The sequence below is a fragment of the Sesamum indicum genome, linkage group LG2 (genome assembly GCF_000512975.1).
Source record: "Sesamum indicum cultivar Zhongzhi No. 13 linkage group LG2, S_indicum_v1.0, whole genome shotgun sequence".
NCBI classification, from domain to species: domain Eukaryota; kingdom Viridiplantae; phylum Streptophyta; class Magnoliopsida; order Lamiales; family Pedaliaceae; genus Sesamum; species Sesamum indicum.
In genome coordinates, this window is record NC_026146.1 from 18,266,734 (window position 1) to 18,397,976 (window position 131,243).

Below are 131,243 nucleotides of genomic sequence, written 5' to 3' on the forward strand. Positions count from 1 at the left end.
ATGTCTTAAAATTTAAGGCGATTTGACTTATATCTTATGAACACTTATATTGGTATGTGACTGAATATTTTTTTTTTTGGACTATACGCTAATGACATAACTGATTTTGATTTATTTAGATCGGTACAAACTAAACTTTTTTCGTATTATATAAGATAAATGAAAGTTAAATATGGCATATGAATGTCCAAATATATTTGTAAAGAAATTGACAAAAATAAACACCTCAAACTCAAAGAGAAGGGGTTCTATTCTAACATCATTAACTGATATCAATTCAATGTAAAAAGCAAGCAGCTTGGTACGAAACACTTTGCACTAAAAAGGCCATCTTGCTTTTCTTCTACTACTCCGCTTCTGTTGCGGAGTGAAAAAGAACTCTACTCTCTTTTGGCGCGCCTTTGGGCTGGGCCCCAGGCAGGCAGTATGAGCTATGAGGACACACACACACACACACCCTTCTCCTCCTACTCAGGTCTTTTTCTCATAAATTCTTCAACTCCTCACCCCCTCCTCCCCCCATTTCCATCTCAAGTTCCATACCAGAAGAAAGGGGAGCTGCTGCTTTTGCTTCTTTTTTGCTTTTTGTCCTCTCCCAAAAGTTGTTCTTTTGCTCGTTTTCTGAGAAGATTTCGACTCCAATTGCTCATTTTCGAAAGAAAGAGAAAAGGGCTGTTCAATTTTTTACTTGTGTTCAGACAGGAGGAGACAGAGTTGCTTTTGTTCATCTTTTTTCGTTTTGGAAAGAGTTTCTTCAACTCTTTTTGTTTTGTGTTTCTGTGTAATCTTTCCAATTAAACAGGAAGAAAAGGGGCCGTTCTTTGTAAAGCAGCTTCGTGAACCCTTTTTCCTCTTCTTTTTTGGTAAAATCTTTGGTATGATTTGTGTACACTAATCAGTGAGCACCTGGTTTGGTTGTAAAATGTTGGTACACAAGCTGCATTTGTCCGCTTTTCTTTTGCTGAATTTTTGTCTACACATACACTCTGGCGTTTCTCTGAATCCCGACGGCCTCTCGTTACTCTCGTTAAAATCCGCCGTGGAGGAGGCCGCCGCTTTCTCAGACTGGAACGAGGACGACGCGACGCCATGCCAATGGACCGGAATTTCATGTGCCAACATTTCCGGGTCGGATGATCCACGAGTTGTCGGAATATCCGCTGGGGGAAAGAATCTCCGGGGGTATATTCCGTCCGAGCTTGGCAGCTTGATTTATCTCCGGCGACTGAATTTACATGGAAATAATTTTTATGGTTCAATACCTGATCAGTTGTTCAATGCTTCTTCACTGCATAGCATCTTCCTTTATGGTAATAATCTCTCTGGTTCCTTGCCTCCCTCCCTATGCAGCCTCCCGCGCTTGCAAAATCTTGACCTTTCAAATAATTCTCTCTCCGGGCCATTCCCCAAGTTTCTGCGTAACTGCAGGCAGCTACAGCGGCTAATTCTTGCTGGAAATAAGTTTTCAGGTGAGATTTCAGAAGGGATTTTCCCTGAGCTTGCTAATTTGGAGCAGCTTGATTTATCTGCAAATGAGTTCAATGGATCCATCCCGGATGATATGGGAGAGTTGAAGTCATTGTCAGGGACTCTGAATTTGTCAAATAATCATTTTACGGGCAAAATACCAAAATCTCTAGGTGATTTACCCCTGACTGTGAGTTTTGATCTTAGGAATAACAATTTGAGTGGTGAGGTTCCGCAGACAGGGTCGTTTGCCAATCAGGGTCCAACAGCATTTCTGAATAATCCTGATTTGTGTGGTTTTCCATTACAAAGGTCATGTAAGAATAACTCAGATGCTGCACCAGGGGTTCAGGGTGGTTCTCTGGATAACGAGGGGGTTAGTGAGCGGAAGGGGCTGAAGCCAGGACTGATTATTTTGATATCCGTGGCAGATGCTATAGGTGTGGCATTTATAGGATTAATCATAGTTTATATTTATTGGAAGAGAAAGGATTCTCATGGATGTAGTTGTACTGGGAAAGGGAAGCTTGGGGGGAATGAAAAGGCGGGCCTGTGTGCTTTTCCTTGTATTAATGGTTTTCCAAGCAACGACTCAGAAGTGGACTCGGAAAAGGGTGGTGGTGGAGCTAGCGGCGGGATGAGTGGTGGGGAGGGGGATCTAGTGGCGGTTGATAAGGGGTTTAATTTTTGTGCTGGGGAATGGAGTGCCAGTGGCTGTGAGGAGGTTGGGAGAAGGAGGGGAACAAAGGTATAAGGAGTTTATTGCAGAAGTTCAGGCAATTGGGAGGGTGAAGCATCCAAATATAGTGAAGTTGAGGGCATACTATTGGGCACCCGACGAGAAGCTTCTGATCAGTGATTTCATTTCTAATGGCAGCTTAGCTTCTGCCCTTCGTGGTAAGTTCACTGTTCCTCTTCATATTCATGTCCTTTTACTTCTTGCATCACTATAAACATTGAGCATGAGATCTTTTAATTCATGTCTGGAAGTTCCATTGTTAGTTTAGAAACATCTCTATCTTTCTCAAATGCCACCATATAAAAGTAGTTCCACCATTGTAAATTATGCATATCTTGAGTCATATTAGCTGGGACCTGGTGGAATAGATAGGGTGCAATATGGATTCTTGAAATTTAAAGGAAATAAAGAAAAGAAGAGCTATCTGATCTGCTTTTATTTGTTTCTCAATGTAGTAATTTCTTTTCCTTTTCAAGATAAAGAAAAGAAACAAAAATAAATAAAAAACAGGAAGTGGGTGGTTACTTGCTCACGAATGGTTTTGTTGGTACATAATCATTAACAGCATTTCAAAATTGAGATGGACAACCATATAACACTACTTTTCTAATGATTTTGTACCTCATAAACCACTTGAGTACTGATGATTCTGGTAGACCATGGCTTCCCTTTATTTTGTGCCAAAATGTGATTTTAAGCAAAATGTTTAAGAGTGTGCATGAGACTTGCTCTCTGGTCTGTGTGCGTGTGTCCGAGAAAGAGAGTTTCTGGTCGGTCGTGGGTTTGCCATGCTCTTTGCTAGATCTCCTAGATAATTTTAGTATACTGCAGACAGCTCAAGCTGCTAAGAAACAACATTCCACTTTAAGATTAGTGCTTTCAATTAGATAAAAATGATTTTAGACATCTAGTTGGTTCAAATGTCATAACTGGTTGGTGCTTTGCCTTAGTTCACCAACAAACAGGTCCCCACTTGTCTCACAGCTCCAAAACCTGACACCTCCCCCCAACCCACGAAAAAAAAAAAGGGAAAAAGAAAAATGCACACATATCAGAATTCACATACTGATGCTCATCTCTAGATAAGTGGATGGCTAACTGTCACTTAATCTTAAAATCGATTCTAAGATGGTATCTGGGTTCTCGATTCACATTGTTCTTGATATATTTTAGAAACTTTTGTGGCATGCAGTTGCTATTTGATGTTCCATAGGAAGCCTTATCTTCTGCAGCATGAATTTTTGTTTCACCTTATTGAACCTTTGAAGTGCTTAGGTAACACTCTGGTACATGGCTGCTCCAAGTATTTGAACCTCGTGAAATTTGTCTCCATTCTGACAATAAAAATGTCATTTCTTTTGACTTATCATACCTTACGATTTAGTCTTTATTGTCCATCAAATGTTACAGTCGACGAAGTTCTCTTTTGCTTCTACAGGAAAGACAAATCAGCCGTCATCCAGCTTATCATGGTCAACCAGACTGAAAATCATCAAGGGAACAGCAAGGGGCTTGGCGTACCTGCACGAATGTAGCCCGAGGAAATTTGTCCATGGAGATATAAAACCATCAAACATTCTGCTTGACCACGAATTCCAACCATACATATCTGATTTTGGCCTCAACCGGCTAATCACCATCACAGGCAACAACCCTTCCTCATCCGGAGGCTTCATTGGCGGCGCCCTTCCATATCTCAAACCACCTCAATCAGAAAAAATAAACAACTATCGAGCACCAGAAGCTCGGGTCCCCAGCGGCCGACCTACCCAAAAATGGGATGTCTACTCATTCGGAGTCGTCTTACTCGAGTTGTTAACGGGAAAGTCTCCAGAGCTCTCGTCTCCAACCAGCTCGACCTCTACAGAGATTCTAGACCTCGTAAGATGGGTGAGGAAAGGGTTCGATGAAGAGAGCCCATTGTCGGATATGGTCGACCCTGTTTTGCTCCAGGAAGTACATGCCAAGAAGGAAGTACTAGCTGTATTTCACATAGCTCTTACATGCACAGAGGGAGACCCTGAAATCCGACCGAGGATGAAAACTGTCTCGGAGAATCTTGAAAAGGTCGGAACATGAGCAACTCGCAGTTGTTGTTGGTGTCATTTTGCAGTGGACAAAGCAAGATCCTTATCAAGTGCCCAAGTTTTATCCATTTGTTGTGAGAAGGAGGAGCAGAAAATTTGCAGAGGTTTCAACATTCTTTTTACTAGAGTCACCTATAGCTACAGCTTTATTCCCATTCCAGTTCAAATGAGTAGAAAAACAAGCCAAAATATGTGTAACTTATCTTATTTTTCAGTTTGCATTTGTAATAATAAAGACATGTAAGTTTTTCTCCTTTCATTGAGATGACATGACATGACATGACACCCTCTTGACTTGTATAAATAGACAGATCTGTGGATCTGAAATTAATTTATCCTATTGAACATTTAAAATTGTGGTGTTGAATTAAAAAGAAAAAGACTTGCTAAGATTTTCTATTGTAAAGCAAAACGATAACTATAATTTTGCTGAAAATATATTAATTATATGAAAATATTGGGATTTTAATATCATACATTTTGAATTTGTGATTGGTTGAAAGATCACATTCATTCGGCTAACTGATCCACAATTCAAAACTAAATGAAGTAATGTTGTGTAAAATTGCGTTATTTTGTAGTTGATATTTACTTTAGAAGTTTTCGATTAATTGATAATTGTATGCAGATTAATATGAATCTATCTACTATTCTTTTTTTAAATAAAAAAGGGTATTACAATTTTCTTTTTCTTTTTTGAAGCAACGGACCAGAAGGGCATTCTTGACCTTTCGGATAACCAGTACCCAAAACGTACAAAACTATACTATATATATAGGAAATCGTCTGAAAATGTTCCCTTTCCCCCCGCTCCTCTCAGCTGCAGGTAAACGAAGGTGATTGTTTTACTGACTTCTCCCTCTCTCTCTCTCCTTCCGTCAGATAGTACACCTCCTTCAACTACCGCCATTCGTCTAATTCTCGTGGTGAGCTGCCGCTGGTGTGTTCACTTTGCCGTTAAGAATCGCCCCCGACTCTATCTTTCTCCTTGCCAGGGCCACTCCTGCAGCGCGCCTCTATTTCTTCCTCGCCGCCGTTAAACAATCTTACCGAGCGTAGAAAGTTGGAAAGTTGCTTAGTGATGTAAGTAATCACGTCTTTATTTATTATGTTAAAAGAAGCTGGTCTTGATCTTGTGTTGCCAAAATCAGCTTTTTTAATTAGGGCTTTTGTAATTGGGGGGGGGGGGGGGGGGGGGTGGGGGGGGGGGGGGGGTTGAGTTTTATAGCAAAATTATAATTGCTCTGAAAAAAGGGTTAAGCATGAGATTTGTTTTGTGATAGAGTTTTCCATATATTTGTCCGTGTCTTATTGTTTCTGGTGGCTGCATTCCATCTGTGCTTGGGATGGATTTTGATGAATGGTTATCTGAATTGCAGTTTTAATTACTGAAAGTTTGTTAGAGAAAACATCTAGTCAAACAGACATGGAGGTTAGTGTCCTATCCTAGTTTTCTTTTAATTGAGAAATACCTTCCTTAGTTATACTTGGGAAACTTTATTATTGTTTTTCTTTTGATGTTCAGAGCAATGGAGGTAGTGGGCTATTTGATGTTGATAGGACAACAGATACTTTAGTACCAGAGGAGTCCACTGGGGGTCTGTTTGTACCTGGGAAGGACAGAGTTGTGTTCAGACCTCCTGAACGGAGATCAGTTTTAGGTATGATTTCACATATTCGTGGGCTTAAAGCATTAACTTTGATTTCTGTTCATGATTAAGACATTCTTGTATACTATTGCAAATTGTTTAAGTTTGAAAGCATGTAACCTGAGTTTCACGATATACCAATGGTTATCAACATCAATAAATTGAGACAGGCTCGCTAAATTAGGTTAGTCATGGTTTCCTTTCTTCCCATTAATATAATTTTAGTTTAAGATCAATTGTCCAGAACTCCTTTATGTGATTGCCATTAGAAGTTTGATGATGCTGTTATTTGAGCCACAGGAGTTTTCTATTTCTATGTGACATCTTTAGTCGTCAGTATAAGTTCTTTGCATTAATATAGGAACATCCTTTTCTTTGTCTCTTATGCCATTCAGATGTTTTTCGGCTTTACCTGGGTTTGCCCCCTTGTAATTTTGTGTTTTCCTATCTTATCAGTTGATACCTTCCTGAATATAAATGAGAAAGGTTATCTTTTATCTGTCCCAAATTAAACAATATCCTCTCACATTAAGTTATAATGTCACACCACTGACTCACATCACTAGCTTTTAGAGCAAAGACACCTTGAACCTTAGAGCTCTCTACTGGGCCACTGGCCTTAGAAATTTGTGGCTATGTGTGGCATTCAGATAAGGAGGAGGGAGTACCATAATTCTTAATTTTATAATTGATTATTTTGAAGGGCTGGATGTCCTCGCCAATGCAAAACGTGAATCAAAGGGTGAGGGTCCGTTTAAGGTTCCGAAAGAAAGAGTTGCCTCTGTTGCAGCTTCTCTTGATGAAGATGAAGAAAAGTCTACTTCAGGAATTGATGAAGTGGAGAATGACACATCGTTGGATGGTGTACGCAATTATACTAATAGGAGATACCGTGAACTGGCTTCAAGTGAGGCATCTGATTCAGGTACTATATTATGCAGTCGTCTAGCAGGTTGTTAACAATTAATTAATTCAAATCAAGTTTGGGTGTCATTCTGCATCATGAACAACATATGCTTGTATTGATGCATATAACCAACACATAAAAATGAAAGTTCAAAACCAAAGAGTTCCAATGACCTAACAGGCGACAAATTGGTATTGGGTTACTATTGGTACACAATTCTGGGTTTGTTCATTCTTTAATAATACGTCTGTTGCACTCAGGTGTGACGGAAGAAGTACAAACTAGTGAAGCACTCCATGGGCGTCGTGCAAATAAACATATGCAGGTACAAGTATTTCCTTATGGTTCTTTTTGACATCGTATTGTCATACTTTTTAGATGTGAAACAATTAATCGTACTTTTTGTGACCATGGAAGCAAGCAATGTCCTTCTGAAGAGTTGGTACCAGCTATTTTGACATTTAATTTCAAACTGAAAAGTGGACGGGTTTCTTCTATATTCCTCGAAGTATAAACACATCTGAGGATGGGTGTTAGTATGTTGCAATATCAGTAACTTAACATTTGTTAACATAATTTTAGGTTCCGACAGCATCATCTGGAAGGTCTAGGAATAGGAGTCCCAGTTCTGACTATACGGACCATGATAGAAGCAGAAGCAGAAGCAGATATGGGGATTATAACAGAAGCTCTAATAAAGCAACAAGAAGTAGACATGGCTCTGAAAGTGAAGGAAGGACGCCTAGGGAGTCATCTCATGGTCAAGAAAAAGAGCATAGTGGAGAATATGGAAGGAAGAAAAGTAGATATGATAGGTATATGAGGACGCCTGGTAAGTCTGCTCCTTGATTGTTACTATATTGCACACCTTAAATGTTCTATCTCTTGACTGAACCTTGAGATGTGTGGAAAAATTATTAAATAGAATGCAACTGCACGTCTGTGATTTGCCGGTTCGCAGTTTACAGTCTTGCATATGAAGGAGGAAGGTTTTGTGATAAGCAAGTTCAATGTTTTCGTTCTCTATATTGATGCAAGTCATTGCAGGAAGATCCGAATGGGATGATGGACGATGGGAATGGGAAGATACCCCACGCCGTGATGGTCGCAGTTCTAGCAGCAGACACCATCAACATCCATCCCCCATGCTTGTTGGGGCCTCACCTGATGCACGACTTGTTTCCCCATGGTTGGGAGGGCGTACCCCTAGTTCATCTGGTAAGTCATATAATTCTGCTATAGTTAATTAGGCTGCACACTTCTGAATTTGAAACATATGTTGTCTGGTTTCTTATAAGTTTCTGCTCATAAAACACTCATAACTAATAAAAGAAATGAACATGCATGGAAGCTGCTGCATCTCCTTGGGATAGCATTGCTCCTTCCCCCACTCCAATTCGGGCATCTGGGTCGTCTGTTAGGTCTGCAAGTTCTCGATATGGTGGGAAGTCTGATCAGATGAACTTCTCTTCGGACAAGGTGCATTTGGCTGAGGTATTATTCTCTCTGTTTTTCTTCCACTTTATGTTTGCTGTCTTATGTAGTAAACACCTGTGTTCTCTGGTTCTAGGATGGAGAAAATGGTGCGGAAAACATATGTGAAGACCAGAATCATGAGATATCAGAAAGCATGCGTTTAGAGATGGAGTACAATTCTGATCGTGCCTGGTAATTACATTTGGATATTGTTTTGTGAATCTATGGCCAGAAATTTTTGGTTCTATCAAGTGTAGTGACCATGTCCAGCATTTTCCTAGAAGATTGATGTAGGTTTTACTGAATGTAAAATGAAAGAATCACGTGAAGAGATAAAATTGTGTCTATTAGCGTTATTTTTGCTTTGAAGAAAACGAGATTGAAAAGAAGGTAGTCTATACATCTTTCATCTATATTTTACTGCGGTGAAGAATCAGATACTAGCAGAACTCTTAGGTCAAGTTCATATTGCAATACTAACTTTTGTTGACCTAATTATGTTTGTGTACATTACTTTGGCATATAGGTATTTTTGGGTAACACTCTGTATTCTGTCATATGTAGGTATGATCGAGAAGAAGGCAGCACTATGTATGATGCAGATGGCTCCTCATTTTTTCTTGGTGACGAGGCATCTTTTCAGAAGAAAGAAACGGAGTTGGCCAAAAGACTGGTATATTTCTCATGGCTTTATCTTGAGGTGGTTTAGTCAATTAGCTGGAGGAAGATTTCCATCTTGCTTGTACTTCTGCTTACATTTGCCAGTTTTTCCCAAGAAGTAGAGTTTTGGCAGCCCATACCTGAAAGAAACATTGTATGTGTTGCTTTTGATGTGCAATTTGGTGTATTGTCTATAGCTGAATCTTGTATTTCTTTCTGTATATGTCACTTCTTGTTGCTCACATCCAGCAAATTGACAATGTGCTGGACCTGGAGGGTACTTGGTTATTTTCTTAGAGCAGGAGGGTACTTGGTATTTCCTGGTCTTGTATGTTATTTGTGTGGTTGTTCAACTTTTATTTCTAATCTCTATTGGGATCCTATATTGCAAGCTTTTATTTCTTTGTTTATGCACTTAGAAATGGCTGCTCCTGAATAGTGGATTCATTTCACACAAGACTTTTGACTCTGAAAATTGAAGGAGCTTTGCTGGTGCATAACGGCAATGCCTTTTTACTTAAGATGTTTGTATACATGTCTACTCTGCATTCTGGTGGCTATACACTGAACTCTTTTGAATATGGTTCAAGTCGACCATTGTCTGGGTTATATACAGCGTCTTTTATTTTTAAATGCCTTTAAATCCTTTTCCCAAGGAAATTATTATGTCTGAAACTATTTCTATCTTTAATTGCAGGTCCGCAAAGATGGGAGTAAGATGACTCTTGCACAGAGCAAAAAGTTGTCGCAGCTAACTGCTGATAATGCCCAGTGGGAGGACCGACAACTTCTGAGATCAGGAGCTGTCAGAGGAACTGAGGTGCAAACTGAGTTTGATGACGAGGAAGAACGGAAGGTTATTCTTCTTGTGCATGGTAAATCCGAATGTTGGCCTTAAATATTGTATGATGACTGTAACTATAGAAGTAGAGTTGCAATCATTTCTCATGAGTTTCTCAATATCTCATTACAGACACAAAACCCCCTTTTCTTGATGGGAGGATTGTTTTCACGAAGCAAGCTGAGCCTATTATGCCACTAAAAGACCCGACCTCTGATATGGCCATAATATCACGAAAAGGCTCCAATCTGGTTAGGGAAATCCGTGAAAAACAAAGCATGAACAAGTCACGGCAACGGTTTTGGGAGCTTGCGGGTTCAAAGCTAGGTGAAATTCTTGGAGTCGAGAAGACTGCAGAACAGGTTTGCTGCATTCAGAAGTTGAACCAGTTATTCTGAAGATACTGTACCATCCATTTGTTTAAGCATGGATGATCTTAACCCTTTGTTGCTTGATCACTAGATTGATGCAGATACTGCTGTAGTGGGTGAAGAAGGTGAAATTGACTTCAAAGAGGATGCCAAATTTGCCCAGCATTTAAAGAAGGGTGAGGCAGTGAGTGATTTTGCTAAATCAAAAACGCTAGCCCAACAGCGACAGTATTTGCCCATTTTTTCTGTACGCGAGGAGTTACTACAGGTTTGAAGCCCTTTACCCAATTGTTTCATCATAAAAATGCTTATGATAATATTAAAATGTGCATGAGCTGTTGTATGGTGTTTGAGAGTACTGTGGTTGTGTTTACTTATAGAAGTAGAAAGATTAAATGGTAATTCGTAATTTTATTACTTGAAGATTTGATTGGTTACGAATTCATTAATTGTCATTAAATTTGACAAAATCATCTTCTTCCCATTGGGTGTCGTACATATGTTATATTGAATCTATCTTTTGTATTCTTGCTGCATAGAGAGTGAAAAGTGGAAAAAAAGTTGGAAATTAATGATTATTACCCAATCTCATCTTTCGCAAATGCAGGTCATCCGTGAGAATCAGGTGGTGGTAGTGGTTGGTGAAACTGGTTCTGGAAAAACAACACAACTAACACAGGTCTGTTCAAAGTTGTTATCTGATTGTTGGCATCTGTGTGTTTGTGCATTTATGTCCATTTTTACTGTGTTCATTCTTTGAAACTTTTGGTTCAGTAGTGTCCAAAACCTCTGTCAGGTCACTGAAGTATGATTTTTGGCAGTATCTTCATGAAGATGAGTACACGACCAATGGGATTGTTGGTTGCACTCAACCAAGGCGTGTAGCTGCTATGAGTGTTGCCAAGAGAGTCAGTGAAGAGATGGAAACTGAACTTGGTGATAAAGTTGGATATGCAATACGGTTCGAGGATGTGACTGGGCCTAACACTGTTATTAAGGTAATGACTTTTCTATTCTTACCTCATTATTCCTGTATCATGACTTTTGGTTATTTTAACATGCAAGTACCTAGTGTTTGCTTTATGGCCCATACTTACGACCATCATTATCAAAAAAGTCATAAATGTGCATTTACGTTCCACAAGTACTGATATTTTGCGTCCAAGCAGTGTGTATTTTAACATGACTGGTTCTTAGCGAGAACTGCATTGCTCATATGTTGCATTTAGTTGAAGAATATTGGTTGATCGAGCTATTGACTTGGTATGCAGGTAGACTTGCTTAGAAACAAGATAGTTACTCATGCTTATTGGTCATAGTCGCTTGAAATCATGTTTAATTTTTCTAATCAGTTGCTTGTTAAGTTTTGCTGATTTGTTTCCTTTGCAGTACATGACTGATGGTGTGCTTCTGAGGGAGACACTGAAGGATTCTGATCTAGAGAAATATCGGTATGATATTTTCCCAAACCAAGAATTGAATACATTATTTGTGTTATAATATTTGTAACTTCTCATATTTTTATCTTTATCATGTAGTGTTGTTGTGATGGATGAAGCACATGAACGATCTCTAAGCACTGATGTGCTATTTGGAATCCTGAAGAAAGTTGTGGCCAGACGACGTGATTTCAAGCTAATTGTAACGTCTGCGACGCTTAATGCTCAGAAATTTTCGAATTTCTTTGGGAGGTACTCATATTGCAATGGGCTAGTCCAGGAAACTCTCACTTCAATCTACCTTTTCTAACTTATAATTTTTTACTATATTTTTTCCCCTGCAGTGTACCTATATTTCACATTCCTGGAAGAACTTTTCCAGTTCAAATCTTGTATAGTAAAACACCTTGTGAAGATTATGTTGAAGCTGCCGTGAAACAGGCCATGATGATTCACATCACAAGTGCTCCGGGCGATATTCTCATCTTCATGACTGGTCAAGATGAGATTGAGGCAACCTGTTATGCTCTTTCTGAACGCATGGAGCAGCTTATTGCAACAAAGAAGGAAGCCCCGAAGCTGTTAATTCTTCCCATATACTCCCAGTTGCCAGCTGACTTGCAAGCAAAGATATTTCAGAAAGCTGAAGATGGAGCTCGCAAGTGTATTGTTGCTACCAATATTGCTGAGACATCTTTGACTGTAGATGGAATCTTCTATGTCATTGACACAGGTTATGGTAAAATAAAAGTCTATAACCCTCGTATGGGTATGGACGCTCTCCAAGTGTTTCCTGTTAGCCGTGCTGCTGCGGACCAGCGTGCTGGACGTGCTGGAAGAACTGGGCCGGGGACTTGCTATCGTCTTTATACCGAAAGTGCGTATCTAAATGAGATGCTTCCCAGTCCTGTGCCAGAAATTCAACGGACCAACCTCGGCAATGTGGTTTTGTTGCTCAAGTCTCTGAAAATTGACAATTTGTTGGATTTTGACTTTATGGATCCTCCTCCTCAAGAGAACATCCTCAACTCCATGTACCAGTTGTGGGTGTTGGGTGCTTTGAACAATGTTGGGGATCTGACAGATCTAGGCTGGAAAATGGTAGAGTTTCCTCTTGATCCTCCCCTTGCCAAGATGCTTTTAATGGGCGAGCAGCTAGGATGCATTAATGAAGTTTTGACAATTGTGTCGATGCTTTCGGTGCCATCTGTTTTCTTTAGACCCAAGGATAGGGTTGAGGAGAGTGATGCCGCACGGGAAAAATTCTTCGTGCCAGAGTCCGACCATCTTACCCTTCTAAATGTATACCAGCAATGGAAAGCCAATCAATATCGGGGTGATTGGTGTAATGACCATTTTCTGCACGTCAAGGGATTGCGCAAGGCTAGAGAGGTGAGATCCCAGCTACTGGATATTTTGAAGACGTTGAAGATACCTCTCACATCATGTGGGCCCGACTGGGATGTTGTGAGAAAAGCCATATGTTCTGCTTATTTCCATAATGCTGCACGACTCAAGGGGGTCGGCGAGTATGTCAACTGCAGAAACGGAATGCCATGCCACTTGCATCCAAGCAGTGCTATATATGGATTGGGTTATACTCCAGATTATGTGGTTTATCATGAACTGATCTTGACAACGAAGGAGTACATGCAATGTGCAACAGCAGTCGAACCCCAGTGGCTGGCTGAGCTGGGACCCATGTTTTTCTCGGTGAAGGAGTCGGACACATCAATGTTAGAACATAAGAAGAAACAGAAACAAGAAAAAACTGCCATGGAGGAAGAGATGGAGAATTTGAGGAAGGTCCAAGAGGAGAGGGAGAGGGAGAGCATAGAGAAGGAGAGGATGAAGAGGGCTAAGGAACAGCAACGAGTTTCAATGCCTGGGTTGAAGCTGGGCTCTTCCACTTATTTAAGACCAAAAAAACTTGGCTTGTAGGTGTTGCTTTTTCTATACCTCCTAGTGTTGGACAGTAGATGGTGTAGAAGCCGAGGCAATTCTTACCACGAGGTAAAGCAGCAAAGCTTTTGTTTCCATTGTAGTCTGCCATATACTCTTCCATGTCTTTACTATTATTTTCTTGTGTTTCATTTCGACAGAGAACCACCTCTGTACAATTGATTACACATTAGTGATCTATGTTTTATGTTGCGAGCTGAATCCTCACCCTTAATCAAGTTGAACCAAATATGCGAACATATGCTTGGGTGGCAACGTGTATACATTTTCGAGACTAAAGATTCATGCTTGTGCACCTAGTGAGGAATCAAATAACATTAGCGACATCCCACCGTTACAAAATTGATGAAGTTAACCAGGTTAGATTAAACTCTTTATGATTGTTCAGTGTTTCTGTAACATAAATTGAATAAGATCGTTGAATGCCTAGGTACAAAGCAATTGTGTTTGAATCTAACAAACAACTCATGCCTTAATAGTAACAGTGCACAGGCACAATCCCGAAGGCTTTATCTCAGAAGTCTGCCATTCTGAACCTGGGGCAGCATTTGGATCGTATAACAGCGTGTGGTAGGCAGGATCCTCCTGTAATGAGAAGAGCAAAAGCTTTCCATCAAGAATTCCAAACCGAAAGCCGATGCTCGAGCTTCCCGTCACTGGAACTGGGACCATCTTCCAAGAGTTGTCTTCAGGATTGAAGATTGCCAACTTACGCTCATTTTTCCACTCCATGCAACAGAGCTTCTTCCCAAGCAAAGCATGAGCAGTAACCATAACACAACCGTTCTTCATCTGGCACCATGTGTGCCTTTCAGGGCTATACACATCAACAGACCTTGAGTTTCCGATTGTGAAACTTGACCTCCCACCCATAACATAGAGCTTTCCCTCGACGCCACATGCGAAACAGCCCCACCTTGGTCGCTTCAGGCTCTCTATCACAGTCCACTTGTCACTTTCAGGGTCATACACCTCGGCACATGAGAGAGATTCTCCATCAGCCCCACATCCTCCTGCGGCGTAGATCAAGCCATTGACCTCGGCACAAGCAAAGTTATAGCGCCCCACATTCATGCTGGCCAATTTGCTCCAGCTGGAGGAAAGTTATTTTGTTAGGAGAATAGCACAAGAAAACAGGAGTACAACTCTTCTTGGAAGAAAGAATTGTGTAATTGGGTAGCCCTACTGTAGTTATTCTAAATGGATTGACAAGAAGTTTGGCTGGTCGACGGTTAAAGGCTCATCCTACCTCATTCATATTCAGATTTGGTTGAATGCTGAATGTTTCTCAATATGTACAAATATGCAATAACTCATTGTTCAAGGGGGAAAACTACAACAGAATGTTCGAAATGTGCGACAGATATCAGTTTCAAATCAACTACATCAAAATAAACAAAGATGTGTAGAAACAAAAAGCTTCAATACTTGACCATTTTCCAAACTTAAACCGAGGACTCCACCTTGTCGCTAAAAAGAATTAAATGTAAGAAAGCAATGAATTTCTCCACTAGAAGACTGAGAATTTTCTGGACTATAAGGTCTACCAGCAATATAAGATCATAATTTTTTCTGCATTAGGAAAATCCTCTATGGTTATTAACCAGTCCATGAGTTACTATGGCATTCATAGTAAGGGTGACTTAAAGTTAGCAAAGACACTATTTTAGACAACGATAATGTGCATGGGGGCAAATGGGGGAAAAAGAGAATTTCCAGAATACACCTGTTGAGGCAAGAATCATATTGGTATAGATCTGTTGAGACAGAGCCGGTGCCATCAACCACCAAGTAACCAGCAATAACCAGAAGCTTCCCATGGAGAACGACCACGCCAAATCCTGCTTTAGCAGGACCAGGCATAGGTGGGAGCTCATGGTGCTTATGTCCCAAACAATCTAACACATCCCAGTGGCTCCCGTTTCCTTCAGCATCCACAGTCAGGACATAAAGCCACTCCTCAAGCACCCCAGCTAGTTTCCGGACAATGATGAAGTCTTTGCTTTTAATAAATGACCTCCATCTTTTGCACACAGCACCCATAGCAGGGAAATGCGATCGGGGAACAAGAGCAAGGCAGTGTTTTGAGACATCATCAGGCAATCCAGGCAAGATGGGACTATGGAAATCATCACTGACCTTAGCAATTAACATCGATTTATTTTTGGTGGTGGGGGCATCTTGCTGGACTAAATTGGAGAAACACATATTTGATTCTTGAACTCGCTCCTTCACAGGAAAAAAAGCTGGCATCCTTAAAGTCAGAAACTAGGAGAGATTGGCACCACAATCATCATTCACCAATTGTCTCCCAGAGAAAAATTATTGATCCAACAAAAGTGCTTGCACACGATTACAGAAATTCATGAAATCCTTCACTTATGGGTATTCTACAAGACCAAGCCATAAAAGATGTTGCAGAACATAATACTTGAGCTGTAAAGGCCGATGATTTCCGGTGTTTCATCCAATCAGATTCAAATTCCATACCACTTTCACTTATCCTATTGTACTTTGGCGGCTTCTTCACACCAACCAGGGCAATGCTAAATTCAAATTTTCCCAAAGAAATGAATTTTCCATCACACATTTCCCCAGTACCTACAAGTTTGAGAAAAGCCATATGAAATGTAACATAAGAAGGGGGAAACCAGAATATTTGGAAAATATCATCCAAAAATCAGCATGATGGAGGAGGGAATTACCTGACAAGGCCATAACCTAATAACTCTTAGCCTCCCTTTGCTTCCATTTCTTGGTGACAATGATGGGCTGCAGTAAGTCAAAGAAGTAGTAGATAAAGGAAAAGCAAATAAATTAAAGCATGTCTATGATGCTTAAAACTATATATATGGCACCATAGCATGAGTTTGTGATTTCCTTCACTCATGATCCAGAAAGGCTAAACGAAGTCATTCAAGTGCTGTTGATTTAACATAAAATAATGTCCCTGATTAACAACATACTGGAAATAGAACAATAATCAAATCCCTCCCACGCAGAAAAATAAAAGAAAGAAAAAAGGAAAGTGAACCTGGGGATTTGGAGTGTGAGTGAAGAGGCACCGCCAAACTCAAAGGTATGAATAAATAGAGAGAAGTGGATAAGGATTGAAAAAAGATTGTGCGAAGATAGAGGATTGTAATAATAATAATGGGTAAAAACAGAAGAAGGTATGGTGAATGGTGGACGGAGTGAGGGAATGATATTAACTAATATCGTCGTCAAGAGAAGGGAAGGAATGGGCTGAAGATCAGAATTCCAAAGCAACTGGATAGAACTGACACCCTACAACTTGTGTTATTATCAATTTATTCTCAAACACACAAATATCTATATAATTTCAAGGAATAATGTTGTGAGTTTTGTGCCTGATTGCAAGACCATTTTTTGAAATAAAAATTTTATGAGTGGACAGCAGAGTTACTGGTCTCTGGATTTTCAGTGCAAAAATTTTTAGTGGTTTGAGAAGAAACTCACCTCCAACACACTTATTAGTTCCCTTCTCAGCAGGCCCACATTGGACATTGCACAATAAGAAAAAGGGCTGGATATGTGGCCCAACCACTCATATTCTTCTTGGTTATCACCTGCAATGTGAATATATATATATATATATATATATATATATATAGGCTCCACCCATTCTTACCAAATATAATCAACGAGACCTAAGAAGTTATAAAATATACTTATATACATTAAATAAATAAAAAATAGTTGATTTAAAGAGAATTTGCATTCATCTATTTGTTGTCACATGAAAAAATCCATAATTAAGTTGAGAAAATGAGAAGAAGAAGAGAAGGTGCTTGTCCCAAGTTGAAAAATGATGGAAAAAATGAAAGATTTGATAAGTTTATAAGGGGTTGTGGGTGTATGTTATATACTCATATTTTTTTATTATAATAAACTCTTTATATTAAATTCAAATTAAATTTGAGTTTGAAGTGTTATGGAGACTAGAGTAAATATAGGGGCGTCCCACATGTGAGTGGCCTTGCTTCAGTTCTAGCTCTAAAACAAATGCCTCAGTTTCAAAATATATCTTTTTGCAGCATAAACATTTGTGTTAAACAGACATGGAAATTTTCAGGCAAATATTTCAAAAACAGTATTTAAAATGCTTTTTAAAAGTTTTTAATCTGTTGTTTGTAACTGTCGGTGATTTCAACTGTTTTTGACCGTTTTTTTAGTAGTTACAAGAGCACATTGATGTCCGGTTAATGCTGAGATTTAATGCTGCAGGGAGAGGAGGGCTGCAACTCCTTCATTCTACAACACACCTCTTCTCTTCGATTCTCTCGTCTCTCTCTTTCATGTAGTAGTAGCTTTTGAATTATAGTTTTGAGCTTAAGTTTCGACAAAGGTTTTTGAGTATTTTTCGAGGTGTTTGTCAGTATAGTGTTGTATTGAATGAACAGTAACTGTCTTATTTTGGGAGAAATTACGATGTACTGGAAGCACTTGATATGGGGCATTTATTTTCTTCAAGGCAAGTAATCAATTGTGATTCGGTTAGGTGTGATATTGTTCAGCTAAAATGTCGTCTCCAATCAACCCCAACTGTCCATTATCATTAAATCCTGATGAGCATTTTACTAGTCTCATTACTGAATTACAACAACAATTGAGAGATAGGCTTGATGAGATGAAGAAACTAAGGAACGATATACCAAAACATGCCTACTACCAACAATGAGCTGAATGGAGGACCGACGAGTTAGATAGCAAGAAATTATATTCTCCGATGGGAGATGGAAGGATTAAAGACAGTACATGAAGTTGAAATTGAAAATTTTCAACAGAAAAATCAACAATTTCATGATCAAGCAGATGATCTCAAAGAGCACATGGACCAATTAGCTCATGAGATGATATCAAATGAATCGGATGAGGATCCTAGAGAAGACCCCATGGAATATCCGAAAGACGATGGTGAACTGACTTATGACATTATTTTAGATTGAGGTGTAATTGGTAATGAGTTGGTTGGTATACAACTCAAGTCTAGATATTTACTGTTTTATGCATTACTTTATATAATAATTGTTTCATTGAATTTAATATATATATATATGCTCAATTAATGTGACTATTTTCAAGTCAGTTTTATCCAATAAATTTCAATAGAAGCAAACTGCGTTGTGATCAAATTCTTCCACCACTGTCTGTAAAAAGTCAATTTTGATATTATGTCTGAAAATTGCATTTCTATAGCTATGCTTCTTCCTGTTCTTTTAAGTTTTCATTTATTTTGCAGGATTGAGCCGAACTTGGTATTCTCCTTACTTCAAAATGATCTACCCCATACTTTGTCCTCAATATTATCAAGGAAAATTTTCTTTTTGTCCTTCAAATTGTAAAAATAACAAACAAGTGGAGGATGACGAAAACCAACTAAAATGATGAATGAATGAAAAAAATATTATGTAGCGTGGATTTGATTTGATCGAACATGAATCAATCATAATATACTTGTTGTGTAATTAGTGTATATTTCGTGAACAATGACTAGTTACGAATACACTTATTTTGCGATTGATCTGATTCAATTAAATTGAATTCGAACAAGAATTTTCAGTAAAGCAATCAGATGTGTTTGATTGTCAAACATTAGTAATAGATATGGTGAAGGGATGAGATATTATTTACAGCGTTACACGTATAGTTGGTTGTCCTAAGCTCATGGCTTGTGGGCACCTCAAAACGAGCAGGCAGATCAAGATCATATAATACTCTTTTTATGATCCATAATATGGAGGACGTGGTCTTCAACTTTTGTAAAAAGGAAAAAATTAAAATTAATTATTATGATTTTTAATCTTTTGTATCTCAACAATAATTTTTAACTTTAATTTGGAAATAAGGTAACGTATTTCAATTATTTAAAAAATATGGGGGTTGGTAAAATGAATTTTATTTGTGGACCCTATAGTACGTGTACTTAAGTTGAAGATTTAAAATATGGATTTGAATGTATTAATTTAAAAGAAAAAGAAGAATTTTAAGATAGATATTTAAAATAAAAATCTGATATTCTGACAACGTGAACCACATAATAAAAAGTAGCGAAATCGTAATTGGTCTCCCATTTCCCTTCTCTTTCATACTGTGCAACATGACATCAATTGTAGTGTGCAACATGGCAACAAATCCTTGGATTGTAGGGATTTTTTTCAAAGAGAAACATATTACAATACATTTAATGATTTATATACGTAACTACTTAATCAAGGAAAAGTTAAAATAAAATAAATTGGAGCGTGTACGTAGGTGTTGACTATGGAATGTTAATTTGAAATTTGTGTGGCACATTCTTAAGAGTCAATAATCTTGCGCATGATTATGATTATCACGGGAAACACTCTCTCATCCGAATTCATACCCATCACTCGCTATCCACTTTTATATTTTTTGACAATCGCAAGCTATATTCAATATGTGTTCGCACTGTCTTCGTATTTGATACCTATCTAATATTATTTGTATGAAATTATTTTTTGAAATGTTTGTTGCAAATTAATCATTGCCCCACACAACTATAAGTAACTAACATAAATAAAATCTGTAATGAAATAATTATATACTATTTAATTTTTTTATATATATTAAATAAATTTAGTTGATTGATTTACTAAAAGTTTACAAATTCAATTTTAAAGTAATGGATAACTGAATATTTTTTTAACATTAGACTGTATTAATATTCAGAGATATTTTAAGGTATTAAGTCATTACCCATATTCATGAGTATTTTAGGATATTAAAACCCTACCCATACCCATTTATTTAATTTTATATATGGATTTAGGGTAGGGTAGGATCTCTTACCCATTAGGTAGGATATATAAGTACAAATATGAATGTTATTTTTTTGTGTATGAATAGGGTAATACCCTACCCATTAACAAGCATATTCCTATGATCCACGAACCAATGGATATTTTTGGAAACATATACAATTCCACAATTTGGGATAATTTGAAGTAGTGGCTAGGATAATTTTAATTTAAATCAAATGTAATATATTTGTCATGTTATTGGTCACTTACCCTATACCAATCACATGTTGAGTTGACTTCTTTGCACAAGTAATTACGTTACTTACACTAACCGATCTGGTCGTCTAGTCTGCCCTATATATATGTCATGTTACGCCCTGCCTATTTCTAAGTGTATCGTCATCAGTATCATCATAACATATATAAAGCAGCAGTGATAATATGAGAATTTGCAGCATTTTGTTGCCTTCTTCACACCCTAAGTGTTTCTCTCCTATTCTCCTTAGAAACTTTACAAAATTCAAGCCTTTTGGAGTAGTTGCATGTAGAGCTACAGCTGATCATAGATGGAACATCTCCGAGGATGTTGCTGCAACACTCAAAAGATGCAGTTTCTCAGTTACATTTAATTCTGTCAATTATAAAATTAAATTAGACTTTGGTTGTCTTGATTAAATATATATATATATATATATGTGTGTGTGTGTTTTTTTTCATATTCTAATTCGACAGTAAATTAACTAAATTAAGATGATTTAATTAATATATATTGTTGGGAATGGGACATGCATGCAGGAAACATTTTGGCGGGAGTACGAGGAGAAAATGGAGGAGGTTGGGCAACTCTTATTGCAGGAAGAGAATGAGAATCCGATGGATGGTTTGATGTTTGTGGATGCTATTCAGAGAGTAGGAATAGATCATCATTTTGAGGAGGAGATTGAAATGATTCTTGGACGGCAATATAAGTTTTGGGGGAAAAGTGTGTGTTTTCATGATTTGCATCATGTTTCACTCTTTTTCCGACTGCTGAGACAACAAGGATACTATGTTTCTGCAGGTTGCTACCAATTATCAGCTCCTCCCCCCAGTTTCAATTACACTAGTACATTGTAGTTATTAATATTCAATTTATATAAACTGTTGTATGTATGATCTTATTTTATCCAAATATATATGTAAGTTAATTAAAGACCTTCTTAAGCTTAGTTTATATCCCTCTCCTTTGAAAATTATGACAACCTACCCTCCAAGTTTACAGCATTCACATATCATATGGATCATTCTATCTATTCAATCAATTCCATGCATGCATATTCAAAAAAGGGGGATGCTGTTGTAATTTCGATTTAGTTGTGATATGATTATTTGGTTGTTGAATGTATAGATGTGTTCAATAATTTCAAGGGCAAGGATGGGAAGTTCTTGGAAGAATTGAAGCAAGATGTTAGGGGATTGATGGCATTGTATGAAGCCGCGCAGCTGAGTTTCAAGGGAGAAACTATAATTGATGAAGCCCAAGATTTCAGTAGGCTGCATCTGAGTGGCTACTTATTGCATCAAAATCAAAATTTATGTTGTGATCATGAATTGCAAGAAGCAATTAGAAATACACTGACACACCCTCATCACAAAACCATACCAAGATTGACTGCCAAAGCTTTCTTGCATGGAGATTTGCTCAAAGGTTCCAAACAATGGCACAAGTCATTGAGAGAGCTGGCCAATATGGAGTTTCTCATTGGAAAGTCGATGCACCAAGACGAACTTGTTCAAATTTCCAAGTAATTAAGCTACATTTTCTTCATTTATATACAATTAAACATCACTTTTTTTTAGAAAAAATAAAAATATCTGAATCAGCTATTTCATTTAATATATATGTATATTTCAGGTGGTGGAAAGATATAGGTTTAGCGGAGCAAGTAGCAAATGCAAGAAACCAACCGATAAAGTGGTATGCAGGGTCGATGGCCATTCTCATGAATGATCCCACTTTGTGTTTTCAAAGAATAGAGCTTACCAAAGTCATCGCTTTTATTTACCTTCTGGATGATATATTTGATCTCTATGGAACAATAGACCAACTCACTCTCTTCACACACGCCATACATAGGTACCTACGCAACCAACGCCACCTACCTTTTTCCATTTCTAAGATCAATATATGACATACCTTACCAATACAGATGGGACTATTCTGCAGTTGATATGTTACCAAGCTACATGAGGATGAGTTATAAGGCCCTCCTCCACACCACAAACCAGATAGCCAACAAAATCCAAAAATTGCATGGCCATAACCCAATTGCTTATATGAAAGCTACGGTATGTATATATATTTTTTACATTATTCAATACATTTAAAATTATAAATTGAGTCATAGCTAGAAACAACAATTACTACAAATTAAATAGATATATGCATGCTTAGGACACAAACGCTATTTATTATGACTGAGAATCAAAAGTAACATTGTCGTGTGGACGTACAACAATTATTATAGTGGGGAAGTTTGTGCAATGCGTTCCTAGTAGAAGCAAGATGGTTTGCGTCGTCATCGTTGTCGACAGGTGATGAGTGGCCAACATCGAAAGAGTACTTGGAAAATGGTAAGGTAAGTACAGGGGTGCATGTGGTGCTGGTCCACTTGTTCTTTCTCTTGGGTCTTGGAGGATTAAGCAGTAGTGATGAAATCAATTTGAACAACACATCAAAATTGACGTCTTCTCTTGCTACTATTCTACGTCTTTGGGATGACTTGGGCAGTTCCAAGGTACGTATTTGTACACATATTTTTATCTAATTTCTTCATAATTAACTCATTAATAATGAATTTATTTGTGATGGATGGCTGAATTGACAGGATGAGCAGCAAGATGGTGAAGACGGTTCATACATAGACTATTACATGAAAGATGAGCCAGAATTGTCAGTGAATGAAGCACGACAACATGTGTTCCACATGATAACAAACGAGTGGAAAAACGTTAACGGGGAGTGTTTCCGTCTAAAACAGTATTCTTCAGCCACGAGTTTCAAGAGAGCTTCACTTAATCTTGCAAGAATGATTGCTCTAACCTATGGTTACGATGAAAACCAAAGGCTTCCTCTGCTTGAACAATATGTCAAGACTAGTCTGTTCAATGAGATGTAGCATTTTTTTATGGTTGTTATTTTGTGTATATAAAGGCTTAAATGTGATTCAATTAAAAGTAGTTGTGAGTAAGCATTTGTGCAATGTTTGAAGTGATTGTAGCTACTTTTGTGTATCAATATATATCTGGTTGCTTTAATTATTCTCATGAGTAACATTTGATTGTAAAACCAAGTTGCGCATGTTTCTTTCAAGATACCCTTATATATTTTATGTAAATCATCTCTATATATAGTAACATGGTTATATCGTGATTAAATGCATCACAACTCTAGGATAAGATGAGATGAATGATTGAGTAGTGAGGAGTGATGAAGAAGAAAGAAGAGAGAGGGACTGAAAAATAGAATGGGTTTGGGTTGACCCATATCCATGTAATTATATGGATAATAATTATTAATTATAAGTAATATTAATAATTAAAGTTAGATGGTAGGGTTAAATGATGGATGTTTTAGCACCATAAAATTCAAATGAAGAATGAAGCCAGTCGTGGGAATTAAAGGGGGCGGGTTATTAATTTAGGTTATTTTGCAATGAATGGAGCATGCAGTATAAAATGAGAATGATTGTTAATATATATCACGTGAAAGGAATGAATGTTTACCCTACCACAACATTATTTGTGTACCCTACCACAACATTATTTGAGGAAACGCATTCAAAATAAGGATGGTGTGTCGCCGCTTTTCGACAAATATATATATATATGACTGGTCGCTTTAATGTCACCACTCATCCACTCTTGCCCCCCACCTTCACAATTATAAATATATGGACAAGATTGGACCTATATATATATATTGGATGAGTCATGTGCAAAATGTAAAAACTAAACAATATCTATGTATTTCATTTTAATATTGTGTTTTTGGTAGAAAAATATATATTTTTTAAAAAATGAAATTATATAAACATATTTTAAAATAAGAATTAATACAAGTTTGAAGCTGGCAGTTATTATCTTCCAATTACTGAAATTACATTTATAGGTATTTTTAAGGAGAGAAGTATATATAAAGGTATTTTTGTACATCTACCTATCCCACACCAAATTAGTTTTCTAAATCCTCACTCTTCAATAATAGTATCCATATATATTTTTAGTACAAAGTGTTTATTTTTTTTTTTAATATTTTTCATCTTAGATTCAATTAATATTTTCTTAATTGAAAAAAATACCTACATTTTGATTATAATTAAGTAAAATGTGATTAGTAAATTAAGTATTTTAAAACTACACAAAAAAATTTTATGTAAAAGTCATTATTTATTTGGTAATAAAATTAAGTTAATTCTTTACCATCTAAGTTTTTAGATAAATTAAGTAATTAATTACATATTCAGTTCTTAAATATATTTTTTTAAAAAAAATATATAATTAACAACAGCTATTTAAATTTTTTCTTCTGAATGGGTTCAAATTTTGATTAAGTACACTGTTAAATTCTTTTTAAAAGTATAAATAAGTCGTTTGTGATATTATATTTCTTGTTTATCTATTTTATTAATTTATTAGTTTATTTTAGTTTTAAATTTTTGATTTATTAAATAATTTTCTATTATTTAATTGAAAATAATTTGGTGCTGATTTAAGAATGAGAAATTATTAATTTAAAGGAGCAAAATATATTTAAGTGTAAAAGAATAAAATTGTTGTAGCCGGTTATGATAAAGAAAAAACAAGGCATGAAGATATATAGTTTGTGGGTAGCAATAGCAATTGACATTTGACAGTGAGTACTTATTATGACACGACGAAAACGATCCAAATTGGTGAAGGATGATTAGTCAGTAGTTTGTCTCCACCACTCTCACAATGCCACATACTTGGAGTACGTAGACTAGCATATATATATATAAGTCCCATGCTGTCTTATAAATAGCAGATATATGTATAGTTTACACAAGTAATTAAATGATAAGCTGCAGCAGTGGGAGCTTGTTATTACTAGCTTCTTCATTATCCCCTTGTTATTTCTCTTACTATTCACCTGAAGCCAAAAATGAAATCTGTTGGAGTAAGTGGGTGTAAAGCCACAGCTGATGAGAGATGGAGGAACATCGACATCATCGTCTCCGACCACCACCGCATTCCTCTTGCAGCACCATGCACTTCCACTGTTGCGTCTTTTCATTTCCATCTACATATACCTGCTTCTATTTCAATATTTTATTACCTACTTTTGTCTGAACTCATATATATATCTTATCTTATGAAAAATGTGTTGCTCCAATTCATTAACATGCAGGAAACAACATTGGGAAGCGATTACAAGCAAAAAGTGGAGGAGGTTAGACAACTCTTGCTGGAATCAAAGGATAAGGATCAGATTAATAATGGGACAGATTCTTTGGTTTGTGTGGACGATATTCACAGACTAGGATTTGATCACTATTTCGAGGAAGAGATTGAAATCATTCTTCGACAACAATATTACAATTATAACCACAGAGCAAAGAGTAGTACATGTTTACATGATGTTTCACTCTTTTTCCGATTGTTGAGACAGCATGGATACTATGTTTCTGCAGGTAATTAATTAATTAATATGCTTGGCACTGGCATATTGTATTCCTGGTGTAATATCTACCGGACCCGTCCAAATATTAACACATCTTAATTTGGAATTAATTACTCAACTTATTTACTATAATACTAATGTTTCATGCTATAAGTGTAGATGTGTTCAATAATTTCAAGGGCAATGATGGGAAGTTCTTGGAAGAACTGAAGCAAGATATTAGGGGATTGCATGCATTGTATGAAGCTGCGCAGCTCAGCTTCAAGGGAGAATCTATAATTGATGAAGCCCAAGATTTCAGTAGGCTGCATCTGAGTGGCTATTTATTGAACCAGAATCAAAATATGTGTTGTGATCATCAATTGCAAGAAGCAATTAGATATACACTGACACACCCTCATCACAAAACCATACCAAGATTGAGTAGGGCAAAAAGCTGGTTGCATGGAGATCATTTGCTTAAAGGCTCTAAAGTATGGGAGAAATCATTGAGAGAGTTGGTCAATATGGATTTTCTCATCGCAAAGTCGTTGCACCAACACGAACTTCTTCAAATTTCCAAGTAAGAATTTCTTGATGCAAATTGTTCAAACTTAACTGTTTGGTTTAGGTATTACTATTTTTGCAAAAAAAAAATAAAACGGTTTAATCCCATTGAAAATAGATTTTTTCTCCCAAAAACTAAAACCATGCAAATAATATTTTTCTCAGTTGGTAAATAAATTAAAATCAAAAATGAAAGAGTACTATTTCTATCATAATTGTCTTTCAACTATGTAATATTTAGATGATTAACTAAATTAAGTTTAATATTTTAGGTGGTGGAAAGACTTGGGCTTAGGTGAGAAATTACCAAAAGCAAGAAACCAAGCAGTGAAGTGGTATACATGGTCGATGGCGTCCATTGATGATCCCAGATTGTCTTTTCAAAGAATAGAGCTCACCAAACCCATTGCTTTTATTTACCTTATTGATGATATCTTTGATCTCTATGGAACAATTGATGAACTCACTCTCTTTACACAAGCCATAAATAGGTACGTAACAGGATGCCAGCACTCTGTTTCTTTCTAAATGAACTCAGTCACATGAAAAATTCTTATTCAAATCATCAGATTTGGCCAAACCAAATCAATTACGTAGTACTTGTCATATGATTGGACATTTTCCTTGAACTGGACGCCAAATTACACAACAAGTGTATCACAATTGCCATGTAATTAGTTAATCTGTTCTGATCATAACCAATTTGAACTAGAATTCGTAATTAATGACCAAGTAGTATATATATTATACATGCAGATGGGACGATACTGCAATTGATATGTTGCCGGAGTACATGAGGATGAGCTATAAAGCCCTTGTCGACACCACCAATGAGATAGCCCACAACATTAAAAAAAAGCATGGACATAACCCCATTAATGCCCTCAAAGCCACGGTAAATACTCCATAATACTGTACATTTGTCATTGACTGAAACTATTATTTTTTGTTTTTGGTACTCGATGGTTTGGTTAATAATACATATTTTAAGCATAACTTGTTTGTGTGTTACAACAGTGGGCAAGCTTGTGTGACGCATTCCTTGTAGAAGCAAGATGGTTTGCGTCAGGTGAGTTGCCAACAGCACAAGAGTACTTGAAAAATGGGAAGGTGAGTACAGGAGCGCATGTGGTGCTAGTCCACTTGTTCTTTCTTTTGGGTCTTGGAGGACTAAATGATGAAATCAATTTGAATCACACATCAAAACTGACGTCTTCTATTGCTACTATTCTTCGTCTTTGGGACGATTTGGGGAGTTCCAAGGTATATAAATGTTTCTCACATTGGTAATTTCTTCATTTGTCACTTTGTGTTATAATTGAATTAAAGTTGGGCTTAGTTAGAGGCTAACTGTCAGTGTTGATGGTAAATGGACAGGATGAGCATCAAGATGGTCAAGATGGTTCTTACATAACATGTTACATGAAAGATGAGCCAAACGTCTCAGCTAAACAAGCACGACAGCATGTGGTCGACATGATATTAAATGAATGGAGAAACCTTAACCAAGAGTGCTGTCGTCTAAATCACTTATCAGCCGCATGTTTCAAAAGATCTTCTCTTAATATTGCAAGAATGATTCCTCTCATGTACACTTACGACCAAAACCAAAGGCTTCCTCTGCTTGAAGAGTATATGAGGAGTACAATATTTTATTAATTAATGTGTTAGCACCTGAGGAAATTCTTTAATAAGAAAAAATAGTATTCTACAAAGAACTGTCATGATCCTATTTCAAATTAAGACAAAATATTGTGTTACACACATTTTGAGGGACTGATTAATGCATGGGGTGGCTGATCATAGGGCCATCAATACCATGTTATATATGTTTCAAATCTCACAGTAGGCTGAATATTGCAAAGAGTAATTATGAGATCACCCGAGGAAATATGACACTCTTGCAGCAAGGATCGGAATGACGCTAACATTCCAGTCCAAAGGTATCATTTAACGCTTTAAACACATCATAGTAAAATTGAATTTTTAGTGCAATATCTGGTTTCTGGTATTTTGGTTCTGTATTTTCTATCATATTGTTATCTTTAATTCCCCACAAAAATTGAAATTTGATTCTGATGACTTAGTTGAATGAAGAAGACTTCTATTACTTCTTTGATTTCAATTGGAATAATTTGAGCTGGAAAACATGTTTTTGTGTTTATATTATATGTTGATTATCATATACATTTGTAGATTCCCTGTGATCATGTCTTCAAAATCCATGGTATTGGTTGAGCCCTATGATTTTGGTTGAACGAATGAGTGAGCTGTTCTGAATTGCAACTTTAAGAACCAGCTGTATTCTTGGGAAACATGCCGTAAGCCAACTTTTCTGCAATCGACTCTTTGAAAGCAGTCCAGTATTTTTGAATGATATTTTTTCCTTACCCAATAGGTATAACTTCCCATGATGTATAAAATTTTTGATTTCATATATTGAAATATTTTTGCATGTAAGAAAAAAAAAAAAAAAAAAAAGAGAACCAACTTCATTAAATTTTTCTGGTTCTTGGACACAATCGCTCATAGTTTGCCCCGGGTCGGCCCGTTTCCTTATTTGTTCTTTCTTTTTACAAAACAGAGAAAGGCCTTTCATTGATTATATTTTTGCTCGACATACGCACTGCACTAATAAATATTAAAGGTTTAGAATTGAATTATATTGGAAAATAGAGGAACTCGTGTTGCATATCTGCCTCCAATGTACTTGTAAAGCAAAGCTCCTGCAAAGTTCGAATTCTAATATTAAAGGCACTCGTGTTGAATAGAATATGACTACTTACTTCGCTCCAAGCAAATTGTGAATAAAAAAACAAAAAAGCATGCTCTGATGCTACAGTGGCAAGATCTGGATAACTTGGGGAGAGGTTCCAGAGAATTCGACCCACAGTTCTGCAAAATGGCAATACAATCAACAGGGAAGTGACACCTAAGCTTTGTTGAACATGGCGCATGGGGCATTATCTATGATAGAAATTGCAGCTTCGCTTAGCGACAATAAGGCCAGTTAAAAGTCCAACAAGCATTCTACCATTTAGCATTTAACAAAAGCAGCCAATCCATAAATAAATCCCATAATCTTCTAATATAAAAATCATTATGTAAATAACAGAACATGGATTCAAGATGGAACACATAAGACAATTTCAAAACTCATCGAACAACTATATGATCCGGCAATCACCAAGAGCTCAAGCCTTCCTGGGTTTGCTTGTGGCCAATTGTGATTCGGGCTGCAAATAGACAACAAAGTGCAATCCAATCAGAAAATAGAACATTGAAGTTTTTGAATAGTTCATTGCTCGCTGAGGTAATCCTTCATCAACTCAAAAGGGAACACAACCACTTACCTCCTTTTTGACGGGTTCTTCCTTTTCAGATAGAATCAACTCAATGTGGCAGGGTGATGACATGTACGCTGACAAGAACATCTTCGTGTTAGCATAAAAGTTCCAATGATTGAACAAAGATTAAATAGTTTGAACACAAGGGGAACATACGGTTTATTCTTCCATGAGCACGGTATGTTCGGCGCCTTTGCTTCTGGGCCTGGTTTACTTGAATGTGCGAAATGTAGAGAGCATCAACATCCAAACCTTTCACCTGCCAAGGTCATAACTATTAAAAATCTAAACAAAAAGGAAAAACTTTTAGATAACCAAATAGAAAGAAGTGAAGGTACCTCAGCATTGCTTTCAGCATTCTTGAGTAAATCCAGGATAAACTTGGCAGATTTCACAGGCCAGCGCCCCTGTCCATTAGAATGTCTGTTCTTTGCCTGAGCAGTTCTCCCAACACCTCCACAGAAGCGAGTGAAAGGTATGGCCTGCTTGTGGGCAAGCACATCCTCCAAATACCTCTTGGCCTTGGCTAGAGGCAGCTTCCTGATGGCATGTGCTGTCTCCCTAGTGTTCTGCAAATACATTGAATTTTAAGGTGAGCAAGCATTTACTCAGCATAAACACCAAAGTTCTCATTTATGCAATGAGATAAAGCCAGCCACAAACTTCTCAAGGTGTTTGCGCATGAATGCAACAAATGCTCAATGCCTGGAAGATCTACCAAGTACCAAGTAAAAAAATAAAGAGTATCTTGTTCATTAGGTTATGGCAAAGGCAGTTAGTAGATTTCAAAATTGAGAAAATTGGAGTACTGTTTATGAGAAATTCCAAAAAACCCAAAAGGCACAAAGAAATAAAGAAAGCACTCAACCTGGAGAAAGTATAATCAAGAATCTATAAAGTTTTAGAGTACAACACTCAATTGATAAAATGCAAAAGTATTTAGGACACGTACTCAGGCAGCCCACATGTTGCAGTAAACAATAATTGAAGTTGTAACTTCCAGTCCTTGTACTGTATTCATAACTTCCAGAGACAGTACATAAATCTTAGTAGTAGCAGTGAAAGCAACAATAATATGGCATTGTTAACTGAACCATCAATCATTGAAAAAACTCAAGAGGTTCACCCAAAAACATTGCAGATTTTTATCCCTGAAGTTTACGAGAGACCCGTTCACAATAGGCAACAGATCCCTGCTTTTTTCATCAGGTTATAACCCTCCAAGTCAAGCTCTGACACAGAAAACATCTTTAGATAGGATGTAAATCATGTGAAACGTAACAAACGGACTGAGCAACTTAATTCAAGTTACACTTGTTAAACATTGAACTCTGACATGTCAAATTAACATAGAAATATTTAGCTGAGAACAAAGTTGGTTGTAAACAAATTAACAAACAAATAAAAAATAATCCAACCAAACAAATGGATGCATGTTCGTGCGTAATTATTACAAGCAGAAGAATTGGCGCAAACATTTAATGGTGAAAATAAAAACTTGGACGATTAAAGGGCAACTATATCAAGCAGAATATAAGGCGCAACGTACCTTGAAATGAACTCTGAGATCGGATCCCCTGGCCTTGCAGGCTGCAACAAACATAGAACAAAAGATAATCAGCAACTACATTCCTTAAAACAAAATGCAAAATATGTAATGAATCAGTGAACAGAAAAAGAGAAAAATCCATAAATTCAAGTGAACAGAAGAAAAAGTATATCAAACGATAAACCTACATTTGGTGGGGTTGTCGGGCTCCCTCGAGTACTTCACCTGCAAAAATCAAGAGAGAACAAAACATTAAAAAGCTGAAATAAATCACAACCTCAAATCAACAACTCAATGCACTCATTAGACTTGTTTGTGTTCGTTCGTCCGAAGGAAGGACGATACCATTGTAGCTGTTGCTGCTGGAGAAAACGCTCCGCCCTGTGGGTTCCTTTTCGGCAGAAGAGCTACGCAGCAAAGCTTTCGCCGGGTTTTATAAATATGAAACCCTAATGACCCACTTGGAAACTAATGGGCTGGGCTTAATTGATTGGGTCAAGAAGCTATTATCTACACTTGATGGATAATGGGCCCTAATCATGGACGCAGATTTTAATGTGCTGACTTCAATCCTTTTGTGCCCAAATATTTAGATATACAACTGCCTCATCTAAAAGAACTACTGAAAATGGGCCCAACGCCCATTATTGTATTAATGGGCTCCTGTATTGCCCAATGCTTTCTGGCCAATCAGTTTGGTCTAGATGGGCATCACTCATCCGTTTCACAACTTGGATTTCAGTCTTCATAGTAGAGCAACTTCATGCTCTAACTAAAATGAAACATGTCAGCATATATAATTATTAATTGTTGCAAAATTTAAGTGGATCGATCTGCTCCATGAGAATCAATTATACCCCAATCCTTTCTTTGCAGCGACTTCAAGCAGTACTTTGTTCAGAGGGTTTTCACAAAGGAAATTGATTTCAAGATTTATACATTTCAAGCAGTTGACAACTTAACGAATCATATATAACCCCATCATCAGTTGCTATGCTACAATTCTTGAAACACCAGCTCCAGCAGGGCAGGGTGTTGGTCACGACCTATCCCGATAATCCTACGCAGGTGCCGTAAACTGCCCCATATTCTCTTATGTGCTTGGATTTTTGTAAGGGAAATCATGGGTAGAAATATTATTGAGATAATAGCCCGCTTTTTGTTTTGGTACAAGAGAATAGGCGGCAGCTTCATGATCAAGTAGTAGGTGTCCATTTATGAATGAAGCCCGACAAAAACCAGAAGAATTATATTCTGTAAGTGGTGAGACTTGAAATCTTAAAGCATCAGAATTTCATTGAGCAAAACTTATCCACAAAATTGTTTCCACGGTACACGGATAAAACAGGGTAAATGAGAGCACATCAAATTAGAAGACATGGGAAGACATGAAACTTGTGAAGGCAGTGACATCCATCCAACTTGGAAAAAGGCCTTTCAACTTCTCCGCTGACTCTGTTAAATGTTGGTCTACTACAGCAATATCCACCCTCAAAGCTTCAGAACTGTTGGCCTGCAGAGTTCAAATCAAACTGGGATCAGAAAAAGCTAAATGCTACAAATTCGTCGAAAGCTATAAATTTACAGTAACCTCCAACAATAATCATGCTTTAAGCCCTAAATTTTTCTATTCAGGCATACAACATAAAATAAAACTTAGTTCATGGATAATGAAACTAAGTCCATTGCAGATATTTTGTCCATGGACCTTGAAACTAAGTCCACCGCGTGCCTGGTTTTATGGAACTAGTAGGAACTAGATTCAGATTCTGGCATATTATTTAAGCAAGTGTGCGTTCTTTGATATTATTGACCACGTAGTAACATGTAAACGCCCGCTCATTATATAACTACAATACCACCTATAATGGTCACATGTACTTGGATAGTGATGATTATGTTAAGGAAGCGGCAAAAAGGTTGATTGCAAAAGCCTAGAAATTTTGAAATTTTACCTCCAACCAGAAGTTCCAGTTTTCATGGCTTGCACCACTCAATCTACATATGTACGATGGTGGCCCATTACCGACTTTCAGAGGAGCTGTGAAAGATTCAAACAAAATTAAGCATTTGCAAGAGAGAAATGATATCAGGATTGAGCCAAAGGAATTCTAATCACCTGGAAGCTTATTATTTGCAAATGACCAATTTGACAATGGACCTGTGATGTTAAGGACTGCAACCCACACCTCCTTTGAAGAACTGAGAGAAAATGATACATGAAAAGTCAAATGTCAAAACAAAACAGTTTAGGAATATATTGGTAAAATAGTTGGTGCTAACTTAAAATGTGGTCAAGGTCCTGCAAGAACTCAAACGAACGGATGATTAGGAATAGAACACCAAAATCAGTAAAGCAAATTAAGGATGAGCTCTCTTGATATATTGGAGGTAAAAGCTTTAGTCCACTAGTAGCAGTATCAATTCATTATCCATGTATGATTTCAGAAAATTTACCCAAATTCTAAGTTGACTCAACGAGGTCCCCCAACAGAAGTAAATTGTGATTTGTCAGTTGATAAAAGTGGGAAACATCTATAATATTGGAGGTAAAATCTTTAGTCGACTATGGAGCAGTATCCATTGTCCGTGTATGATTTCAGAAAATTTACCCCAAGGAAAATTCTAAATTGACTCTCCGAGGTCCCCCGACAGAAGTAAATTGTGATTTGCCAGTTGATAAATATGGGAAATATCTATATTGCTCCAAGATATCGTCAGCTTTGGTGGGAAACTTCAAGGTTCTTGAGAACATAGCAGATATCGGAAAAATTCCCTGCAAAAGGACAAAAAATTGAATTTATGCATCCATTCCATATAATCATGAAAGTGACTTTGCAAAAGAAGTTCATTGAATGAGAAGCTAGCTGCATTGTAGCCAGAGGATATGTACAGAACATGTTCGATATTCAATGTCAATGATATGCATAGAGTAACAGCTTCCGAAAGTAGAGCAACTTATATCCCTGCCCTCTAAAGGAGGTGGTACCATGCGAGCCAGGATTTTCTCAAACATGTTTATTTGTTCAGATGATGTAAAATTATAACAATAAATACCCAAAAGCAGTTAATGCTGAATACCAATCTCATTTACTGTTGGTTCAATATGAGAAGAACTGCTCTGTTCTGATAAGCAGAATTCAACATTATCCATTCGGAAACTCAGAAGTACCAATTATGTTCTTGTTTTTATATTTCATCAAAGATAGTCGCATTTCATCAAGAATCTAAGATACATGAGGGGTTTAAGGAAGTACCATCCATGTTTCAGGACCTGACTGATTAGCAGTGTCAAAACTTAATTCTCGATTACCATGCACTTTCTTCACCACCTCAGGTGCATGTTTGAAAACAAACATCAGGGAGTTGGAGTCAACTACAGCAAAATCAAAGCTAACATCCAATATTTGATTTGCACCTGTCAAGTAGACAATTAAATGCTGGTTACGAATTATGGGGGAAATATTGGACCAAATGTGCCACAATTTTTATACTGGGACAAAAAATTGCTACAATATTTATCCTATGGGACTAAATGTGCTAAGCCTGTAAACTGTGGGACCAAATAGTGCAACACACACCTTATCATGTGGGACTAAAAGTGCAATTTCCCCCGAATTATGATTTCAAATCGAGTACGGTTAAATTTACTATAAAATATAACAAGGATTAGACACTTCTGAATAGAAAACCACTGCTATTCATTATGTAAACTATTAGGAACATGCTTCAAGATCTCCAAGTCCTAGCATTCTTGAGTTCTATGGTAGACCCATAGTCCACCAGTATCTTGCTGTCATCCAGATATGACAATTACTGAAGGTGGTATAGGTGATATCAATGAATTTATCTCAAGTCCCACGCTTTTGGGATAACATGATCCTGATCACCTATACACAAAAGCAAAACTCTCAAGCTGCTGTTGAAAGTATCAGAGCCCAACTCATGCAAGCAAGAAAAGTATTCATAGAAGCTTAAAACATTGAAAACAAACATGGGTCTGATCCATTATTACCTATAGTCCGAACAGAGTGCTGAAGAACAACCCTTTTAGGTGCATCTTTGCTGTATGGAAAGAATTGTGATGATACAGCCAAAGCAAGAACGGTACCATGCAGCAAAAATTGGATAATTGATGATTTTGCCAACCATTTCCCAACAACCGGTAAAAGAGGACCTACGCACCAGCCTGTTACTAATCCAAGGACAGCCGCAACAATTACATCGGCAACGAAGAACCCTGCAAATGGTTGCTACATGTGAGGGTAAAATAACAATCACTTCTCAGCCTACAATAGGGTTTCGACTTCTAATTTTCTAAAATGGGTAGTAGAGATCATTACAACCACAATGATAGCATAGCAAACAATAAGTGCAGAAGAATATGTCAGTTGCAAATCAATGCTCCTAAAAGCAAAATTGTCCGAGGGATTTGATGGAAATCTATGCTGCATTGCTGGTCTTAGAAGCACAGTTCACTGAAGAAATTTTCTTATATATATGGGAAATAGTTAGAGTAACTGATATATAAGAAGTAATATATAAATTCATCTCATGTAGGTTTCCCATATCAATATTGCAGGGAAATCCTCTCAAGCATACGACTCTTTGCACTCATATTTCTTTACAATGCGTCTTGCATTAAATGCTGCAAGCATAATGAACGAGACATGGCTAGGGCTACAGTTGAGAAATCAAAACAAAGTGCAATATATTACAAGCCTCTCAAAATTTCAATCATAAAGGAGTAAGAAGGTGTATAACTAACCATAGGGAGGTGGATGAGCGCCTGCCATGCCCATTTTCTCGATCAAGAACATAGCAAAAAATCCGCCAAAGTAAATGGAGTAGATTAAGCAAGGTACCAAAGGGACCACATAGCATGCTGTTGACCTGACAGAAACGTCTTGAAAATATTACAAAGCCAATAAACTACAAATCAAAATGTGTGAATATGACAGAGGAAGTTTATCCTACATAAGTGACATTATGTGCACAGAAAGAGGAAAAGAATCAATTAGAACATGACCAAAGAGATACTTAAGCGAGCACCTTAGAGATTGGTGACCAAAGAACTTGACTGATAAACGGAAGGAGATCCATGCTGGAAGCATAAACAATGATGCAATGAATGTGACAAAACCTCCACCCAGCCCAGATACAAGATATGCCTGATGTCAGAAGTTCAGTAAGTAACTTAAGCCTTCAAAAGTAATGTTTTTAGGAGGAAAACAAAAGTATGTACCTTAACCATCTACATATTCATATTAAATTAAACAAAGAAAAAGAATAAGAATTTCACAAACCAAGGTCAAGGAGGAGTAGAACCCAAATGCACCCCAGAACCTTGCTTCATCAACCAATTCCTGCATAATACATCACATCATCTGTTTATGGATTCAGTAGTGAAAAATTTGACCAAAATAAAATGACAGTAAACATGAAGCACATGATTCAACTGCTGAATATGGTCACACATAGACACGCATGATGCTTTTTACTGTTTTCCTTTTCCTGTTAGACAGATATCAAACCAGACGGTAAGATATCTGCTCAGCACCAAAATAAATGCTTTAAATCTACTTTGGAAACTTGCTAGATCTTGGGAACTTCTTTCATAGATTGCATAAGAAGAAATGAACACACCTAAGAAAGGTTAATATTCACAGGGATGAAGGAAAGACTGTGGATAGGGCCAGGTAGGGGGCAGGTCAGCATAAATCAACAAAGAAGAATCTTTACTAAGGGTCAAAATCAGCACATCTAAAGGGAAGTGACATCCATGTATCTAGATCAAATAGGACTCAAGCAAAAGCATGCACCTCCCGTGATAATGCAAGAGCTGAAACATCTTGGGAGAGAGAAAATTGTTTCCAAAGAACTCTTGGAACCAGTAGACCAGCCAGTGAGCATGGCAAAAACATTGCAAACGCCAAACATGGATTAGCAAACCTACATTGAACAAGATAAAAAAAACAAGGTTAAGAAGACTCACTTACCACGACGACAATAGAGGATAACTGTAAGTGAAGGAAAGAAACATAGAAATTTTTTGGAACAAAACTCCTACAAGGCAACAGTATTTGACACTAAAACAGAAAAGACATGAGGATAAATCCATACAATCAAACAAAAGCAATATTAAGAGACTGAATGATACCAGTTCATTGAATGTCCAGAGAATAGCAACCGCAGGACAGCAAAAGTTACAGGAAAAATAATAGCAAGTATAACCCCACTAGCATGGTGTAATAACCCTGCATCACAGCAATTAATAAGAAGGGTAAAACAAAGAGATTTAAGAGGACCATGAGGCAGATTATCACATTATTCTTGAGTTTAACATTGCTCATTACCTTTAATAAAGTCAAAGTAGGCACTGAAGGAACAAACTAAATTTCCAGTTGACAAGCGCAATAAAAATGGCATAAGGAGGAAGATGGCAAATGGAATACTGTGCAAACCCATGGCTTGGCTGCTTGAGTAAACAACCTGAATAAAATTTATAAATCAACAGAAGAGTGTAGCATGTTAATTGTATTGCTTTCTACAGAGATTCACATTTTCTAATAGTAACTATTAGCCAACTAAAACCCAAGACCAAGATTGCAGCATACCAAGTACTGTGATAAGTAATCAAAGAAAATCGGTCTCTCGCCTTCAGACCCACTGGCAGCAGCTCTAAAGGAAACTCGTTCTTGGGCATTTAATAACTTAGAAGAATTGGCAAAAGCCTTCATCAAACTAAACAAATTGTCCCCACGTGCTTGTATGCTTCCTGGTCTGATTTGACAGTATTTATATGCAATTTAAAGCAAGGACTTAAAATAAATGCGACTTTGAGAATACAAATCCAGTGAACTGTACCAAAATAGCAGTTGATGCATACAATAGTCTTTCCACAGTATCAGATGAGGTATGGTAATAATAACCCCCAAGCAGGAAGATAACATCCAAGCCAGGAATGTCACCATAATCTCTGGCAAACATTCTGTAATCTGTATCACCAGGAACGGCCCCAAAAAAATCCTGAAAGTGGATTAAAAAAAAAAAGTGATTAAGTACAATGTATAAAAATAAAACAGTTTAGAGCTGAGAAAGAGAAATAGAGAGTGGAACAATGTCTGTATGCTATGAGCAATCAGCAAGTATACATACTAATAGAACAACATACAACAAAGATAAACCAAAATATATTTGTGTTTCAGCACTACTATCTCAATACCTCTGGATTGATGAATTACAATTCAAAGCTACCTATTTTTCCCCCCCGAATAACAAAAACTAGATCAGTTTGGAAAAACTAGAACTTTTTATTGATAAATGGATAAGAAAAGCAAAACCTGAGCTGCACTATTTGCCATGGGATATACAGCTGACTGAGCATAAATATATGAAGGCCAAGATCCAGGTCCAGATTGGCACACTAAGTCTGTTGATTAAGAATTATAAGAAAACTCAACAAAGAGTAAGATCATGAAACAATTCAATTGCATGAAGTCATATTTGATGATAATTTAAGTTGGCAAATATAGCAACGGAGTACATCATGAAGAATAAAATAAGAAAGCTTATTTTTAGGATATCAGAGAATATGTATACAGAGGTCTTTCGTGCATATGCAGTATTTTTAGGAATAATATACATGCTCCTCAATACATTAGATAGCATGGATTAGACATTTTTATTTCTAGCAATAGACAAAAGGAGCTATAGAGCAGGGAGACCTTATTCAAGTGATAAAACACTGGCGAAATTTGGACACACGAAATCATCATTTTGGTACCATCAATCTTCTTGTAAGTTGTTAATCCAAAAGTTGTACCATTACTCAGATAATGCCAGCAGAAGTGTAACAACACACTTGTTCCTTGGGAATGTGTTTCCAGCATTAAGTAATCAAGTAATAATGCTACTCCAGTGCCTTTCAGCGGAAAGTGATCATTATATCATTTTTTTTTTAAAAGGAAAACCAGAAGCGAAAAGGAAGTTTAGGAGTAAGAAGCATAATAATGTAGTGACTGGACATTATCTATAGTTTATCTTCCCTGACCACATAATTGTTTTTCTACGGTTTTCCCTCTTCGATTAAGGGTTTACAGCAAATTTAAGGAAAAAGTGAATGCACTCACTGCAGACATACTTATGGTACTTTAGGACATTTTCAATTCCATACACAGCTAGTTCAAATAATTTACCAAAGCCTCCCGTCCCAGATGCCTCAACATCAATAAAAGCTCCAACTGTATCATGCCATCTATGCGACGTCATGAAACCATGTGAACCCTGAAATATCATAAGAAAAATAGGTTTTAATTGTGGTACTCACAATTTTTTCATCTAAAGAACAGTCTTATCTCATACTCATTCCCACAAGTTTGATTTCGTGATCCACAAATATTTGTAACAAAAGCAAAAAAGTGATTCAACAAAGAGAAGTTTACTGCGTTTATGATTGTAAAGTATACCTACTCATGGAGACCAATAAAGACTAGCCATAGAGCAAGACATCATACAAGTTAAAGCACATAATTAGTTAATTATGAATTCTCACCAGCATAAACAATTCTTCAGCTCCATTAAATAGGAATATTATTGGCCGGGGAGGAATCCAACCAGAATCAACAGTAAGCCTTGCAAGCTCAAGCAATGAAGCTATGGAAGAAGGAATAACAAAAACTAAGTCCAAACTTATGCATCTTATTCAAAAGCTAGAAATATTAGGTTGTAACACACCAACACATGATCCACAATCACCAGCTCCTGGGGAACCTGGTGGGGTATCAAAATGACCATTCAATAAAACTGATGGGTCAGTCTCTTGAGAATCAACCGATGAAATCCTGCAAGTGGATCCAAGTCATATTAGTTGTTGAAAATGCAATTTTTCTAGGAAGTAGCTAAACGAAAGAACATTATTTTGCATGTTAATTGCCTAACAGCCCCTTGGCATATGTAATAATGGAAACCTCAAATTACATTGAGCTGACTCCACACTCTCTTTTGTTAGTAAAATAACTATGATCTTGAAGAACTGCTTGAACTTTGAAACGAGTAACATACAATTAAAAGAGACCACAAATAAATTATGTAGAGTACCTTATAAGAATATTCGTATGATTTCTATAAGTTAGAGATATGCTGTGTCCTAAAAATATCATATTGAAGGAGCCATTAACAACGGTTTCTTCTATCTCTATCCTGCAAAAAAAGTCCCAAATAAGGAAATTAAATTCTATACATCGACAACCTTGACTATCTATGGTACACCAACCTGACATTTGGTCCAGCTCGTTCTTTTATCAGTTCTAACTGTGTTTTGATGTAAACAGCTGCCTGTCTCAGACCTGGAGTCCCCTCCTGTATTTCATGGACTATTTATTAACAAAAGAAGTAGTCACTTATGAAGAGAAACCACAATAAAATTAAACACACACGAATATTCATTCTTCAAAAGACTACCATAACACACACACACACACACACACAAAAAGAAGAAAGAAAAAAGTCAAAGAAATATCATAAATGCATTGAATTTCTTCACTCCCTAATCTGCAAGCAATTCTATCTTGATGACCATCTTCAGAAAACGCCTCAATCATGCCAACAGAAAAACAAATTCAAACAGAAGCAAAACAACGGTGCACGCGGAAATCGAGAAATTACAGATAAGAAGAGAGAGGAGGTGGTTGCTGACCTGGCGATTGCCGATATCTTCCGCGAGCACGCGGACATGGTCGATTGCTCTGGCTTCGGAGAATCGATCCAGCGGTGCGTCAACCCCGAGAGGCGTGACGAACTTCATGTGAACGACGTTGTATACGAGGTAAGATATGAGTCCGCAGAGAATGAGGAGAAAGAAAAGAAGTTTGAATCCTTTGATATCGGCAGAGGTCAGGCGGAGCAAGGCCATGTTTTTCAGATTGTATATAGGCTTATAATAATAAGTTGGAGAGAAACAGAACAGTAGTTCTCGGTGGTGGTTGTAGTCACACTCTGAGTTTGCCTATGGGGACAACACTCTTCTCTCTCCATCTCCCCATTTAAATATTTCTGTTCTGGACCCATTTACGGGCCCATGCTCACCACCAACTATTTTTCCTTTTTTCTTTTCAATCCCATAAAAACATAATAATTTGCACAGGGACGAGGAGGGCGTGTCATAATATATGGTGAAATCAAGAAAATGAGAAAAAGTGGTAGTTTTACTTTCGTGTCAAATTTGCTTACTTTGATTTTTATGAATTCCGTCTTAGATTTTCATTTGTAATTTAAGTTTGCACTTAATAGTGATGACAGGTCAAAACTCATAATAATTATTTTTTAAAAAGGGATTGAAATTATATTTTCAAATTTATTGCGTTATTGTTTTGAATTTGTTGAATAGACAAAAAAACATTAAAAGCGAAAGGATTCTTATTTGTATTATTTAGAGAAAGAGATGGTTGCAGTGCAGTGTTTGATTCTAATTCCATGCTTCAACCTCACACTCTACACTTCCAATAACTTTTAACACTTCTAACTTTAGGAGCAGCTCTTTCCTAAAAATATTTACCCGCCAAACCAAAACAAAAAGTAATTAGACCATAACTTATACAAATTATATTTTAGAAATATTTGTTCTATAAAATTTTCTTCTAATTGCAATTAAAATAAAGTTGTACATTTCATGTTTCATTCATGTTAATAAAGTTGTGCATTTCATGTTTAATTCATGCTAATAAAGTTGTGCATTCATTTCATGTTTCATTCATGTTAATAAAGTTGTGCATTTCATGTTTAATTCATGTTAGTAACAAATTAAAATAATCTTTTGAGTAAAAATATAAAAAAAAAAAAAGTGTACAAATTATTTGATTTGACTAAAAATAAATAAAATTGTAAAAATTATTTGATTTGTTTATTTTGTTCTTAACATGTCATTTGATTTATTTAATTAAAAATAATTTGTTTTTTTTAAGCACGTAAATAACAAATTAAACATTTGTTCTTCCCTGCATCAACCACAGTTGGTCACTAGACAAACACCATTTGGTTGCTGCTATTTTTGATGTTCCTTTACTGCTAAAGAATTTCGTAATCCTACTCTTGAGAAATCGAATACAGGTAATGTACAAAACTCTAAAGAATGTTTGGAGGGCTTAACTTAATTTCTCTTGATCATTTGAACTCCACAAGCCAACGTGACCATCAGGCCTAGAGGACTTTCTTGTTGAATTTGTTACGTAAAGAAAGTTAGTCCTATTCCCACCGATCCTTACTTTAATAGTTGCCTATTCTTTCCCTCGGGCACTAAATTTCTTAGAGTATGAAATCCGGTTTAAGCAGAGTTTAGGGATGAAAGGGCAAGTGCCACGCTAATCCTAGTCCAAGCTAAAAGGCTATGACAGCCTCCTATGCCTTGTTGCCATGCTCTACAAGTATCCTTGTGAACAGGCGGTTCACTATAGGACTTCATCCCCTAAAGGAATGGCTTTTAAAGATCTGAAAACCTAGACTAGGCCTAGCGGTTTCGGCTTCACCAAGTCTAATATAGATGGCATTGTATTTTGAATTTCTACATGTACAATTTCTCAAAATCCAAAAATCTTGAAGCAGGGTTTTGAGTTAGATGTATTATAGATTGGTATGTGGTCTTGGTAAGATGAATTTATTGTTAATGTATTAGTATTGACTGATCTTAGTAGTTTTGAGGAACAATGAATACATGCATTGTAGTGAAAAATGATATTGATGATATAAGGAAAAAATAGCAGATTAAAAGCAAAATGCATGATGTGCATGAGTTGAATTGAATTTAAAACAGATGCTTACGGTGTTGCATACTAATTCCAGGCTTCAACATCACACTCTACACAGACATATTAGAAACTACAACATTGGTGAACTGAGAGTGGAATAAATTTTAAAACGTTCCAACTTTAGGTGAAAAATATAAAGATAAAAAGAATAATATCAGAATCATATCACCGGAATAAAGTGTGATGTATGGGGTAGAAATAGAATAGAAAGACGTCCTAATGATGAGTTAAGCCCAATTTATATGATCTGTGATAAAAAAGAAAAAAAACATTATTGGGCTAGGTCCATTAGTTTCCATTACAGTGAACCTGAATGTTGGGGTGTTGGCAAGGTTTTAAGAATGAGCAGAAATGGTTTTCCTATTATTTCGCTATACGTGAAGTGAATATGTTAAGCAAAAAGGATGTTTCATGATCCCAAGAATGCTGCTATACAGACGCATCAGATCTTCTCTATCCAAGTTTCGCTCGCATTTCATCATCATAAACTTTATTTATACATCCATCTTTCCTTCATTTTTTGTTTCCAAAATCCACTATTCTCATCCAAGAAGCTCACTTCTTGCTCCTCTTTACGCACATTGAGAACCCACATCCAAATAAATGCGAAAATCGATCAAAAGGGCTCTCGTTGCCTTGTCCATATGCATTCCCCTACTCTTTCTCTCGTTACTCCTTTCCGGAACCGTCGACTACAAATCCCAGATCCTCTCCTTCTTCCCCCAGCTCAATAACGTTACGGCCTGCCGCACCGCGTCCCCTCCTCTCCGCGTCTACATGTACGATTTGCCGCCTCGTTTCAATGCCGGCTTATTGGACGCCTCTTTTCCCGAAAATACTTCGGTAACTGCGGCCAATTATCCAGCCTGGAGGTGGAATGACGGCCTCCGTAGGCAGCACAGTGTGGAGTACTGGATGATGGCCTCCCTTTTACACGAGGGAAATGATGAGTCCGGGTTGACTAGGGACGCGGTCCGGGTTTCGGATCCGGACTCAGCTGACGTCTTTTTTGTGCCCTTCTTCTCGTCTTTTAGTCTCAATGTTTATGTCCACAACATGAAGGAGTCGAATACAGTTGATGAGAAATTGCAGGTCTGCGTTTCCTTTTTCCTTTTTTCTGGGTACCATTGCCTTTTATCTTAGTTTGCCTGCTGGAATTATGATTATTTTTCTACCTATTGTTAAGATTTTCTTGAAATAATTGTATCGACGAGCAAATATTTTAACTGTTTGCTTTCTCTGAAAAAGTAACTTGAATGCTGGAGGTCGTTGTAGGTGAATATTGCCTTCATGGTCATTGATTTAGATTTTGATTTATGGATTTTAATTAGTGCTGTGTGGTTCCAGGAAGTAACGCTATTTGAAATTAATGTTGTTTTGTTAGAAGCTTTAGTTGCCACATTACTGTAGTTTCTGCAAAATTAATATGGTTAAGCTTAGTTGCCACCTTACTGTTGTTTCTGCTGGATGAATTTGTCTTGATTGCTTTATTTCTTTCTTCGTCAACTGCTTGGTGAATCTTGTGCAATGAATTTGTAAAACTGGGAGATGGCTCATTTAAATAGTTCCAAACCAAGTTGTGTAAGCACTCACCCAAAGTAGCTGCACTTCTTGTTGCCTTTCTCCCATCTGTTTTGGTATGATCATTCACTAAAAGATGAAATTAGGAGTAATTTATTTGGCTGTATGGGTTTCTATGTCAATCTTCTTCTCTTTCTACAGAGCTGATAACCTTTTCTTCTCACTGTAGCTCGAGATAGTCAATATTTTAAGAGCATCCGATTATTGGAAAAGGTCTGGCGGACGGGACCATGTAATTCCCCTGCATCATCCAAATGCTTTCAGACAGTATCGTCATGAAGTTAATGCATCCATATTCATTGTTTCTGATTTTGGTCGTATAATGAACATTTCTAGACTAGCGAAAGATGTTGTTGCCCCCTACCTACACATGGTGGAGTCATATGATACTGAAGATGATAAAGATCCATATGAGTCTCGTCACACACTTCTCTTCTTCCGTGGGAGGACTAAGAGAAAAGATGTATGCCAATCCTAATTTTATATCATCTTCCCACTTTGTTTATTGAAGCAGTATAAATTTCTGACATACTAATGTGGCAGGAGGGAAAAATTCGTGCTCAACTGCAGAAGATGTTAAAAGGTACAAAAGATGTCATATATGAGGAGGCCTATGCATCACAAGAAGGCTTCAAAGCTGTAAGTCTTAACAATTATTCTTTCCATCTAAAATTTGTTAACCATGGGACAACTGTATAAATTCAGGTGTATAAGCAGCTGCACTTTTATTATAATTGATCTTGAAATTGTATGGTTAGGCACTGGTTTCTTCTTCCTCTTCAGTTTACAGCGGATCCTTTCAAATCCATATCCGGTTTATGGTTACATGCAAGTTTAATGCATCATACTGACTCTTGCAAATTATTTTCTTTTCTCCTAAATTTACTGATGAATCGTTCTAGTGTCTGATCTGCTGAAATCCTATTGCATTGTGAAAACTGAAGTAAGAAATGTCTAACATTGTTCCTTTGAAGAAGACAAGGACCTATTCTGTAGAGTTGTTTCAGCTCCAATATGAAGTTACATCTTTGAAATCTTTGCCGGGCTTCGATTTTCCATCTCACACTCATATTTCTTTTGCTTGCAATAGTCTGCTGAACAAATGCGTTTGTCAAAGTTCTGTCTCCATCCAGCCGGTGATACTCCATCATCTTGCCGTCTATTTGATGCTATTGTGAGCCACTGTGTTCCTGTTATTGTGAGTGACAGAATTGAGCTACCGTTTGAAAATGAATTAGACTACAAGGAGTTCTCCATCTTCTTCTCAGATAATGAGGCACTGCAACCAGGCTATATGGTCAGTGAGCTCAGGAAGTTTCCAAAAGATAAATGGGTTAAAATGTGGTCCCGGCTTAGAAACATTTCTCATCACTTTGAATTCCAGTACCCCCCAAAGAAGGATGATGCTGTGAATATGATTTGGAGACAGGTTAAGCAGAAGGTACCTGCAGTTAATCTTGCTGTACACCGGAGTAGAAGGCTGAAAATACCAGATTGGTGGAGATAGTGGCTTGATTTTGTAATATTGTACATTCATATTTTCATTCTTGTAAACGATCCCTAGATATGTATAGAGGAAATCAGAAGCACATGAATCCTTCAAAAGAGCTGCAAGAAAAGCTTTGGTTCCAGAATTCATTTGGGAGCACATTTACTGCTTGTTTATTAATATTTGAGCTGAGCCCGCTGCATTTGACAGAACAAACACACACACACACACACACACTCCGATATATAGACCAAGTATAGTAAGGTTGAACAAAGTGATTTAAGATATTCATCAGTACTTGTGAGTTATAACCTCGAATGTGAGATTTCATTGGCAAGGAAATAATGATTATCTAATTCATTGATTGTGGGAAGGAAATTGGTATATGATTGTTATGGACTTATAGTTGTCTATTATTGCTAGGTATAAAAATTTAATATTGATTATTATAATTAATTTATTTAAAAAATAATAATTTATCGCTCTTAATTTTTTTTAAAAAAAACTTGGCTGGTTTTACCAAGTTACAGATAGTGAAATTTACTTTTTCGTCATCATCTATTTTATAATAATTAATTGTTAATCATAAGTGGCTAATTTATTGATGATTGGAGCTTCACTTTGAGGAATAACTTTTGTTGGCCCAATAATTTGATTATATATTGGAAAATATTAAACGGTTAAATTTATTTAGCCTCTATTATTCAGTAACACACCCATATGCTATTAAAATCATCAAATACCCCCTCTCCATTTTAGAAAATCAATTTGAATTGACAAAAATAACCTTACACCTTAACAAAAAAATAAATTTATTTTAAGTCCTAATATAATTTATATAGTATATTTGGTCCGAGATATAATATAATATAGTATGTAATTAAAGAAAAATAAGTAGATTAATTAGCATGAAATAAACTACCCATTAATGTATTTATCTTTTCATAAAGTAACCATTATTTGATTTCTCAATAAATTACTGTCAACTCTTCACATTGAGAGTTGACTTATTGCAGCATACGAAACTATATTAATTCTTAAATATTTGATTAGGGATTGATTATATGTGAAAATTTGACATCACCAACTCCTCATGATTCAAGCTTCAGTTGGGGGAATAACTTTGGTACGGTTGCCCCATAAATGGATAACTTATTGGAAACATTAAACTATAGTTAGTTTGGTAGCAACTATTTTTTATTCCAACAACTTTCATCTTAATCATTTTAATTTTTATTTATTAAAAATAAAATCCCCATAATAAAACATACTAGCATTATATACCTACATTTTACTTTGCTGCCCTTAGTTACATATATATTTCTGGTTCAAAGGACCTTTTGCATCTTAAGTTTATATATTTTTCTTAATTGAAAAAAATACATTGGAATTGCTATAAAGTAAAATGTATTAGTAAGTTTAATTCTCCAAATTTTATAAATTAAAAGTTATGAGTACTTTTTATGAATTTATGTTATTTATTTCGTTATTCTTAGTTTTTTTATGTGAATTTATTATAATTTATTTCGTTATTCTTAGTTATACCGATTGAATTGATATATTATTTTAAAAAAAAAAACAACTATTTCTTTCACTTTCCAAGAAATTTTCAGGAAAAAAAAATATGTCTCCCAGAAATTGATCTTTGGTTGCTTCCCATTTCAATTTTTGTTTAAAATCTTACGCATCCCTAATCTTTTTAAAATATATTACTATTTTTAATTGAAGCAACCTACTATTATTATAATATATTATATAAATATTTTTAAATAGTTTGATAATTTAAAATAAATAAATAAAAATATTATTATTAAAAAAAGACTAAATATCTAAATTCAAAGTTGATTGTAAAATTTAACCTCACCACTCAAATAAAGAAGCATGGGCTATGGGTTCATAGTTATGCATTTTCAACAAATTAAGAAGAAAAATAAAGAGAGGGAGAGAAGACTTTGACTTACCTCAATTAAAGCATGTTGACCTTTTCTGCGCCCCAAACTTTGAACAATTTGATTAAAAAAGAGAGGGAGAGAAGACTTTGACTTACCTCAATTAAAGCATGTTGACCTTTTCTGCGCCCCAAACTTTGAACAAATTATTTTGAATAAAACTTATATATTTTCCAAAAAGTAAAATATAATTTGTCAGGGCATCAACTGCTATGCTCATTGGATTTCAAACCAACTTCATCAACTCGTTAACTCACCAAACTTTGTTGAATTCAGAATAATGACGTTGAGATGTCCTCTCTCTCTCTCTCTCTCTCTCTCTCTCTCTCTCCTTTTTAAACATATGTCTAGATCGTGATACAAATTAACTATCAATTTATGAATTATTTAATTTTTTTTATAGTCAATTATCATATAAATTTTAATAATAATTTTTATTTTTTTTTTGTAAGAATATGTACATTGATGATAGAGTAAAAACAAAATTTGTTTTTTTATGTATTATATGTCAAAATTAATAAGTTGAGCATTATAGACAAGTGTTCATATTTTACATATCTTGACAAGTTTTTGTAAGTAAATAAATTTTATTGGTATAATTCTTCAATTGGTAAAAAAATAATGTTGAAACGAGCAAGCAAATGGAATAAAGTGTAATAACTAAATATCATGGTTTTTCTAAATGAATGCAAATTCATGAGGAAACAATAGATTATAATCAGGAATAATTATTCTACTTTGATAACTAGTAATATATATAGTAACCAAACATAACTTTGATTCACGCACGTCTTCAAATATTATCAAGGCAAATGTAAGGGAATGCATCTTCTTTCAGTGAATGTAGTAATTTCAACTCTAGTCTGATTCCAAGATGCAATTCTGGTGGGACTACCACCATCACTCACTAACTCACCATCATACCAACTTCAAAAAATAAAGATTGAATAATTATAGAGCATAGTGGGGTGTTTGGTAGAGGTTTTTTAAATTAAGAGTTGAGTTGGGTTGGACCTTTTCCAATTGAGAGGCGTTCACGCGTATTATAAATAGGGACAAGCACAAGCCTTCCACCAGAAGCAAAAATCTTTGTATTCAAATTACCACTCCAACATCTCCTCTCTTCCCTTCAACAATGAAAGACCAGTTCTCACCCACCATTTTGCAAAACGAGGCACTCGCCAAGGTAGCTTTAATTTCCATCTCTTTTAATTTATACTAATTATTACTTGTTTGAGTTGTGTTTGACTTTATCAAATAATATTATTTTATTCTTATAAATGACCACTAACACTGCAGTACATTTTGGAAACAAGCGCTTACCCAAGAGAGCATGAGCAGCTCAAGGAACTGAGAAGCGCCACCGTCCACAAGTACCAATTTTGGTAGCCTCATCACATTTTTAAGACTACTAACAAATACAAGTTTTAATCAAAGTTTTCCAATGGATCTACAGACTTGATATATAGAAATATTGTATTATAAATTGATGTATGTGCAGGAGCTTGATGAATGTGACTGCTGATGAGGGTCAGTTTCTGTCCATGCTCTTGAAAATTATGAATGCCAAGAAAACAATAGAAGTTGGAGTTTTTACCGGTTACTCGCTTCTCACCACAGCTCTTTCTCTCCCTCACGATGCCAAAGTAAGATTTATATAACAACATCATTAACTATTAATTAAGATATTGTAATTAATCTAAACACTTAGAATTAATGAGAAAGTAAGCTATATATATACCACGCACTACTTAATTAATTAATTACAAATTATTTTTCTTAAAATTTCTTCTTCTTTTTCTCTAGATAATAGCTATTGATCCAGATAGAGAAGCGTATGAGACTGGATTGCCATTCATTCACAAGGCAAACATGGCGCACAAAATTCAGTTCATCCAGTCTGATGCCACCACAGTCATGGACGAACTCATGGCCAAGGTAATTATTAGTCTTCTGCATGCGGCCTTAACAACATTTTTCTGTTATTACAATTAAATAATTAAAGAAATGAAATTTTGAAATTAATCTTAATTATTATTAATAAATAGTTTTGTTATGTTCTGTTACAGCAGCCACAAATCTGCAGAGTGTGTTGTGTTTGGACGACGTTGCATTATATATAATTAAATTTGATGAATACATACATACATATATATATATGTACACATTGTTGCAGGGCGAAGAAGGGACATTTGATTTTGCATTTGTGGATGCTGATAAAGAAAACTACATCAACTACCATGAGAAGCTGCTGAAGCTTGTTAGAGTCGGAGGAATCGTGGCCTACGACAACACGCTTTGGTCGGGGACAGTGGCAGCATCCGAGGATGATGACATGCAAGACTATTTGAAGGGGTGCAGAGGTCATATTATGAAATTGAACACCTTCTTAGCACAAGATCCTCGTATTGAATTGGCCCAACTTTCCATTGGAGATGGACTCACTCTCTGCAAGCGTCTTAAATAGCTTCTTCTTACAACATGTGCTACTCATGTACTCTCTATTACATTATACCTATTGTCTGTTCATTTGTTGTTATTTTCTCAATTAATTACTTACTCCTCAATTATATATATATATATGTGTGTTTCTTTCCACATCTTTTGATCTTTACTTTGTATCGTCATATGTATTTAAATTTATATATACTGGTCAGTTAAATATTGCGTTATTAAAAAAGAATAAATAAATAATAATGATATGAGATCAGTAAAAATTGAATATTATTACTAATTTAATAAAAACCCTAGCTATATTTTCTCATGATATGATTAATAAAAACAATTGAAAAATCATTTTCCTTTCTACTAATGACATTTGAAGAAATTGTGAGCAGCATGTGTAACAACGCCATATGTGACGAAGGAAGCGGGCATTAATTTGAGATAGAACAGTGGTATAGGGAGGCTAATTTAGGAAATGACAAGGTTCCATTCCCATGCCCAAAACACGACACATGTAACTGCATGGTGTGACAAACTTAATTTACTTTTGTCATTATTTCATTTGGTCGGGCTTTAAGAAAGGCGTCGGCCCATGTGGGATGACTGATGAGTGGTAGTGGGACTGTCTCTTTACATCCAAACACACATAATTTAAGTAACTCATTCGTGCTTGTAAACTCCAAGACCACAAAGCTGACATGTTTTTTTTTTATTGTAAGCCGGCCTACTCCGATCCTTGTCTTTTTATGTTTTCTCATTTGTATCCTCGCCCTTTTAGAGGCACAATATTATTTGTTTTCCGTTAAAAATTTGGTAACTACTCATCTCATTTTATTCTTTTACTTTGTGGTGCATCGAATTGTCATGATTGGGATTTTTCAAATCTTAAATGTCTATTTTGACTAGTTGATAGTGATCTAATCTCTAGTATTCTGTTGAGTAGAACTAATATATAGGATTTGACGATCTGGCACTATTCGCATAATAGATTGTTTAAAGTTTGTAGCATCGATCACCTTCTTGCTCGCTTGAAGATTGGTCTTGCTCTAGCTCCCTTCATCAGAATGAACACATTTGGTGGCGGAAACTATGGCAGGCCAAGCTCTCAAATAAAATTAAGATTTTTGTTTGGCATGCTTGTCTTAAGCTCTCCCGACTGCTAAGTCTCTATCCAAGCCCCCCAGGTGGATAGCATCCTTTTCGGATCTTATTAAGGTCAATGCGCCACATTTCGAAAGGTCAAGAACTTGGCATTGGGTGGTTGCTCGTGGAGCTTCAGGGCAGCATCTGGCTTGGCTATCGAAGCGTGTTCTTAGAATGGGAAAGTGGCAGAGGCATTGATAGCACGAGAGCTATCCTTTTGTATTCAAAAGTTACAATTTTATAATTTTTCAAACAATAAAAATTATTTATAATTATATCAAATATTAAGAGAAATCGTTTTAATTTACTCTTTCAATAATTAAGGTGAACTACTATTCATATACATGGTAGTTGTACAATTTTAGAAAATTTAATAGCAGAATCAATCAACTTTGGGATCATAAAGAAAGAAGTCCGTATTTGGGAAAGCAAATCACATCCCACTTATTAATAATCTCAACAACAAAGCAATTTAGTGAAGTGCTAAAAGTTAGCAGGACACATTAGTCAATCGAGTAAACGGCGCAGGGCATTTCCGTCCTCCAAAAGATTCCAGATAAAAAAGAAATTAATTCCTCGGCGAAACTCTATCAGCATATACTCCACTCCCTCCACTCCACTCCACTCCACTGGCCTAGTTTAGTTTCGTCAGTCTGAGACTACGAAGAACAAACGCAGCAACAAAACGACAGACCAATCCTCTCCCTAACAGAACGCATTGTATTATAAGTAACTGGAGAGAGGAAAGAGCGGCTGGATATTTTCGTTGTTGAAATGAGTCCGGAGAGAATCCAAGGCGGATGTGTTGCGGTTCCTTCAATTTCTCATTTATCGTCCTTCTCCAAATGCAATCATTCTCACTCTTCGCTTTCAGGTATTCTATTTTGTCAGTTTTATTGGTAATCAAGTATATGCATTTATTGTATATATGTGATTGTTTGTATTGGTAATGAAGTATATGCATTTATTTGTATATATGTGATTGTTTGTGGTTAGGAACGCGATCTGTGTTTCCTTGTTTCCTTTTTAGGCATTTGAAGTTTTTTAGTTCTGGAAATAATTTTGATTGTTTTTTTTTCTTTTAGGTAAAGCTAAATTTCGGTAAATGGAAAAAAAGGAAATACAGATACAAAAATTTGATTGTTATTCTTCTTATTATTCTTTTGTTGTTTGGATCATTGGATCGCGGTTTTACTTGTTTTTCCGGTATTCCTGTCTTTCCAGAATATTAGTTTAAGGCTTCATTTTTGTGTCCGATAACTAAAGCATTAATGTTATTATTGTTTTTCTGGAAATTGAGCAAATAATTTGTTCGTCTGTTTGTTGTTCTTTTATTTTTGCATTTCATATTATTTAGATTTTTGTCCATATAAGCAACTTATGATTGGATTGCGTCTGTGTAGAGTTTGTCTGCCTTCGGATCCTAAATACCCATAAAATTGCAATAAACTTTTTAAGTTTGTGTTTTTCCTTTGTATAAAAGTTGACTTAGGCTTTGAATTATGTAGAAGTTTGGCTTGGATTCCTACCATTAGTGCTTTTAAATCACAGAAGTCTAATAAAACTCTCGCAAATTGTAGATCTTTCTTTATGAGCAAGGCACAACTGTTAGTGCTTCCAGTGAAGATATGTTATTGTTTGATTGGACTTCTGCTGTCATGTTACAATTCTTTTCATGTATTAGGAATTGGATTGAGCCGTTAAAATTCAAATACTTCTTAATTTCATCAACTACTTTGCATAAGTGGAGATCCATTCAGGTCATTATCAACTGAAGAAATACAACTGCCAAACCAAAAAGTATAAAAGTGCATCATCATTATTGGCATTCTTGATTAAGGCTAAAGCGTATTGCTTTGGCTGCAGATGATTCAACTTGTGGCACACCAGTATGGAGGGGGAAAGCCCTCACTTGCGTTTGCTTTAAGGGAAAGGGAAGCCATGCACGGGTTTGCGTTAATTTGACACCCCTACAGGCAAGTTCATTACTCAGTATTATTGATATTGTCATGGTTAGTGGTAATTTCACTTGGTACTCCTTTCAACCATTCACAACTGTAAATTTTGAAACTTATTCTCGATCAACTTTTTGCACCCAATGATTATGACAGTTAAATGCTGTTAGGTCTGATCATAACATTAAGTTACTGATGCATATAACTGTTCCTTTAATATACTGGTTTTATTATGTTAAGATGATTATATACGTTCATTCCCTTTAAATGGACAGGAGGAGAGGCTAAAAAGGTTAAGACACCGGACTAAAGTTCAATTTGATGCATCCAGACCAGAGCATCAGGTGAGATAGCATTATGGAATTGTTGCCTCTCATTCCCACACTTATCACCAGTGCAATTTTCTGCTTCTAAGTTGTAACTGGCTTGAAGCAGAAGCCACGGGAGAAAAAGAACATTATTTTTTATATTCCATTTGTTTTCGCTCTTCCCTGAGGACTTGATTATTCTAGAAGGTCTCGTTCATCTATTGTACTCAAAATAGTTAAATACAGGAAGCTTTGAGGGCCTTATGGTATGCCACATATCCCGACCAGGAGCTACAATGTTTGGTATCTGATCAGTGGAAACAAATGGGATGGCAGGGAAAAGATCCCTCCACAGACTTCAGGTTACTGTTCTTCATTGAGGTCTATAGTACCCTATGTTGATTTGCAGCTCATGTAGCACCTTCTCTTATGCTCCTTTTCATTTTTATCGGTGATGTTTCCTGATAAGCAGAGGAGCAGGTTTCATTTCTTTGGAGAACTTGCTTTTTTTCGCCAAGACATTTTCGGTAATACTCTATTTTCTTTGTAAATTCTTTTTGTCCATATGATGTGCACGTAGAATATATCCTTCCATCCCTTAAAACTCCTTTACCGTCTTCTTTGAAGTGATAGTGTCTTTTAAATTGGCTTCAGATATAGCTTGTTGAAGTTGCCATCTCTAGTAACTTTTAGAGATGGTCTTGTTTGTGCTGAAAAATTAGATATATTTTGCTTACTGCTTTCAAATATTCTTACTTAATTTCATCGGCTTTTCAAGAAAATTCCATGAGAGTTTCATTTTTATGGTGCAGTTATCTTTTCAGGGCCTCTTGAGGAAGCAAGAAGGCAAAAGGGCAATTTGGGAATATCCATTTGCTGTTGCTGGTGTAAATATTACATTTATGATCATGCAAATGCTTGATCTAGATGCCAGTAAGGGACCAATATACCATCTTTCCATTTTGTTTCTTATTTTGACCTATCTGAAACTGGATTTTCAGTTGAATGTATTTACTCTCTAGGCTACTCGCTAATGTGAGCTCAACTATATGCAGCAAAACCCAGAACATTTATAAGAGCAGTTTTTCTGCAAATGTTGTCAGGTGAACCAATCACATCGAAAGACTAACTCAATGTCATATGATCTTTCTCCACTTTTTCTTAATGTGAAACCTTTTGCCATATGATCAGAAAGTTTTAATATGAAATTTTGGTCCACTGATGGGGGATAAATATTTCTGAAAGTTGAAGATGTCTTTGCAGAGAATGAATGGGCTTTCGACCTTCTTTACTGCGTGGCTTTCATGATAATGGACAAGCTTTGGCTGGAGAAAAATGCGACATACATGGAGTTCAATGTAAGCAACCTTTTTGGTTAGTTCACTTATTTACTTGTTGAATTGAAAATATGAACTTGATTCACATGCAACTGTCTAATTAACAGGATATTTTGAAGTCTACACGGTCTCAACTGGAGAAGGAACTTCTAATGGAAGATGTGTTACGGATTGAGGACATGCCTTCTTACAGCCTTTTGTATTAATGATACTTGACCATTAACACTGCTAATAGAAGCATACTACTTGGAGTACTTAATATATTTAGGTTCTTGCAGCTTGGCTGAGCTTTATATTTTCCTTATTCATCTTTTGTTAAATGTAGCATCAACACTAGTCACTTTTCAGTCTGGAGCCAACTCACAGTGCTGATTTACACCATTCCTTTTGTTTCGTGCTGTAAAATGCCCCTGGGAGCACAATAACGCATCCTCTATGTACAAGATAAGCTTTGAATTTGAATTATTTAATCGAACAACCTAAATAAACTTGGTTGTGGATCGGGCGAATTATTTATTATTGTTTAAATATTTTGTTACCTCAACTGATAACTAATATATCTTGGTAAGTCGATCTCTAATTTGTTACAAGCTATAAGACATCTTGTGATATGTTTTCACTCTTAAAGAAACAATCACTTCATTACTTGCTAATATCTTATGCTGCCAGAGTTACAGGTAACCCTGCACCACATGAAACGCCATACGCCTGATATCTTATGCTGCCAGAGTTACAGGTAACCCTGCACCACATGAAACGCCATACGCCTGAAATTCTTCTTCTTTTATAGCAAAGAATTGAGCACCTATGGTTTAATGTCAAGTTCATGAAGCGCTTCATTTTTGTGACTTAACTGTTGGTGCAGTTTAAGTAACCAGGTTTGTCTTTTTAAGAAAATTCAGAATTATATCTCCCGTATCTCATCCTTTGTGTTTTAGACCTGCAGGCAATAGTAAGCAAATAATAAAAAACGTAAACCTTTGGAAACCCCCTTTTCAAGCTTTCCTCGTTTAAGGACCTGAATTCACTTTTCATGTCCAAACTCTTTATATCTTTCCAATCCTATTAGGTAGGTGGGTCTATGTGTGCGTATGCATTCTTGGATTGGAGAATGTATGGGTAGGAACAAGTTCAATCTTGTCTTTATTTAATCTATATTTCTATCTAAATACTCTATGTGTATATTTTCTGAGGGGTTAAAAATTATCATGATGTGTTTTTATATTGATAAAATTAAATTTATCTGAAAAGATGATACCAGATTAGTTTTCTCCTCATTCTTTTTACAAACATCTTATATATTTAATCATGTCCTCCCTCTTCTTTCATTTTACTTTTCTTGTTGAAGATTTTATTTTTTTTTTTTGTTTCTTTGTTTTAACGAGAAGAAAAATAAAGAAGTTATTAGTAATGCCTAATTGCTATAAATTGTTTGAATTGTTTTGTTATAAATATTTTCATTTACACTTAGAATATATTTTTTGGACTTGAATATTTGAGTTAGGCCGTGAATAATATTATTTGTAACTGATATGATAAATTTATATATATATATATATTTGAGAACAAATAAAAAAAATAAAAATAATTGGGTTTATTGAGTTAGACTCGCCTAATGGATTTTGTATCGGGGCGAGACAAGTGGATTCCAAATCCACCTCATTGCCACCCCTATTAATGATTCAATAACTGAATTAAAATAGTCGGAATATATTTAATTTTTTATGCACAATTTAATAAATATTTTAAAAAAGTTTAACCACCAAGGAGAGTGATTAATTAATTAAGTTTTTCAGAGGAAACAAGGGGGAAATTATTTTTTAAATGCACAGAAAAAAAGAAGAATTATGAAAATGGTACTATTAGATATAGGCAGAACTGGGATTCGAAATCCCGGTTCTGGCAAAATGTAAGAGAAAACAAAAATGCGACAAAACTGGGACTCGGTTTTGAAATGGGATTTCAAAATTGGCCAACTGCAATAGATCTCAGATTTGAAATTCCATTATGTACAAAGTTGATTATAATTATATTATGTAATTTTACTTAAAATAATTATATCAACTAATAATAAAAATTTGACAACAACCATATTGTGTGACTTTATTTGCACCAAGCATTTTTAAAATAATTATTATTAGAATATATTTTTATAAAAAATAATTTTAATTTAATATTTTTTATTAATATTGTGTACAAAAAATTGACAAAATTTGTGTTTATTTATATATATTGTGCATAAAAATTAACAATAATTATATTGTGTGACTCGAAATAACTACACGAGGTAATATTTTGTACTCGATATTAATAAAAATATTAAACTAAAATTAATTTTTTAATTAAAAATATCTTTTAATAATAATTATTTTTTGAAAAACGGGTTGGTGTGGTTGCTTCCAATAAGCCACGTAATATAATTATTGCCAATTTTTTGTCAATGAATATTAATAAACATACCGTTTTTATAATTGACAAAATAATATTGCGTGTTTATTAATATTTTGTACCAAAAAAAATGGCAACAATCATATTACATGACTTACTCGAAGCAGCAGCGCCAACCTATTTTTTTAAAAAATTAATTATAATTAGAATATATTTTTTAATTAAAAAATTAATCTTAATTTAATATTTTTATTAATATTGTGTATAAAATATTAGCTGCATAATTATTTCAAGTAAAGTCACAGAATATGATTATTGCCGATCTTAATGTACACGACATTAATAAAATTGTAATATTATTTTTGTCAATTTTTTATTATTAGTTGATATAATTATTTTAAGTAAAATTACATAATATAATTATGATCAATTTTTTGTACACAATGGGATTTCAAATCCCATATCAAAACTAGGATTTGAAATCCTAGTTCTGTAGCATGTTTTTTTTTTTAACATTGTGTCAGAATTGGAAATGGGATTTGGAATTTCGGTTATGTAGAGGTTTTTTTTTTTTTTTTTTTAAAAAAAAAAAATAGGATTCAAATTTCAGTGCTGCCTGTATTAGGATTCAAATTCAAGGCTAGTGATTATTGTGTATTGAAGTTGGAGAAAGTTCCAAGAAAACTTTAAAACTGAGCTATCGCTTCCTGAAGTTTCTACTGTCCCCTCGCAAATCGCAATTGTGTCTCTTTAAACGTTCTCCATGATTCGTAGCGAAGATTTCCAAGTCGCGACACGTGTCTTCATATCCATTGTCATCGACATGAATATCCCAAATTACCCCTGGAGCTCAGACTCCTCAGCTCCATTATAAATTCCTTCTCCTATTCTTAGATTGTAACGCCAGAAAGAGAATAAACCCAGAAGAATTGAAGTGCTCAAACAAAAATCAGAAAAAGTAAAAATCCTCAACACCAGAAATGGCAACATCACAGGTAACTTACTTGAGTTTATTTGTTCACTTAATTATCTTTTCGTGTTGATGTTTAATTTTTGTTTTTCTTCTGATTTAGGTTGAGGTGCAGGGTAGTGAGATGCAATTGGAGCACCTAGGCTTTGTGAGGATTCTGGCGATAAACGCTGCCGTCTTAGTGTCGAATCTCTACATCTATGCCAAGCAGAATTCCGGTCCCCTCAAATCCACTGTTGAAAAGGTCGAAGACGCCGTTACGACCGTTGTAAGCCCTGTTTATGAGAGATTCAAAGGCATTCCTACTGATATCCTTGTTTTTCTTGACAAGAAGGTAAATTTACTTCTTTTTTACCTCCACAGTTTCGTGGTAGCTGTTCTAGCAATTTCAACTTATTAATGCATTTTTTTTATACCTTGCTACTGCCGTCTTTAGGATATCTCCAAGATCCATATCTTGTTGATCGGGCTTCTGGTTCTTAGTCATGAGTTAGAGTTTCTCAATTAACTGGATCTTTTAGGGGGTGAATGATTTTATAGCGAAAATATTCATGCAGTATGTTGCATGTTTTAGTTCCTCTGCTACATTTTATGCTCTACTGCCAGTGGTATGTTTGGTCTTTGGTTTAGATCCGTTATAGGTCTTTTTTTCTTTTTTACTTTTGTGGTCATTGATCCAATCTAGGCCTTCTGTTAACGGTGTAATGATATTATGCTGCTCCAACTTGTGGTGGCGGCCTTGAGTTGTGAAGGAATTATCAATTTTTCTGTGCGTCTGATTAGAAACAATTGATTTAATTTTTGGCACTAATACTTGCTGATTTTTTGTATCCGTCTTGATCACTCTGCTGATGTTCACGTTGGGTCTTATTTGAAATTGTTTTCTTATTGTAGGTGGATGAGGCAACCTACAAATTCGATGAGCGGGCTCCACCGGCAGCGAAGAATGCAGCATCCAAGGCACACTCAATAGTGATGAAAGCATCAAAGGTATTACAAGACTTGGCAGAGGAAGCTAAAGTTGATGGTCCACTTGCTGCCATTTCTCATGCTGTTGAAATCTCCAAGCATTTTTCTGTGGACAAACTGGCTTTTTTGTGGTACAAAGCTAATCAGTATCCTGCTTTGCATGGAGTGTTTCAGATGGCTGTTCCCACCGCTGCTTACTGGTCAGACAAATACAATAAGTTGGTTAAAGACATGAGTTCGAAAGGTTATAGTTTCTTCAACTATGTTCCATTGATTCCAGTGGAAGAAATGGCCAAGGCATATAAGCAGGTGGAGGCAGCTGCCGGTAAGAAGGCAGATACAGGCAGCTCCAGTGAGAGTGAATCAAACAAGGAGTAGGACAGTGTCCTTTGCTGTGTAGTGTGCTTTGGTGTGAAGATAAGGTGTGTGCTGAGGTGAAGTAGGCCTCTCTGGAGATATGGGTGTTGTATGCTACTTGTAAATGAATCTCGAACAGGCGTGTAGTGTGATGCATGCTTCCATGCTTTATGTACATCCCTATGGTGTCAGTTGATGGTTCAGTATTTTACAGTTGGAGGACGTCTATTTTCTTGTTCTAATCAGTCATTTGGCCCATAAATGAACTAATCAGAATATGTTTAAGATAGGCACGAAGCTCAGAACCAATAAAAAAAGAATTGCGTTTGGAAAATAAATATTAACTTTAGCTACTTTGGGATTTGCATTCAATTTCGATTTGGCGATTTTCCGATGATTGTAGTTCATACGACTTTTATCTATTTTATACGTTAGTTGAGTTTTTACTAATTTAAATTTCTTGTGAATCTTTTATTTTACAAATTATCACATTACATTCAAAATAATTCTAGCAAAAAGTTAATTTAGAGTTGTCACTATAAAAATAAATTTTGAAAACTCCAACAAATTTGATAAAAGCATCAATCTGTAAAAAATTGTAAATAAAAAACATGTACAAAAATAATAGTAAAACATCCACCCAAATCCAATGATTTACATTAGGTCAAAACCCGGTTAGAGTAGTGTGAGTGCAGGAGTACCCATTGGTTGATTGATGGTTGTGATTTGAATGAATGGAAGGAAAATAAGGAGAGAGGTGAGTTTGGTGGGCAGAGGGTGTAAGCTGGTTTTCAATGTGTCATTACAGCAGAAGCGAACTAAAAAACTTACGACCAATATTCACAAGCGGAAACAGACAAAACAAAACCTCACCCACATTCTTCATTTTCTTTTTATACGCTAGAATCAAACATGAAAACTATTTTTGATGCCCTGCTTATTTCATCGTTCCTACTATCCTTCTTATTTCATATTTTGTGAATTCACTTTTGGAGTAAAGTTCCTTTGGTTTATCTCTCTTCATGCGGTATCCCTCTTTTCTCTGGCCGCTTTTCTATATTTCTTTCCCTTTATCATCCAACTTACACCCCTATTAATGCATATGCCAAAGCCTCTAACGCATTAATAGTAAGAGTCTGTCTATTCTATTCTCTTAATTTTCTTCCTCCACAGGCTCACACGCCTAAACCCCCCCATGGGCCGTTGCCTCTGCTACTCCACCAAGAACCACAATCTGATCCTCCCACTTCTGTTCACCAGCTCTAGTTGCACCACCATCGCTGAACAAAAGAAGATAAATATATAACTCAAGTTTGAAAACTTGGGGCATGTGGTTCTCCGTAGCCTCCTGATTCTTCGAGTTTCATCCTTTTGGTATAGGATTGTCAAGTAGTTGGTTTGGAGTAAGACTGCACCAGCCTTGTCACCGGTTCCAGAATTAACCCATCAACCATCCAGTTCAGTCAGGTCTGAGTCGTAGTATATTGTTTGTATAGACGATTGTTCATACCCCATCACAGAAATACTTTTTCGGTCATCATCACCATTCCACCAACAAAGGCACAATAACAGCTTATTTTAGTTATCAACTGCTGAGCAAAAATTCCTAATGTTTTGATTTCCAGTGCTCAAATTTGTCCTCCGAAATACTTTTCACTCTCCCAAGGAATTTTATTGAACTAAAAAGCCTATACAACATCTACTCCTAAACAAGTTACAAACTCTCAAAGTATATCAACTGATGTACTTGAGACACACACATGTTGATGCACATCTAGCTGTATACAGAAAGCATTAGAAAATGTGAGAAACTAACCGATTATTTGGAGGAAGAAGCATTAGCATGATCCTGGAGGAGGTCATCTGAGAATCCCAGAATATCTGGCATTGTGGCGCTCAAAGGTCCAGAAGCCATATGGACGTAGGGGAAAGCTCCACATTTCCTTAGTCTTTCCTGTACCAGTCTTTCAGTTCGTACAAATGCTCTTGAATCCCCTGTCTCTCTCCCTTGGATCCTCCATCAATTCTAGTATCAAATTCTCCCCAAACTCCATCATGAACCCCATTTGTAAAAATCACAAATAATAATTCAATTTAACCATAAAAAAAGAGGATCAACATGAAAAAAAGAAAAAAAAAGAGTAATCTAACAGAACATAACGAACTAAACAATGTAATAAATTAGATCGATAATAAAATCCTTGTTCGCTTTTCTTCTAGACTCAACTTTTTACTTTGAGGTTCTTATACTTAAATTCTAGGTGATATTAACATACATACATACTCCTTTACTAAAGACCCAAATCATCCAACAATTATGTTGTTAGAATAAATGAAATGGGCTTATCTTTTAGGCCCAATTAGAGTAGAGGTGGAACTGGGAATGCAGGTGTTGAAGTCACGGATTGATGCCCCTACCTGACATATGAAAAATTTGGGCATATCATATGTTACCGCCTTGAAATTAGATTTGTCGACACCACATAATAATAATTAGTGGATAAATTGGTCTTGTTGACTTTTTTCTCATTGACAAATTTAAGGCTGCCTGCCTGCCTGCTTGCCTGCTCCTATCAATCAGAGACATATATATAATTTTGCAATTCATAGGGAAGTAGTTGCCAAACACACTATCCAAATGAAAGAGAAAGGTAGAAGAGTAGCTGAATTATTTATGGTGAGACGTGAATGGGCATTAAATATTTGAAGAGGTTTTTCCAGCAGAGGTAATAAATGACCTAAGGTACAAAGGCGTCAACATTGGCCTAACCCCCACAAAACTGATTGAACAATACATGGCCCCATACTTTTTCATTTCTCAACCTAATTAATCTATATCTTAATTCCAAACGCTATATAAGAAAGGTAATCAACCTGCAGAATTCTGCAAGTTAGGCATTCGCCAGTCCAAAAAATTCACATCTCAAAGGAAATTTGCAAAAATCCTTAATGGTGGGTCCATTGCGTTAGGATGAAGCATCACTGATAATTGTATTTGAGGGGTAGGGGACAGATTAGTGATGAATTATTTGCCGTAAATGAAGAAAAACTCAAAGAGATGGGAAATAAGCATTGTTGCGCCCAGAATGGATGGATCACTCACTGTCCTTCACATTCTCAACCAAAAATTAGTTGCACCTCCAACCGACAAAACAAGGGGATGTGGGGGTTTAAATAGGTGTATGGGGTCGACCACAATGAGGGGCAGAGGGCTATATTTTGTTGTGTGACTACTAGGTTTGAATTTGTGGAGGTGATGTTGTTGTTGTAATAATGATAATAACAATTAATGTGCAGTGGATGCTTTTCCGTTGTTGGTTTCTTTAGGAGAATGGGGGGCATAAAGTAGGTCTGAGTCTGAGACAACTTCCACTCTTCCTTCCTTTACCCTCTTCCCAATCAATTCTTTTTTGTGCTTTGGTCAATCTCTTTACTACCTCACACATTTTGACTAACCCAAAAAAGGAACAGTAACTTGCCTGGGAATTACTTGCTACATACCTACCTCTAGCCTAGGATCCTCTCTGTCCCCCTCCATCCCCTCATCCAATTCCACTACTTTTTCACAAAATATTGTAGATTCAAATGAGCTTTCTTCTTTTCAGTCTTTACCCTAAAGTTAAGGCAGATTTCAAGCGAGGTGAAAGTGGATGTGGTTGCTTATAATTCTGAATGAATTTCACATTAATCCTCTCTTCACCTAATAATTTCCACTCCCCACTCCCAATTAATAATCAATCTGTCTCACTTTGTTTCCAAGAAAGAAATTCAATAACTCTACTCTGCCAAGGCAGACAGAGCTGACCCTCACCCACATTTCATGCTGTCTTTCAAAACATCAACAATCCCCTTATCATTTGGTCCCCCCTTTCCCTTCATTTACATTAATCAATAACAACTCACCATCATTATACATGTTTGTTTGTATGTATGTTCTTCCACCCCAATTCATTAAGCATTTCAAAATTAATATTTTGTATAATTTTGAGATATTGAAATTTTGATTTCTTACCCCTCTCTCTCTCTGGTTAAAGCCCCACTAAACTACCTTATATACTACTAGTACAGACAGACTACAGAGAGCGAGAGACAGTAAAAAGTTTTTTTTAAAAAAAAAAAAAAAAATCTCTCAGCTCGCATCACGTTTAACATTCCCTATACAAAAACTGACCATAACTAATACATTTTTAACTCACTTTTTCCCACTCCCACAAAATTTTGCCTCAAATCTTCCTCTTTTTTTCATTTCCACCCCTCAACTTCTCTCCCCCACTAGACTCCCGTGCCGTTACCGTCACATTCACAGTCCACCATCTCGCCGTTAACTTTCCTCCATTGCTTCTTCACCGTTGACATTACCGCCGCCGTTCAGGATATTGTTACCCTCATTTTCTCCATCCTCATCTGCCCACCTCTCCGCCGGTGTGCACTCCACCTTATGCCGGAGTTTCCAATCCAGCGCCTGACAAGCCCGCGAGCAATAATTCACCGCTCCACACACTGAACACCGACGAAATTCATGCCTCCTTGTCTCCGGCCTCCCGCATCCCGAATGAGAACATAATCGGAGCCCCGGACCCGGAATACCCCCGTTTCGACCCGAAAACCACTCTGATAAGAATCGGTTCGCGGGGTGAGCTTCCGGAGCAGGCACATTACAGCCGAAATCACTCAACAAAGGGCACCCGCCTCCCGCCGCGTGACGGTGGGTGTTACACGTCAGCCACGACCTGGGCACAACTGCCGATGGATTAGCGGCTAATACAATTGCCAGCTCACGCGCGTTGGCTTGGACTAAGAATCGGCGACCCTCGGCTATATTTTGCTTGACGCCGTAGCCGTCTTGCAGGCAGTGGCCGAGCTCACGAAGCGCATCGACGTGGCCGAGAAACGCGGCGCGTGCGCATAAGGCGACTCCGGCGCGGAGATCCTTGTCACTCTTAGTGCCGCCGCTGCCGTTGAACTGAATAACGGCGAGGGAGTAGAGCGCCGAAGCGTGTGAGCTAATCGCGGCCTTCGCCATTAAGGATGCCCCGCTTCCTCGGTTTTGCAAACAGTAGAATCGAATCTGTCCAGTAAATAATAGAAAATCTCAGTGATTAATTCTCAAGTTGTGTATTAAGCTTTGCATGTATGCCTACAATGCACACATGCATCGATTCTCATCTTTTGCTACCACAAGGAGCAACGATCAATATAACGGACGACATGAGAAAATTTCTAAAATTACTAACCATGCCGAGAGTGTAGCAGGCTTCCACATTTCCGGAATCGGCGCAGAGTTTCAGGAATCGGTGAGAGGACTCGGACCAGTTTTGGGCTTTGACCGCCAACATTTTCTGAGAGGCTCTTGATAAAACAAGAGAATGGAGGCCTAATCCGTTTAATCTTTTGCACCTGTTCACCCAGAATAAGCGAACAAACATTAGATTCAGATATGTATAAACCTGAAAAATGAAAATTTGAATCAATTTTTCCAAAAGATTACTCTTTTTTTTTTTTTCTGCATTAAAAGACAAAACAGATTAAAAAGTATCATCTTTCAGGGCATAAACCGATGGAACTAATAAATTAGCGAAAATAGTTGTCAATACAGTTCCCCTTAATGCGACAGTTTATGGGCTCAGTTTTCTTAAAAAAGCAGATTACCTTAATTTGAGTAAGAAAGAACTGTCAAAAATGAAATAAACAAGGGATTTACAAGATGTACAAACTTTTTCTCTCAGGAAAGAACATTTTATGGAAATTTCGTGAAATAAAATCTATTTCACAAAAAGAAGACGAGGGGAATTCCATACGTGATGAGGACATTGATGAAATCGGCAGGGCAGGCAGCGGTGGAGCTGAGCTTGCAGAGAATAGAGAGGAGAAGATCATCAGGCAAAGCGTCAAAGAAATCACATTCTCCGGCAACCACCGGGGAGGTTTTCAGCCTTTTCCGGCAGGCGAGGTTGTCTCCGGCGAGTTCCACTTTCCTTCTCTTCACCATTCCGATGTTGTCGTCCACACACCTATTCATCAGTTTAGGATAACACAGGCCTCTCCTGGTTCTCATATTACGTACTCTACAGTTGTTTGTGTGATTGTTCTTTTTTCTCTGCGCCCGTTTAACAGATAAATGAGAAAGGGGGGGCCTTATATATATATATATATATATATACACACACACACACACATAGGGGGGAGAGAGAGAGAGTGAGGAGAAGGCAACAGCAACAGCGACATGAAGTGTAAAATAAAAAAAAAAAAAAAAGCAAAAGTTGGGGGGGTTAAGTGAAATTAGAAGAAGGGGTTACAGATCTGTGTGTATTTATTAGTTACCTAAATAAAGAAGGTGGTGAAACGGCGTTGACCAGATCCTCCACCTCCGCCTTTCTGTGTACTACTTGTCTCTCATCCCAATCAACAACCTTTCTGCTCGAAAGCTCAGGAAAATACAATAATAATAGTTTGAGAAGATGAAATAATAGTAAGGCGGTGAGTAGAGTAGAGTAGAGTAGGTCTTCCAAACTCTTCTTCTCATCCCATGCAATTCTATTACAGACACACACTTTAATGTGTTTAAATGCATATGCAGCAGAATTGCAACCAAACAACCTTTTATTCCATAAACCAAAGGTTTGTTTGAGAATCAGTTGTAAAAAACCAACTTCAGTTAATCAAGAATTGGGGTAGTTAGTTGATGTGAGGAGGACGCGTTGTGGTTGAGAGTGGGGAAATTGTGTTGAGTAAGTAACAAATTCAGGTAGCAAATTCTGGGCTTCTCTGAAAGGTCAAACCACTGATTCAGCACTAACACAGGTTCAGTTACTCAATGTTTGTTTTTACTTGCCATTTTTTCCACTTTTTTCGGATTCCTTTTCTGCCCTTCTCCATTGCTTCCACCACACCCCATCCACTCTAATACTAATACTAATACAACCATTTTTACATTCTTATCCCAAATCCAATTTTATTCTTTATAACTATATAATCTTACTTACTTTGTAATTCATTATTTTTTTTCAATTGTACGAAAAATATATTGCACTTGTCATATAAATCTTGATTATAATTTCATAATAAACTTAAACCCCCACCATCACCTTCACAGTCACACACCTCCCTCTTTTTTTATTTTTTGTAAACTAAATGTATATAACAAATATTATCTTTTTTAATTTGTGAATGAAAATATGTATCCATTTTGTATAATAAAAATAGTTATAAAGGAGAATAATGAATGAGCAGCAGTTTGTGGTTGAGGGGATTGAATGTGAATTTGATGAAGATGGATCATCAGAAACGATTCATTCATTCTTCAATAATTTGGTTTTGGTAGTGACATCACACACTCACACACATGCAATTAGTGGGAAAATGTTTAGTAAATTGGAATTGAGGATAGAGCAATAATTAAGACAATCTTTTATTTTGAATATGAATAAATACAATACTTTCAATTATTTGCGATTTCTGTAGAGACTGTTGATCAAGTTTTCGTATTAAACGCAAATGTATGAATTTATTGTGGAATTACATATTCTCTTCATCCCATATAAATGGACACTCACATTCTGAATCACCACAATTACATACACATTATTTAAAGTTTATATATATAAAAACAAAAATCAATTTTTGTAAGTCAGACTACTAACTCATCACATAATCATACTTTATACAATAAATTTTTAGAAAAATTTTGTATCATGATTACAGAGAATTAAATCTAGCTATATGTTTTTAAAATATCAACAAGTTCCAATATAATAATCTCTTTAAGTTAATATCAACTCTTATATATGTAGCATTAGAAACATATAACTTTCAAAATATTCTAAATTTTACCTTTAAAAGCTATGAGAATTTATAGTTTATATAGAAAAATAATTACACATTAAATACTTTTATAAAATACTACTCAACAACAGAAGACAATCTTTTCTTGTAAAAAGAAATATAAAGATAAAGATATTATTGTGTGAAAGTTGTTTGGTCGATTGTCAATTATATATATATATACCAAAATTTTTTTCCTTATAATATAAAGATTCAGAAGTTTTAATTTAGAATATAATTATTAAAAGCATCCACGAAAAGTTCCACTTGATTTTTGGTAAGCTGAATATAAGTTTGTGGTTGTGGTTGTGGTCGCCCATTAATCTATCCACCTTCCTCACATTTAATACCACAATATATTCATATAAACCATTCCCAAAAAATATACTTTTTCTATTTTATTTTTTTAAAGTCAAACCCACAAGAAAAGAGCTTTTGCTTTCATGTTATTTTGTTTTTTGGGGGGTTATAAATAATTAAAAATTTGAATACACAATTAATTATCTTAAGCCGTGTTTGTGGTGGGCATGAAAACATAACAATAATAAACGGCGTGAAGAAAAATAATCGCGGTGGCGTGAGATAGCTGAAAACGCCGGCTTGATGTCACGTCGCCGTTAAATTAACAATTCCGGTCACATCAAGGAGAGACGTGCTTCACTCTATAACATTATTTGCATGCCACTCACATTTACTTTGCCCGCCCCGGATTTTTTTTAAGCTCATCTACAAATACGCAGCTTTCATTCAATTTTCCAAACTGGTTGCGTGAATGATTTTAATTTAAACCCCGGTTATATATTTATTAAACATAGATTTGACTCAATCAACCACCACATATTATGTTCTTTTGTTTACTTAAAATATATTAATTGAATATATATATATATATATAATATTTGAAATTTATAGAATAATTTTTCTCCATGTCTAAAAATATGATATATATATATAATCATTATTGATTTGCATAAAAATAGGTTAACCCAAATAGGTCCAAACAATCCAAAAAGAATAAAGAAATGAGAGGTGCGTAACATCCTAGGAGACCTACATCATGAGGAATGTATGCTGAAAAATTACTAGGCTCAACCCAAGAGGGAACACAGTTCGATCCAAGAAGGAGGCTTCGTACAAGGCCTACTGAACCTCAACCCCACCTTCTAAACCCAGCCTATAAAAAGCGAAGTGCGCCAAAATGCTGCAATCCTTTACCTCGAAAGGACTCCTTGAAGAAGTAGAAGTCCTCATTTGAAAGAAGTGCAGGTCAAGTTAAGGAGGAGATAAGACTGTGCCTTATCTCCAGATTTTTGCCTTCTTTTTCGGAAATGCAACGCATAAACAGAGTCACTACGAAAAGGGACCCTTCCTTATAAATACAGGCAGCATCCTCCCAACAGACAAACTTTCAAGCAGTTGGAAACTGCCTTGCTATTTCACATCAACTCTCTCAACTCGTGCTTTTGCCATATTTTATTCACGAAATCCTTATTTTTATTTTTATTTCTCATTTCAGTACCCCTCAACAGGGGCAATTTCAGTCCTCCAAAAAGCATACTTTCAGTCCTCCAGCGGGCATATCTTCTGCCCAACAATAAGGACACTTTCAGCCTGATGAGAGCGACACCTTCAATCCCTCTACGGGAACTCCCTCCATAATTTGAAAAATCACTCTCTATTCTTGCTTTAGCATTTAAATTGTACACTTAGCACAATTTCTATCACGAAATTGCTTACTCAATCACGATTTCTCCATACATTTCATTTCTTACGATTATTTTTCTTCTAAATTGAATACTAACTTGACCGTCGAAGTGTTAATACTTTTTTTGCAGGTCCCCTTTCAGGATTTGTATTCGTTTCGACCTAAGATTTGAGTATAGTGCATATTAATTGGACCTGTGCACTTTTTGAACACAACAGTTATTTATAAAAGTATTGTTCAGTATATACTTCGATATTGAGTTTTATATAAGTTTACATATTATATATAATAAGACTATCACTAAAATATGGCATATCTTTATATAATTCCAAACTTATAAAAATATTATAAAATTTATAAATTTTCGTGCAGGGCATGGGTTCATGCTAGATTCATTATACATTTTTTCAATGATAGGAAGATATATTAATTAATTTCCAAATTATGATTGAGGGAAATGATTAAATATTATATAACTATGTATATACAATGTAGGTATATATAGTTCTTGCGGGGGTCGACCTAATTACCTTATAATTATATAGGTCTTTTTGTTCCCTTTAATTTAATTTGTATGCTTAGATTAAACTTTATTAATGATTATGAGTTCCAAACAAAGCAATCTCAAACGTAAGTATAGGAAATAAATAAATAAAAAGTGATCAAGTTGAAATTAATTAATAAAATTGCTAAAACTAACAACTGCAAAATCCATGAATAAAGCTTGGTCTAATTAATACAATCTAAGTGTCCTAATTCTCCTAACATATATATATATATGTATATAATAATGAGAGGTAATTTTGGTTTTGGTGTGAATGAATGTAAGCTAGTCTCACATGCACCGGCATTGTCCCAACTAGACGAAAAACCGTTGAGAAACGTTTATCATCATCTGATTGTGCCGTTTCTTATTTGGTTAAATATGTTTTCGTGGCATTCATATTACTCACTATAAACAACATATGAAATTTAACAATGGTAGAGTTAAATATTTTTAGAAATTTAGGTATTGGTCTCATTTACACTAGATGAAATATAAACATGGATAAGTTGGGAAATGACATGGGTCTCAAGGACCACTCATGTCGTACCACCTGGGACCCATGTGTCCAAACCATGTTCAACTTCTTCTACAATGCATGAATAATAATAATTCAGTCGTAGCTAGGCCTATCAACTTATCATATCACTATTAATTAAAACACTTGTACATTTCTGTATTTAATATATTTTATGTTTATAAATCTATATATATACATATTATTATCATCGATTCATAAATTAATTATTTTAATGAATGAGGCCAATAAAATTCAAATTAAGAATTGAAGAAAACTAATAGAAAAAAAATGCACTTCAAATATGTACATGCCAATCTCAAGCTCTGAATTCTCTTATTCTAATTATTGACAAGTCCTTGTACAATGATTTGAAGGTACGTATATATACTTGTATATATTATACTGATCAGGACATGTAATTTATATATATATATATATAGGAGGTAGGTGTAAAAATCTCTACAACCATGCATATATATATATAATTGGCTAGAGATGCTTGATCCAACTCCAATATCTCTTTCATCCACAAAAACCAAAATATAAATCTCTCTTTCAAAAATATTTGTGATTTCGTAGTCAATTAGGAAACGTTTCAGATTATCAAAAATTGGAAAGCAAGTATATATATACCAAGTATTTTAACATTACTTAATAAAGTTTTAAAATGACATATAGTACGTAATTATGGTTGTAGTATGAATTGTAGGTACGTATGTATAGTGAAGCAATGAAGGATATATGTGGAGGTAGCAAGCTTAGCTTCTGAAATTAATTAAAAGGTATGAAGATAACTTTCCAGAATGGTCGGCAATAACAATTATTATATATGTACACAGCAACATGATGTTGATGGTGATTCTGACGACTTTTTGAGAAATTAAGATATATTAATGATGTTGACCACGTTTATGTATGTGGTGAATTATCGTATAACTTAGGCATCTTATTCTTGATTTGTTTTGGTAGTTGGTTCCTTTGCTTAAAAGGAGGGGAGTTGTACACTACTTATATACTTCTCCCTCCATTCATCCATATACATCTCTTTCACTCAATCAAAAACACACACATATAATTTGCATTCTGGTTTTGAAATTAAAAAAGGGGTTGTGTTTTTGGGACTAAAAGTCCGAAAATCATCATATTTTTTAAATTAAAAAGACGTGATTAAGTAGATTTACACAAGGTCATAATCCTGTTTATAAGCAGTAAAAGAAATTGATTAGAGGTAATTGCAAAATTACAGTAGTGATTAGATATTTAGGCGTGGTTAAGATGTTGGAAAGCAGGTTGGTGGGGTCACTGAATACGAGGGTAGTTCCCATTTGCGTGTACGTGCATGCATATGCATATGCATATTGTTGTTATGGAGGAAAGTATATATGGGGTTGCAAGCATTGGGTATTGGGTATTATTGGGTGATGTGATCTCTCTCACTTTACTACTGCAGATGGATCAAGTGAATGTCACACCTCCATTTCCATTCTCCTTAATACCTTGAACATGAGTATGTGCAGCAGGAAAGGAATAGAATAGAGAAGATCCTAAGCGCTAGTAGCTATTAATTGGTCCTGATGAACACTGTTGATCACACGCTTTTAAGACAAAATTCTGATTGATTTACTGAAAAACACATGTATCTACGACAACAGCATGCGAAATTGTTAGGTGGATTATGGGGTGCATGGGCGTGTAAGCAAGGTGAGTGAGGTTGCTTTATGCCTGCCTCTTCAGGGACAAATGTTAATTCGCCTTTACGTGTATGGTAAGTGAAGTTCCAACAAATTAACCCCGGCCCTATTTTGGTCCTTTCATTATATATATATATATATAATCATTTTCTTCTTTCGTTTCAAATTTGTGATGGCTCATGCATGCATGCATGGATGTCTAATATATATATAGATTTTTATAATTAATTAAGACAGCTAGGTTTGGATGATCATCAATTGTTGTAAGCAAGCAAGAGATAAGGTTGAAGATGAGGAGTTGGTGGAATACATATCTATCTCTAGTCTCTCTCTCTAAATATATATATATATATATATATATAGACACACACACAAGATGATGATGATGATGATCCTTTCACCTATTTATATGTGGACCGATACTTTCTAGCAAGTGGATATTAATTGTTACATGACTACGTACTTTTACTTGTTAAGGAAACACGAAAAGATATTTCAAATTCACTAATTAAATTAGTTATATAAAATAGGGAAAAAAATATAAGAATTTCCTTATGATATTGTAAATGAGCAAATTATCTCCTTATGAAAAAATAAATAGCAATTTACCTCTTATAATTTTTAAAATACAACAATTTATCTCTTTATGATTTTTAAAAATCAAGCAATTTAGCTCCCTGTATAAGGAGGTAAATTGCTTATTTTCAATATCACAAAGAGTAAATTGCTATTCACCTTATAAAATAGGAAGGAAAAGAAAAAGGCTGATTAGCTTTAGTTAGCACATTACTGAAAAAACTTGGAAATAAAAAAAAAAAAAAAAAAGTTGAAAAACTTGGATATAGATTTGAATGAAAGGAAAAAGGAGAAAAGGGGAAAAGAGTATTTCTTATTGAGAAAGAAAGCAATTGCAGCCAAACAATTATCATCATTTCTGGCAAAAGTTGTGGTACAGAATTACCCGAAAAGGCAATTTTTAAGATTAAGGTATGCAAGATATGTTTATCTTTTATAGAAATCTAAGGCTGTAACGTTATGATGATATATATTTCAGCATTTGAAGTTTCAGTAATTTTTTTATGTGTACGTACAACTACAAACATAATATTTTTAAATAATAATAATATGAATACATTAATTAATTAATTAGGATAACATAATAACAATTAATAAAAAAGTGGTGCATGGATTAGAGTTGGCGCCGTCTACCTATTTTTAATATCTAGTTGATACTTAATTTGTTTCTGCTATATCTTAATTAAAACCATAAGTATTATTGTGTTTTTTGCATTTTCTGTGGTTGGCAATAAACAGTACTGGTGCCCTTGACTTTAGGCCAAAATTACAAAGTAGATAATATATATGTGAATGTTTTGGTATTATATATGTAGGGAGGGAGGGAGGGAGGTAGGTTGCGTAAAATTCTGTCATTCTCATTCTCATTCTCATTCCAATTGAGTGGAGCAGTTAAAGCAATTATAATTAATAGTTAATCGGGATTTGTGAGGATTTAGCGTAACGAACCATAAATCACACTATATATGCACAAAAACACAAGTAGATGATTGTTGCTTAACGTTTTTAGGAACCCTAAACCTTCTTCTTCTTTGTTTTTTTAAAATCAGCTGGACCTGGGGAGTGATGCAGAATCCCAGTGAGTGGAACCAAATTCCTGCACCTGCCCCTAAACCTTTGAGTATTTCTCAAGCTATCTTAACATTCTCTTTTAATTTCTTCCTGAAGAGGGGTCGGGTGGACTCGTCTTTCTCTATCCATCATATTACTCAAACTCACCCACCTACTATTTCATGCTTAATATTTTCTTTTCCAAAACCTAAATTTTCCTTTTATAACAATTTATTTTCATCATTTATCTTTAACAATATTAAATTTATTTCTTTTATCTATCAATTTGTGATTCTTTTGTTCTTTTGATGATGGATGTTAATACTTCATCTTTATGATTTAAATATAATATAAATAAATATTTTTTCAATAAACCTAAACTCTTATACTATTTTAGACGAGTATTAGCTATGAGATATAAAATAAATAGAAATATTGACTAAATTTGATCTTGAAAAGTTATGTACGGGTAAAATTATCTAAACTTAAGTCAAATTACTAAAATAAACAATTTGAAAGTTATCAAACTAAAATTAAAATATATAAATTTAAACGACTAAAATGAATAACAAACAAACTTAAAGAACTAAACAAATAATTTTTTCTATTTGTTTTACACTGCTAAAGATAAACGTACCAATCCCTCTTGTAAAACTATTATGGCCCAAACCAAATGGTTGGGCCTTACTCAATGGACGGCCGAATCTACTTAGGCCCAGAGACCCGCTATCCACCAACCCGGCATTGAAAGGTTCAACCCGGTTGCCTTATACTTAATCCACCTCTTCACTTCTAAACCCTAATTTCCCTTTCACCTTCTCTCTTCCATTTGCTCTTCTCCTCTCGTCTTCAAACGACTCTTTGGGTTCTTTCCCAGCCCTTTGTCTTCTGTGCTTCTTACCTTCTCCAGAAAATGGCCGTTAATGAACCCTCCTTGGCTAGCCTCTTTAAATGGCTGGTTCTTGTCGGTTTATGGTTAACAAAATAACAAGTAAGTATTCTGTCTTCTTCTTCCCTTCTCTGAAACTCGAAAGCCTTTGTGGCAAACCCTAAAAGCCTCTGTGGCATTTCCTTTGTGGTAACCCTCAAAGCCTTCTGTGGCATTTTTTTGGTGGATTTCTGAGGAACCTTTGTGGTTCGAAAGCCTCTGTGGCTTTTGTGTGATTTGTGCAACCTTGAGTAAGATTATGGCCTTGGGTCTTAGGCCTCTGAGCCGATAACTGCAAGTGTTTTATGTTCCCCTTTATACCCTTATGTTACATTTCCCCAATTTAGTTATTGTAAGTTTATTTCTGTTATATAGGGCCATTGTAATTGGTTATAGAAAGGTTTGTAATAATTTTTAAAGTTTATGTAATTTCTTGTATTGTAATGCTGCCGGAGATCGATCCACTCCTCACACCTGTTGTTAATTAATGAAATTCAGCACTTTGTTCTCAGAATTTAAACTACTTGTATTAATTAGTTAAATCTGTTTATCTTTTTATTATTACAAAATTAAGAAAGACACACATTCGGAAGGGTGGAGGGAGAAAAGATTAAGAAATAATGAATGTGTACATCAGCAAAACCGGGATCCAATTACAGATGAATAATTGGACAGGTGAAAAAGTGTGACAACAATTTATAATATATATATTATGTTGGTGAACAACAGTTGCATTAAGCATAATTAATGTATAATTAGAGAAATAATATGTACGTAGATGGTTATTAACAGCAGGTCAGATGTCGTTGTTAAGAATAAGAGCTCTTTCTTATCGACATGAAAATTAAAATAAGGGTAGCTGTTCAACAAAGATTAATATGCGACGTTCAATGTGAACAGTAGTGTAGTGATTTAGGAAAGATGGATGTAATTAATTAGTTTTGAGGTGCAGGTGATTGATGCAAGAAATTAAATTTTAATAGAATTAATTAGGGGCGTCCAAAAGAGCGACATGCTCAAAGTTGGTCGATTAGGTGGTTCTTATTTCTCGCATGAATTCAATTAAGACAAACATTGTGATGTTAGGCCGGCCGGCCGGTATCTAATTGTGAAGCCGAGTGATTTCTATTACACAATTTCAACATTTCTTGTGATGCACTCATCAACAAATTAATACTAGCTAGTTATTAATTAATATTGCCGGTTCCTTAATAATTCTTGTCAAATTTGAATTTCTTTTCACAATTTGTCTTAAAAATTGAGGGGGATTGATGTTGATGCCTCAAAATTTAGTACAAGCACTCCAGAATTTATTTTATGAGCAGAATACAGTTGAATTTGGAAAGTAAATAGTATGTATGTATATATATAGTGTCTTTAATTTGAGAGTGTAGATGTGTAAGGATGGCAGTGGGTAGCTAGTATGTGAAAAAACACATAAGCAGTAATATTATAATTATTAGGTGCTGCTGAGATAAACACAAGCAGATAAACAAAATGATTGTTTCAGTTGGGGCCAACAATTTTTTGCCAAATTACAAACCTAAGTAATTTTAATACATATGCTACGTATTGCACTATATACCTACATACATACATATCTTTAATTGTATCTAGTAATTTCAGAAAAGCAATCGATTGTGTTTTGGGCATTCTCTTCCAATCCATAGACATGAATTATTATGTCAAAAGACTGCGCCCCTTGCCTTGTTGACCCAGCAACCAGGGTCTGGTCAGGGACGACATTCACTTTATTCTTTCTCTTGTCCGTAACCATCGACTTTTTGATTGCTACCTTAATTTCAGGTGGAGCACATGAGTACGTAGGATTGTATATATGACCAAACACATGCCTGGTTCGAAAAAGTAAAGCAGGGAATGAATCTTGGGTTGGCTCTCTAGTCTCTAGCATAATCATATATATAGGGTAACACCTCAACCCTCCATCATTCATCTAACATCATCTGCCTAACTGCTCAAACGGATCTCAACTACAAGTTCATATATTATTAATGTTTGGTTGGTCTCAAACCATTTCATTTATTACTACTCTCGTCTCCAACCCTACTCTATTCCATTAGACCCACTTAATATCCATATGTCTCTACACCCAATCAAAAATCATGAATTTCCAGCCATATTGTCACCCCTGCTATGCTCTAACGAAATTAAACCACCTGCTCCACAACACGACAAGCATTTCAAATGGACTTGGCCTCACATACTCCAACCACAACATAATTTGGGCCAGGCCCAACCTAAGCACCAAAAGTTTAAGTTACAAAAATATGTACAGGGCCCAACACTCACCCTTTCATTTCTCAGTTTCTCTCAATACTTGGAATTTGAACATGTTCAACTAATTTGAATGATTACTTAGCTTTCTGTCTTTTGTGTATTTAATTTGTGTATAGAAACATGGGATCATGAAACATTCGGTAGATCAAGCCGACAATCGAAAATTTTATTTGGACTAGTAACATAAGAACTCATATCTAGGTCTAGGCCCCATTCAACCAAAAGAGAATAATTAATTTGTTGGGCTTATATAGCTTTTTTACTTGTGTTGGGCCCAAATTATACTAGAGTTGCCCAACTGTTTGATACCCGCAATCCTTATGGCATCATACACCATCCCGCATCCTAGCAAAATTCACTGTTGGGATTGGTAACCGGCGGAATCTCAAAATGCCATAGCCTTCCCTCAGCCTTCACCAAATTCCTCTTACACAAGAACATTTCTGCATACGTCTTCTCCACCTTGCGGTCCACGTCGTGCAAGAACACGTGCGTCACACCCGAACCTTTCCGGTTCCTCGCCATAACCGCTGCTGAATATATGGCGGCCATCCTTCCCGGCGCCTCCGGGAAGTACCCGCGCGGAGCATCGATCATTATCAAATCCCATTCTGTATCATACACCTTATCCGATAGCATGTTTAGTGCTAACCTGCACCACCAGCGCTAATATATTAATAATCACGATTGACTACTCCGAGCTAGCTGTATTATTGTATTACAGTATTATTTGGTTTGTTGAATGCAGTTAATAAGTTGAACTTGCTGAAAAAATTTACATACAATCACATTTAATATAGTAATTAATATATAGTTTCTTACCAAAATTTGTTATGTAATAAGAATTTTCGCGTACTAGCTAGAGTAGTATTTTATGGTGATTTTTGTTTTATTAGAAAAGCGGCAGTCGAAATTGCGATTCTCTTCTCTTGTATAAAGACATACTATACAAATAATAATAATAGAGGAATTAGTAAAGATAGATAGACACACCTGCATTTACTATTGCCACGGAGGAAGGAGTTGGTCGGCGAACAGAGGGGTTCAGTTCGGTAGTGTTGGAGCAGTTCGTCAGCCTCTGAGAGTTGAGTTCTATATGCCACCGTTTCGGCTTCAAGGGCAGGGGCGTCTTTTAGCACCGCCTGGTACCACTTGGGATCCTCTTCCAGGAATAACGTCCTGCCACGTGGATTGAGTGCCGCCCACATTAGGGAATCATGCCCCAGCCCGAACACCAGGAAATTGCATGGCGCAGTGGCTTTGAGAACGTCGAATGAGACCGTGACCTCGCCCAACGATTGCTGCGGCACCACCTGTGATGTCGCATAGTGCCGAATAGCTTCCATCTGGATCGTCGTCCCTTCTTCAACAGAACCCGCCCTACCCAATCCCCCACCGCCGATGCAGAAGAGAGGGTTAGAATTTGGAGTTCTGAGGAAGGAAGCAATGAGAAACGCTCCGCCGAACAAACACACCACCAGGAGGCCCAGACGCCATGGATTCTCTGAGTTGAAGTTTTTGCGTAGCATTTTTCTCCACTAAATAATTAATGTAATGATATTATTATATGTCCTTCTCGGACGAGGAAAATTGTTTGTATAGAATCGATCTGTACTGTGTGTTCAGTAAGTGATGATGATAAAAAAAGAAAAAAAACACAAGGAAGTGGTAAAGAGGTGGATAAATTAAAAGCATATGTAATTACACTTGTGTCGATTCTGTCTCAGATTTGTTGTCTGTGTCTTCTTGTTTTGCGGTTTGTTGTGGTTGACAATGGGTACCATTATCCGCCACTGAAAATTGATTGGCAGTCTGTACTGTACCCCTAAAATAGTGGAATTCGTGTTCGTACGTAGATTGATATATATACATATAGTATGTAGGTAGGTAATAATTTTGTTTATTCTTTATCCTTAACTTAATTGGGTTAAGAATTTTGTTAATGGTATTTCTATATATTGTAATTATTTGTAAGATATGAACTTCACTTTTTTCATGTACTCGTCCTTCAGTCTTTATTTATTTTATTTTCATATTAAACCTAGAAAATAAATTTCTTTAAAATCAGGGCTTGGGATATACATTTCCTCTTTAATTTTTTTGTGCACATACATCGAATATGTCACATACAAGTAGAGTGAGAACATTATTGTGACATCTTATTTAATTTTTAAATCTTAAATTAACTAATAGAATGATGAAGCAATAAAGTAGTTTTAATTTTAGAAGAGGGTTTTAATTTAGTGAAGAAAATCCTCTCACAAGAGTTGGATTAATATAAATAAAAATGAGTAGGGAGGGGCATGAGTATGACTCTGATTGAAAGCCCAAAGTGTTCCTCAGCCCATATCTACGAGCGGAGCACAATAAAGGGAGAGTGTAGTAATGGGCCCCCAATATTATAGCCTGCGTATTTACCATCCACACTCCCCACTGTTGACTGTTTGACTTTTTTGCTAGCGATATATATATAAAGGGAAAGCCTTTTGTTCAATCGCCAAACTCTCGTCTTCCATTCCACCCTCCCGCCCCCGCATTTTGCCCTACTGTTAAATCTCTCGCCTCTGGCCAAACTCTTGGAGCGGTGCAAAAGGAGTTTTTCATTCGTTTGCCATGTCTCAGGTAATTTTTTCATTAGTCGCATGTTCCATTTATTACTTTTGCTTCGGTTTTTCCCTAATTTTTATCCGAGTTCAATTTTACTATGTTGTTCAGTCGCGAGACTCCGAATTGTTGCTAGTCACCTCTGCAAGTTTCTGAAATGATCGGGAGTTCTGTAGTCCCTTTTTCAAACAAAACTGCTATGTATCCCCCCCCCCCTAATTGTGTTGATTAAGAGACAAGTTAGATCTATGCGCTGAAATTGTTATATATTTCAGGTTGATAACAGAAACTCTTCAGCAGCTAAACGTGCACGAACGGATGGTATGCTAGTAACCACTATTGAAATACCTAGTTTTGGTTCTTATGAATTGTGTAAATTCTGTTTGTGTGCTAAATATGCAATGAAAAAGTTGGAATATGGTATTTACAGTTTTGTTCTTATAGTGAATAATTGCATAAATATGGTTGGGTAACATTGTCCCCGGCACCAGGATTCCTGTGATAGTACTTGGTATGTGGGCCTAATGAGGCACACAATGACATCAATTGTGCATTTATTAAGATTGTTCTTAATTCTATTCAGTATAATCCATTCAATGTGGAGGATACAAACAGTTTAGTACACATGTCTAAGATGTACTATTTTTGCAACGGTTACTGGGCATCTGAAAGATGTCAAGTCTTCTCATGTAAGGAGCAAGAGACTGTGGGGTGCTGCACATGCGGTTAACTTATCTGCATGACAGAAGATTTGCACATTTAAAAGATGTTGGGTATTAGTATGTTCCCATTGCATTCTGTGCAGGTGAAATTGACTTTGTTCCTAATGTGTTCCTAACATATCTGACACGTCATAAATATTCATAAATGCTTGGTATCACTATATTATTGAATTTGAATACTTCAAAGTTTAAGTTTTCTTCGCAAAATAGTTGCTGATGGTCATAATGTAGTTAATTTACACCTTATGTGTCAAATAGTCTACGTACAATGGAATAGGTTGTGTGCCTCTGAGATTGTACTCTCAAATAGTGACAGCTTACTGCATAGGAGTTATTTATAGCTTTTGAATGAAACTTGTGATGTTCTAGATGAAATTGTTGTGTACTCGTTGAAATTTTTTAATACCATATGAGTGCCAAACATGTATTTGCATATCCCTAAATGTATTCAGGCAGCAATATAATACTTTCCTATGATGTGATAATGCTCCTGCATGACGGTTCCGCTGGAATTGTTATCTTGTCATACTATGTGTACTTCATCTTGATATTCTTTTTGCATGTCTGCTTATAAACACTTGGTCATTTGTGTCACATGTCAAAGAGACAAATTGGGTAACCCCTTAATGCATCTTTTGTGTGTGTGTGTGTGTGAACCTCAATTGCACATATCCTACATCGATAATCAATAGCTTGATACCATCTTCAGATGTATCAGGGCAGCAATCAATTTGAACAATTTATTATCTTGCTGGATTGTTATCATTCTGTCAGATTGTTATCCATTCCTGAACTATAGCCTTGTTTTTGGTATTTATTTAAGCTTGTGGATTTGTAGATCTTGATATTCTTTTTGCATGTCTGCTTATAAACACTTGGTCATTTGTGTCACATGTCAAAGAGACAAATTGGGTAACCCCTTAATGCATCTTTTGTGTGTGTGTGTGTGTGAACCTCAATTGCACATATCCTACATCGATAATCAATAGCTTGATACCATCTTCAGATGTATCAGGGCAGCAATCAATTTGAACAATTTATTATCTTGCTGGATTGTTATCATTCTGTCAGATTGTTATCCATTCCTGAACTATAGCCTTGTTTTTGGTATTTATTTAAGCTTGTGGATTTGTAGGTGGCCGCAGGGAAGATGACTGGACGTGCCCTAGCTGTGGCAATGTGAATTTCTCGTTTAGGACAACTTGTAACATGCGTAACTGCACTCAACCTAGGCCAGCTGACCACAATTCAGTAAGAATCTGGCATACTCAAAAGTCAAAACTGAAAATTAGGTTTTGCTGTTTTTTCTGGATGTGGATATAATTTTCATATATACTACCTCCTTTTCTTTTGCCTTTACCAAAATAAGAAAACCACATAAAAATTAAGTGCTTAAATTACCAAAAGTTTGGTTGTATATATTTATACTCATATCTTGCTTGTCAGGATACTAGTGTCATACATCAAATGGAGGCCATGGACAAATTAACTTCCTTAAATCTCTATCTAGCCTTCTATAGTTGACCTATTTTTTTATGTTTTTAGCAAATTATTATTATTTTTGTTTCAGTATGCCTTTATTTTCAGATGTCTTAATCAGCATGTTAAACTTATGTAGTATTTGACAATCTACTAACAAAAGTCACCTATATTTCAGAAGTCTGTTCTAAAGCCAGTGCAAGCACCTCAGGGCTACTTATCTGCAGCTCCCTATGTAGGATCTGGTGCACAGTCCTCCATGTATATGGGCGTGCCGCCTTATGGCTCTTCTGTGTTAAATGGGACATCTATGCCTCCATATGATGTTCCATTTTCTGGCGGCTCAGCATATCATTACAACTATGGAAGTCGTTTTTCTGGAGGCAGCCCATATCGACCCTTGCATTTATCAGGACCCCCTCCTTACACAGGTGGACCAATTATGCGAAATGGTATATTCTCTATCTTGATATTTATTTGGTCATTTGTTACCAATTATAATATCAACATCAGTACTTTCTTATCATGTCTGCTGCCAATTGTTGCGATACAACTTACTGATGTGGTATATTCTCGTATAGCATCTTCAAGTACAGTTGTTTGTTGTTGGTTCATATCCCGTATTTTTTCCACCTTTCAGGTGGGATGTATGGTGTGCCACCAATGATGGATCAATATGGCCTGGGTTTCCCTATGAGCCCTGCCATGGTAAGTTTGCATTGTGAAATATCTTTTGTCTATTTAATAGGAGTAGTAAAATTTATTTTGCTACATGATTTTTGTCATTAATGTTATTTTGCTACATGAGTTTTGTCATTAATGTTATTTTGCTACATGAGTTTTGTCATTAATGTTATTTTGGTACATGAGTAATTACTAATGACTCAATTAGTACTCGAGTTTCGCCCACCAATATCACTTTGGTACACAAGTAAGTACTAATGACTTAATTAGTACCTGAGTTTCACCATAAATGTCGTACCCAATTCATATATTTTCTGTATGTTTTTATATAATGGCCATTCTATCCTTAGATATTAAAATGAAAAATAATAAATTCACAAAGAATAATTTGCATCTCTATCAATGTATCTTGTTTTTATTTGAACCAATTGACTTTCATTTTCATATTTGGTTATCAAAATTATTATTTTTATTTTGATACTTTCTACTATCATTATCTCTCAATATATATAGAAAAACCGATTATTAAATAACTTATATTAATAGTGCCAAAGAATCAAAATTTTCATCGTCAAAGATAACTTTTTCCATTTAATAGAGATATCTAAATTTGATAGTGAAACTCAGATATAGACTCAGAAGTTTCTATTTTTGATTATAAATTTTCAAAATTTAGAATGCAAATCCAACCTCTCTATGGTTGCGATCCATTTTGTATTTTACTTCAAGATAATTAATTACTAAGTAATGAGTTTTCTTATAAATATTGATAAATAAAGTGAGTAGAAAAAAATAAATTAATGAAATATTATTATTTAGTATAATACTCAAATATAGAAAATCAAAGTCAGAAAATATTTTGATTACATTTTATTCATTTTTTTAGTATATTTATTATTTTTATTTATTATCTAAGAGTAAAATGGTCATTATATACAATGATAAATAGAAAAAATAAATAAAAAGCATCAATTGTGTACCAAATATTAATGGTAAAACTCGAGTACTAATTGTCATTTGTAATTACTCAGGTACCAAAGTTATATTAATTACAAAACTCCGATGTCAATATGAATTTACTCTTAATAAAACTCATGAAAGGTTTAAGATGCATCATCTTTGTCTTGCTTGTGTCTGAGACTTCAGTGCACACATAGATGTCTTCTAATAATAGTTATGTGGTCTACTAATTCTAATATATGGTAGATGTTTGAGGTGCTTGTCCTGGGTTAATAACCTGTATCCTCAGAAAAAAGTAATGCATTATCGTTCCTCATTATAAAGAATACATATCTTCAACCAACCTGGGAATGAACTTATGTAGTTATATTTGTTATTCTATGCTTGAGTGTCTTATGATTTTAACCTCCTACAGGGGCCAGGACCTGGTTTTTTCCCAGAGGGTAAATCTCAGAACAAATCTGGTGGTATGTGATGCCCATTGTCATTTCTGAACTGAACCGTGATTGTGTACAAATTACCAGTTGCTATTATGTTTTGTCAGATGGAGCTCGTGACAATGACTGGGCATGTCCCAAATGCGGCAATCTGAATTTTTCCTTCAGAACAGTTTGCAACATGAGGAAGTGCAATACAGCTAAGCCTGGATCTCAGGTTGAATTCCTATCTTTTGTTGTTCCACATAAATCTGTCAATGGTGTCATCTAATGAAGTTATTGGGATCTGCTGCTGCCGAATGCATTGTCTTCAATTGGTAGTTCAGGATTGAATATGTATTGATGTTATGCAAGTTTACCTGATCTAAGACTCTTTTGTTTCCAATGTATGTTCTGAAATTCTATTATGTTTAATGCAGGGTGGCAAATCAGGCAAGAATCCAAGTAAGTATTATTTCACAAATATAGTTTTCCATCATACCAGAGATAAAGAATGAAATTTCTTTCTTAATTACACAGTGTACTCATAATGTTGTGATTTAGGACCAGACATGCCAGAAGGAAGCTGGAAGTGTGAGAAATGCAACAACATCAACTATCCTTTTAGGACCAAGTGTAACAGACAAAATTGTGGGGCTGATAAACCTTCTGAGCCAAAGAAGTCTCCTCCAGAAGCAGCTGACACAAAAGATCAGGTCTGTAGTACAATGTGTTTACTTTGTATGGCTCTTTTCTTAAGACAGTTTGTTTCTTCTGCTCCACATATCTGTAAGAAACCAAATTCAATATACTCTCAAAGTTTCAATTTAAGAAATTACTTTTCATTTACTATTCTTTCTTTCGATTCTTGAAGTGCCTGTTTGTCAGTCTTCTACTTATTTTTGTTTGCGTCTTTAAATGTATTGATGAGAGTTGTCTACTGTTCCAGTGAGTACTAGGCATGTTTGAGAAGGTCCAGAGTTGTCGTCCAACATTGCTCAGTGTGGGTGTCTGAAAGTCAGTCATGTCATCTCCCTGTTGCTGCAGTTATCGAGTTATTCTGCCTTCTTACAATTCGTGTCGAGTTGTTGTACTAACTCTCCTGGTATCTTGTGGTCTTTATCCTTACAAATTATGTGCCAGATTACTCTGGCTAGATTATGAATCTGGTTGCTTTTGTCTAGGAATCTGTACTTTTGGTATCTCATATTTTAGTGGTATGACGTACATTTCTAGCTATATTTTTTGGTCTTCAATTATCTCTCTGCTCTTGAAGAGCCGCCTTCTAGAAATCGGTCTACAAGGTCCTAATACTTTAAGAGACCTCATTGCCAGGCTAAAAGGTGTCTGTCCATTTTTAGCGTTGCAATAGCTTTGGAAATTGTTTTGTGAACTTTCATGGTGGCTGCAGCCAATTTACAGAATTGTATGGTATAGAAGGCTGAAGGCCTACAGATAGGATGGTATCAGTGACAGTTTGGTTGTGCTTCGTAAGTCTTCATTTTGAAATTATATTGCTTCTCTGAGATCATCCTCAAAGGTATGTGCGTCGAGATGGTAGAGTCTTTGTTGCTTTTTCTTTCTCCATGTTATGGTGAAAAGGTGCAATATCTTAGATGCCGAGTCCTAACACAAGAACCTAGTGGTAACAGCAACATTTAGTTAAGCATTTGAAGTTTGTGTTAACTGAATCCTTAACTCGAGCATCATTTCATTGGAGCTCCAGGTCTTGCAACTTGATAATTATGTGAATTGATGCATAGATCACCTGCTACATCTTTTGATTTAAGATCACTGATGATGAAGCGATCTAAGTGTCATTGTGTATGGAGTATGTGGAAGTAGATTAGAAAGGTTGCTTTGTTTGATATGCTCTTCTTGGTGGCTTCAATTTGTAACTCTTCTTGATGATACCCTTTCACATTTATGGTTCTGGTAATGTTTGAGTACCAGAAAATCAAAGTTTCTTGGTTATGGTCTCTTCTATTTGGGCGACATGTCCATTGTTGCAAAGATTAGTTCTGAAGCCTTCTTGGAAAATTCTAGAGGAAGTGCCATTTTGCATATGTCTCAATGTGCATACTTTAATAGTTAGTAATTTATATTTGGTTAGCTTCCAAATTTGTTTGTTTATCCATTTAAAGTCTGGTCTTTGTCAAGATGTCATTTCTGGAATTATCCATTGGTTCAAGTAATGTTACTGTTCTGGTCTTTCATACTAAAAGCAATACCGTACAATAAAATCTAATGTATAATTATGTTAAAATGTATAGTGGTACAAGTATTAATATGACGAGCAATTACTGATCGTATCAAAATAGTTAAGACTCTGAATCTGCTAGCTACATGGTTTATACTCTGTAATTTTAGTAGGTTCGTTCTCTGTAGCAACTAGCAAGACATGAAGCTGGGTCGGGTATCTTCACTTTGGTATTTTCTCGAGTTGGAATCAAAGATAAATGTAAAAAGTAATTATGTGAGCGATATAGCTTCTACCTCTTGCTGTTTTCAACAGGGTAGGCCACATGTTATAGTGGGCACAATTAATTCCGTCTTGGCTGTATTGGGGTCACGTTCGGCTGTCAAAAAACTGGCACAGGTTGAAGGTGTGGCCCAAAATGAGCTGTGTAGGAGGTTTATAATGATGATGTAAGTCGTGCACCAACAGCTGCTATGGGCCACTTACCCTGCCTCAGTTTTCCCAGGTCGTATGAAAGCTACCAACATAAGTAACAAAAAGTGTCGACAACTGCCAAGACATGATTGTGTTGGACACCATACAGGAACATGCCGCTCAGATGCAAGTTTTTGGCAATGTTTATTATATATCTAAATGGTACGAGATGTGACTGGAAAATGCATCAAATATAAGTGCACTCTTCTTGAAATTTTGTGAAATGCCGGATCTCCACTTGCGGTTTTTGCTTAATGAGTTGACCTGCTTGTGGTTTTATCCAAATCGCTATCTTTTAACAGTTCTGAGCATGGGTATGGAAGAGGGTTCAGGGGTAGGCATAGAGCGCTCATCAAGTAACGTCCCGCATTTTCCACTCATCAACCCTTGTCTAACAAAGGAATCAAGTCAAGTCAATTGCTTATTGCAACTGGGTGCAGAGATTTTAAGTGCGCCAACCTGCCCCATGACTGTTATCCTCACGTGTTTCTATTACCCCCAGATGACTTCGTATGATGAGGAAATTCCGAGTCCCCACCAGTGACTTTTTCGTGCACGTATGATGAAATTGTTGAATCATATATTGACTGGAAGCAGCCAAGTGGATAGCATTTAATGGCTCCGTTTCAAGATACAAAGTATCTTAACTCTTAGCGCTGCGAGAATGCACGACGCGCATTGTATCAGCCAATCGAGGTATAATGATACGTTGAGGTCTTCATGTACATACATTGATTAATTATTTAAAACAAGTAAAAGATAATATCTCATCGATAGCATCCTTTTCAGGGAGTTCAATAATAAATGACCAACTATGATCTGAAAACAAAGATGCTCGCTACCAAATTGTTTGATTTGCTTGCATGCCAAAAAAAGCATGTCATGGCTTTATTAGCACCAAAAGAAACCAACGGTTAATAGGCAACTGCATGACCAAAAGAAACCTTCCGCAATGAGTCATCATCTACAGCTTTTGAAGTTTAAACACTAAACAACCGTTCGAATGTGTACGAGATCTATGACATTGTTCGAGAAAATAGATAGTTACTAACCTTAAGACATGATGCGGCCATGGACACAAACAGAATGGTCAATTTAGCATATTAGAATAGAAGTCGGCATCATAGGGTGTTTTAAAAAGCTGAATTTCCTGGAAGTTACTGTTTGTGGCCAATGATTGAACGCGGGAATAGGTTGAATGCTGTCCGCTCAGCCAGAATTCAGAGGAAGAGAGGGGAACACCTTCTGGGATCATATGAATCATAGGCTGATTAATGCTGGAGCCATTTTCATGCATTGGTTGGTGTAATGGGATGGATACTGGTTCACATGAATCCCAGGAATTGCTTGACAGAAGAGAGAGAGCACGTCGATACTCCGGTGCTGCATCTAGGGAGGAGATTAGGGATCCCTTGGAACCTAGAAAGCATATGAGAGATATTATAATGTCATTGAGTTCCACTGTAAGTGAAAGTAGCATAAATCTATCACAGTAGTCATATTTTCATTTAGGAAACAATGAAATATGAATCTGCGATATAAGTTTCAATTGAATAACTTGAAATCAAGTCCAGCTACATGAGTGCTCTTACTCCATAATGCTCTATCATCGGCTTATATAAATTTGCATCTTGAAGGCCACAAATAATTATGTAATCTTGTTCCATGAGATTATAGTTCATACCCTGTTCCTAAGTTAATTATTAAGATTATTTACATAAACTTCCCTTACCCACAGGCGTATAACAATCTCATAGATGATGAGCAAGGAGAATGGTGAAGACCATTAAGCCAAGACAGATTGTCGGCAACAAATCTACTGGCCATAGTCATCCTAATAGTAGCAATTTAAATTGTTACTGATGCTAAAATATTCATGATAACATTTAAGTATAACTTCTAAGCCACATTCATAACGCAAATAATTTACAATAAATTGTCCTTGAATAAAATATAAATGCGACCTTAAAGAAACTTTTTAATTAGTGAGCCTTTCTTCTACAGAGTGTGTGTAGTAACCCAGCAAATGCACTCCCACTGAACATGATATATGCAGCATGCGATGTACTATTGTGGTTGACCACTCAAGAAAAAGTTTGAGCTTTTTTCTTTTTGACTATCTTATCCACACAATTTTCAGCAAGTAATGTGCTCAAGTAGAACTAAATGGTTTATCATTGTATTAGAATGAATCCCAGAAGGAGAATATTGTTGGGAAATAAGACTAACCATAAGATAGCCTCTGAAATAGGAAAACTAACCTGGATTTGGAACCTCAGATGTGGGATTCTTGGATGCCAAGAGCCCATTGCCTGCAATCTGCATATTGATAACATGTGGCAGTTTTATTCCTGGCATATGCAACTGTTGGTCAGTACCTCCATCTCCATTAGATTTCGAAGGAAACCCTTTTGTAAGTGTGAATTTGGAGTTGCATGGGTTATCCCATGAAGAATTTGCAGGAGTTCTAGAATGAACAAGTGGAGAACTGTTCAACAGAAAACTCATCTGCTGGGTTCCACCTGTGCGGGTAACAAGAAATTTGACATGTATTATCAGTGGATCAAGCCAAGAATAAATGTTCGACAGATAAAATGCAAACATCCCGAGTTCTGAAACCATGTTCAACTTTTCACATGCTTATTTTCCATTTTATTTTGGATCTTCAAGATTGTTGGTAGTGTTCAATTTGGGATAGGAAATCAGGGGTAGTGCACAAAAGGCACAACATATGACGGCACAAAAGCAGTTTAGCTGAAAATAACAACTTGTTCTGTTGGACAATTGTGTTTCAAGACTTCCATAATTATCTTATGTTGGTTGCCCGTAAAGTTCTCAGGTCTTATCTTCCTCAATTGAGCATTATGCCTTCAGAACGCAATGTAAGAATCTAAATCATAAATTGTTTCTTGTGGAATCAGTCAAACTCCATTTTCATCGAACTGAAAATTTCTGGGAAAGGGACAACAGAGAAATTCTCGTAAGGTTCAGTAGTCATCTAATTTTTTGCATGTCAAGTCTAATTAGTGGTTATAGGAAAACAAAAGTTACTTACCCAGTATTTTACATGTATTTTCTCCCCTTTGGGTGGAAAGATATGAATACAAGGTTGTGCAAGGAAGCTAGTCAACCAAGATAGATTACAAAAAGTAACAAGCATGCTTCACATCCGTGATCTGTGACTATTCTAATTCTGATAATGGGAAATCCAGCAAGGTGCAAGCTGAAAACAGGAATAGATAAAAAGTAGGCGGAAGTAGATAATGTACCATAGAATGGCGATGGGAGCCTAGTTGAACTAAGCTGTATAGTTTCTTGCTGTGGCTTGCGGCGACGTGCGTTATGATCACAAAGTCTTCTTCGACAACTGCGTTTTTTTTCATCAAATTCCGACAAACCATGGAACCTTCACAAAGAAACAGAAGCATTCGTTCAAAATTTTCACACTAGCCACAAGGTATTTCCATGAAATGGAACAGGGCGCGGTCATAAGGATGTCATACTGGAAGTTATATGTGGACAGAGATATCTGTAATCAGAGTACAAATATGGATTCTCTGGTAGAAAGTTACCTGCTACACTGTTGGCAAAATCGACGTTCAAGGCCTCCAACAACCACCTTAGGACATTTCGAATGGCTATCACAAACTCTATGCTTTCGGTGATATTCTTTAGCTGTTGAAAGATCAATGTTGCATCCCTCAACCTGACAATGAACAGGGGCATTTTGACCAGATGATTTGGTTTTCTTGGGTGTTGATGGGGATGGCGTAGGCATCACAGAAAAGGATGTGCTCTTAATATTGCTTCCCCCACCGCTATTCTCAAAATATGTCCGCTTCCCAAGCTTCAAACCAATCAATGGTTCCATAGAGCCAATAGAAGCCTCAGGGGCTGGGGAAGTTGCAAAAATTTCAGCTCCTTTAGTTTCTATTTTCTTGCCAAAATTGCTAGAAGAGCCCTCAAATTTACTGAACATGAAGTTGGGGGTTTGCATCCCATCCCTGGTGGAAGAGTCAGTAGAAGCTGATATCGAACTCTTGGCTGAAGAACCATGCCCACCGTCAGAGCTGGAAGCGCCACTATTCCCACCACACCCTGACAGATTGAAGGATCCAGTATGAATTTCTCCATCATCAACAAGCATCCAGTCTGCTAATTGCAGTTTCTTGGGACTTTCAATTGGTTTGGAACCAAATGCAACAAAGTTCTCCCAATCCCACTTTGCATTCCAATCCATCTCAGAAAAATGGCTCATAGAACAAACTAGATCAATTATCGTTGTGAGCAGAGTGCATTATAAGCTGGACACTGGATCTGCGAACCATTAAATGGAAGGCCAGTAAGAATATGCTCAAGGAGAAGGAAACTGATGAGTAGCTGTACGTAAAGGAAAATACACAAGTAGCTTATGCAGCCAATTTTTCAAGTAATTATCAAGAAGTGTACCGTATTGATACAAGAATTAAGCACCCAAGAAGGAGCTATAGTAACCAATTTTCAGAGATGTTGGATGATGAACATATGTACCATGCCATCTATGATTGGAAGCAGAGTATTTCTTATTTTCGGTTGAGAGAGGGAGTAGAGAGTGAGATGAGACGGCACTCGCTATCTTCTCACCACTTTACTTCACCAGATGAGAAAAGGAAAAAAGATTTAGAGGACTTACTGCCCACTATTTAACCTCCTTTTTGAGTAAATAAAGTAAAAGTAAGTGCTCAGTTAATCTCCATGACATGAGATCCTCCTTTCTCTCTTTCCTTATTCGCAACCTTCTTGATGTTATACCAGCTCAGTTTATTCTGTTGCAAAATATACAAGTGTGACTGATTAGACCCAATAAACAAACTCGTAGCCAGAAAACCAATAGAAATATAAAAATGTGTACTATTCCATTCCCATACAAATATGGTAGCATTCTTGTATGTACGGGAAACAACAAGTCAGAAACCTCGCTTTCAATGCCTTTCCACACCCCCGAAACAACAAAACAAAATAAAATATAAAACCATATTTAAAAAGTTGTTTCTTCTAAAAAACCTAAATATACATACATATATATATATCATGATTCATGACTCCTCCTTCGGGAATGTTTACCAATAACATAATCTGCTGATATGATCTGAAGTAGTAAAAAACCGTATTCAGTTGCTACAGTAAACAAAAACATTTCACACGAAACACATTAGTTTTTGACTTCTGAAAAAACAATGGGGAAAGATAAAAAACGGTGGTTGATGGGGCAGTTATGGTCCCCCATCTAGGGTTTTTTTATTGGAATCAACAACCGAAAGCAGAAGGAAAAACTTTTCCCCACTGAACACAGAAAATGTTTTCCTTTTCCTAGGGAAACCATAAAACATTACCAAACCAATTTTATTATTATTATTATTATTTTAAAAAAAGAGGGGGGAAATGTAAATCAGATGCAAAAGCAGTAGAGAGGAAAGCATCTTTATTCCCCAATTTCCAAAGCGTAAAATTTCTTGCTATATTGTGCGCATACTCAGGAAGCATCAGCTAATAATCCGTTAGAAAAAATTGCTCTGCTGTTTATCCAAAAATAGCAAGTAGAAAAATCAGAAGTAATCATGAAGGCTGCTGGGCTAATCAATAACTAGGAGCAAATATATAGGTAGTTCATAAGGTGAATAAGATATATATATACATATATGATGATGATGATGATTGAAAAGAAAACTAAAAAACACAAACACAATCAAACAGGGAAGAGGAACAGGAAAATCCATTTATTTACTTGATAAGGAGAAAACAGGGAGCTGCTTGCTGCTTGCTGCTTGCTCTACTTGCTGCCTGCAGCTTGGATAGTGAAAAGGGAGGGGGGAATGAAGGAAGGGAAAGTGTGTTTGTTTTACTATTTGAAGAAAGTGAGAGAGAGTGGAAAGTGCCAAGTGAATGACCACCAAATCAAATTATAGTAATAAGCTGTTCCTGTTCGTGTTCGGGGGAGGAGTGTTACGCTGTGCTAGCGTCCAGGGGACATGTAAACTTACCTGCCCTGCCCATACCCAATTTTTCTATGCCTATTCCACCCCTCAAATATCAGATAAAAAAATTTAGTTATATATATGCCAAATCAATTATTTAAAAATATCGTGTTATAACTAAAAAATATATAAATATTTATGAAACAACTATTAATTATTCAAAAAGGAAATCAAATGCAATAAGTATATTCTATGTTTGGGTATATGTAACAAGAAGTTTTCCTATTATAACTAATTGATTTTTTTTATTGAAATACATTATATTTTTTAAATATTGATAAATTATTATAATAAATGAGTTTTTTCAATTTTATAATTTCATTCAATTTAATTATTTTTTTAAAAAATTTAACTGTCAAGAATTATAGTATGATTCTTTTAAAAAATAAGGAATATGCATTTAAGAGATAAAGAATTAAAACAAAATAAAAAATAAAAATGATGAACTAACGAAAGGAATTTGGTGTGTGTGGGTATATATATGGGATGACTATACTCTTCTTTTTTTAGATTTTGCGTAATTATATATAAATTTTTTGTGATTTAGAAAATTATATCTAGCACCCATGAAATTTGCTTTCGTCTAACAAATAAATTCCTCTGTTGATCAAATTAACTGAATTTATTGATATTAACAAAAAAGTCGAATGAAAATTGATATTACCCTTGATTGACTTATTACTAATTTATTGTAGGTCAAATATTTTTTTTTATGACTAAACTGCTCTTATAACAGTGAAAACATACCTCTTCATAAAGTTTAATCCGTGAAAATATATGAAGATAATTTGATCTTAAAAAGATTTATTTGATATGCAATAAGTCAGTAATAAGTCAATTAGGGTTCTATATTTTTTTATTAATATCAGTAAATTCAATGAATTTTGACTAACGAATAGATTTATTTATTAGATAAAAATAAATTTTAGAAATATTAAATATAATTTTTTAAATAATAAAAATTGATGTGTTACTATACTAAATCATATGAAAAGAGAGTGTAATTATTTGAGTTTGAAGGTTTTTAACAGTTTAGATTAAACTTCACCCACTCTTACAAATAATATTAAAATAACAAGAGTTTTGATTTTTGAGTTTCAGAATTATATTATTTTATTTTTAATGTATGGGAGCAGGGGCATTTAGGTCCGGTGGGATGAGAGAGAGATGTAGGAGGGTTGGGGGTAAAGGACATGATTTGGGGGTGGCTGGCTGGGTGCTGGCTTCTGGCAAATGGCAGAAACAAGTGGAACAGTTGAAAAGAATGGACGCGTGTCCGCCCTCTCCCTTTTGTCTCTTTCCTTGTCATTTTTTCTTTAACAACCAACATTCATTATATTTATTATAATTTAAATATTTTTTTAACAAATATTCTTTGATAACGAACTGTTATGAAGGGATATCTGTAAAATGAAAATTAATTTTAAAAAATATTTATAATTATAACAAATGAATTCGTTGGTGTATATCATTTCTTTAACATCAATTCACCAAAAATCCCAAATATGATCATGCCATTTTGATTATTTTAGTTTAATTGATGTGGTAGGTCGCACTTTCTCCTCAAAGAGCATGACTTGACACGGGTGTGTAAACAAGTTGATGACCTTCAAAAGATATGGAGGAACTGGGCTTTAGCACTTTGAGTCTCTAATAATCAAATTAGTTGGAGGGTATAAGTCTATATATTAAAAGTGTATAGTAATAAATCAATAGTAAAGAATCCTAGAATTTCTTAATTCAATATATATTAATATTTTTCCCCAATGTACGCTATCTATCTGTGAGTCTTAAGATGATGCATGTGTTACTCATCTGGGAGTAGATTTTCCCTAACTCGAGACCCGCCCCGGATAGCCCCACTCCGCACCACCTCTCATCCCTCCCCGAATAGCCCCACTCCGCACCACCTCTCATCCCTCCCCGCCCCCCTTAAGAAAAATAATTTCATTAATGAATTAATTGAATAAATGGTAAATTTAAATGAAATTAGAAAAATTACTTTTTAGTTTTATTTTTAATTTTGTATCTTATATAAGTGTCTCAAATTATATAATACAAATAACCATCAGTTTAGATTTAGATAATTTTAATAAAACATAGTTTTCAATCTAAATTGAATTATATAAGACAAAGTATACGTTCATTTAAATACATTAACATAATTTTCTATCTAAAGTAAATTATATAAGACAAGTATACATTCATCTAAATTATTAATTTTCTCATCAAATAATAGCATTTTATAATTTACAATGAATTATATAATATAAGGAATACATTCAAGTTATTTTATTTTTTAATAAATAATATCAATTTGAATTTAAATACCTTAATATACATTCATCTAAATTATTAGTTTTCTCATCAACTAATTTTTATTTTTTGTATTTCTTATATAGAGTTAGATATATACAAAATAATTTAAGGATTTATATATAATACTATACTTTTTTATTATTAATATATTACATATGAATAAAAAATAAGAAAAGAATAAATTACATAAAACCCTCATGTGTTTTTAAAATTTAGCTAAAAACACTCTCTGTTAAAAAAATAGAAAAAAAAATTCCATATATTTTTCTAAATGTTGCATACTCTCTCCTTCCGTTAGGTAAACCCTAATGGCGTTAATTTTTTGTTGAATTAATTGTTATACCTTTCTTATAACAATCATTGGTTTTCAATTGTAAAAAATAAATAGTTTAAATTATAAGTAATTTAAATATATTATTTATTTATATATATATATTTATACATACACTATATATAATATAATTAATATATATCTATAGCGGTGACGGAGCCAACTTACAAAGGGGCGAGTTCGAGTTCGCCACCACCTCGTGTCGCCCTTGTAGCGGCGCGGCCGTTGTCCTTTCCAGCCAGATTTTGGTGACGTGGTCGTCGGCCACTACATGTCGGCGACGAACAAGAAGTAAAGAAAAAAATTCTATTTTTTAAAAAATAAAGTAAAAATAATTTAATTTTTTGAAATTTAAATATTATTTATAATAAATAATATAATTTAAAATAATTAACAGTATTTTTTTAATATTTTGATATTTAATCAGTATTATTTATAAATAAATAAAATCTATTTAAATTAATAATATTTAATTGGGTTAATAATATATAATTATTATAAGTAACTTTTATGTTGCATATAGATTTTAGTTCGAAATTTGAATTTTAATATATAAATTTGCATTGTGTTTTTAAATTTAAAATTTTAATTTGTAAAAAATTCATATACTTTTAGGTGTTTTATATTAAATTAATATATTTTATTGTAATATATTTGGACTCAATAAATCCTTTAAATTAATTAAATATATTTAAATAAAGTAATCTAAAAAATACATTTAAATATAAAAAAATAATTATAATGGACATTATACACTTAAAGTAATTGCCAGAAAATGAGGCCCACTTGCACAGTAAGCGAGCATGACACATTCTCCGTTAGTTTATAAGAAAGATGACTTTTTTTGCTGTATTTTATAAAACACAGAGATCTTTTTACCTATAAAATTAACACAGAGATTTTTAGCTAAATTTTAAAAATATAGGGTTATGCAATTTACCCATAATAGAAAGTAGGAAAAAATATTTTTTTAGTCCGTTAAGTATGCCCAATTTTAATTTTAGTCCTATAAGTTTGCTCGTTTTTTATTAACTCCAATAACTTGCAAAATTAATTATATTTAGTCCTCCGATGGATTGAATTTATAATTTACGCAGGAAAAGTGATATGGTTGGGCACCTAGATGCATTTTTGTTGATTTATAATCCTATGTGGCTAAAATCATGAGGTGGAAGACAAGTTAGCCATCTTTTGGAGGGAAGAAATATGACTTTTCTCTCTAAAACACTTTTCATATCCAACAAAATATAATTTCTTCTTTCCATGCTTGCACAAACCCATTTCTCTCCTTTATCTTTCGACTCCAATGTCTTCTTCCATGGAAGGACCACTTTTTTGTTACTGTGGAAAGAAAGCAATGGTTCACACTTCTTGGACTAATCAAAATCCAAGAAGGAGGTTTCATTCCTATCAAGATTACAAGCATATATTTCAAGTTTGATGCCATCAACCAATTTCATATTAAATCTATATTGTCCAAACAAATATTTTCAGATTAATTTTTTTCTATCAACTATGTGAGCTCCAATAGAACACTAGAATTCAGATTTCTAGATCAAAATATGATATGCACATCAACCTCAAATCTCATCACATTGAATATGATATAGATGATGATGATGTATGTTTAGGGCCGCTACTCTCAGTCTCAGCCCACACAAATACATATATAATCAAACCAGGTGATTTATGTTGGGGCTTTGAATTGTCAATTGCTTTTTTTTTTTTCTCTCATCAACCTCACACCAAAACCCCCATTCAAATCACTAAATCAGGAATTTTGGGGAGTTGTCTTCTCTTGCCCTAATCTAAATACATAATGCATATAATTTTATTAAGAAAAAGTATTATATAATTTATTTAAGTTTTTATTCAATTACATGTCCACATAATTAAAATATGGCATATCATTACTCAAAAAATTATAAATTAATTATATTATAAACTTGCATAGTTTGCAGTGCACATATATATATATATATATATATATATGTATGTGTGTGTGTTGGTTGAGAATTGAGGTGGTGACGTTGCAATTTGCATGCATAAAATTAGATTATATGATTTGTTGACAGCCAATAACAAGTTTACATTTATTATTTGTTTTCTGAAATTAATGTTTGTAAGTTTATGTGAGTTAGGGTAGGAATGATGAATTAGGGGAAGCCCAAGAATTTGTTTACTTCCAAGTGTAATGTATATGCATGCATGGATCACATGAATACAATATGTGGCATGAGATGATTGGATGGTGACTGTGATGTTATCATTTTATGAAACCAAGTGGGCTTAGGAGTTGAGGCTGTTGCTATTTCAGTTTATCTTATGTTCAACATAAATAAACAGCCATGGCCCATTAAGTGCTTACTATCAGATTCAGATCCAAACTCCAAACTCACACCCTATTAAAATGTGTTGAACAGAATGCCAAATTCCAACCCCTCCCATCAGGGGATCGGACAATGACAAGCCTCATCCATTCTATTCTTGCTTCTCTCATCTCACCTCCTCCCTTTCTTGAAAAAAAACAAAACCCCTCTCTCATTAATTACTACATATGTATATGTATTTATTTAAACAATCTCATTAACTAATCACTTAATAGTTTTGGAATTAGAATGTTTATGTTGATTAGACATATGTGGTTAAGAAAAGGTGACTTCATCATTAAAATGGGAGGGATGATCACCACATCAACTACTACTCATTATTAATTAACCCCTGAGATTAATTAAGAAAGCTCTTGAAACGCGTTTATCCTCAATCTAATAAACTATAAGACAACCAAATAAAATGTAGTAAATTTCACATACCATATCAGTCAGTCAGTCAGTATAACATGAATTTTACTATTATTAATATCATATTATGGTGTGATGATAACAACATTCATTCATTAATTAATACATTATTAGGAATATATCATAAAAAATACATACTCTACCATTCAATCTTTCTTTTGATCGCTGCTTTTATTTTTCATTTTATGAAGCCTCATAATCATTCATTACTAATCAATAATTACAATATCATATGATCCACCAATACCTAATCGATAATTAATAATTAATTTGATATATAGTATTTTAGATTATATATGTTGTATGGGTAACTGGGCTGCTGCTTTTCTTCATCATCAATTTCCCATCCAAACTCTAATTAATATAGTAGTCATTGATCAATATTGGAGGCGTTCAATGTGAACACTACCCACCATTTCTTATTAGACCAAAACATTATTAATGCATAACAATTATTTATTTTATTCTAATTAAATATACTTTACATTTATCTCAAAAATCGTCTGCCTCAAACAAAATTTTTCTATTCTTATACAACATAATAAAAATGCTTACTAATTAAAATCCACATTCAGCAGTAATATATAAATATATATATATATGTGTGTGTGTGTGTGAAATAAAGAAATACAAATATTTCTTTCTTCTGCGGCGCCTATAATATATAGACAAAAAAGAAAAAAAATACATATATGTTGATATATATACAGGCACTATACATATATATAGGTGGGTGGGTGGGTGGTCATACATATTCAATTAACTTTATTTTAAAAATAAATAATATTTTTGAAAAAGGAAAAAGGGTTGGCAAGTTCCCACATCAATCACGTCACGTGGATGAATCGCTATCACACAAGTTTCAGCAAACCCCACGGCCACCATTAAATTGTTCCCTCATGAGACGTAATTAATTAAAACGAAAAAAAAAAACAAACTTTATATATATATATATATATATGTATGTACGTACGTATAGGGCTTAATTATTATTTAAATAAGCAAAGTGATCGATTAAATGAATGTGGAAATGCTAGTCATGTTTTATTCCTGGCCATTCCCCCAAATTTAGCTGAAATGTTGCCACCAATAGTGCAATATATATTACAAAATATTTAATAATTAACTGTTAAGGGGAAAAAAATAAAGAGTAATTAAGAGTAGGTGCTAGATTGTCAATAAGAGCTAATTTAAATGCTCAAACCCTATTAAGTACATGGGATGTTGTTTGATGTATAGTAGAAGTTGATCTAATACATAGTATGAGTTGTTGAGTTAATCTACTGCATAATATGATTTATTAATATTTGATGTTGAGTGATCGATTAAATGAATGTGGAAATGCTAGTCATGTTTTATTCCTGGCCATTCCCCCAAATTTAGCTGAAATGTTGCCACCAATAGTGCAATATATATTACAAAATATTTAATAATTAACTGTTAAGGGGAAAAAAATAAAGAGTAATTAAGAGTAGGTGCTAGATTGTCAATAAGAGCTAATTTAAATGCTCAAACCCTATTAAGTACATGGGATGTTGTTTGATGTATAGTAGAAGTTGATCTAATACATAGTATGAGTTGTTGAGTTAATCTACTGCATAATATGATTTATTAATATTGGATGTTGTCTATTATATAACATGATTTGTTGTCTATTATATAATAGGATTTGTTGTCTACTGTAATAGTATGTGTTATTGAGCAATATATGATTATTGTAATAGTTGATGTGGGATGTTGTCTGTTATATATCAGGAGTTGTTGTCTATTGTAATAGTAGGTGTTATTGAGTAGAATAAAATTATTATTATAAATATTTTTATTAAATATTAATATCGATATGAATAATATACTTATAATCAATTTATTTAAAAAAAAAAAACAAATAGGTGCTAGGTTGTACTTGGAATTGGAATTGGAGTTGGAGGGATTATTATATTATATTAAAACTAATTAGATGAGTAATGATGCAAATCAGTTCATCTCAGCTGTCACTCATCACCTTTCAAAGTGTCTGTCTAGCTAGCTACTACAATGTCTTAATCATGTATTTATTTTCTACTCATCTATATATTTTTGTCAAGCTACCCCTGTCCTTATTATTATTATCATTATTTAATAATAATAATAATATATAAGAAATTGTCCACCATATTTCTTTGTATAATTTGTTTGGAGGGTTATCAACAATTTAAGTTCATTAAAAAAAAAAAAAACTCACACAGACACACAGACACACACACAGAGACACACAATGATCTTTGCTTGTTATTCATTTGAGAAGAATGATGATAATGGGTTTGGGTGGGTAGTTTAGATGATGATGCAAGCTCACAATGAGCTACTTTGTGGTCTCAAAATCAATCCAATCTGAATTTATGAAGAGCTAATTAATTTATAGAAAAATTTTGAAAATATAAAATTCTACTCTTATTAATATATATGAAGGGGTCCTACTATATATAATTAATGAGGAGCACCCAAATTATATTAATGATGGATTTGTAGGGTACTTGGATGGATTTATAAAATTCTAAAGTATCTTATGAGATCATATATATTTGGTAACTTACAAATATTTTATAAAATTCACATGAAAAGTTGAGAAAAAGATTTGTTATATATAATCTCTGTACTGCAAATTTTCCTACTTGTGAATTTAATGAAATAAGAAAATATTATAAATGAATATTTGAATGTTTTTGTGGGTAAAAATCATTATTTGAATATCTAATTCCGAATGCATATTCTTTGATTTCTCAACTTTAAATCAGAAACTTAAGTTTTTATCTCCTTCAATATTGATTTGAGTCTTAAATAATATTAATTTATAGGTGTTTCAACTTATTTTTACATTAAACGCTATAATAAATTTAGAATATTTTATTTGAACTTTAGTATTTTTTGGTAGATAAATACTTCAATCTTCCACTATGATTGAGTTGTGCTTTGATTACGTTAATTCACGGACTCCACCTACATGAACTTGAGAATTAATATTAATACAGATGTAATTAAGTTAAATATTAGTATTAACGATTCATTTTCTAACTCTTTTTTTCTAAATTATTATATGTATATATATTTAAGTCCATGATCAGTTTACCACCTGATATATATATAAACTTTTTCAGGTATCAAAGTTAGCAAGGATAATTTTGTAATTTATGACTATATTTTCCAATGTTGTTGATTGCACCATATACTCTCTCTTCATTGATTACTTCCTACCTGCTCTACTTTCTCTCTTAATTAATTGCAATTAGTTTGTTGAAATGAACATGCATGTATGTATATATATACGATCATGATGAGTTTGAGTCACACAACATATGATATTTACGCCTTATTTACTTTACTGATCATAAGTTAAATAAAGTAATAAACCATTGGTCACTTACTTACTTTCTTTATGGAATTAATTTAATTTGCGGTTATTAATTCTATCCTATTATCTAATATACGTAAAATAATTTTAGAAAAATAGACAAGGGCTTGAAGAAGTCATTGATTGAAGATAAGCGATTGTGAGAGCGAGAGAGTGTGGCAGAACGACCCCATTAAGCCACGTGTCACTCAGATGGTCCTATACATTTGAACACGTAGCAATAGCATCCCCATTAAGGGGGATGGATGGATAATGGGCTGTGTAAGGCGGTCAACGTCATTGGTCCGTCTAACCGAACAACTGGTGGGCTGACGTGGGCCGTCGCTTTCAAAGCCCAGACCTACAACCAAAAACAATACTATTAAAAAAAAAAAAAACTTGAAAAAAGAAGTGGGCGTCGTAGTGATGGCCTAATCACTACCTTCATCACAACCATTGCCAATGCCCCATATCCCATACCCCACACCCCACACCCACCTTAATCCTTATATCTTTCTTACCATATTCACCATATTGCCACTACTTCTTGATGCTTCCCAATAGTGCCCCTCCACTTTTTTCTTCTTTATTTCAGAATTTTTGTTTTGCTTTTCTTTCATCTTCATGTTTTGTTTAATAAAGAAATGCCTATTCCTATTCATTAACACACCACACAACAATATATAGGTTTGTTGCTCTTCAAATCACATGCATGTTGAAAAAATAAATTAACAACTATCTACTTAATAATATATACTACATACATATTGAAATATAATGACCAATAACAATATTATTATAGACAGTCTTATTATTTTTTATATACAAATTATATTTGTTATTTAAATAATAATTATGCGAGCTTTATGGGGTGGTGTCTACAAATACAAACATAGTGGTGTAAGCCTCTAGACACCACTTTATATTCCATCTCAAAGAAACAAACATAACACCTTCAAGTATATATGGGGCCTCACTTTTTTCTTTTCTTTTTTTTTTTTTTGCCTTCTTTCTTACTTTCTTATATTCCCTCCCGGCTCTCCTCTCCTTTGCAACTTGCCTCTCAACACTTGATCCAATCAAACTTCTTCATCACCATGCAAATGTCAAAATTAATAAACAAAAAAACCCAACTAGAATTCTCATCTATGAATATTATTATTTTGTAAAGGGTAGTTGTGACTTTGAACACCAGATGCATACAAAAGAGAAGAATAGAGTTAACTTCTTGGCGTGTGGGACTTGTCCAGTGGATGTGAACACCAAGCAAAGTTGCAAAAGCAGTGATTTTTTTCTTTTTTTTTTCTTGGTGAGTGGGAGTATACCCTTTTCTGCCCTCTTCAATAAATTATTATTTCCCATCCTTTCTAATAGTTTATTCCTCCAATTATTAATGTTAAAATAATGTCTGAAAGTTTTATCTTTTCTTGCACCATTATTATTATTATTTCTTCTTTTTCTTTCTGGGTTTGGATGGAGATAGATGGATGGATGAAATGGGATAGAGATAATGGCCCTTTGCTAGCAGACATTTCTACCACCATATTCCCTTCATCTTGCTTTCACAGATTCTTGTTGCATAGTGTCCATATAGTTTTTTTTTTCCTCTAGATGCTTTCTCTCTCCCTCTCTTTCTTCTCATAGTGGGAACATTATTTACTGCAGCAATCATTAATCTTTCAAACATATTATTACCTCACTTGTCTACAATACCAATAGTTGGCTCATTTCAGAGTCAAACTCTAAAACCCATAATCCCACTTCTCCGAGTTAGTTTGATTTTCAAGAATTTAAGGCTAACTGACCATCTTCAAGACAAGTTTTTCTGCTGCAGATTCTTTGTTGGGGTTATGCTATTGTTTTTGCTTTAGATATGCTTGTGGGGGTGTTTATGATTTGATTTCTATTATTGGGAGAATCTTTGCTTGGTTAGTTTTGGAGCATTTCTCCGGCCGAGTTTTTGGTTGGTAGCTAACAGGATAGAAATCGAAATTCTGTTTTGTATTTGAAAAAAAGTTGGTATCTTGGTGATTCCTTGATTCTTCCTCTGGTGGGGGTGTTTGAGAATTCCTTATCTTCCTCAGTTCTTGGTCTTGGAGCTCCAAGTTTGAAGCAATTCGCTGGATAAGATAGCATCATTGTCCGTATTCTCCTACCATTCTCACTCATTTTTTTAGGTGGTTTGTTCATTTGCTTTCTCCAAGAACCATAGATGGGATTTGGTGTTGGTGGAAGTCTAGCTAGGCATTTTCTGTAGACTTGACGGCAGCGTCGGTGTAATAATATCCAATAAGAAGGTAAAAACGGAGTATAGCTGAATCTGGTACTGTTTGAGAAGTGTTCCTTGTTATTATCTTGGTTAGATGAATTTACTTCATGTAATTGGATTTGGCTTGAAGGTGGGCCATCTTCTTTTGTTGCTGTGTTGCTGGTTTCTATCCCTGATCTCTTTGAATTGGCTGAGTAATGGAGGAATCATGACCACCAAGGCTGGTTTGCTTGGTGATGGAGGGCAAATATGGATGAAGTTGTGGGATCAGATCTCAGATTGTGGTTGTAAGATCCACCATCACTATTCCCACTATATTGGCTCCAGGAAAGTGAGGAAAAACTGGTCGAGGAAGGTTTTGATAGCCTGGATAGTATTTTGGATTATAGCAGCTTTGTGGGTTTTTTGGTACATGAGTTCACAAGCTGTGGAGAAGAGGAAAGAGACACTTGCTAGCATGTGTGACGAGAGGGCCAGGATGTTGCAAGATCAGTTTAATGTTAGCATGAATCATATCCAGGCAATGTCTGTGATGATTTCAATCTTCCACCATGGAAAGAACCCATCTGCTATTGATCAGGTAAAACATCTCACTATCTGGCTATAATTATGTTTAAAAAGGAGTTAGAGACAGGGGGCTGCTGAAACTAATTGTTTCATCACATGGCTGTTATGGATGAATTTCCATTGTTTGGTTCATTAGGAGTTGGTATTGTTCTTCTTGTACGCTGTTAAGCTATCAACTCTCTCATATTATGCTGTTAGTATCCATTGTCCTCGTGTACTCACGTATTTATACTGTACCCAATTTATTTTTGATCAGAGGAGAGGGGTTTGTGAGATCAAGAATATGCATAGACCTCCTTGAACTCAGTGAAATTTCTTGTTATTTGATTGACTGATGTAGCATTTACAACCAGATTTTTTCTTCATATTCTAATTGCAAGTGCCTTTTTACCTTATTGTTTGCCTACAAAAACTTGCAGCGAACTTTTGCGAGGTATACAGAGAAAACATCATTTGAGAGACCTCTTACAAGTGGAGTGGCATATGCAGTGAGGGTGCTCCACACCGAAAGAGAGCAATTTGAGATTCAACAAGGATGGACTATTAAGAGAATGGATAATGTTGAACAAACCCCAGTTCACGATGATGAGTATGATCCAGCAGACCTCGAGACATCCCCCGTGCAGGAGGAATATGCCCCCGTCATCTTTGCACAGGATACTGTTGCTCATATAATATCTGTTGATGTGCTGTCAGGAAAGGTAAAGTTTTTATGCAGTGAGTCCCTATAGTTTGATATTTGTTAGTTTCTCCACCGATATGCTTTATAAATAGAAGTAGTTTTATTCATAACCAAATCACATAATGCCGACGCAGAAAGTAGGGTAATTTAAATGATTGGTCGTCATCATGTCTACTTTCATAAGGTCATTGCCGTGAATCTTGTGATTACATGTCACATATTTACTCTAATGTTTGAAGTTCAAGATAGATGTATGAGGAGGAGGAAATGTTGAATCCTTGTGCTAACAGGAAGATCGTGAGAATGTATTGCGTGCAAGAGAATCAGGAAAAGGTGTCCTAACTGCTCCATTCAGGTTACTGAAAACAAACCGCCTTGGAGTGATACTTACTTTTGCTGTCTACAAAAGAGATCTCTCCCCTAATGCACCCCCTGCTGAAAGGATCCAAGCAACTGCTGGGTATGTCGCCTGACCTCGAATTTATGTATCCTGGTAGCTCTGTGTTCGAGTTTTCTTCCCGTCTAGATTGAATGGATATATGGTTGATTAAGAACTTTTCTCTCTGCTTCTAATTCTTTGAATAGGTATCTTGGTGGTATATTCGATATTGAATCACTTGTAGAGAAACTGCTTCAACAGCTTGCTAGCAAACAAGCTATCCTTGTGAATGTATATGATACTACCAATATCTCCCACCCTATCAGCATGTATGGTTCGAACGACTCATTTGATGGGCTGCATCATGTCAGTCCTCTTAACTTTGGAGATCCATTCAGAAAGCATGAGATGCATTGCCGGTAACTTGAGCTCTTTTCAAAGTTTTTCTTTCTTACCATGACCTTCCAGGTTCCTGAGTACTTATTAGTTATAATTTGAAACTTATAAGTTTATACTTCTGTTCAGTTGGATTGCTTTGTTTATACTTGTTTCTCATTGGCCCCAAAAGATGAGCCTATACCAGCTGTTTGTAGCAGCCCCTTGTTGTAAATCTGTTAAGGGGATATCCTATTGATGCAGATTCAAGCAAAAGCCACCATGGCCATGGATTGCGATAACTACGTCAGTTGGCATCCTTATAATTTCGTTGCTAGTGGGGCAAATTTTCCATGCTACGGTGAACCGAATAGCCAAAGTTGAGGATGATTATCACGAGATGATGGAGCTTAAGAAACGTGCTGAGGCTGCTGATGTTGCAAAGTCGCGGGTACTTGTTTGTTTTTTGCTTTTTTAGGTTAAAGTGCTTTAAAGTCTTAGGTAGAAACGTAGTCACAACTGCGTCTAATGAATTTCTTTCTCCTGCAGTTCCTTGCTACTGTTTCCCATGAAATCAGAACCCCAATGAATGGTGTTCTTGGTGGGTGATTAAGTTAGATTTTTGTTCAATTTTCCGTAATCTAATGCCTAGTTGATGACATCACATTTGAAAGTGATCTGATAGTCTCTGTCATTTATTTTATCAGGAATGCTGCAGATGCTTATGGATACAGATCTAGATGAAACTCAACAAGATTATGTCAGAACTGCGAGGGAGAGTGGTAAAGCTTTAGTTTCGCTCATAAATGAGGTTTTGGACCAAGCGAAGATTGAATCTGGTAAACTTGAGCTCGAAGCTGTTAGCTTTGATTTGAGGGCAATTCTTGATGATGTTTTATCATTGTTTTCTGGAAAATCACAAGACAAAAAAGTGGAGGTAAATTGTATGTTTTGCCTTCTGGTTTCTTTTTTCCTTCCTGTTTTGTCAGTGACCTAAATTATATCTTGTTTATCTTTTATTTGCTTTCTCTGGGCGATTGCAAGAGCAGTTGGCAGTTTATGTCTCTAGTAAAGTCCCTGCTACACTGGTTGGTGACCCCGGAAGATTTCGGCAGATTGTTACCAATCTGGTGGGCAACTCAATCAAAGTGAGTTTTACCTAGAATTTGATACATCTGAACCATAGATTTTGGTTGGACGTCTTCATTTTGATTTGTTTATTATCTTTAGGTAATAAGTCACCTTGTCTAGTTGTTTCCTAAAAATCCTGCCTCCACTTGAAACATAGTGCAACTTATTAGCATGGGCATGGATAGTCTGGAAACAGTTCTGCAGGCGAATATGGTAGCAGAAGAGCCAATCGACTCCTATGCCTAAATTAAATATTTGATTCAATGTTCTTATGTGATTTATAGTTAAAGCTATTTCATGTTTGACACGGTATATATAAGAAAAGAATTTTATGTTTTTGCTTCTTTTGCTGAACTTTAATGTTTACTGGCTATATTTCTATCTGCAGTTCACAGATAAAGGACACATATTCGTGACTGTTCATCTCGTTGAAGAAGTGGTGGAACTGGAAGACCCAACTAGCTCTTTAAGTGGGTTGCCTGTAGTTGATAGAAGGCGAAGCTGGGCCGGATTTAGAACTTTCAATCAAGAGGCATCCACCCCTTCTTCAGTGTCGTCCTCAGCTGACCAAATCAATATAATTGTATCAGTTGAGGACACAGGTCAAGGCATCCCACTAGAAGCTCAATCCCGTGTTTTCAACCCCTTCATGCAAGTCGGCCCCTCCATCACCCGAACTCATGGTGGCACTGGTATTGGTTTAAGCATTAGCAAGTGCTTGGTCCACCTCATGAAAGGTGAAATCGGGGTGGCAAGTTTGCCACAGATTGGATCTACCTTCAGTTTCACTGCTGTTTTCACTAATGGCTGCTCCAATTTCAACGACCAGATTAGTCAGCAAGTCAATGATCAATCCAACTCTGTTTCTTCCGAATTCCAGGGAATGAGAGCTCTGCTTGTGGACCCCAGACCTGCCCGTGCTAAGGTCTCCAAATATCACATCCAGAGACTTGGAATCCACGTTGAAGTGGTTCCTGATTTGAGCTTTGGTGTCTCTAGCTTAGTCCCCAGAAATGCACCTATAAACATGGTTTTTATTGAAGAAGAAATCTGGGAAAAGGATCTAGGCATGTCCGTTCTATTGTTGAACAATTTAAGAACGGATTACAGGGTCTCTATTAAAACGTTGCTTCTATCCAATTCTACAAGTGCTGTCCGGTCTGGTTTTTCAGCTCCTGATGTTCCAACTCCGTTTGTTGTCATGAAACCACTGAGAGCAAGTATGCTTGCTGCATCCCTACAGCGTGCCATGGGTGTTGGGAGCCGAGGAAACTATCGCAACGGAGAGATTCATACTTCATTGTCCCTCAGCAATCTTATTCATGGTAGAAAAATTTTAGTCGTAGATGACAATCCCGTGAACCTCAGGGTGGCTGCTGGTGCTCTGAAAAAGTATGGTGCTGATGTGGTCCATGCCGACAGGGGGAAAGACGCCATCTCCTTGCTAACTCCACCACATCCTTTTGATGCTTGTTTCATGGATATTCAGATGCCAGAAATGGACGGGTAACACATATCTGGCTGATTGATTTTCTTTCAAACTTGAGGGTCCGGCCTTGCATGTTAAAGCAGCTTCTAGCTACATCATATCTTATTACGGATAGCTTTTTAGGATGCACTGCTCTTGTTATATTATTGCATTTGTGGTTACTGTTTTATGACAGTAGGAGATTGTGCAGGTTTGAAGCTACAAGGAGAATTAGGGACATTGAAGCCAGCATCAATAACGGTATCCAGGGTGGGGAACTCTCTGCGGAAACTTATGGAAATGTGTCAAACTGGCATGTGCCTATTTTGGCCATGACTGCTGACGTGATCCAGGCAACAAATGAAGAATGCTCGAAATGCGGGATGGATGGTTATGTGTCGAAACCATTTGAAGCTGAGCAACTTTATCGGGAGGTTTCACGTTTCTTTCAAACAGTGTCAGATGAGAATCAGTAGAAGAACATTGTGGTTGATGCCAGGAAAAGGCCTGTTCTTTGATGCACCACACCACAGAGTCTTTAAATGGGTTGTGGATATTTCCAAATTGTGAGTATCCTGCTAACATGATAATCTCTTGACACGTGCCACAACGCTTTTTGCATAGCATGATTGATGTGGGTGAAATTATGCAGGAAAGTGTTTTACTTCTTCTTCAGTGGAAAGGAGAATGATGTATATATAAAGTTGAGAAGATTCTTTGTGGACACTGTACAAGATTGGTGTAGCATTAAGTCTGTTTTTTCTCGGGAGAGTGTGCAGTCAGGTGTAGTTTAGATTGGATTCGATTGGACCCTGTTTGAAGTGAAGACAAGCTTCATTACTTGAAGCAAGAGATGGAGAGACGATATTTAGCAGCGAAGTCATAGGCGGGGGCGGGTTGGAGTTTGATTTGTACGTATGATAGGAATTAGATTAGATTAGATTAGAATATTACATGATGATGCACACAATGGAAAACCAATGTAGCATGTAGAAAATGTATGATAGTATATATATATATATATACATATATGTTTTGGAGGTTGAATAAAAAAAAGTTGATGAGGGTGGTACTGCAACTGCTGCTCATTATTATTATTATTATTCCAATTTAGTGTTTGGATGTGTTGTGGGGGTGGGAGATGTTATGTTGATTGTGTAATGAAATGAATCTTGATTCTTGAACAACTGCCTGCCTGCCTGCCTTCCTTCTTTTACCAACACAATGCTACAGCCAAACTAAGGCTTATTGCAGCATTCAATTCAAAGGGATACTCTGTATTTTGTTCACATATAACAAAGAGTGGGAGTCCCATTCATCTCAATTCTCATGCCCTGCTACTACTACTGCTGATACAAGTTACAACCCCCTCATTATACGCTGCATTGCTAAATATTATTTTACTCTCAATTTAATTTATTTATTAAATCTACATTGAAATTGATTATTCTAACCACTTCTTCCTTAATTAATACAAAAATCCACCTCATTGCTATGACAATAAAATATAAATAATATAAGAGAAATGAAAGAAGAACGACTATGCGTTGAAAAGACGCCACCGTCTGCTGTGACACCTCCCCCACCATTTCTTAAGTCTTAAGACCCGCCCTGCTTCCCTTCTTTCCCTTGCACCGCCCCAACCAAGCAACACCGCCTCCGCCCCCTACCCTCCCTCACTACTGTCGCCTCGGCGGCAATGGATCCAGACGCGGTCGCCAAGGCCTTCGTTGAGCATTACTATTCCACTTTCGACACCAACCGTCCGGGCCTTGCCAACCTCTACCAGGATTCATCTATGCTCTCATTCGAGGGCCTCAAAATCCAGGGATCCCAAAGTATTTCTGCAAAGCTCACCAGTTTGCCGTTTCAGCAGTGCCAGCATGCCATCACCACCGTCGATTGCCAGCCCTCCGGTCCTGCTGGCGGAATGCTTGTCTTTGTTTCTGGTAATCTTCAGCTTGCTGGCGAGCAGCATCCCCTCAAGTTTAGCCAGGCAAGCCTTGTTATTGTTGCTTTTCAACTGTGATTGAGCTTTTTTTACTTTTGTGTCTATATAGTTGGTTTACAGAAAATATCCACATGAAACAAAATTTTCGAATGAATCTGTCCTAAACGTGGGGAGAAGATTGTATAAGTTCCAAGTGACGGGATTAGATGTTTGTTTTTAGCATCCGTGCAAATTCTTCTCAAAACTCAATGGTTCTGTGAAAGTATTTCCGGATCTTGATGTTTGTTGTTTGACTTGGGATGTACGAGTAAATGCTTATCACAGTGAACGGGAATAGCCATATTCACAAAACACTTTTTGTTGTTCGGTTGATTGAGACTTCTTAACTGTTGCATCTATATGGTACGAGTAATTCATGTTAAATCTCCCATGAGTATCTAAATTGTTGCAGTTTCTTATGATTAGTTTGTTTGTTCGTTTGTTGTTGGCATTGAATTACTGATGGCGTCTATTGATTGTTTACAGATGTTCCATCTAATGCCAACGCCTCAGGGCAGCTTTTACGTGTTGAACGACATCTTCCGGCTCAACTATGCATGAAGAATGTATTGCTCCAAGGTGGTGTTGCTGTTGTTCCAAATGTTTGTTTTTGGTGTACGTTTAAGACAATTCCTTAGATATGAATACCAAAGATTGCTTTGCCATTGGACACATTTGTTTGTCTCTCTTTCGCTTGTGCTTTATTTATTAACATCTACGTCATGATGAGTGAATTTAATGTTCATGGCCTGCCTTGTTTTATATGTTGGTTTAAGCTTTTAATTAATTATGCCATTGCCAAACATTTCTGGACTGACGCCCTGCAGTCTGGAGTTGAGCGGATAAGAATTACAGATTTTTAGAGCTAGTTGATGTGATTCCTCAGCTCCTCGATGATTCATATGGTGTGGTACGAATATGACAATCATGTACAATTCTTGGTGTGAGTTACATCCGCACTTCTTTAGCCTTCTTCCATCAGTTGTAAAATGATAGCCAGATTAACAAGCAAATACGGTATAAAATTCTAGACGGCTACTGCTCCTCGTCGTCGCTCGTATCAAAACCCGGCAATTCCAAGTGGGGAAGATCTGGAATTTTGAGGCCGGGGAGATAGGTAGGTTCAGTAACCTGTTTTTGCATCTCAGATGCCTGTTTGATAACATCTTGAACAACATTAACACTACGGCGGCCTTTGAAAAATCCTCCAATGATTCCACCAACGGATCTGAGGGGGTTGCTCAATCCATCTTTTATTTTCAAAATGAGAGACACCTCAGACAGTTGCCAGGCTATGGTCAGTACAATCATGACAGTGAGGAGGCAGTGAGTCATGAGATTCTGCTTCTTTACCTCCTTCAGCTCTTTCACTATCTCTTCGTTGCCAACTCCATTTGATTCATCAATCGCCGAACATAATTTATCTTCTACGTTAGCCTCTGGTTTGGATTCTTCAGTAACATTTTTCTCTTCTTCTAATGACTCTAACTGGTAATATGCAAAAACGTAGAAATTCCAGTTTACTTGTATCAAAGTTCAAAAAGAACGGAACAACCTAACCAACTGTTATTTAGTCTATTGATATGAATGATACGGTACCTCAGACAGAAGTCTGGAGAGGAGCTGTCGCTGGTGGTGGCCACGGCCGCCGGTTTTTTCGTTATCATGTACACCCACCAAGCTTTCTTTGGATAACGATGCCTCCATGTCGGCTTTAATTTCTTCCTCCTCCATCAATTTTCTTATTGCTTTCTGTATTAACTCCAACTTTTTGTCTGATTCCATCTCTCTCTCTCTCCTCTCTCTCTCTATAGCTGCTTCTATCAATAAACACGAGAGGGCGGTATCCAATTCAGAAGCCCACATCATGCACTCCTGAGAGATGGAGCTGTTGACACGTCATACTCATAATTTTAGATTTATGCCTCTTGATTTTCAAGGGACTGTTTGTGGTCTTCCCAATGGTTGCAAGTATTTATTGTAATCCTTTAAATTCGGAGAGCTGATCGCGGACGCCTCTTGCGATTAGCTCAACGGATTGATATTGGCCGTAGATTCTTGGAGGGTCGGTCTCTTTCTTGACATCGCCGTTTTTGCAGTTTCACTGACATTTGCTTTAGGATATAATAATCAAATAAACACACTGACACTGACACGGCCCATATCAATATCCTAATTCTCCATATTGATTTCTCCAATTAAAATAAAGTTCCAATAATACAGTTTGTGTGTGCTAATTAAAAAGGTGCAAAGGAGCAAGAACGACAGGTCGAGTAGAAGACTTTGGGCAACGTCAATGTATGCCGTATCGTATGCGTATGATTTCCTTCACACTCTCAGTTTTTATACCCGAAACTGCCTTGGGCTTAGCCATGAATTTTAGCATGACATCCACCAGCGAAAAATACATAATCACTACATCCCTCTAGCTGGAACAAAGCAATTACAGAAGGAAGCAAACTTTTGAATGACCAGCAACTGCAACTACGTTAACTGGTAATCTCATCATTTTCCATATGGGAAAGTACGCCCTGATATGATGAAATGTGAGGAGCAGAAGAGGATGCTGTGTCTGACTCCGCACTTTCAAGCTCAGCCTGCCAGAATTATACATCAGTAGGAACAGATTACGAAGCTATAGGCATGAGATTTCCGTCACTATGAAGCTTTGATTACCTTGGCTTGACGATACTTTTCAAGAATGCGATGATATTGCTGACGTGCATCAGGAGATTCAACCATAGACAGCACCCTAGAGACAGCTTCATCAATAGCTGCATCCACTTTCTGCTTCCTGAACACCTTAAGGATGTCTTCGTCCTCACTTTCATCGATAGATTCTGAGTCATGTCGAAATCCTCGCAAACCAACTCCTCGTCTGCGCCACCTTAGTATAACCTTGTCCAGTATGCCAACTGCCCAGCAAACCTTACTATTCTTCCTCACCTGATAGCCCCTCACATGAGCCTGAATGACGAGAACAAGATATGAGTCTCATCTTCTGCCTTAACTGGTTTGTTCAACTTTAGTATTTAAATCCAATTAAAAAAGAAACCCAGACTTAAAGTTTAAATCAGTCTAAAGCAAGGTTCATGTTGCTGTCCATGCTCGTGTTAGAAAAACACACCTTATTTCAGGAAAGCAATGTACCAGCGGCAAATAGATAGCATGATTTAAGGTGCATTTTCTTTTTCATCAGTTACATAAGACATAGGTCGTACAAAAGAAATGCACATCCATCCACCGATTTTATCAGAGTTTTCTAGATTACTTGATAAGAGCCTTTTTTCTCCTTTGGTTTACCTAATAGATTTCTGGTTTGTGATCTCTCACATTTAGATTTCTTTACCTGGAAAATCATCTGACTCCTTAGTTTTTTGTCTAAAATCTTATCCTTGCGTCCAAACATATTGGTTATTCTGCTTATTAATGTCCTTATAAGACGGTAGACATAGAGAAGACGCTTTTTATGAGAAAACAACAAGGCTAGGTCAGAAAATGCGCCAGTTAATCAGTGGCATTATAGCCATCAAGTTTTCTCTTGATCACAAGGCAGAATGACATACCTGTATCTTTACAACTTTCTGGCGGAATGCAAGGAAGTCCTTCCTACCTTTCCAGCCTCTATATTTCTTCTGAATAGATAAAGCAGCTGAGTTATAGTCACGTACATTGCGGAACGCCAACTTTGAAGCCTCTGAAATCCTCCGAATGTTGTGTGCTAATATGCAGTATTCATCTCTAACAGCATCACCAATGGCAACTGCAGCTTCTCTCTGCTGCCTCTTCCGAAATGAATGAGCACGAAAGGCAGACTGTATACGTGCAGCAGCCTGAGCAGAATTCCGAACCGCAGCCAGTGTATGCTTAAGAAAAACCTGATCCTCATTGGAAGAGGAGCTTTCCTTTGATAAACTATTCACTGTTCTTTCTGCTTCGACGGCAGCAGATCCTTTAGATAGTTCACTTTCCTCCAGTGTGAGGGATGACAGGTGACTAGTTAGCGCAACTTCTGAAAGATAACCAGCAAGTCCCATATGGCCCCAGGTAGCAGCAATTGCTGCTGCTGTCTTACCAGTAGGGTCCTGTGAATTGGGATCTGTAACTGCTCCAGCTGATGCACCCGATGCTATCAGAGCAGCAACCATCTTTTCCCTGTCACAAAATAGCATTTGAAGTTGATATGTTCTGGCAAAATACATGAGTTTATCAGTGAACGGCTTTACCTATGGTGATACTAACAGGGAGCTGCAGATATTGGGTCCACTGTTTGGGAACTCAGGGAAGAAATTGAAGATAAAGATGGTGTTATAAAGCTGGTTGATCAGGGCAATATCAACAACTCTGCTGAATGTCCATCAGTTTCTGCTATATGTTTCTTCAGGTCCATGATTCTCAGAAATTCAAGAAAAGAACAAAAAAATGTAATCTTTGTGATTTCACACGAGTCCGCTTCAAATTTTATTGTTGTTTTGCAAAACTATAAAATAACAGTTTAACTGGACTTGGATGCAAGTACTAAAAGAGGCTTGAAGTAATTAGAAGCTGCGACTAGATTTCATTTTACCTTTTCCAACGGGAGGGTTTTGGATAAAACACAATCATGGAATGCCCACAGCTAAACACCCTCCCCTCATTCTCTTCCTAGACCATCAATGTGTAGCTAATGACTAAAAAACACTTCTACAGAATTAAGCTCGCCCAATACAACAAAAGAAACATGCTTCCAGGAATTAGAAAGAAAGCACTAGCAGGGTTTGCCGCTATAGATCAATGTCACTGTTATGTATAGCACTGTGGAGCCTTCTAGGGGCTGCGCCAAGCAACTTCATGTAATATGTTAAAAAGTATAATTATTCATTTGTTTTCCTGTAGTAGTCCAGTACCACTTGTAATAGGAAAGAAGTTGACTAAGAAGTTTGCAAAATTCAGAACTTCAGGTTGGAGACAAGGAATGTTATTTCCCCCTATATTTCAACCGAGTACAATCATATCAGCTTCTTTCGGAGATTGATTAGCCATCTAGTTACAATGTCTATTCCATCTGGGTCTTCCTTAGGCGCTTTTTTTACCGACTCAGTGAAATTGGCCATTGCAAGGTTGTTGACCAAATTCCCCAATCTTATTGCTTTTGTGCAGCCCACAAACTCATAGAAAAGTGAAAAATGAAGAAGTAGACAAGCTGATCACTGTTATATTCTATGGTAACATGTTAATGCAATGGGATAGAATTGCACACATTGATTAGCCTGTTCGTGATACCACGGCTTTCTGTTGAAGGAGATTAATGGCGTAGAACAATCAATTGCTCAAGATAGCAAATAAATTTAGTTGATAACATCTTCAAACTAGAAGATGCCAAACATCATACTGCAAGATACCACATGGAAATGAAATGTCCGAAGGAAGTTTCTGGAAAACAAAAATAAATATACCTCCCAAATCGTGCGGCCCAGTGAAGTGCAGTCCACCCATTAATGTCGCGGAAATTAATGCTTACTCCAGAATTCAGAACTGGTTTCAACGCCCATTCCAACCCCAATCCAGCGGCCATGTGTATGATACCTTGTTCTTTCTTTGATAAAGAGCAGCCTCTGAGGTTGTTCTTCTGTAATTTGCATGAAAGCCACACTTCCAACTTGTCCTTCAGAAGTTCTTGGAGAAGCCAATCAAGAGTGCTTGATGATGTTGAAGTGCCAACTAAAAGTGAATCAATGATTTGGCTCCATGAGTCCTCAGACATCCTTGATTTCCCCAACAAATTAATTCTTGATCTAGAGACATCTCCTTTTGGCAGGAGATCAGATAGTAGCATTTGCACAAATCTGACAAGCAACAAGAGTTCCTCGGAACTCTTATTAACCTCTGTTTTAGGTAGATTACTGTGTGTACAAACATTAGGCTTAGCACGATATTCAAACTCCCTAACTTCACTACAAGATTCCTGATTCCCAGAAGTGATGCAAATATTGACTTTTCCCTGAAAGTGAGGTGGAGAATGGCAGCAGAGGACACCTTCCTGAATAATCTGAACTGGAACTTCAGAGTCACCAATCATACAAGCCCATGCACACTCTGATGGATCAGAGAGGAAAGACCCAATAATGATGATCTGCAAGTTGAATTCAAACCTTGAATTTCTACATTTGGAAGTCAATATGAAACTAAAGAAACTCGAACAAATTTAACAATGAATTTGTTAATATTTGGTTGTGCTAACATAAGCAAAACAACGTACTTTTCTATTGTCTACTCCGAGCAAAAGGACATAAATCATGACAATTGTATCTATACAGGTCCACAGGATAAGCATAATCAAATCCTCGCTAATCTCAGCCAAGAATTTGCCAAGAAAACCCAAGATTTTAAATCCCAGGCAGGGACGATCAACATATAAAATTATGAAATATCTGCTACTAAATTTTATGACATATACCTTTGCACCCTCGGATGAATAACACCAATCTGGAGATATCTCACGGATAGTGAACTTCTGCTTTTGGGCACAGGTCAAACTTATGTTACTTTCAAGAGAAGTTCCCGAACCATCTTGGTCAAATAATGATGAATAGTAGTGTTGAGTGGTCCCATACGCATGTGGTACAGAAGAATATGCATGGTATTTCTGAGAATCTACATGTTGTAGACTTGAAAGAACTGCCAGAGTAAGATGGTTATCAGAGTTCTTGTCAAATCAAAGATTCGAAAAGTTATAAATGAAAAATAGCTAATAAGAAATCTTACTAGCATACTCTGCCCCAAGTTTTGTTTGCAACTCAAGATTTGGCAACTTCTGGGAGCTGTATAGCACCTCATTCCAAATGTCAACTTCTACTGCTGGGAGTTGATGACGTTGTTGAACTCCGTCACCTTTAAAGTCATGCCCCATGAGCACCCCCCATGCCGCTTTTGGTTTCGCTCCTAATTCTGTTAACACATCAAGTATTTGACATGAAAACAGGGAAAAAAAAAAAAGGAGCTCATTAATGGTATACCTGATTGTTCTGGAAGAAGATCTGGAACATTTGGTGTCTGACCAGATAATTCATAATCACATAGCACGTCTTCTAAATCATTTGAATCCTCATTCTCGACATAGAACGTCTTCATTTCTTCCACCTCCTCATCATTTAAACTCAGTTGCTGTTCAATTCTTCGCAATGCCCGACTTAAATCCGGCACTGATGAACTACTGACCTCATCAGTTCTCTCTATAATATCGAAATGATTTGGCACAGGATCCTTCATTTGACTAGAGCTAATCTCCACGGAGCTGGGACTTGATTGATTATGATTCAATTCATAAGATTCACCAATGTCAAAAGAAGAGTCTGGTTGTTGTGTTGGTAAAGAGTTATGACTAGGATTGACGGCAGATGAACAAAATGTTGAAAACTGAGACGTTGATCCAGCATTCTGCTTTCCCTGTAATACACGATTAAATTGCAGGAAAGCTCATGAAGTCATGGAATACTATACAAACAGACAAAGCCTATATATAAAGGATTGATTCGTTTGCATATACTGATTGCAATGAAATTTAGCTTGGACCACAAGTTGGTGAAACAGAAAACCTTTGTCTAAGAGATATTAAGGTAAGAACTTCAACATGAATGACAAGACTTTTGTTCCATCCAGGAAGTCAGTGCTACCTCTAGTCAGAGCCTTCAATATCTGATCAGCAGAATAATGAACGAGAAAACATATGCAAATGGGCAGTCAAAGTGATTGTGATCTGAATGATAGAAGGACAACATTATTATAACTGTAGTTAAAATATATCTGCTTTGCCCAAATTGAACTCAAGAATACTTACTGCGCCAATATCTCTGTAGTGAACAAGAACGATGTGCTCGTATTTCCTGGTACAACAAAAAATTTATTTAGAAGATAAAGGAAGAGGGGAGAGTGATTGAAACAGGTAAAATAATAGTTAAAAATTTAAAATTAACTTCAAGCCAATAGTCTATCTTGAAATAAGTCAGAACTGGACGCTTATATACAGCTGTATCCATAAGTTATTATCTTCTATTTTTAAGCAGTTTTAAATTTAAAGATATACAAAACCATGTAAACTTCAATGCTACACTGTAACATATATTTGAGTTACTGCTCAACCAAGAGCTAAGGCAAATACCGATATCAACTAAATCTACAAACTTACGGATCCAACATCCAATAGCTGCGCCTTTGAAAGTTAGAATTCTCCTCCCCATGGGCATAATAACAGTTTAGGGCTTCTACATTCCCAACCTAGTAATAAGAAGAATGTCAGGAAAAAGTTTCACATAAACTAGCATCCCATCCAGTAAATTCCATGGTTAACCATGTCTGCTTGCATAATGAATACGGGAAGATGACATGTTAAACATCAAACTTGAGATGCTGTTCTTCATTCAACAGCCAAAAAGACCTTGTAGGTTGGTTCCTCTTTAGATGATTGTTCTATGGATTACATAACAGTAAAAGTACATTAACACTTTTAAATCAATGCATGATTGTTGTGAACCAAATCGAGCTGGTGCAGACTAGTGATGGTATTTTTGAACATTTAATGTGCATATATTACGCACCAGAAATACCAAATCCAGAGGTTATGCTTTGATAAATTAGATTTCCAGATAAATTCTTACCAACATCAACAAATAGAGATGAGGAGGCCTTTCACAGAATGGTGATGGAAGAAGTTCGAAGGAAGATTAAGAATAAGAACAAGAACAAGAAACAGAAAACAAATGCAATAAGTTAAGTGAACCCAACAATCAGAATATCACCAACAACCTTAAGCCGTTCATGTGCTTCAGCAATAGTTCTCTGATCCCTCCTTCTACGCCACCTATGACCATCTTTGCGAAAAAATCTTAGTACTTGCTTGTTGAACAGATACAAAGATCCACCTGTTAAGCAATGGTTTGCTGAGATGGAAGATAACCGATGACCATTGGGACCATACAGGGGGGTTCCTCCCTGGTCCGATATATGTCAAATCCTTGAACACAGATCATATGAAGCACTCAATAAAAGAAAGAGAAGAAGCTAATATCAACATTACTAGGTGGTTTTTGAGGGATTTGGTGGGTGAGCTGGTGCTCCTCATAATTCTGTAAGATGAGAAACACTTCAACTGGCTTGAGCCACCGAGTTTGAGCTTCCCGAACAAGATGATTGATATCATATCCTGAAGAAAATTTGCATATAACAGAAGCAGTTGGATGAGTGAAGACAACATCATGGAATAATTAAGGCATTGTTTTGGATCTTAGATTCGATTGAGGAAACTTGTGAGAGAAATCAATTTCTATTGTTTTGTTTTAGAGGAAACTGCCAAGAAAATAATTGGACATATATGATGAACCAACATCCTAGCTAATCTTTCTAAGGTAATTTCATTGTTTTCATGATAACCAACTGCCCTGAACACTTTTATGCTACACAAATTGATGCTTCTTCTTTTGCTAGAAGGAAAAAATGAGATGAAAACCAGTTTCTAATAAGTATAATCTTTCATTTTATTTTTCTATACTAAACACGGTAAATTCAAAAGGTAAAAGAATGTATGACGAAGCACAAAACATATCCTAACTATCCAGCTGTAACAAAGTCTTGTGTTTTTCCAGGGAATCTTAACACCATTAAATCTGAAAGCGAGGCAAACAGCAGCGCTGAGCTGTATTACCTCAATCAAAACAAAAAGCAGCCCTGAGCTGGATTACCTCATTCAAAACAACAAGCAGCCGGAGCTGTATTACCTCATTCAAACAAACAAGCTACCTATTAAGATTGAGTAGACCTCAGGGGAAGCTTAAAACTTTTGAGATTATTATTCATCGGTAAATGCAGGGAACCTCGCATGATTAATTAGGAAATTAAACTCATAAATATGATTTAAGAAATGAAAATGGTAGAAGTAAGAGCTAGTTTGGGAAATTTAAAAAAAAAATAAAAATAAAGAGGAAGAAATGATGTGAACCTGATTGCATCATGGGAGCGCAGGGGCGGAGCAGTGAGCAGGAAAACTCGAGAGCGAAAGAATGGTGGTAGGGAAAACAGTAGTTAAGCAGCAGCGTGAGTGATGATGGGTAGGGAGGAGAAGATGGATGGATCTGAGGACGAGCAGAGCAGAGCAGAGTAGAGAAGAGTAGACAGCACACACATAGGCACAGCAGGTGCAGTGATCAAAACTCAAAAGTGAAATAGGCATAGCAGAGGTATAGCGTTGACTCACACTCAACCTCAACCCCTATTCATTTGGTTCATACTCAAAACTAATTTGTGGTCAATTATGCTTTCTAATTACATTACAACAACAATCTCATCTCACTTTGAAATAACTTTAATGTACGTCCTCCAATCTTCTTTTTTAATTCTTATAAATAAATAAATCAAGGATACAAAAGCCAAAGCAAAAGAAAATATTATAAATCTTTTAAGTTTTAAGATAATTAAACCATAAAATGAAAATTATAAATAGAATTGAAGATGTATTAATTACTGGATTTAGATCCAGGCTCTACCGCCCATGCACCCAATCTTAATTAATTATTAATTATAGAAGAAGATGAAAGAGTGGGTGGAGAGGAACAATTCATCATTACCCCTTCACCTTCACGTGCTTTCATATATGTTTGTGTAATGTAAAGAGGCGAGCATCTAAGTAACTTGATCCCCTCCCTCCCGCCCCACTCTCCATATCTCTTTTTAATTTCATCAATCCCACAACTACCTTCCTCCTACTTATATAATCCCCCTCTTCATCATCCCCGCATAATATTAATTCATTTCAACATATTTACGATCATGTCGGATTGGGGCCCCGTGTTTGTGAGTGTCTTACTCTTCGTATTGCTCAGGACTGCTTTGCTTTTCCAGCTGCCGGGGCACCGCCGTTGGGTGGAATTCGGGAATTTCCACACCAGTGGGGCTGCCGTCATGGTTCATGCTTTGTTTTTCTTTGCTCTCATTTGTGTTTTCATGATAGCAATTAGAGTTCATTTGTACCTTGGCTGAATCTTACAGTCTTTTCCTTAATTACGTAATCAATCATGGAATATTATTTGTTTCTTCTACTGCGCTACGTACGTACTGCACTCACTATGATCATACAATACCCTATCATGATCACCTAACGTCTGATTTAATTAATTATTTTAAGACCATGTATGATTTATATATTTTCTTCTTCATTGAAAGGCCATCAATCCATTTATAATTACAATATATATATATATATATATATATATATTCCTTAGACTATTCATTGCTCATTGTTAATTCTTAATTAATTCATCTGTTCCACAAAAGAAAAACTAATGCTAAATCTAATTCAACAAGTGTAAGATAAAATTTTCAATTTGTTGGGTTTTTATCCCATCCGAATCAGCCCATAATTACAAACACTAATGAACCATTATGAAAATTAAAAAATTAGTGGATTACAAAAACCCTTAAATAATTACATACCAATATTATAATAAATTTTTAATAATATAAAAAATGGATTACAAATCTAATAATATTAATATAAAATAAACCATGGAGCCAGATGTGGGAGAAGTTCACAGCCACTTAAGCCTGCAACAACACACGGTTGCCATATCCAACTCAAAGCCACAAAGGCCCCAACTATGCAAGTCACCAAAAGCTTCAACCGCTCAAGCCACAAAGGCTTCAAACACCCCACAAAAATTAGCCTTCGTCACAAAGACTCCAAACCACAAAAGTTTTTCATGGAGAACACTGTTTGGAGAAAGGGTGAGAATATTTTGTTTTGTTATCTGTTAGATTGATTATCATAATCATGGAGGAATATGTATTTATAGTGCGACAACATTAATGGCGGTGAATGATTAGGGCTGTGGAAGAAGAAAATTGAGGAAAGATGACAGAGAGAGAGAGAGAGAGAAGAAGAAGAAGAGTGAAAAGATGGGTTACTGCAGTAGATTAGGGAAATAAGAAGCCAAAAGGAGCGGGTCGGGTAAATGGGCTTGGGCAAATGGAGTGGGTTGAGTGAAGAGAGTGGGCCAAAGATGGTTGGACAATCATCCAAATGTATGTGGGCTTGGGCCTACAGTTTTGGTCTTGGGCCAAAAATAATTTCCAACATAATGGAGACTACTGCAGTAAAACATTTCGATGATCAGTTTGACTACTCTAATAGACGTGTATGTATATATATATATGCACGGGGGATTACGTATTTCTAGAAGATTATTGATGGATTGAAAATCAATCAATTCATTGATTTGGTGTGCATTCAGTAGTAGTACTGTAGTGAGATATATAGATGGCAAATCAAGGAACTAATTAAGAAGTTGGAATGCCTGAAAAAAATTCACTTTTATTAAACGTTCTGATCCCTACACACACCATGCACGCATCTGCGATGTCTAACCCTAACCCTAGTGATAGCAGATATGGACAAGCAACGGAGGATAAGGCTAGTGAGGATGGTGAATAGGCGGGAGATGAGGAACTTCACTCCATATTTGATTTCAAACAGTTCCTGGGGTTAGTGAAGCATGTCTTTGAACATGGGGACGCTGAAGCGTTTCAATTTTAGATCGTCTGCGAACTAAGTGGGAAGCCCGATCTCCAAGAATGATGAGCACATACTTGTGGACTTGGAGGTTGATGCAGCTGACCCCCAACAACCATATATGGCGGCCATGCAGGGTAATACCCCTACTTCTGTGAGGGTTTCTAGCCCTAAACCTCTGACAGTGGAAAGGGAAGGTCTGATGCGCTTACTCCGGCTATACATGATGGCAACAAGACAGTGGGTGGGTTGCTGACCCAAGAAATCTTTATTGACAACATATTATTACAAGAAATGAGGGACCGATTTGCCAAGGGGTTTCACAACTCTTTCAGAAGACGCTAAAGTACATTCCCCATTTGTGCAAAAAGGGGAAGTGAAGGTGCATCCAACGATTGAGATGGTGCGATTTGGATGAAAAAGATGGAGTACAACGGTGGTGGATTACTTTCTTGGATGCAAGCCATACTTCCCCCAACTTAATGCATATGTCTGATCTATTTAGGTAGATATCACAGAGGTGTCCACCACTTTCAACGGGTTTTAATTTTTCCAGTTCAAGACGGTAGGTGCTATGGAACAAATCATAGAGGGTTGTCCGTAGCTGTTCCAAGGTCAACCAATAGTCTTACGATGATGGGAACCGGGACTGTCTCTTAGGAAACATTGTCATATACATGTTGCAATATGGATCAAGCTCAAACATCTACTAGTGGAGCTGTGGACAGATGATGGACTTAGCATTGTGGAGAGTGTGGTGGGTAATCCATTGTACCTGGATGCTATTACACACATGTGTGCTCGAATAGATTATGAAAGAGTATGCGTCATGCTGGAGTATGATGCAAAATTGCTGAAATATTTGGTGGTAATGATACCAAATATTGACAAGGGACAACCAACTCCATGCAAAGTGGGATGTGGAATATGAATTGATTCCTAGCAAGTGCCTCAAATGTAAATCATCCGGGCACTCCCAAGTTAACTGCCCCTTAACCAAGGGACAAGGGAAACCCCTGTTAATGTCTATGTTGTAAAGAAAGCGCATGAGTTTCATTCAACAAGGAATGACCAAAGGAATAGTAACATACGGGTGACATAGATGACTCAAGTCAGAGCCATGTTGTAGTAGCCACTTAGGTAACCATTGTGCTCGTGGGGGCGGACAACCTGAATCATATACCGAACCCACTTATGTACTCCCTACACTTGGAGAAAGGGAAAGATATAGTGCTATACAATCATTTTCAACCTCTGCTGTTGGACGGAGAGTTGGGGGAGTCATCCAAGGGCCCTAATGAAAGCAACCCTAAGGAGGATATGTCGAGATTCCAGCCGCTACTTGGAATGTTAGAGTTCTGAATCGCAAGACCCATCAAATTGCGGTGGCAGAGCTCGTGAAGGAGTTTCGGATGAAGTTCTGTGGTTTACTAGAAACGAGAGTAGCTAACACTAATTTCCACCGTGTGCAGGCTGCTACATTGAATTGGGAATGGTTCACTAAGGTGGGAAACATTTAGGTTGTTGTGGATTCAAATGATGTTCTTATCGAAATTTTTATGGTGCATCGACAACTCATCCAGTGCCAAGTGATGGCCCTACAAATTAATTCCACATGTTTGATAAGGGTCACCTATGGGGATAATGAAGCAGGAGCGCAAAGGGATTCATGGCATAACATTTTGCAGATTGCCAAGGGCATTGATCAAACCCCATGGGTGCTCATAGGTGATTTTAATATAGTGCTAAATTAAAGTGAAATCAGATGAGATCATATAACGTCCACCTCAGTCATGAGTGAATTTCATGAATGTGTTATAGCAGCAGGCTTTACCACCCTACCCATGAGAGGTTGTTTGTATACATGGTTTAATCAAAGTGAAGCACCACGTGGACTGTGGAAGAGACTGGATAGGGTCATGGCCAATGAGACTTGGTTGAGCAAGTGGAGGAGAGCTACTATATCAGCTCGAACCCAAGAACTTCTAACCATTCACCGCTCATCTTGCAAGGGGAACAAGTATTGCATGGGCTAACCATTTTTCGATTTGATAACTACTCGGCGAAGCACCCTGAATTCTTATAAGAGGTGGGGCAAATATGACAACATAACATTCATGGTGCAATTATGTACGGGGTGGTAAAGAAGCTACAATTGCTAAAACGAACATTTCGAGCTTTGCGTAAGAAGAAGAGGGATCTTACCCAAAACATTCAAATGGCTGCAAAGTTGCTTGCCAAAGCGCATGAGCTAACACTTGTTGGAAGGTCTATGTAGATGCGGTGGGCCCGGAGCAAGCTATGCTTAAGCAATGTGCTAAACTACGTTGGCTAAAACATGGGGATCAATGCTCTAGGATTTTTTTTTTCAGGAGGGTACAATAGAAAAAAAACATGCAAAGGGTCTTTCATATTACAATTCCCCAAGGTGACCTCGTTACTGACAACATTGGGGGTGCAAGAGGAATTTGTGAACTTCTTTCAGACATTGCTAGGTGTTGAGGCTACGTATAGATATTAACCTACAGTACCTCGCACCCTGGGTTCAACATAGACTTACCATTGATGAGGCTGATGAACTAGTGAGGTAGATACAGAGGAGAGAGGTGTACGATGCCTTATTAAGTATTTCGGATGACAAAGCTCTAGGACTGGATGGATACTCAACTTGCTTCTTTGAATTGGCATGGCCTTGAATTGGTGAAAATATTACTGATGCAGCGTTGGACTTCTTTCGCACGGGCAGAATGCTGAAGCAGATTAATGCTACCTTGCTAGTGCTCATCCCCGAAGTACATAGCCCAAGTACTATGGAAGATTTTCGACCAATAGCCTGCTGCAATGTCCTCTATAAACTCATAGCCAAGATATTAGTGACACAAATACAAGGGGTTATGGGAGCATTGGTGCATGTTTCTCAAAATGCATTTGTTCTGGGAAGGAAAGTTGTTAACATATTACTGGCTCACAAATTACTTGTAGCTTACAATCAGAAGCAATTACCTCTTTGTTGCGCTGTTAAAGTGGACTTACGAAATGCCTATAATATGATAGAGTGGGACTTCTTACTAGCAACTTTTGAACTTTTTAACTTTCCTCCCAAGTTCATAGGTTGGATCAAAGAATGTGTAACCTTGACAACATTCTCCATTAATCTGAATGGGCTAGTACATGGTTTCTTCAAAGGAGCTAGAGGTCTACGGCAGGGGGATCCCTTATAGCCTTACTTATTTGTACTTGTCATGAAAGTTTTTCATACAATCTTCAAAGCCAGAATAGCCCAGATGACGTCTTCAGATATCATTGGAAGTGTTCCCATACGCAACTATAATGCTCTGCTTCGCCGATGATCTGTTTTTATTTTGTGAAGCTGAAGCAGGCTTGGTCATAGTGGTCCACCAGGTGCTGGAGCGATTTGCTTTGTTATTTGGGTTACAAGTCAATCTCCAAAACAGTCAAGTTATACTATCAAAGTCTACTGAATATATTAAGCCGCTGCTGCTTGATATACTTGGCTTCTAAGAGGGCGAGCTACCAGTAAAATATATAGGCCTTCCCTTGATGTCCACCAGATTAGCTATTGCTAATTGTCGACCTTTAATCCTGAAGTTAGATAAGAAAATTCAGGGGTGGGGTCAATTTCAGCTTTCATTTGTAGGGAGGCTGCAATTGATCAAGTCCGTCCTAATGACGATGCAACAGTGTTGGGTTTCAACGTTTTTATTACCCAAGGGTGTTGTGAAGGCTATTGAATCGAGACTTAAACAATTTCTCTAGAAAGGTAGCAATGCTATAGGACTTGCTAAGGTATCTTGGGTACACCGGCTTCTCGAGGAGGGTGGCTTGGGAATTCCTGACATTGCTGCTATGAATCGTGCCCTCATGCGTAAGCATCTCTTTGAACTGGTGGTCAACCCCTCTTCTATTTGGGTGCATTGGATTGCACATTACAAACTTAGGAATAAGTCACTTTGGACAATGAGTATGGCAATGAAAACTTGGAATTAGAGGAAGATTGTTAAGCTTAGAATGTTCTTGCTATAATTGATTGAATACAAAGTGAGTAATGGAAATAAGTTCCTATTGTAACATGACCCTTGGTCCTCAAAGGGTCCCCTACTTCACCAGTTTCCTCAAGCACCCCTGCTCACTGGTTTGCCAGAGGACTCACCACTCAACATGATTATAAGATCTGGAGAATGGCGCTGACCATCAGCTAGAAGGCACATAGCCGAGCTAATGAACTATATTGGATGCATGCCACCTATTCACTAGGGCGATGACCAGATTCTATGGAGGAACAACAGGTAATTTCATCACATCAGACGTATACAAGTTTTTTACACCATAGATGCCAAAGGTAGCGTGGAGTGCTCTACTACGAGGGCGCCTCAAAACTCCGAGATGTTCATTTGTCTTATGGCTTGCTATTCTTGGACGGCTAACCACTATGGATAAGCCTTAGATGCGGCGAGTACACCAAGATTGCATCCTCTATGATGCACATTACTTGGAAACCCATGACCACTTATTTTTTCACTATGCATTTTCCTCTGAGTGCTTGCAGATTGTAAGGAGGAAGGTCAAATTGCAATGGCTATTTAATGATTGGAGTAGGGGGATTCTTTGGGCTACAACGAGATGGAGAGGGAAGCCCTACATTAATGCTGCTTATAAGGCTCTACTAGCGGCTAAACGTTTGGAGAGAACGGAGTGTACGAAGGTTCCACCAAAAATCACAAACACCTATGCAAATTGCTAAACACATATTAGAACATGTGAAACAACGCATTCTTAGCGCAAATGTCCCTTTTAGTTTGCAGTTTTCAGTCCTATATAGACTTTGGAGGATCCCATGGACGGCAGAAACTAACTCGGTAGTTGCATATTAATTTTTATTTCATTAATGCAAATTACCTTTACCTAAAACAAAAGTTGAAAAAAAGCATGAGTACTGTTAATTCATGTGTGCTTGGAGTCTGATCATAAGTAGATGGCAAATAGCAATGATGATCAAGTTAATTCAAGTTAGAGATAATTATACCATCCTCTCCCGAGATTTTTTGTAACGATAAATATAATTTTTTTGTAATTTAAAAAATTATATTTAGTATACTTTAAAATTTATCTCTTTTCAACAAATGAATAGATTTAAAATTTATCAAATTTAATTATATTATAAAAAAATAAAGAAAAATTCATATTTAACCCTGATTGACTTATTACTAACTTATAAAACATATATTTTTTTCACTAAACGATCATTATACATTTTCCCACATTATAAGGATAATTGATTATAAAAGATTTGTTTAATCTGTTACAAGTCAAATTTAAATAAATATAATTTTTTTTTATTTTTTTTACCAATAGCAATTTTTGACTAATGAGAGATATATTTATTGGATAAAAATAAATATTATGGATACTAAATATAATTTTTATAAAAAATTTATATATAATTATATCGGAGATGAGGTAATTATCCCAAAATTACATACTTTGCAACAGCAATAATTGAGTTGGATCCGAAGTTGTCATAATCATCATATATTTATGACATAATTAAGAGTTATGCCATAATATATAATATTATTAACTAGTACTACAATTCACCAAAAACGTTTCACCCTCAAAGTCATTACGTGTTTTAATTGAAGAGTTAAAGACTTATATAAGATTCGTGTCAGCAATTGTGCCCCAATCAAGTGTGTGTGTGTGTGTGGGGTAATTAATAAAAATTGGGTTTGAATTTTATAGCTTTAACTGAAGAATTGACTAAATTTAGATTTATTTACTTAATCCAAAGTAGTCTAATTTGTTAACCACTCCAACTCCATCTCCACATCTCACCATTTATGTATACAACAAAATGTTACATGGAAACGTCAAAAAGCATTACGATAATTGGGAACTCAGTTGACGATGACGGAATAACCCGCAACTCAATCAAAATTGTCGGTGCAAATTAAATAGGGTTAGGGACTTGGGGGTGGTGGCGTCATGTTCAAGATGATTCTGCCACGTACTTACTATCCATCTATATATTATGTGGGTGCAGTACAGTTTGGATAGATCATTTGAGTTGTGTCATCCTCACCTCTCTCTCTCACACGCTACCTCCCTCTTTGCTTCCCTACAAAAAAAAAAATTGTTGTGTATTTATTCTTTGCTTCGCAGTAGTGATCATCTCGTAGTTTGGAATAATAATTAAAGAATCTCCCAGGCAGGCCAAATACTTTCACATTTATATATAGCCATATACGCACACAGTGAGTGAAGGCATACCACAGCAGCAAGTAGAAGAATTTCTAGAGAGAAAGTAACTAGTTTGAGAGAGAGAGAGAGAGAGAGATAGGAGGAGGTAGGTATAGGATCCGCAGGATGTCTGCAGATTGGGGACCGGTGGTGATAGCGGTGGTGCTGTTCGTGTTGCTCAGTCCGGGGCTGCTTTTCCAGTTACCTGGGCGTGGGCGGGTTGTGGAGTTCGGCAACATGCAGACAAGTGGGCTTTCTATTTTAGTCCACACAATCATTTATTTTGGGCTTATCACTATTTTCCTCATTGCCATTGGCGTCCACATCCACACTGGTTAACCTTCACTGCTTGCTTCCTAATTTGTTGTTTTGCTGGTTGTCATGAGCTGCTGATTCATTACCAGGTTTTTACATATGTGCTTACTGATTTTCATCTGTCTACCAGACTTGTTCAACTACTTTTCTTGTATCGGATTCCGACTACTACTCTTTTCCACTCAATCAATCAATGATTTAATGAATTGAAGCGTGATTAATTAATTATTGAGTGGTGGGTCTTCTATCTGCTAATATAACAGAGAGGAGGAATGGATAATGGAATGAGTTTGTGAGCTTGTTTTTCATTATCCAAGCCCAAGTTGGATCTCAACAAATTTCCTTATCTTTGTTCCGCCCAATCCCACCATGCACTTTTTCTTTATTTCTTTTTGTTCAACTACACACACACAAACGTCGTACAATATATTCTCTGCTTGTGAATGAATCTGTGTTATCATCAATCAGTCTTGTGAACAAGATTAATTCATTCTTCACAATATATATATATATATATATATATATATATATATGATGATGAATCATTTCCCACTGACCACTTTCCAAACTTCGTCTTACCATTTTCCAAAGAGGAAAAAAAAAAAAAAGAAACACAAAGGAAAGGGCCATTGAATATGAAAACAATGATTTATATGCGTTGGATGGATATGATACATTTTGAAATTGATGTGTAATAAACCACAAATTAAGGCAGAGAAATGGTTTGCAGTAGTTACACTCCTAAAGAAGAATCATACAAACTCTAATGGCAATACCAACGTATTCAGAATCAAAAGATATGTATGTGGCCACAGAAATTGATTTTGGTGCATGTTGGGTCTTCCCTTCTCCTTGACAAGAAAAAATAGCAGATCCGCTCTTCTTCTTTTCCATATCACCTGTTGGTGTAGTATCCTCAAAACACAGAGAGAAATATCCACAGTCGTGCAACCAGACAGAGCCCTAAGTATGTATGAATACATAATATATTGCAGGTTGCAGGTGCAGCACCAAAACAAGAAGCATGCTCATCCTGCTTATCCCACCTCCTGCAGCCATCTAAATCTTCATCATAAAAGCTTCCACGCTGCGATGCAATGCAACCCAAAACCAGGTCAACTCTTTCCTTACCACAACCTTCCAACTTCCACAAAAACAACCACCAAACACACAGCACAGGCAACAACCTTGTTTCAGTGACAGCGGAATTCAACATAGTCAACAATCCAGAGCAACCAAAACTCAACCAATCTATACCCCTCACCAATGTTTGATTCAACCTTCTTAATCAACAAACCACCAGTCACCCAGAAACATGTGTGTATTTCTCTATTCCCCTACAACTACTCACAATAAACCTTCAACCGAGACAATCTCCATTTGCATCATAAAAGCAGAACCAAGCTCCAAATTAACATCCATTACTCTACCAAAAGACATGCTTTTTAATTTTTCAATAGAAACATAATCCTGCAAAGAGGCACCTTTTCTTATCATGAATGATTAGTTCAACATTCAAATAACAAAATTCTATGATCCCCCCCCCCCCCCAAAAAACTTAAAAAAAAAA

At 36.1% G+C, this 131,243-nt stretch overlaps 20 protein-coding genes across 29 annotated transcripts; 12 read left to right on the top strand and 8 right to left on the bottom strand.

Moving 5' to 3' along the window:
* LOC105156696 (receptor protein kinase-like protein ZAR1) lies at nucleotides 297-4,576 on the top strand. The gene is given in 3 exon segments (XM_011072911.2): nucleotides 297-2,154; nucleotides 2,156-2,364; nucleotides 3,645-4,576. Coding segments are annotated over 3 exon segments (2,082 nt in total). The 5' UTR covers nucleotides 297-922; the 3' UTR covers nucleotides 4,286-4,576.
* Nucleotides 5,086-14,209, top strand: LOC105156699 (pre-mRNA-splicing factor ATP-dependent RNA helicase DEAH7). Of its 2 annotated transcripts, XR_847376.2 has the most exons (20): nucleotides 5,086-5,376; nucleotides 5,673-5,725; nucleotides 5,819-5,954; nucleotides 6,646-6,867; nucleotides 7,110-7,174; nucleotides 7,432-7,681; nucleotides 7,897-8,067; nucleotides 8,201-8,343; nucleotides 8,420-8,517; nucleotides 8,890-8,998; nucleotides 9,683-9,860; nucleotides 9,959-10,188; nucleotides 10,289-10,465; nucleotides 10,805-10,876; nucleotides 11,019-11,195; nucleotides 11,587-11,648; nucleotides 11,736-11,888; nucleotides 11,981-13,649; nucleotides 13,739-13,957; nucleotides 14,084-14,209. XR_847376.2 is itself a non-coding variant. In XM_011072914.2 (18 exons), exons 2-18 carry the CDS (start codon nucleotides 5,720-5,722, stop codon nucleotides 13,575-13,577), a joined length of 3,846 nt encoding a protein of 1,281 aa, XP_011071216.1. In that variant the 5' UTR covers nucleotides 5,086-5,376; nucleotides 5,673-5,719; the 3' UTR covers nucleotides 13,578-13,793. The 2 variants fall into 2 exon arrangements, 1 of the variants encoding a protein (XP_011071216.1); XM_011072914.2 differs by lacking the exon at nucleotides 14,084-14,209 and having other exon boundaries at nucleotides 11,981-13,793.
* On the bottom strand, nucleotides 13,945-16,923 carry LOC105156697 (F-box/kelch-repeat protein At1g67480-like). 2 transcript variants are annotated; one of them, XM_011072913.2, is made up of 4 exons: nucleotides 16,633-16,923; nucleotides 16,304-16,370; nucleotides 15,325-16,199; nucleotides 13,945-14,691 (listed from the first exon to the last, which is right to left on the bottom strand). In XM_011072913.2, exons 3-4 carry the CDS (start codon nucleotides 15,849-15,851, stop codon nucleotides 14,064-14,066), a joined length of 1,155 nt encoding a protein of 384 aa, XP_011071215.1. In that variant the 5' UTR covers nucleotides 15,852-16,199; nucleotides 16,304-16,370; nucleotides 16,633-16,923; the 3' UTR covers nucleotides 13,945-14,063. The 2 variants fall into 2 exon arrangements, with proteins under 2 accessions (XP_011071215.1, XP_011071214.1); XM_011072912.2 differs by lacking the exon at nucleotides 16,633-16,923 and having other exon boundaries at nucleotides 16,304-16,616.
* LOC105156792 lies at nucleotides 20,791-28,282 on the top strand. Its single transcript, XM_020691964.1, has 15 exons — nucleotides 20,791-21,001; nucleotides 21,179-21,443; nucleotides 21,771-22,167; nucleotides 22,278-22,499; nucleotides 22,573-22,711; nucleotides 22,891-23,160; nucleotides 23,251-23,537; nucleotides 23,644-23,653; nucleotides 25,497-25,664; nucleotides 25,794-26,076; nucleotides 26,226-26,628; nucleotides 26,885-27,103; nucleotides 27,369-27,507; nucleotides 27,630-27,875; nucleotides 27,990-28,282. The coding sequence occupies exons 1-15, from the start codon at nucleotides 20,825-20,827 to the stop codon at nucleotides 28,269-28,271; spliced, it is 3,507 nt and encodes a 1,168-aa protein (XP_020547623.1). The 5' UTR covers nucleotides 20,791-20,824; the 3' UTR covers nucleotides 28,272-28,282.
* LOC105156700 (60S ribosomal protein L17-2) lies at nucleotides 29,579-31,973 on the bottom strand. The gene is made up of 7 exons (XM_011072915.2): nucleotides 31,854-31,973; nucleotides 31,697-31,733; nucleotides 31,509-31,549; nucleotides 30,298-30,528; nucleotides 30,116-30,218; nucleotides 29,966-30,033; nucleotides 29,579-29,848 (listed from the first exon to the last, which is right to left on the bottom strand). Exons 1-7 carry the CDS (start codon nucleotides 31,854-31,856, stop codon nucleotides 29,807-29,809), a joined length of 525 nt encoding a protein of 174 aa, XP_011071217.1. The 5' UTR covers nucleotides 31,857-31,973; the 3' UTR covers nucleotides 29,579-29,806.
* Nucleotides 32,779-41,540, bottom strand: LOC105156701 (endoplasmic reticulum metallopeptidase 1). Its single transcript, XM_011072917.2, has 21 exons — nucleotides 41,206-41,540; nucleotides 40,783-40,868; nucleotides 40,608-40,709; nucleotides 40,245-40,351; nucleotides 40,063-40,163; nucleotides 39,707-39,794; nucleotides 38,852-38,940; nucleotides 38,398-38,537; nucleotides 38,126-38,291; nucleotides 37,865-38,000; nucleotides 37,669-37,765; nucleotides 37,331-37,460; nucleotides 36,815-36,874; nucleotides 36,561-36,679; nucleotides 36,277-36,401; nucleotides 35,524-35,748; nucleotides 34,766-34,926; nucleotides 34,121-34,284; nucleotides 33,628-33,710; nucleotides 33,464-33,549; nucleotides 32,779-33,021 (listed from the first exon to the last, which is right to left on the bottom strand). The coding sequence occupies exons 1-21, from the start codon at nucleotides 41,419-41,421 to the stop codon at nucleotides 32,878-32,880; spliced, it is 2,625 nt and encodes an 874-aa protein (XP_011071219.1). The 5' UTR covers nucleotides 41,422-41,540; the 3' UTR covers nucleotides 32,779-32,877.
* Nucleotides 43,576-46,549, top strand: LOC105156702 (probable arabinosyltransferase ARAD1). The gene is made up of 4 exons (XM_011072918.2): nucleotides 43,576-44,401; nucleotides 45,060-45,353; nucleotides 45,434-45,529; nucleotides 45,981-46,549. Exons 1-4 carry the CDS (start codon nucleotides 43,913-43,915, stop codon nucleotides 46,395-46,397), a joined length of 1,296 nt encoding a protein of 431 aa, XP_011071220.1. The 5' UTR covers nucleotides 43,576-43,912; the 3' UTR covers nucleotides 46,398-46,549.
* On the top strand, nucleotides 49,372-50,926 carry LOC105156703 (flavonoid 3',5'-methyltransferase). Its single transcript, XM_011072919.2, has 5 exons — nucleotides 49,372-49,514; nucleotides 49,628-49,713; nucleotides 49,830-49,974; nucleotides 50,135-50,266; nucleotides 50,505-50,926. Exons 1-5 carry the CDS (start codon nucleotides 49,464-49,466, stop codon nucleotides 50,793-50,795), a joined length of 705 nt encoding a protein of 234 aa, XP_011071221.1. The 5' UTR covers nucleotides 49,372-49,463; the 3' UTR covers nucleotides 50,796-50,926.
* On the top strand, nucleotides 52,503-56,016 carry LOC105156704 (ELMO domain-containing protein C). Of its 2 annotated transcripts, none has more exons than XM_011072921.2 (9): nucleotides 52,503-52,790; nucleotides 53,783-53,892; nucleotides 54,147-54,215; nucleotides 54,426-54,541; nucleotides 54,652-54,706; nucleotides 55,004-55,112; nucleotides 55,235-55,282; nucleotides 55,443-55,537; nucleotides 55,624-56,016. In XM_011072921.2, exons 1-9 carry the CDS (start codon nucleotides 52,691-52,693, stop codon nucleotides 55,720-55,722), a joined length of 801 nt encoding a protein of 266 aa, XP_011071223.1. In that variant the 5' UTR covers nucleotides 52,503-52,690; the 3' UTR covers nucleotides 55,723-56,016. The 2 variants fall into 2 exon arrangements, with proteins under 2 accessions (XP_011071223.1, XP_011071222.1); XM_011072920.2 differs by having other exon boundaries at nucleotides 52,504-52,790; nucleotides 54,992-55,112.
* On the top strand, nucleotides 58,746-60,489 carry LOC105156705 (REF/SRPP-like protein At1g67360). Of its 2 annotated transcripts, none has more exons than XM_011072922.2 (3): nucleotides 58,746-58,899; nucleotides 58,978-59,208; nucleotides 59,769-60,489. In XM_011072922.2, exons 1-3 carry the CDS (start codon nucleotides 58,885-58,887, stop codon nucleotides 60,219-60,221), a joined length of 699 nt encoding a protein of 232 aa, XP_011071224.1. In that variant the 5' UTR covers nucleotides 58,746-58,884; the 3' UTR covers nucleotides 60,222-60,489. The 2 variants fall into 2 exon arrangements, with proteins under 2 accessions (XP_011071224.1, XP_011071225.1); XM_011072923.2 differs by having other exon boundaries at nucleotides 58,789-58,899; nucleotides 58,990-59,208.
* Nucleotides 64,437-66,902, bottom strand: LOC105156706 (F-box protein At1g67340). Its single transcript, XM_011072924.2, has 4 exons — nucleotides 66,522-66,902; nucleotides 65,999-66,297; nucleotides 65,435-65,597; nucleotides 64,437-65,268 (listed from the first exon to the last, which is right to left on the bottom strand). The coding sequence occupies exons 2-4, from the start codon at nucleotides 66,253-66,255 to the stop codon at nucleotides 64,522-64,524; spliced, it is 1,167 nt and encodes a 388-aa protein (XP_011071226.1). The 5' UTR covers nucleotides 66,256-66,297; nucleotides 66,522-66,902; the 3' UTR covers nucleotides 64,437-64,521.
* On the bottom strand, nucleotides 77,396-79,008 carry LOC105156708 (probable methyltransferase At1g27930). Its single transcript, XM_011072925.2, has 2 exons — nucleotides 78,327-79,008; nucleotides 77,396-77,985 (listed from the first exon to the last, which is right to left on the bottom strand). The coding sequence occupies exons 1-2, from the start codon at nucleotides 78,860-78,862 to the stop codon at nucleotides 77,679-77,681; spliced, it is 843 nt and encodes a 280-aa protein (XP_011071227.1). The 5' UTR covers nucleotides 78,863-79,008; the 3' UTR covers nucleotides 77,396-77,678.
* Nucleotides 79,801-85,439, top strand: LOC105156709 (ranBP2-type zinc finger protein At1g67325). 2 transcript variants are annotated; one of them, XM_020691843.1, is made up of 10 exons: nucleotides 79,801-79,955; nucleotides 80,213-80,258; nucleotides 81,795-81,910; nucleotides 82,317-82,590; nucleotides 82,779-82,846; nucleotides 84,198-84,249; nucleotides 84,327-84,436; nucleotides 84,639-84,663; nucleotides 84,769-84,914; nucleotides 85,148-85,439. In XM_020691843.1, exons 1-10 carry the CDS (start codon nucleotides 79,947-79,949, stop codon nucleotides 85,148-85,150), a joined length of 849 nt encoding a protein of 282 aa, XP_020547502.1. In that variant the 5' UTR covers nucleotides 79,801-79,946; the 3' UTR covers nucleotides 85,151-85,439. The 2 variants fall into 2 exon arrangements, with proteins under 2 accessions (XP_020547502.1, XP_011071230.1); XM_011072928.2 differs by having other exon boundaries at nucleotides 79,802-79,955; nucleotides 84,763-84,914.
* LOC105156710 (squamosa promoter-binding-like protein 3) lies at nucleotides 87,776-92,778 on the bottom strand. Of its 3 annotated transcripts, XM_020691841.1 has the most exons (6): nucleotides 92,637-92,778; nucleotides 91,545-91,677; nucleotides 90,445-91,189; nucleotides 90,142-90,278; nucleotides 89,134-89,394; nucleotides 87,776-88,291 (listed from the first exon to the last, which is right to left on the bottom strand). In XM_020691841.1, the coding sequence occupies exons 3-6, from the start codon at nucleotides 91,128-91,130 to the stop codon at nucleotides 87,963-87,965; spliced, it is 1,413 nt and encodes a 470-aa protein (XP_020547500.1). In that variant the 5' UTR covers nucleotides 91,131-91,189; nucleotides 91,545-91,677; nucleotides 92,637-92,778; the 3' UTR covers nucleotides 87,776-87,962. The 3 variants fall into 3 exon arrangements, with proteins under 3 accessions (XP_020547500.1, XP_011071232.1, XP_020547501.1); XM_011072930.2 differs by lacking the exon at nucleotides 91,545-91,677; XM_020691842.1 differs by lacking the exons at nucleotides 91,545-91,677; nucleotides 92,637-92,778 and adding an exon at nucleotides 91,322-91,516.
* Nucleotides 103,162-109,684, top strand: LOC105156711 (histidine kinase 3). 2 transcript variants are annotated; one of them, XM_011072933.2, is made up of 12 exons: nucleotides 103,162-104,001; nucleotides 104,104-104,553; nucleotides 104,960-105,241; nucleotides 105,513-105,682; nucleotides 105,808-106,020; nucleotides 106,241-106,427; nucleotides 106,526-106,577; nucleotides 106,684-106,913; nucleotides 107,026-107,124; nucleotides 107,496-108,613; nucleotides 108,787-109,141; nucleotides 109,228-109,684. In XM_011072933.2, the coding sequence occupies exons 2-11, from the start codon at nucleotides 104,182-104,184 to the stop codon at nucleotides 109,049-109,051; spliced, it is 2,988 nt and encodes a 995-aa protein (XP_011071235.1). In that variant the 5' UTR covers nucleotides 103,162-104,001; nucleotides 104,104-104,181; the 3' UTR covers nucleotides 109,052-109,141; nucleotides 109,228-109,684. The 2 variants fall into 2 exon arrangements, with proteins under 2 accessions (XP_011071235.1, XP_011071233.1); XM_011072931.2 differs by having other exon boundaries at nucleotides 103,162-104,553.
* LOC105156712 (nuclear transport factor 2-like) lies at nucleotides 110,114-111,304 on the top strand. Its single transcript, XM_011072934.2, has 2 exons — nucleotides 110,114-110,571; nucleotides 111,052-111,304. The coding sequence occupies exons 1-2, from the start codon at nucleotides 110,275-110,277 to the stop codon at nucleotides 111,124-111,126; spliced, it is 372 nt and encodes a 123-aa protein (XP_011071236.1). The 5' UTR covers nucleotides 110,114-110,274; the 3' UTR covers nucleotides 111,127-111,304.
* On the bottom strand, nucleotides 111,259-112,622 carry LOC105156713. The gene is made up of 2 exons (XM_011072935.2): nucleotides 112,165-112,622; nucleotides 111,259-112,053 (listed from the first exon to the last, which is right to left on the bottom strand). The coding sequence occupies exons 1-2, from the start codon at nucleotides 112,432-112,434 to the stop codon at nucleotides 111,601-111,603; spliced, it is 723 nt and encodes a 240-aa protein (XP_011071237.1). The 5' UTR covers nucleotides 112,435-112,622; the 3' UTR covers nucleotides 111,259-111,600.
* Nucleotides 112,728-120,828, bottom strand: LOC105156714 (calmodulin-binding transcription activator 4-like). Of its 2 annotated transcripts, XM_011072936.2 has the most exons (12): nucleotides 120,536-120,828; nucleotides 119,618-119,743; nucleotides 119,347-119,462; nucleotides 118,730-118,818; nucleotides 118,382-118,427; nucleotides 117,561-117,990; nucleotides 117,310-117,492; nucleotides 117,002-117,222; nucleotides 116,001-116,677; nucleotides 114,132-114,720; nucleotides 113,242-113,532; nucleotides 112,728-113,162 (listed from the first exon to the last, which is right to left on the bottom strand). In XM_011072936.2, exons 1-12 carry the CDS (start codon nucleotides 120,546-120,548, stop codon nucleotides 113,055-113,057), a joined length of 2,889 nt encoding a protein of 962 aa, XP_011071238.1. In that variant the 5' UTR covers nucleotides 120,549-120,828; the 3' UTR covers nucleotides 112,728-113,054. The 2 variants fall into 2 exon arrangements, with proteins under 2 accessions (XP_011071238.1, XP_020554514.1); XM_020698855.1 differs by lacking the exons at nucleotides 119,347-119,462; nucleotides 119,618-119,743; nucleotides 120,536-120,828 and adding an exon at nucleotides 118,218-118,300 and having other exon boundaries at nucleotides 118,730-118,820.
* LOC105156716 lies at nucleotides 121,124-121,623 on the top strand. The gene has a single exon (XM_011072937.2). The coding sequence runs from the start codon at nucleotides 121,363-121,365 to the stop codon at nucleotides 121,570-121,572; it is 210 nt and encodes a 69-aa protein (XP_011071239.1). The 5' UTR covers nucleotides 121,124-121,362; the 3' UTR covers nucleotides 121,573-121,623.
* LOC105156717 lies at nucleotides 129,158-129,879 on the top strand. The gene has a single exon (XM_011072938.2). The coding sequence runs from the start codon at nucleotides 129,485-129,487 to the stop codon at nucleotides 129,695-129,697; it is 213 nt and encodes a 70-aa protein (XP_011071240.1). The 5' UTR covers nucleotides 129,158-129,484; the 3' UTR covers nucleotides 129,698-129,879.

What these genes read in the sequence shown, in the direction of transcription:
- LOC105156699 (XM_011072914.2), top strand. An exon ending in ACAAGGTGCATTTGGCTGAG is followed by an intron (nt 8,344 to 8,419) that starts GTATTATTCTCT and finishes CTCTGGTTCTAG; the next exon opens with GATGGAGAAAATGGTGCGGA. An exon ending in TCGAGAAGACTGCAGAACAG is followed by an intron (nt 10,189 to 10,288) that starts GTTTGCTGCATT and finishes CTTGATCACTAG; the next exon opens with ATTGATGCAGATACTGCTGT.
- LOC105156697 (XM_011072913.2), bottom strand. Translation starts at nt 15,851, where the DNA reads ATGCCAGCTTTTTTTCCTGTGAAGGAGCGAGTTCAAGAATCAAATATG. An exon ending in TATGATTCTTGCCTCAACAG is followed by an intron (nt 14,692 to 15,324) that starts GTGTATTCTGGA and finishes ACTTTCCTCCAG; the next exon opens with CTGGAGCAAATTGGCCAGCA.
- LOC105156792 (XM_020691964.1), top strand. Translation starts at nt 20,825, where the DNA reads ATGAGAATTTGCAGCATTTTGTTGCCTTCTTCACACCCTAAGTGTTTC. An exon ending in AGGATACTATGTTTCTGCAG is followed by an intron (nt 21,444 to 21,770) that starts GTTGCTACCAAT and finishes TTGAATGTATAG; the next exon opens with ATGTGTTCAATAATTTCAAG. An exon ending in GAACTTGTTCAAATTTCCAA is followed by an intron (nt 22,168 to 22,277) that starts GTAATTAAGCTA and finishes TGTATATTTCAG; the next exon opens with GTGGTGGAAAGATATAGGTT.
- LOC105156700 (XM_011072915.2), bottom strand. An exon ending in ATCTCAGAGTTCATTTCAAG is followed by an intron (nt 30,529 to 31,508) that starts GTACGTTGCGCC and finishes ATGTATTTGCAG; the next exon opens with AACACTAGGGAGACAGCACA. An exon ending in ATGCTGAAAGCAATGCTGAG is followed by an intron (nt 30,219 to 30,297) that starts GTACCTTCACTT and finishes TGACCTTGGCAG; the next exon opens with GTGAAAGGTTTGGATGTTGA.
- LOC105156701 (XM_011072917.2), bottom strand. Translation starts at nt 41,421, where the DNA reads ATGGCCTTGCTCCGCCTGACCTCTGCCGATATCAAAGGATTCAAACTT. An exon ending in CTCTTGCATTATCACGGGAG is followed by an intron (nt 36,875 to 37,330) that starts GTGCATGCTTTT and finishes TGTATTATGCAG; the next exon opens with GAATTGGTTGATGAAGCAAG. An exon ending in ACTGGAACTTCTGGTTGGAG is followed by an intron (nt 33,022 to 33,463) that starts GTAAAATTTCAA and finishes TGAACTCTGCAG; the next exon opens with GCCAACAGTTCTGAAGCTTT.
- LOC105156702 (XM_011072918.2), top strand. Translation starts at nt 43,913, where the DNA reads ATGCGAAAATCGATCAAAAGGGCTCTCGTTGCCTTGTCCATATGCATT. An exon ending in CAGTTGATGAGAAATTGCAG is followed by an intron (nt 44,402 to 45,059) that starts GTCTGCGTTTCC and finishes TTCTCACTGTAG; the next exon opens with CTCGAGATAGTCAATATTTT. An exon ending in CACAAGAAGGCTTCAAAGCT is followed by an intron (nt 45,530 to 45,980) that starts GTAAGTCTTAAC and finishes TGCTTGCAATAG; the next exon opens with TCTGCTGAACAAATGCGTTT.
- LOC105156703 (XM_011072919.2), top strand. Translation starts at nt 49,464, where the DNA reads ATGAAAGACCAGTTCTCACCCACCATTTTGCAAAACGAGGCACTCGCC. An exon ending in AAAACGAGGCACTCGCCAAG is followed by an intron (nt 49,515 to 49,627) that starts GTAGCTTTAATT and finishes CTAACACTGCAG; the next exon opens with TACATTTTGGAAACAAGCGC. An exon ending in TGGACGAACTCATGGCCAAG is followed by an intron (nt 50,267 to 50,504) that starts GTAATTATTAGT and finishes ACATTGTTGCAG; the next exon opens with GGCGAAGAAGGGACATTTGA.
- LOC105156704 (XM_011072920.2), top strand. Translation starts at nt 52,691, where the DNA reads ATGAGTCCGGAGAGAATCCAAGGCGGATGTGTTGCGGTTCCTTCAATT. An exon ending in AATGCTTGATCTAGATGCCA is followed by an intron (nt 55,113 to 55,234) that starts GTAAGGGACCAA and finishes AACTATATGCAG; the next exon opens with CAAAACCCAGAACATTTATA. An exon ending in TTTTCTGCAAATGTTGTCAG is followed by an intron (nt 55,283 to 55,442) that starts GTGAACCAATCA and finishes ATGTCTTTGCAG; the next exon opens with AGAATGAATGGGCTTTCGAC.
- LOC105156705 (XM_011072922.2), top strand. An exon ending in TTGTTTTTCTTGACAAGAAG is followed by an intron (nt 59,209 to 59,768) that starts GTAAATTTACTT and finishes TTCTTATTGTAG; the next exon opens with GTGGATGAGGCAACCTACAA.
- LOC105156706 (XM_011072924.2), bottom strand. Translation starts at nt 66,255, where the DNA reads ATGAGAACCAGGAGAGGCCTGTGTTATCCTAAACTGATGAATAGGTGT. An exon ending in TTCATCAATGTCCTCATCAC is followed by an intron (nt 65,598 to 65,998) that starts GTATGGAATTCC and finishes CTGGGTGAACAG; the next exon opens with GTGCAAAAGATTAAACGGAT. An exon ending in CCTGCTACACTCTCGGCATG is followed by an intron (nt 65,269 to 65,434) that starts GTTAGTAATTTT and finishes TTTACTGGACAG; the next exon opens with ATTCGATTCTACTGTTTGCA.
- LOC105156708 (XM_011072925.2), bottom strand. Translation starts at nt 78,862, where the DNA reads ATGCTACGCAAAAACTTCAACTCAGAGAATCCATGGCGTCTGGGCCTC. An exon ending in CGTGGCAATAGTAAATGCAG is followed by an intron (nt 77,986 to 78,326) that starts GTGTGTCTATCT and finishes CTGGTGGTGCAG; the next exon opens with GTTAGCACTAAACATGCTAT.
- LOC105156709 (XM_011072928.2), top strand. An exon ending in ATCTCAGAACAAATCTGGTG is followed by an intron (nt 84,250 to 84,326) that starts GTATGTGATGCC and finishes ATGTTTTGTCAG; the next exon opens with ATGGAGCTCGTGACAATGAC. An exon ending in CAGCTAAGCCTGGATCTCAG is followed by an intron (nt 84,437 to 84,638) that starts GTTGAATTCCTA and finishes TGTTTAATGCAG; the next exon opens with GGTGGCAAATCAGGCAAGAA.
- LOC105156710 (XM_011072930.2), bottom strand. Translation starts at nt 91,130, where the DNA reads ATGAGCCATTTTTCTGAGATGGATTGGAATGCAAAGTGGGATTGGGAG. An exon ending in TTTTGCCAACAGTGTAGCAG is followed by an intron (nt 90,279 to 90,444) that starts GTAACTTTCTAC and finishes TTCTTTGTGAAG; the next exon opens with GTTCCATGGTTTGTCGGAAT. An exon ending in ATCTGAGGTTCCAAATCCAG is followed by an intron (nt 88,292 to 89,133) that starts GTTAGTTTTCCT and finishes TATGCTTTCTAG; the next exon opens with GTTCCAAGGGATCCCTAATC.
- LOC105156711 (XM_011072931.2), top strand. Translation starts at nt 104,068, where the DNA reads ATGAATTTACTTCATGTAATTGGATTTGGCTTGAAGGTGGGCCATCTT. An exon ending in CTGATGTTGCAAAGTCGCGG is followed by an intron (nt 106,428 to 106,525) that starts GTACTTGTTTGT and finishes TTTCTCCTGCAG; the next exon opens with TTCCTTGCTACTGTTTCCCA. An exon ending in CCCAATGAATGGTGTTCTTG is followed by an intron (nt 106,578 to 106,683) that starts GTGGGTGATTAA and finishes TTATTTTATCAG; the next exon opens with GAATGCTGCAGATGCTTATG.
- LOC105156712 (XM_011072934.2), top strand. Translation starts at nt 110,275, where the DNA reads ATGGATCCAGACGCGGTCGCCAAGGCCTTCGTTGAGCATTACTATTCC. An exon ending in ATCCCCTCAAGTTTAGCCAG is followed by an intron (nt 110,572 to 111,051) that starts GCAAGCCTTGTT and finishes GATTGTTTACAG; the next exon opens with ATGTTCCATCTAATGCCAAC.
- LOC105156713 (XM_011072935.2), bottom strand. Translation starts at nt 112,434, where the DNA reads ATGATGTGGGCTTCTGAATTGGATACCGCCCTCTCGTGTTTATTGATA. An exon ending in TCTCCAGACTTCTGTCTGAG is followed by an intron (nt 112,054 to 112,164) that starts GTACCGTATCAT and finishes GCATATTACCAG; the next exon opens with TTAGAGTCATTAGAAGAAGA.
- LOC105156714 (XM_011072936.2), bottom strand. An exon ending in AAGCACATGAACGGCTTAAG is followed by an intron (nt 118,819 to 119,346) that starts GTTGTTGGTGAT and finishes TCTTATTACTAG; the next exon opens with GTTGGGAATGTAGAAGCCCT. An exon ending in TCTTCTTCCAGAACAATCAG is followed by an intron (nt 117,493 to 117,560) that starts GTATACCATTAA and finishes ATGTGTTAACAG; the next exon opens with AATTAGGAGCGAAACCAAAA.
- LOC105156716 (XM_011072937.2), top strand. Translation starts at nt 121,363, where the DNA reads ATGTCGGATTGGGGCCCCGTGTTTGTGAGTGTCTTACTCTTCGTATTG.
- LOC105156717 (XM_011072938.2), top strand. Translation starts at nt 129,485, where the DNA reads ATGTCTGCAGATTGGGGACCGGTGGTGATAGCGGTGGTGCTGTTCGTG.